This window comes from Lepidochelys kempii, chromosome 10 (genome assembly GCF_965140265.1).
Source record: "Lepidochelys kempii isolate rLepKem1 chromosome 10, rLepKem1.hap2, whole genome shotgun sequence".
Taxonomy (NCBI): Eukaryota; Metazoa; Chordata; order Testudines; family Cheloniidae; genus Lepidochelys; species Lepidochelys kempii.
In genome coordinates, this window is record NC_133265.1 from 20,321,520 (window position 1) to 20,457,976 (window position 136,457).

A 136,457-nucleotide genomic window follows, 5' to 3' on the forward strand; every position below is an offset into this window, starting at 1 on the left:
AGAAATTTAATAGGACAACCAAGGTTTTTTTAAAGGCTAATGATAAAACATTATTTTATAAAATACAGTTTGTTTCCCAAAATCCATAATAATAATAATGCTGCTAGGGTTTGTCTTCTGAAAAGGAGGTTGTCTTGTTTTGGTCTTTTGACAATATATGAGCACCCTCAACAACATTCTCTCTCATGCAGGCAGTTGTGGAAGCACTAGTCAGGTAGGAGAATGGGGGATAAATTGACTGAAAGAAAGCTGCTAATATGTTATTGTTATTATATAATTATTATAATTTATATTTATATTATCATAGTACCTAGTGGCCCATGTTATGGGCCCACCCACACTGGGGTTCAGCAGAGTTAGTTTCTAAACACTGGATAGGCTGCACGGATGGCAACCAACCATATTAGAACCATGTTTTAAAATGTATTCCATTTAGATGGAAATATGTTTATGAAATTACTTTAAACATGGTTCCCAAAGTCTGTTTAAAGATTAGTGTAGGTAGGGCTTAAAACAGCTCCTAGTTCTTGCATAATAAAATACACATGATAGGAAATGAAAATGTTTTGTTGTTCATGATACAGTTACAGCCATGTTAATTTCAGCTTCATTGAAATTACAAAGAGAGAAAATCAATGCTGCCAAATTTTAAGAGCAAATAGAGCTGTGGCACCAATTGTAAAGCTGAGGCACCAATTGTAAAGGAATCCATGTGGGTAGACCCCTAAGGAGGGGAAATATCTTCAGCTTTCAAAAAGCATATTGCAAACCACAGCCCAATTTTGCAAAGATTCACACATGATTTTCCCACTGACTTCAATAAGACTATTCAGAGTGTGTAAAATTAAACATATGCCTAAATATTGCAGGATTAGGCTTGATCCTTATAAGAATTGAGTGCCTGGAATATGAGCTCAGGACCAGGCACTGAGGGATCAATCCTGTATTCCTTGCCATCCAAAACTGCCTTTGAAGTCAGTGGAAGTTTAGCCTACAAATTACAGAATTGGGCATAAACAAATTTTTAAATATAAAACTAAAATCCATTATAAAATTATTCAATGTTGTCCTTTTAAATTACAAGGAATGTTCTCTTTAAAAAAATCAGTAGACCATAGCAACAAAACCTTGACACATTTCTGTACTTAATGACTTTAAAGAAAAGAATTCAAGCTTTTAAATGTTTGATAAAAATCTGCTAGAGATAATTCTTTCAGCCTATGGGATAAATCTCTTTTCTTTCTTTTTTTTATTAAGTTATTATTTTAATTTAAACAATTCTAAATGTTCTAATTTGATCTAGCAATTTACATTGTTCGCACAAGCTTCGAATGTTATGATTACTTTTGTTAAATGCTGGATTAACTGCTCCAGAGGATCTGGCGCATAGACAGCAACAGTGTCACCTTCCCCAGCCAATGTGGGGCAACATACGGATATGAGGCAACCATCTGTAGGTTGAGAGAGGTAGTTCAGTGTCTTGGTTCCCATTTATTCATAGGTACATAAGACTAGAAGGGCTCACCTAGGTCACTGAGCCCCACTTCCTTGTTATTGCAGGCGCCCCCCTATAATCCAGCTAATAAATCTATCAGACTCCATTTTTTAAACTAATTAGGTTAATCCTGGCATACGCCGGGAATAGCAACGATGGTGCAGATCAGTGCCCACTGCGGTGATGACAGCTTGTGCACAGATAAATTCATGGCACACACACACCTCCCAGTAGCAACAGCTTCCGTGCAGGCTCACCGTGGGCTGGGCGCCGTGGCCATACAAGGACCTGTCTCCCGACCAGCAGCCGCCCCTCAGTCTTGGAGGGACTCACGAGAATCCCGGCAGCCCTTCGCCCCGTTAGTCGCACTGCCAGTATCACCCTCCCTGCCGGGGCTAGATTCGAACCGGCAGCGCCACGGGGCGCTATGGAGTTTTTAGTGGGCTTCGCCCGCCCACTTCCCTGATCCCAATAGGATCTCCCCAGCTACCAGCCTGTTCCTGGGCACGGTGCACTGCAGAAGAACTGCGCATGCTCAGACATCCTCTCTTCGGTGCCCCCCGCCTCTGGAATGTTCCATTGTCTAAAAAGAGGGGGGAGACCAGCAGAAGTGAAGGGGTTACTGTTGGTGTTGAAGACGGGGGTCAGTTCTTCCCGCATTCAGCCTGCTGTCATCGCACCTTGTTTCCGGGTCCGTTGAAGCGCAACTGCCTGGCCTGCCTGTTGTCCCACTCCTGTATTCTCCCAGATTGGTACATCCCACTGCTGTCACAGCCGACTACGGCGGCTTGGAAGGTCCTGTCCCCTTAGTCCCCTCGGCGTGCGCGTTCCCCCCCTTTTCCCTCAGCTGGTCTCGTCAGCGCTGCCAGCGTGGAGCTGGCTGGCCAGCCGAGAAGGCGGAAGTGCCCGGAGGGGAGGAGTCGTACCCAAGAACTCGCCTGGCCATGGAGAGCTCCCTGGAGAAGGTCTGTGGGTGCGGGAGGGGGCTTTGGGCATGGCTGGGGGCGCCGACGGACCCGGGGGGAAGCGTTGAGGGTGTGTCGAGTGTAAAGGGGCACAGGGGTGCCTGAGTTGGGGCGGGAGGTTGCGGGGGGGGGGGAGAGAGACTGGGGGGAAACCGAGGCAGGTGGGGGTGGGGACCCGGGCTGACACAAGGGTGGGAAGGGAGACTGGGGGCCAGCTGACATACGGGAGGAGGAGGGACCGGCCTGATACAAAGGGGGCGGGGGTGGGGGCAGTGTTTTGCTAGTGAAAGGCTTGCCCCCGCCCCGGGTGGGGAGATATACAGCCCTGCTAAAAGGCACTCAATGAGTAGTGAAAGTGCCTGTAGGTAAGGGGGGACTCCTACCGTTTTAGAGGATTATCTTGCAAGCCACAGAAAAACATCCCCTCCTTGGCTGAGAAGCTGTGGAGCTTTCAGAGCCAGAGTCTGCAGGATTCTTCTCCCCCCCCCCCTTCCCAGTCACTAAATGTAAATTAAATAATGTATTTACAAGCAAGAAGCCAGGGCTCATCTTTCATTCTCCCCTCAACAATGTACGTTTGAAGAAGAGGGGATTAATTTGGTGACCGTCGTTCAGTGTTTTGTTGTTCTGTTCTGGGTATCAGATGATCTGATGAAACAGGGCCCTTTATTGTGTCCCAGAGCTACCTAGCCCTTCTCAATGGAGAAAGGGTGATTGACATTGGTTCAAGCATACTCTAGCACAGTGGCTCTCAACCTTTCCATACTACTGTACCCCTTTCAGGAATCTGATTTGTCTTGTGTACCCCAAGTTTAACCTCATTTTAAAACTACTTGCTTACAAAATCAGACATAAAAATACAAAAATGTCACAGCCAACTATCACTAAAAAATTGTTTACTCTCTCAGTTTTACCATATAATTATAAAATAAATCAATTCAAATATAAATGTACTTACATTTCAGTGTATAGTACATAGAGCAGTATAAACAAGTCATACTTGTCTGTATGAAGTTTTAGTTTGTATTGGCTTTACTAATGGTTTTTATGTAGCCTGTTGTAAAACTAGGCAAATATCTAGATGAGTTGATGTACCCCCTGGAAGACCTCTGCATACCTCCATAGGTACGCATACTCCTGGTTGAGAGCCACTGCGTTAGAAGGGACCACCAAAAACAAGAAATCATCACATACTCCCACAAACCAATGGAAAATATCAGGAAACCTACCTGGAGATGATGTAAGAAACCCCAAACAGCACTTCTCTCTCTAAGACCCTGAGTCCAGTGCCATTGCAAACAACTTTGGTATGAGCAGTCAGTTCATGTCATGAAGCATTGAGTCACAGACAAAACAAAACAAAAAACAGTTTCCAGCCATGCTTCTTAGCACTCAAAACACTTGTGAATCTGCTTATATTTTGAGATACCTTTCAGTGTTCTTCCCCCTTGGGAATATATTGTGTGTGCACTTAAAAAGAGGTGGAGCTTATTTCCTGAGAATGTTGGTCTTGAAGAACAGGATAGTGGCGGGAATGTTAGTTAATCCCTTTCCCCTTGTGGACTTGATGTGATGTTTTTTTTCCTTTTCATGCTTCCTGTTCTGCTCTCCTACACACTGAACACATAAGTGTGAACCCTGTAAGGCCCACAAGTCACTGTTAGAAAATCCTGTGCCCTCTGTCACAGTCTCTAAGTGAGTCCCTAAAGCAGTGGTTCTCAACCAGGAGTCCGGGGGGGCGGCGGGGAGGTTTCAGGGGGTTCACCAAAATAAACTATAGAGAGTAGAGCCAGCATTCGACTCATTGGGGCTCAGGGCAGAAAGCCAAAGCCCAACCCACATGGGGCTGAAGCCAAACTTAGCTTTACGGAGCCCCTGTGGTGTGGGGCCACTGGCAGTTGCTCTGTTTGCTACCCCCTAATGCCAGCCCTGGCTTTTAATCTACTGGATATGCAGAAAAACAGTTGTGGCACAGGTAGGCCATGGAGGTTTTTATAGCATGTTGGGGAAGGTGGGTTCAGAAAGAAAACGGTTGAGAACCCCTGCTCTCGACCAGTGGTTTTCAAACCGTAGGTCATGACGCAGTTCTGGAATGGAAGGGACTGGGTCAGGTCCGGCTCCTAGGTTGTGGGGCCACGGGGCTCTGCGTGCTGCCCCCGCCCCAAGCTGTGGGGGGTGGTGCCTGCAGGCAAGAGATGCGCGGAGCTGCTTGCGTGCCTCTGCCTAGGAACCGGACCTGCTACTGGCTGCTTCTGGGGTGTAGCGCAGTCTGCGGTGCCAGGACAGGTAGGAAGCCTGCCTCTGCACCGCTGCTGTGCTGCTGACAGGGAGCCACCTGAGGTAACACCGCGCCCCAATCCCCTGTCCCAGCCCTGAGCCCCCCCCCCAAACGTGGAGCCCCTTCCTGCACCCCAAACCCTTCATCCCTGGCCCCACCCCAAACCCCTGCCACAGCCCTGGGCCGCCCCCAACCCGGAGCCCCCTCCTCATGCCAAACCATCCTCCCAGGCTCAGCCCTGCAGCCCCAGCCCAGAGCCCAGAGCCCTGACCCCCTCCCGCACTCCAGCCCCACTACCCTAGCCTAGAGCCTCCTCCCACACCCTGAACCCCTCATTCCTGGCTCCACCTCACAGCCCTTACCCCAACCCTCTGCCCTAGCCCTGAGCCCCACCCCAAACCCTGCATCTCCAGTTCCGTTGGCTCACAGGCATCAACAATTTTCCTCAACTGCGTCACCAGAAAAAGTTTTAAAACCACTGCTGGTACAGAGTAATACCACAGCTAGTACAGAGTAATACTCTTGGCAGCATGAAACACCACTGAAATATAGCAGGTGCTTGAATGGTAGCAAGAGACCTGTTCTGCAAGTCACAAGAGGGTAATTGTATTACATGTTTAACCAGATGTCTTCATATCATTCATTGATTTTTATCACCAGTTTTTGCATATCTTTATTAAGAATATTATATATTTTATATGTGATTAAGAAAAGTGTGGGCAGTTTTTCTACTGCTACATAATGTATACTGTATACACAACACTGTAACTTTGATACTTCAGTTTTATAGCTTGTTTCGGTATCAGCTAGGTGAGTAAGGTAGTGAAAGCCAAAACATATTTTTTTTGCTTGGTGTTTGCTAAGTGTTCATTTCCCACAATTTTTGACTAGATTTTAAAATCTGTTGAGGAGAGTAATATTGTGAAGGGTATGTGGTAGGCCTGGAGAGCTCAATGTATTTATTCCAAAGTGCCAACAAAAATTACGACAGTTGATCCTAAAGGATTCAAACTGCTTAAGTGAGGTTTAATTACAGTTACTAGTTCATAATGCCATGTACTTTCTGCCTAAGGCTAGTTGACTGCATAGTAAACTATGCAGTTATTTAAAGAATGTGACACATTATGAGAGGAGTTTTCTTCACATCTTGTAAAGTCAGTATCCTACACTACTGCCAAACTAATGGAAGACTTCTCTTTACCTTATTTTATTATGCTACCACAGTAGAACCATAAAAAGCATAGTTTTGGGGTTAAATGTTAAAGCTGCTATAAGGAGATGATTAGAGTTTCTTCTGTATTTGTTTTTAACCTTAGGACTTGTCTCTACTGAGAGAAAGCACCAAGTGAGAAAAAGTGTTACATTGTAGTTAACTCCTTATGGAGGACCCTAAGATTAACCAGGACCAGCTAGTTCATTTTTAAACATAACATCTGTATCCACATTATGGTCAAAATCATGTTTAATAATGTGTTAACACAATGTGGTTTTTGGTTTGGTTTTTTTTCAGAATAGATGAGGCTTAGGAGAGTAATGCTCAGATCCTATAAAGAATTAAGCTTTTGCTTAATTATAAGCACAAGACAATTCCCAAACCCTTCTGAAATCTTTCCATTATATATGTAAAAAAATTAGATAGCTACGGAGAGTCATACTCCAGACTCCTCCTTATTTTGCATACCTTGGGTTTTTTGCATGGTGAAAGCCCTGCACTCTTTTATGTGATAAAATCTTGCTTTTCCAGACTTAAAACTTGCTGCCCATCTTGGAAAACTTCCCAATGGCCAGATAGGTAGAGAAGTCAGAAAATGGTGGATGAACAAGTTGTATGTGCTTTCTTTAGATGTAATGGTAAATAGTTGTTAAAAACATATTAGAGCAGATTTAAAAAACTTCAAAATTTTTTGATGAAAAAATCACATTTTACTGTAAATTTTCACCAGAAAGTATTCCATTATTTGACCATCACTCACATATATAATATTGTAGTGCTTATAGGCCCAGGTCTTGTTTGTTCAGGGCACTGTACAAACACAAATGAACCTCAGAGGCCAGATGAACAAACTTTAAGAACTGCAGAAATTGTACCCTGGTGCTGCATGTGAGGTTAATGCAAAGCAGAGCCTCAGGCACAGCATACAGAACCAGACAAATGGACTTTTGGGGTGAGCTTTAATTCCCAAGAAAACTGGGGGATTCTCTTGCTCTATCATATGACACATTTCCTGAAAGATTTGCTGTTAGGAATGTCACAAGAAGTTGAGGTTAAACTTGGAAACCTGCAGTGGGTTTAAAAATAGTCTAACACAAATTTGTAACTTTTTTTTTCCACTTGTACCTTGATTTTTCCAACACTTTCCTCAAAATTCACCTTGCTAAAACTTCAGTTATGACTGGTACACAAGTGGCCAGGTGCCTTTTGTGGGATTTTCGCCTTCCTTTGTAGCTTCAGAGTAGGTGGCTCAGTAGTCTGTAAATATATGGCAATGTCTGTGTTTAGAATTGCTCGTTGTTTCCCTAAACATGGAAAATGTATTTTGGTTCCGTGTCCATCCTGTGACTTTTGACTCATGTGTTGTTGCTGTTATCACTACAATATCCTGGTAACTTTTGCTGAAAACTTGTGATCACAGACCTGTGGGTAGGAAAATGATAGGGACCAAAAAAACCAAAATACACATATAAGTGAAAGCAAAAAATGGTCTGAATGAGCTCTAATTGTGGGGTATATTAGATTGGATGTCTCCCCCCGCCCCCTCCTTCCCTGCAAGCTATTTTTCATGTACCTGCTTTGGTGGCAAACTTGACTTGGTCTAGTGCAGGGGTTCTCAAACTGGGGGTTGGGACCACTCAGGGGGTTGTGAGGTTATTACATGGGATGTCGCGAGCTGTCAGCTTCCATCCTAAACCCCGCTTTGCCTCCAGCATTTATAATGGTGTTAAATATATACAAAATTGTTTTTAATTTATGGGTGGGGGGTCACACTCAGAGGCTTACTATGTGAAAGGGGTCACCAGTACAAAAGTTAGAGAACCACTGGTCTTGTGAATAAACCTTCAGGATAAAATGACTTTAGCTGGGAAACAGATCAATGTTATGAACAAAGCATCATTTATCATTGATGATAAAACGGAGAGCAACAATTCGCCAACAAGGCATTTCTGAAGAGAAAATAACATTATTTAATTAAAATAAATACAAATACACTGCATGTGTCTCTAATTATGATGAATGGGGTTTTTTTGGAAGCATTTACAACACTACAACTTGTTCTTACAAACTATTCCTTTATGAACAGAGATGTTTTTATGAGTTGTTGAAGGTGAACTTCTGATGCCTGTCTAAAACTGTACTAGGAATGTAAAATGAAAAAAGTGAACAAAAATGAGAGAGTGTTTTTCACGAAGCTTCAGTCTCATCCCAATCAGAAAATAAGATCTCTCACACTTCAGCTGTTGCCAAGGGTCTGAGGCACTAGCTACACAGCTGGACACAGTGCAAAGCCTTAAAGGAAGGCCAAAGCAGGATGTCTTTGCTGGAAATGCAGACATAAACAAAAATTGGATTATTGAAGCAGAGAATGGGATGATTATGATTTGAAGGAAACAAATGATAAAAGGCAAAATAGGCTATGAATTTTCTGCATTTTGGTGGACTGGAGGAGGGAGGCTCCAAACTGTTCAAATCCCTGATGAGAGAAATGGTAGTTGATGAGTTGTACGCTTTCAAGCTTCAGTGCTGTTTGTTATAACCCAAACAACTAGAGGGGCAGAGACCTAGTATGATCAGAGTAAAGTGCCTCTGATTCAAGGGTAAGGAATTTGGGCTGAAAATAATAGGATTTTCAGGTAGTGTGATCTGAAAGGGGAATCTCATTCTGAGTTCCCCCTAATAGCCATGATGAGACAGAATGAGATCAGCATCTATGTCTATGTGCACTCCATATTTTTGTGACAGGAACAGCCATACTGGTCCATCTTGCCCAGTATACTGTTTTCCAACAGTGGCCAGTGCCAGGGGCTTCAGAGGGAATGAACAGAACAGGCGATCAAGTGATCCACCCCCTGTTGTCCAGTCCCAGCTTCTGGCAGTCGGAGGGTTAGGGACATCCAGAGCATGGTGTTGTGTTCCTGATCATCTTGGCTAGTAGCTATTGATTGACCTATCTTCCATGAACTTAACTAATTTTTTTTTAACCCTGTTATATTTCTGGCATTCACAACATCTCCTGGCAACGAGTTCCACAGGCTGTTGTTTAGTAGGCAACAGGTTTAAAACCATTTTATTAGGTGACTCCTATTTCTTGGGTTATGTGGAAGAGTAAATAACACTTCCCTGTTCGCTTTGGCCACATCAGTCATGATTTTATAGACATCTATCATAACCCTCCGTAGCTGTCTCTTTTCCAAGCTGAATAGTCCCAGTCTTTTTTTAATCTCTCCTCGTATGGAAGCTGTTCACTACCCCTAACCATTTTTGTTGCCCTTCTCTGCACCTTTTCCAATTCTACTATATCTTTTTTGAGATGGCTCAAACAGAACTGTATGCATATTGAAGATGTGGACTTACCATTGATTTCTATAGTGGCATTACGATATTTACTGTCTTATTGTCTATCCCTTTCCTGTTGGTTCCTAGCATTCTGTTAGCTTCGTTGACTGCCACTGCACATTGAGCAATGGTCTACTCTGTTCATTCCTGTATATTTTGTTCTCTGGTATTACCACATCCCATTTATCCTCATTTCACTAAGCTTCTGGGATGCCTATTATGTAAATATCCTCATTTAATGCCAGGCACTATAGACTTCTAGCATTCGTATATAAGCACTTATACATTTTGTCAATGTGCGTTCATGTTATAGTTATATGGGACTCTTTTACATTTGGCTGTTCATTACTAGCTCCTACCTGTACTTTTTATCAACTTCTTTCCTAACTCCTTCACAAGGATATAGAGTTCCCCCTTTAATAAATTGATCCCTGAGGGATGGCTGCGCTCAAACCGTGTGCTCCTCCGCACCTGTCAACACTTCTGCGAGCCCTTAGTTTAAAAAATTATCTACAACCTTTTTAGTTTTACACGCCAGCAGTCTGGTTCCATTTTGATTCTATAGGATAACTTTCCCTTCCATCAGAGACCCCTGAAGCACTTTACAAACAGTAATTAAGATCCCTGTGAGATAAATATTATTATACCCATTTTCTAGATGGGGAAACTGAGAAATGGAAGTGTCTTGCGCAAGGTCATACATGAAATCAGTGGAAAGAGACTGACTTCAGTGGGCTTTGGATGAAGCCTGTAGGTCAGACTAAAGAAAAGAGCCCATGCTGGGCTTACTTCCGGTCCTATTCTCTGTTAGAGCACACGCTCGCCCATGTTGGAGAATGGGGATAAGGAATGTCGTCACTGGATGTGGTTTTAGTGTCACTGGTATGGAATTCTGCTTGATTTTTCTGAATCATAATTTACTAACTTTCTTTAATTTTTAATCTAAGTTTTGTATTGTTAAAATCATGTACGTTAAATATACTTTGAAAAGTTCAGAAAATAAATATTTCTTATCCAGTTAGCAATCAAAATAAGCAATCAGGGATTTAGTTCACAATGAAGTCCACTTCAAAAATCAAAGGCTTTTTGGATTTTATGACATCTCATGTAACTTAGAATAACTTTTTTATTTCACGATGACAGAAAAATAGCTGGAGCGAACATAAGACTTCACTGGCTAGATAATCTACTAGTTGTACTGGAAAAGGCTTGCACATATGATAGCTATAGGGGGAAAAAAGACAATGTGTTTGTGTGTGGGTGGAAAGGTAAACATTGGTAAGTTTTTACTTAACACATAATTGCAACAGAGAAATTGTGAGCTGTTTTGTTTGTTTATAGCTCAGTATCAGGATGGCTGTTACAGATCATTCCACAAATGTCACCATTCAGGACAGATCTGTTCAAGTATTTTGCATGCAATGCCAGAAAAAGATTTCTAGTGTTGTTTAACACAAATTATTTCCTTCCAGCGAGGTATTTTTAATGTTTTGAGAATGCCACTCAGGCTTTCAAGACTCCAATATATAGGTTACTATAATCAATAATATTCTTCAGTCAATTACTCTGCATAAATATTCACTTATGAATTTGGAGGTTATTTTATTTAAGTGTGCAAGATCACTGCAAAGTTTTTGGATTTGGTGCAAAGAATATTATGAAAACATCAGTGGAGCTGCATGGAGATTTTATTAGTAAATATAAATAGCATAACTGGATTCAATTTTTGTTTCTCTATGGTGACTCTCATATTCCCTTCCATTAATGTTATCTTAAAAACTTGACTACAAATCAACACTCCGAATATCAACCTATAATTGTGTGTCAGTTGCTATTTCCATGATAAAATTTTTGGAACTTTCATTTCATTTTTATAGGTGTGGAGTCTTCTACCCACTCCACCATTATCACTCCTCCCCTCCACTTACATGGGTTAAATACATCTCTAAATGTTATCATAAAAGTAGTCTTTAAAATGAGATAACTGTAAACCAAATTTTTTCTGAGTTAGTCCTTGAGATGGAAATGGCATACAATACGTACAAATTAATATTCCATCCATCTTTTGCAGTAATAAACATGCCTGCATTCTGTTGGCTTTCCCCACCCAAGTGTGCCAATATTAGTGCTGACAGCAGGCATATACAAGCCATTGGGAGGACTGTTTCTCAGTTACTGTAGCAAAACAGTAAGAATCAGTATATCCCTCCAATACAATTAGTACAAGCTGTTTGTTGTTGGTTTTTTTTTTAATATCTCTAGTTAAAAAACAGTGGACAAAAATGTTGAAGGCTAAACTACTGCAGTGGTGGAGGCTTTGGGCTCAGGACCAATTTTGTGAAGGTGGACTATGTCTCAGTTTTTAGATGATGCAGCTTTTACCTGTTTAGGGGAGGTGGGGATGGGGGTTGATAAGTTTGGTCTGCAGAGGAAAGGAGAGAGCCCCTATAACAGGATCTCCCCAAGCTTGGCATCAAAACCTGTCTCTGCCTCAATTTCCCAGCTCAAGTAATTCGGCTGGCTGGCTGCTTCAGTGAAGTTTCCACCAGAATCAGTGTTTCCTTCCCTTTTCCCAGGGATGCATATATGGTTAAAAAAGAAATACAGTTTGGCATCAATCAGAACAGGTCCTGCCACCTGACCAGTCCTTGGGCCTCTGGCTAAGAGGGCTTCTGCTGCTGCTAGCTGGTGTGGGAAGCCCCCTTTCAACACCTTTTTCTGACCCAGGGTCTCCTGCAAGAGCTTCCCCAATCCCATCCTTAGTTGAGCTGCTTGTTGGCCTTTTATCTCATCAGACAGGAGGCAACTGGCTAGTCACAGATAGGGACTATAATCATAAGGAACTTGGGCTATGTTTACATTGCAGCTGGGAGCGAGCCTCGCAGCCCAGATAAACTGATTTATGCTAGTTGGGCTCGTGCTGGTGCACTAAAATATAGCTGTATGGACTTTGCAGCACTGGTGGAGCTTGTTTGGCTAGCCCAAGTCTCTGCTGGTGGTTTAACGTCCACACAGCTATTTTTAGCATGCTAGTGCAAGTCTGTTTGCTTAGGCTGGGAAGTTCACTCACAGTTGCAGGGTACATGTATCCTTAAAGCGTCTTTCCACCCTGTGACAATTCCTTCCACAAACATCCATTGTAGGCTAATTCATGCAACAAGTGCAGGCTTTTTAAAGACTATTTGCCTGTCCTGGTAGGAGGAAGAGTATAATTACAACGGGTGGAGGAGGAGACCACTCTGGCAATACTACTAGTATTGGTTGGACCAGACGAAGGTGTAACAAGTTCTTAGCCTTTGTCAACGAGAGGGAAAATCTCCTACATAAATCAGGTTAAGGGTACATCATGTTAAAAATGCAAGGAAATAGAGTTAAGGTTGCTAGTCTGTTTTAAAAATTAGTGTAGTATAGAGGCACAACAGGCTTTTGAGCCATAGTGTGAACTTAAGGACAGAGTGACAGCCTTAAATTGAAACTTCCTTTCTCTTTACAGTTGTTAAAATTAATATTAAAGTTTAGCCCCTTGTTTTTGACTTCCCCTATAATAGCTTAAGCATGTTTAAGGGCCTCTCAGTAGACTTCTCAGTCTAAATATATGACTAAGATTACATTGCATACTGTGTGTGTGTGTGTGTGTATATATATATATATATATTTTTTTTTTTTAACTGAAATTGAAGTGAAACACTACAGTCAGGTTTTCGGTCACTTACCAAAACTTTTAGTATTTGGGGCCTTCAGAGGAGGAAAGTTTCCTTCTGCTAGGAATGATGTTCATATATCCAGTGTTGTGTCTCTGATTCCTCTATTCCTTCTTCCTGTTGCTCTGAACCGCTCACTGTTGTATCATTAGTTTTTGGTGAGGGTGAGAGCTTGTGTATCTGAAACTAAGCTGAATTTGTCACTCAAGTTTCTATCCCAGATTTTTCAGAAATTTTCTGATGCATATCCCTTATCAGGATTTTTGAACAGGATATTGTATAAATTCTACATATAGACATTTTTGTGTAAATTATATGATCCTGCAAAGGCTTCTATTTTTACTTTACCTACACAGGTTCATAGAAGTTGTGAGAGGTTCCTGGGGCTACAGAATGACTGTGAATAATAGCTAGAGTTGGGACTGAAGGGTACCAACCACAGAGATGAATTTGCAGATCCAAACTATATATAGTGGGCCTAATTTGAACACCATTAACTTTCCTAAGTTTTTCAATCTGGATTTCAAACTAGCCTCCTCCCTCTACTGCCTCCTCTTGCTCCACTCCTTCCTCCCCACCCCAAAAGACACAACCTGCAAATTTAAGAGTGTTTGGAATGAGTTTTGGTTTGCTTGTTGAAGAGAGGTTTGAATCTAGAGGTTTGCTCTGGATCTATCTGTAATAAAATCCATGTTGCTATCCAGTATAATTTTTTACTTTAATGCACAAATATTTATTAATTTAGTATATTTTGAGTTGAAGATGCAATACTTCATATTTGTTACGTAACTTTAAATCTGAGCTTGTTCTGAGTGGTAAAAGCAATAATTATACTGTTGGAGTAGTTAGTAAGAGTGGCATTTGGGATTACCTTTTTTTTTTTTCCTCTCCCCCCCCCAATAATAGATGGTTGACCCTACCTTAGCAGAAATGGGAAAGAATCTTAATGAGGCCATGAAGATACTAGAAGACAATCAAAGGTATCTACAAAGAGTAATGGCTGCAAGAACAGCAGATACATGTTAAGCATGTAGATATTGATGCCAGTGTCTTCAAGCAAGTGAATGGGGGTTTTTTCTACTAATTCTAGGACTTATAATTATCAGATATTTGTACTTACTTTCTGCCATATTCAAATCAAGAATGTTTCTTGACTGAGGGTGTTTGTGATTAATGAATATATGCGGGGCCAATCCAATACATATTTTGTAGCATTCAGTCTAAATCCAACCAGGACACATTTTCTAAAGGTTTTGACTTGCTCTTAGCATGTGAATCATGGCTCCACAAGTAACTTTTACTTTCATCTCACACGACCTGCTGATAAAGGTTTTCACCAACCTAACAAAGCACAGTCTTCAAGTTTTTTCTTCTTAATCAAAGGAAAGTCAGATCAACAACACTGTTTAAGGCCATCCTTAATTACATTTTATGTTAGTCTTGTTGATCTATTCAAACTGTATTCAGTAATTTTTGTCACTTGTGAACATGCCAATGTATTTTTGAGCATCGACCTGCACTGGGAATTTGGTGCTATGCAACAGAAAGTTAAAATGTAAATAACTCTTTTTCTTGTATTTTTAAATTAGAAAAATTGAGGAAGAAGATGAAAAGAAGTATGTAAGGAAGGATATTCCTGGACCACTCCAAGGGAGGTAGGTGACAATGTGTTCTTCATATTCAGTGTACAAACTCTTAAATAAAACATGTTTGCAATAATTTTGCAAGGAACTTATAATATATACTACCGTGAAAATTTACCAGTCCACCCACAAAATCTGGTCTCCTGACTTTGCCCATGATTGATATCTTTCATTTATGGATCAAAAAAATTGCTTGCCCTTTGTGAGAAGTATTTTGTGTCACTGGTAGCTAATGAAGAATTACTTGTTTGCAGTGTTGTAGTTGTGTTGATCCCAGGATATTAGAGATAAGGTGAGGTAATGTCTTACATTGGACTAATTTCTGTTGGTGAAAGAGACAAGCTTTCAAACTACATAGCGCTCTTCTTGAGTTGTAGTAAAGCCTTAGAGAAGATAATTTAATGGAGTTTTATGTCTTTATCATATAGCATAATTCTTATGCAGATTTACTTTTAAATCTGAAATATTGCATTCAATGAGTTTGAGACACATTCAGACAGGAAATTCATACTTTAGAATGGTATTCTCAGAAAAAAGGCACAAAGCACCATGTTTAGGAATATGGTTGGCCTTCACAGAAAACTATGTATCACTCAGCATAACAACCTGAAAGTTTACATGCTATGATTTGTGCATAAAATTGACTATTGCATCTGAAAAATAAGATTTAGGCTTGCATTGTCATAATCTCTCTTCTGCAAGATCATTCATGAACCCAAACTAAGACTGCAGTTCATTTTCCATTCTAGTTTAACATGGGTTTAACAGCAGAAAAATATTGTGAACACACAACTTTTCATTTAAAAAAATACCTTGTCTTTCATGGAAGTTAATGAAACTGGTATGAATCGATGAAGTTGAACAGACTTGTAAAAAGTTGGGAATGCTTTTTATTAGTGTTACTGTTACCTCTTTCATACTTTCATAATTTTTCATTTTATTAATATAGGTTTTAATTTGATACTATTTCAAGTTGGGTTGGTGTGTGGTGGCTTTTATTTTTGCACTTCAATCCAGGAAGTTTTTGAAGAGTGTTGGGGACAACTTCATGATACAAGTGCTGGAGGAACCGACTAGGGACCGTGCTCCTCTTGACCTACTGCTTACAAACAGGGAAGAATTGGTAGGGAAAGTAGATGTGGGTGGCAGCCTAGGCAGCAGTGACCATGAGATGGTTGAGTTCAGGATCCTCACAAACGGAAGAAAGGAGAGTAGTAAAATACGGACTCTGGACTTCAGAAAAGCAGACTTAGACTGCCTCAGGGAACTGATGGGCAGGATCTCCTGGGAGGCTAATATGAGGGGGCAAGGAGTCCAGGAGAGCTGGCTGTATTTTAAAGAAGCCTTATTGAGGGCACAGGAACAAACCATCCCGAAGTGCAGAAAGGATAGCAGCTATGGCAGGCGACCAGCTTGGCTTAACAGTGATATCTTCAGTGAGCTTAAACTCAAAAAGGAAGCTTAAAGAAGTGGAAATTTGGATGGATGGCTAGGGAGGAGTATAAAAATATTGCTAGAGCATGCAGGGGTGTAATCATAGAATATCAGAATTTGAAGGGACCTCATATAGTCTAACCCCTGACTCAAAGCTGGACCAATCCCCAATTTTTGCCCCAGATCCCTAAATGGCCCCCCTCAAGGATTGAACTCATAACCTTAGGTTTAGCAGGCCAATGCTCAAACCAGTGAGCTAGCCCTCCCCATCAGGAATGCCAAAGCACAATTGGAATTGCAGCTAGCAAAGGATGTGAAGGGTAACAAGAAGGGTTTCTACAGGTATGTTAGCAACAAGAAGAAGGTCAGGGAAACTGTGGGACTCTTGCTGAATGGGGAAGGCAACATAGTAGCAGATGATGTGGATAAAGCTGAAATACTCAACACTTTTTTTGCCTCGGTCTTCACAGACAAGGGTGGCTCCCAGACTGCTGATTGGGCAACACAGCAGGGGGGATAGGTGAGCAGCCCTCAGTGGTGAAAGAACAGGTTAAGGACTATTTAGAAAAGCTGGACATCCACAATTCCATGGGTACAGATCTAATGCATCTGAGGGTGCTGAGGGAGTTGGCTGATGTGATTGCAGAGCCATTGGCCATTATCTTTGAAAATTCGTGGTGATTGGGGGAGGTCCAGGATGATTGGAAAAAAGCAAATATAGTGCCCATATTTAAAAAAGAGAAAAAAGAGAACCTGGGGAACTATAGACCAGTCAGCATCACTTCAGTCCCTGGAAAAATCATGGAGCAGGTCCTCAAGGAATTCATTTTGAAGCACTTGGAGGAGAGGAAGGTGATCAGGAACAGCCAACATGGATTCACCAAGGGCAAGTCATGCCTGGCCAACCTGATTGCCTTCTATGATGAGATAACTGGCTTTGTGGATATGGGGAAAGTGGTGAATGTGATACATCTTGACTTTAGCAAAGCTTTTGATACGGTCTCCCACAGTATTCTTGCTGGAAATTTTAAAAAGTATGGATTGGATGAATGGACTATAAGGTAGATAGAAAACTGGCTCGACTGTCGGGCTCAATGGGTAGTGATCAACGGCTCAATGTCTAGTTGGCAGCCGGTATCAAGTGGAGTGCCCCAGGGGTTGGTCCCGGGGCCGGTTTTGTTCAACATCTTCATTAATGATCTGGATGATGGGATGAATTGTACCCTCAGCAAGTTTGCAGGTGACACTAAGCTGGGGGGAGAGGTAGATACGATGGAGGGTAGGGGTAGGGTCCAGAGTGACCTAGACAAATTGAAGGATTGGGCCAAAAGAAATCTGATGAGGTTCAACAAGGACAAGTGCAGAGTTCTGCACTTAGGAAGGAAGAATCCCATGCACCGCTACAGACTGGGGACCGAGTGGCTAAGCAGCAGTTCTGCAGAAAAGGACCTGGGGACTACAGTGGACGAGAAGCTGGATATGAGTCAGCAGTTTGCCCTTGTTGCCAAGAAGGCAACAGCATATTGGGCTGTATTAGTTGGAGCATTGCCAGCAGATTGAGAGAAGTGATTATTTCCCTCTATTCGGCACCGATAAGGCCACACCTAGAGTACTGCGTCCAGTTTTGGTCCCCCCACTATAGAAGGTATGTGGACAAATTGGAGAGAGTCCAGCAGAGGGCAACAAAAATTATTAGGGGGCTGGGGCACATGACTTACGAGGCTGAGGGAAGGCTGAGGGAACTGGGCTTATTTAGTCTGCAGAAGAGAAGAGTGAGTGGGGATTTGATAGCAGCCTTCAATTACCTGAAGGGGGGTTCCAAAGAGGATGGAGCTTGGCTGTTCTCAGTGGTGGCAGATGACAGAACAAGGAATAATGGTCTCAAGTTGCAGTAGGGGAGGTCTAGGTTGAATATTGGGAAACACTATTTCAGTAGGAGGGTGATGAAGCACTGGAATGGGTTACCTGGGGAAGTTGTGGAATCTCCATCCATAGAGGTTTTTAAGGACTGATTTGACAAAGCCTTGGCTGGCATGATTTAGTTGGTGCTGGTCCTGCTTTAAGCAGGGGTTTGGACTAGATGACCTCCTGAGGTCTCTTCCAACCCTAATCTTCTATGATTCTAGCAGTTGTAAGGCAGCATAGTTCCAGAAACGGTTTCAAGAAACACTTTCTGTTCACTAGAACAGATGTTTGTAAGTAATCAGTGTATTTTAGAAATAATCATATTACTGCAAGATGTGCTCAACTTTGTGAGCTCGTGATTGGATCCTCTGAGTTTGGACATCTACTGGCAAGGTCTTCACCTACAATCCTGCACTCCAGGGCTGAACGATTCCTTAGTTAGGCTTGTCAGTCCAAATCCTCAGATTTCAAGGGAGCCTCTGTGTGGGCCAGTTCCTTAGGCCTATTGAAATGCCCCATGCATAAGTCAAGAGGATCTGGACTCCTAGATACAGCAGCCTTCCCGTTATGATCCTGCTCCACTGACACCTTTTCCCCACCATCCCAACATTCTACAGAGCAAAACCCTTGTGTGTTGTTGCAAAACTGTTATAAGTGGCCTTCAAAATCTGTATCCTGAGGCACTAGAGTTGCTCATCTACTTACCATTTTTCCTTCCCTAGTGGGCAAGATATGGTGAGCATTCTCCAATTAGTACAGAACCTCATGCATGGAGAGGAGGAAGATGAGTCATCACAGTCTTACCGGTAATGCTAATTTGCATTGTTCTATTTGGAAGATTATGATAATTATATTTGCTGTGATAATTTTTGAAGACACAAATTGTACACTTAATTTTTTTTATTAATTTTAAATTTGCAACAGTGTAAGCTGTTTTAACTAAACCTTTGTTACATTATACACTGAACTAGGAGAAAAAGTAAAATGTGGAACATACCTAATAAGAATTTTTTTAGTAGTCTGATACATAATTTTAACCTAATATTTGCTAACTATCCATTACTTGGTGTTAATGTTTTCCTCAAAATAGCCATACTCTTTACTGCAGTGAATTATTAAAAGCAGTTGTATATAGCAGGCAATTATTCCTGGCTGCCAACTCAATTTCTTTAAATTATCCTCAACTTTATGAGCATTGCTTATGCTGCCTGCATTCTGAGGAAGCCTAATTTTTTGACGTATCTTCAGGAATTGTAGTTGCATCAGATATAATATATTTGTAAATTACAAGTTGCATAATATCTCTGCATATGGATATTTTTTATTTCAAATGGGGTAGTCTGAGCCTGGGAATGGGAGTTACTGCATTCTAGTCCTTGTTCTGACACTGATTTATTTGTAACCTTGGGCAATACATTTAACCTCTCTCCTTCCATTTCTCCATAAAATAGTGATGCTATTTGCCACCGTACCTGGACAGGAGTGTGGAAGATCAATATTTGCAAAAGAGTTTGAAGATTAAAAATGTTATGTAAATAATAATGATGAGGAAAGATATAGTCTAAACTTTGAAGTTTCATAGTGTCGACTTCCTTTTTGTGTAGACCAGGCCGAGGCATATGTTTAATGCATGCTACCATTTTACAATAAAATGTTAGTTACAGTTTTCGTATGTTAGTGGGTTGAGATAAACCCTATACTCCCTTTCAGGGTTTATCTCAAGCAGCTAAAAGGTGTCTAAACTACAACTGCCATGTCTACTCTGATTTTAACATGTTAATTAATGTGTTAAAATTCACCTTTTCTTCTAGTGTATACGTGGCTCTTTTATACTTCATTCTGATACATATTTGAAGAAAATATTGCATCTCAACCAGTTCTATGACAATCTGGGCATATCCAGTAAAAGGAGAAAACATAAACCCATTATATTATGCATGACATGTATCAAACTGACAGTTATTCTCATACAATGTTTCTGGTTTGCAGACTTCAGAATGTTGGAGAACAGGGGCACATGGCTTTACTGGGACATAGTCTGGCAGCTTATATTTCAGTGCTGAACAGGGAAAGGCTGAGAAATCTTACAACTAGAATCCTTTCAGATACCACTCTGTGGCTTTGCAGACTCTTCAGGTAGGTCATGAATTGCTTATTTATTATGTACAGTTAGGTAGTAAAAATGGTTTTAAAAAAAAGTCTGAAATACGATTTGTTATCTTGATAGACTTATGCCTTAAATTAATGGTACACTGAAAGGTCTTAAATACAGCACACTTGTTTACAGGACACTATTCTTTCAAGCCAAGAACTTGTCAGTAATATACCAGTCATAAAAGTAGTTTTTTATAAGGAATTTACAATGGAGTTAGGGGCCAAAGTACGATAGTGGGTAGACAGATGGTTGAATATCCATTTATATAAGCATATATATGCTGTTGAGCTTTGTAACGCTTTAAAAAGAGGTCTTCCAGTGAACTTCTCATTGGTTCTGCCTTAGATTTCATGTAGTCTTTATATATAGAACAGCTGAGTAATTTTCAGTGTAGCGAGTATATTTCCTGAAGGTCTACCTGAACTTGTAATTTAAATCCATGAGTTGAGGGGAAAGAAAAGTACAAGAAATACTTCATTTGCAAAGAAACTTAATCCAACAGCTAGGTTATTTCCTTGTATGGCTTAATTTCATGTAAGATTCTTCCTCAAAGTGCCTTAGTCTTGAGATATGCTTTAATGTATGTGGTGCCAGAGCTGGCTGATTTATAGATTAAAATGGAAATCTGGCTGCTGCTAATGTGGGAAATATTTCCCATTTGTTAAAGAAATAACTTTTGGGTGGGACAAAGCTTCGCTGATATCTCATTTAATGGTAATCTAGAGGTATGCCCTATCCCTGCAGTTCTTGAAACCTGGGTTGAATGACTAACCCTGGACTAACATGGTTTGGACATGATGTAAAATACAGGATGTTAATTTGCAGACAGCAAGAAGGGTAATCGGGATACCACATGGTGTTCAGTGGAACCCTTGACAGGAAATTATGTTGACTGGCTCGAAAGAGAACGGCGTATGCCAGTCCCCTGTCATGAAAGCATTGGCTATTGTCGTATATGGCTATTGTATGCTGTATGTAGTGGATGGTCAGTGACAAACTGATAACTGGTCTCTTTCCTGATAGGATTATTGTCTAGAGCACTGACAAAGATGAATGGTACAACAAAGCAGATTTACACAGAGGTGTGATTAGCTATGAGTGTCTGCAAACGGAGTTTTAAAATATTCAGTACTATAAAAGCCAAGTTAGCAAGGGGAGGGGAAATTAATGATACTCAGGGCTTTTATATGAGCACACACCAAGAATCTGAAGGGAGCTTTAATTTAAAACAAATTTAGTCGGGAACTGTTTCACTTTAATATCACAACATTTCTTTAGGTTTTGGGGGCTTCTAATGGGAATCTTAGTTTTATGTGAAAAGGATATATTGTCCATTAGATGTCTCAATATCAAATCATTCGAGCCTTCCTGTGGAGGAAGGAATAAGGCACGGGCTTCTCATTAAATTAACTGATGAAGCGATAAAGGAAATAACTAAAACTGATCCAGCCATAGAGCTGTTAAAGTTACAAATTATCCCCATCTATAGATAATAAATGAGGGCTTGATTTAGCTGCACACAGTGACAAATGGATCTTGTGTAGAGCCAATATAATCAGCATTCTCTAGTTGGTAGAACATAAGATGAATGAATATCTGTATTTAGCTATTTAGTAAACTCTTGTGTGTCTTAAAAAGTTTTTGAAACTGTACATGGATATGAGGCTAGATTACATGACTCAAAGATGAGATGCAGATGGGTTAAGCAGAAATCCATCTGTTTGACAATTTATGTATTGATGGTCCTAATACCCAGTCTTAGAGGAGCAGTTGGTCCCATTCTGACACCTAATATGTACTGCAGCAGTGATTTCACATCAAGCGTGAATACCTGCTGGACCTTGGAACAGGTGTGTATGGTAAGATGAGTGGTATATTTTGTTTTACAACTGCATTTATATGGTATATCCAAAAAAGTCTATGAATAATTTTTAAAATGTTTCTAAAAATACATTTAGCTTACCTTATAGTTCAGCTCCAAAAAGGTTTGATGGCTACCATAAAGCATGATGGAATGTCACTCATTAGGAGTCATTTGGGTAATTTATGGTGAGGCTGGATGCTGCAGGATTTAAAAATTTAAGCTGAGGGATGGACTGAGTGACTTTTAGGTTATTCAGGACTATTGACATACATGTTGGACATAAATGATGTAGCAAAAATCCAACTTCCATGTCACTTAATAAATCCAGACCTGTACTACTCTTCCTCCTGTTGTCCCTTCATTTTAGTTAGGTGGCTATATTTCTTTGCACTGGAACTGACATACCTTTATTAGATACCTAATTCCCCCGTTGTCTCTTCTTTGGCTTTTAAACATTAGTGTGCATATCACTGCTGAAGCTGAAATCCTTCGTTCAGAGAGAGAAAAACAAATTAACTGCTAGTACAAATTTGTAGTCCAGTAGTCCAACTTCCTAGGTAGTAGACATAGTAGTGTACTAAATAAACTGCACTAAATGGCAGTCTGTCTGTTTGTATTTCAAGGAGTGTTAAAATAGGACATGAGTAACGTTGGGTATTATGGATTTGTTTGGTAGTGGCTTCATACTAAAGTTTGCAATATCCTGTCCACGTTTAACTCTATTTTAAAAAAAGTCTCTTTCACTCTGATTTTATAGGATTCTGCTTTGAAACTGCATCATGTTGCATCTTCCTCACTGACTCTTATGATTCTTATAGATGTGAGCCATACCCACTTGTTGAGGTTTTTTTATAATGGAATTTTTAAAAAGTGAAAAATCTTTCCTGTTCCGCAAATGTTTCCATCTACATTTTATGATCTGGTGGCTTTACTAAGTGCGTTTAAGTCTGAGAAAATATCTTCGCAAACTTTGAGGATTTTAAAGAGTGGTTTTCTTGCCCAAGTCCCCTCATCTACTTTGTTCTAACTGTAAATAGAAATAGAATGTAAAGTAGGCTTCATAGTTACTTATCTTGGTGTGTGCCAACATAGTTTACTGTGCTCTCCCTTGTCCTTAGTAAATACATTTTTTCTTTTCTTTTTTCCGTTACCCTCTCTTTAGCTCTCCAAAGGTCACTTCCATTATTTGTGTCAGAATCATGATCCACTGAATCTTCTTTTTCATAATCTTACTCTCCTGGAGACACAAACTCCTGTGATATAATGATGTGTCCCTGGACTGGATGGGGGAGATAAAATTAAAACCTTATAAAACTAGACTTAACGATCTGCCCTTCATCTGATTTCTATCTTGGCTTTGTTTTATTTCTAATCTTTTGGGGTTTAATAGAGCTTCTAATTTAATGAGGAGCCAGAACATACTAACATATAACAGCACTTGGATACTTTTGTTTCAGATGCTATTTAAATCAATAAATGTAATATAGCAGGGACAAAGCAGAAGACTGGAAGCAAGGAATTCCTGAGGTCTAATTTTGACTCTGGTCTTGGGCTAATTACTTAGCCTTTCTATGCGTCAGTTTCATATGGTCAATGATTATACTGATGTACCTCTTCTTCATAGAGTATCTGAGAGTAGGTCTACATTATGGCAGGGATCTATGCTCTGAGATCGATCCACCAGCAGTTGATTTAGCAGATCTAGTAAAGACTCGCCAAATCAACTGCAGATCGCTCTCCATTCAACCCCTGTACTCTACCCCCAACGAGAAGAGTAAGGTAAGTCGACAGGAGATTTTCTCCCGTTGACCTCCCACAGTGTAGACCCCGTGGTAACTCAACCTAAGTTACATCGACTCCTAATACGTTACTCACATAGCTGGAGTTGCGTAGTGTAGGTCGACTCACCGCGGTAGTGTAGAATCATAGAATATTAGGGTTGGAAGAGACCTCAAGAGGTCATCTAGTCCAATCCCCTGCTCAAAGCAGGACCAACACCAACTAAATCATCCCAGCCAGGGCTTTGTCAAGCTGGGCCTTAAAAACCTCTAAGGATGGAGATTCCACCACCTCGCTGGGTAACCCATTCCAGTGGTTCACCACCCTCCTAGTGAGATGGTGTTTCCTAATATCCAACCTAGACCTCTCCCTCTGCAACTTGAGACCATTGCTTCTTGTTCTGTCAGCTGCCACCACTGAGAACAGCCTAGCTCCATCCTCTTTGGAACCCCACTTCAGGCTGCTATCAAATCCACCCTCAATCTCCTCTCCTGCAGACTAAATTACTCCAGTTCCCTCAGCCTCTCCTCGTAAGTCGTGTGCCTCAGCCCCCTAAATATTTTCATTGCCCTCTGCTGGACTCTCTCCAATTTGTCCACATCCCTTCTGTAGTTGGGGGACCAAAACTGGATGCAATACTCCAGGTGTGGCCTCACCAGTGCTGAATAGAGGGAAATAATCACTTCCCTCAATCTGCTGGCAGTGCTCCTACTAATACAACCCAATATGCCATTGGCCTTCTTGGCAACAAGGGCACACTGCTGATTCATATCCAGCTTCTCGTCCACTGTAATCCCCAGGTCCTTTTCTGTAGAACTGCTGCTTAGCCAGTTGGTCCCTGCCTGTAGTAGTGCATGGGATTCTTCCTTCCTAAGTTCAGGACTCTGTACTTGTCCTTGTTGAACCTCAACAGATTTCTTTTGGCCCAATCCTCCAATTTGTCTAGGTCACTCTGGCCCCTTTCCCTACTCTCCAGTGTATCTACCTATGTGTACACATAGGTAGACATCTCCCTATGTGTAGACATAGCCTGAGATGGAAAGCACTTTTATAACTGCTTAGTATTTACACACAGTAACTGAACTGGGACTGTTTCTGTTGGTTTGTCTTACAGGTATGAAAATGGGTCAGCTTATTACCATGAAGATGATCGTGAAGGTCTCTTAAAAGTCTGTAGGCTTGTTATTCACTCTTGCTACGAAGACTACACAGTAGAAGGATTCAATGTGTTATATAATAAGCAGCCTGTTATATACATTAGTTCTGCAGCCAGAACAGGCTTGGGCCAAATTCTCTGCAATCAGGTAAGTAGTTTTAGTGTAAAGTTTTGAGTCTTTGCTGCATATAGAAACTTGCAGGCCTCATCATGCCTCGTGGTAGCCTAGCTAGATTTTGAGAGTAGATCTAGAGGTTCACAGGTAGACGCTGGTCTGTTGTAGTAGTAGCATGTTTTTGTGTGGGCCGTTGTGGGTGGCTAATGGGTGGGTGGAGGATTGCCTTTTCATCCCTGTTGTAACTAGAAGGTCCTTCATTTATCGCCATTCTGGAGCATCCACTGCTGAGCTGTCAGTGGGGCTTTACTCAGAGTTTGCCAGTGATACTCTGTCAACCAGAGAGGATCTTTTAGAGCAAAGTGAGGCTTTCTGATTCCCAGGTGGCTGAACATGCTGTGTCTGCAACAGTCTTATTTGTGCATTCACATGGCCTTCATCATCCTGGTACCTGAGCTTCTTCCAAGTTGTTAAATAACAGAAATACCCTTCTCCCTCTCTCTGCCTTCCCGGCTTATGGAAGAAATAGCGTTTATAGAGGTGGGGTTTTTTTTTTGTTTGTTTGGTTTTTTTATGAGTTTGTGCGTGTGTACGTGCACACTGAACTTAAGTTTTCTTGTACTGTCCTAATGGTCTGATTTTTTTTTTTTAAGCACAACTTCCTTGACATGTCTAAATTTTATCTTTTAACCAAAGTTAGTAACAACTGATGTATGAATAAACAAATAAAAATCGCAAATAAGATTGTCCTAAAGCCAGCCAAGGAAGGAGGAGAAACCATGCCCTGAAGCCAACCAAAAAATCTGCCAAAACAATAATACAAAACATAATGTTATCGTTTGTAAGACTGCTTTATTAATTATAAGATTCCAAAGCAATTCCAAAACACAAAAAAGAACATAAATATATTGGGAATAAACTTAAATAGCCCAGAATGGAGCTATAGGGTTCTAGTTTACAATATTCATCTAGACAGCAAGATGATGATCTCTGATTGCACACAGTTTTTATATTCCAGCAGTAGTGATGTGAGAGTTGTAAAGAGGAATTTTCTGAACTTTTCATATGAAACAATTGTATCTGATATCTTCTTTTTTTTTTTTTAAAGCGTGATTGTTCCTGGTTTCATGTAGACATTTCAGTATAATAATCATTTTCTTTTACATGACGAGCTTCTTGTTTGAAATTGTATTATCACTAAAGTGTTAGTGAAAGATGTCTCAATTTACTGTTGAACTTTAATTTTTTCAAAGAACTTGGATGCAGAAAAATATTCCTAGGAAAAAGTAATGTCACTGAATTTTTACTTGGAATAGCAAGCTTGTAGATAGGTCCTGAGTAAGAGAAATTTGTGTTTTTGAAATTTAATCTTTGAAAAAAGGCTGACATTATATACAACAGCATGTTGTAAAAATACATGCAATATATAGCATAAATTGTATGAAAATTTCTTGTCTTAACTCTCTACTATGCAATAATAATTTTGCATAAGTGAATATATATACACACACCACCTATAGGACTACTCATGTGCTTAAACGTTTGCTGGATTAAGGCCAAATTGCTCTGCGCTGGACAGGATTGAGTCCACTGTGAGCAGCCTCATTTCCCTGGTGAAGATTAGTGTTTTATCTGTGCCCTGATACAAGATACAAACTCTGAAAAATGTCCAGGTTTGACTTATTGTCTACTTCCACTTACTCATGTTAAAAACTAACTGTTATTTTACAACTGTTTTGTTACTTTACAGTGGTCTCACTCTCTTCCTTTTCTCCACTCTTAGTCTGATCATAAGTTCTAGCAGAAAACTCATTTTTAAAATGCAAGGAAAATCACTGGTAGCAGAGCCTCTGTCACTATGTGTTTGCTTCTTTCAGTGGCTTTTTTTTATTCCTCCTTGTATTTTTGTGAGCAGTTTAAATAAGTAACATAAATCATGTGTGAGTTGTTCAAATTCCATCTTTCTCATTGCAGCTTGGGTTGCCCCTTTCATGTATGTGCCGCGTGCCTTGTAACACCATGTTTGGATCCCAACATCAGATGGTAAGTTTTGGGCATTGTCTTTTTAAACTGACCTTTTCTTTTTGCTTTGAAGAAGGCTTATTAAGGAGTGATTTGAGAATGTTGTTAGGAAAGAGTGGTGAATGTTTGACTTTTTCATCCTCTGAGCTTTCTCGGTGTAGATGTAACAGAACATTGGCTATTAATTGGCCTTAATCTCTTAAATGTAATGAAATCAGAAATACGTGTAGCACTTGTATCCTGAACTCTGTACTTATTATCTGCAGTATGTATTTTGGTGCAGTCAGTAAGGGCTTTCTAGTTTTGAAACCCTGGATATATGTAGACCCTCTGAGGTAAATTTTTAAAGGAGAAGTTTAGGCTTGAACACTAAACTTCTTTTTGTTGCTGTGTATGCCATTGTGATGAATGATTAAACTTTTCCTTGTGTTTTAATAGATTCACACAGATAAAAGTCCGCGGAAGTTTGTGTTACAAAAAAAAGCCTGATTTTTAGAGTTGAAAGAAGAACCCTAAGTATATGAGGATCCAATATAACTCCCATTGAAGTCAATAGAAAGACATTCTGAACTTGTAGCATTGGAAAGTACTGTTGAGTCTATGCTTCTTAAGAGAAGGAGTATAAATTAAATAGTTTTCTTCAGTAGAATTATGTCCAGTGTAAATTCAAAACTCTGAATTTAAAAGCACCTACTTTATCTGTGTATTTATGGTGTATTTGACTTATTTTGTCTTTGTGGCTATGTGGAAATGGGGAAATCGTAAATTCAGACAACAAGGTATTAAGAATTTAATCAGTGGATCAGCTTTTAAAATGTCAGGATACTATCCTATGCTACTTTTAGAAACCCCAATTTTCCAGTTCAACGGGAACATATTATGTACTGTCTGTCTAATGCAGTGTTTATATTTTTTTCTTATTTGTGACAGGATGTTGCTTTATTGGACAGACTGATTAAAGACGATATTGAATCTGGAAAGCTGCCACTATTACTCGTGGCCAATGCTGGTAAGTATCCTGAGCAGATAGGAATAAAACAGTATCCTAGAAATTTTTTTTTTTTTTTTTTTTTTAGAATTTGGAATTGTAGATAATATTGATGACTTGTGTTAGAGTAGATCATTGGTTTCTTGATACAGAATATCATAGTGACTGCATAATATTTAGCTGTCCAAGAAGTTATTTAAAGGAGTGACTTAGGACCAGATTGTACAATGTTATTACCATTCATGAGAACTTACTCATAAAAGTAGTTCTGTTTATGTCCGCGGGCATGCTTGCATGACTTAGAGCGCCGCAGTTTGCTCCTTAGTGAGCATAGCTTAGCTTTTGAAAAATGGGATTCTGGAGCTGACCAAGAACCTTTCTATCGTGTTGTACATGCCATTACATTCAAAAATTAACTTTCTCTGAATGAATAATTGAGCAAACATCTAAATTCTTCTTTAGTGAGGAAAGAGGGTTGTGGGTGGTTTTTTTTGTTGTTTTTTTGGTAAGTGGAGGTGGGAAGAAAGTGCTGTGTTTGCTTTTTCCCTTTAGAAATAATAGGCGTTTTCTTTATTTTGGCAAGGTTGTTCTTTGATGAATTAGGTGTATTGAACTTTTTTTAATCACAATGGCTGCGTTTTTGAATGCTTATGACATCTAGTCTCCCAAGCAGGGCTTTGGAGCAGAGCCTGCAGAGCAGCTCTGGAGCAGTGGAGCTGCAGGTTTTTTCCTGGAGCTGGAGCGGAGCCGGAGCACAGCTCCAAAGCCCTGCTCCCAAGTACTTTTAATTACATAGATAAGAAGAAAACAGAGCTTTAAATACTATGAATAAAAATCACATTCTCAGTCAATCACGTTGAACTTCCATGGTATCCAATGTCCTAATTGCATGATCTCTCTCTTCACTTCTTCATGAGTCCATCAAGAAGATAAGACTTGAATTTCTAATTTATTAATTTAAAAAAAAAAAGAGGACACCAAACTTCTTCCCTCCCTGCAGGTGACCTTTTAAACACTATTTGGAGTTATTTACTAATGTAGATCTAGAGTTAAATGCACAATCAAAGTTTGTTTGCTGACTTACACATCTGATATTTAAAGTGACTTTTCTTTCCTTTTAATTCAGGTACGCCAGGAGCAGGTCATACAGACAAACTTGGGCGACTGAAAGAACTCTGTGAGCAGTATAACATGTGGCTACATGTAGAAGGGTACAGAACTTGAGACTTCTTTCTTGTGTAATCATATTCACTAATGAAACTTCCGATAATGGAGCAACTTTTAATTCCATAGCTAACATACTCTAATGGCCACAGCTGACTCTGCATGTTTTGCCATTATTAAATGTTTTATATGCCAACATAAATTTGCCACTCTACAAAGTGTAGAGCCCTGCAGATGTCACTTTTTGTTGCAAAAGGTTATTCATGTATATGTAATTACTCGGCATGGAGTCAGTATATAGATGTGAGTAGCCTGCCCTTGCTTTGAAGTGCTTGGACAAGACATAAGGTAACAGTTCATAGGGATTACTGAAGAAGTGAAGGGAGGCTGGAGTGCTTTAAGAGATGAGATTTAGAGGAGTAGAGGACATGTGGTGGCTAAGGAAACTGGTGTAATAGGTAGCATGATTTAGAACAGGAATAACGGCATAAGTAGTGTTATTAGAGGAGCCCCTGCTTTTAGACTACGAGGCCTTCAGAGCAAAGCCTGTTACCTATTTGGCCTGAGCTACCACTATATGCAATTGTGTACCATACATTTATGGCATGCTATAAATCATTGACAGAATGCTACTGATGAAGTATGATTAGCACAGGACGGATTAATATTTCTAAAAAGTTGGACTGATATCTAGACTAAAATGAAATTTTAGTTGTCTGAATTCTGGAATATTAAATTGCAGTCTCTACTGTATGTGCAGTAAAAAATACATGAACAACAATGACCTCCTTTTATACAACTGCATGAAAACGCTACCTTTTAGTTGAAGAAAAGCTGTAAATAATTAATTTAGCTAAGACTGTTTTCCTTTCCAGAGTGAATTTGGCAACTTTGGCATTAGGTTATGTCTCCTCTTCAGTACTGGTATGTACTGGTGTATCATAAGTATAATGCTCTAGACTTTAAAGTTGTTACATAATTAAAATGTAGGTGGCCCATAATAAACTTGAATGTTTTTTCTTTAGGCTGCAACAAAATGTGACAGCATGACTCTTACTCTGGGTTCCTGGTTGGGTCTCCCAGCAGTACCTGCAGTGACACTCTACAGACATGAGGATCCTTCTTTGGTAGCTTTGACTTTTTTTTGAATGAACATTTAAATACTAGAGACTTCAAAACTGCAACCATGACCTGATTCTTTGTTCCTTATAGATGCCTAAAGAAACAATAAGTTGCAAAAGATCCTTCTGTTAATGTTGTGACACGTTTTGTCCTTTCATAGCGTTAGAATGATCAGATTGTGTTGAAATTTTAGTTATTCAGTGACAGTATTCTTTCTTGCCTTTAGTCCTTAGCTGCAGGCCTAACATCAAGTCAGCCAGTAGAGAAACTCCGTGCCCTGCCCCTGTGGCTATCCTTGCAGTACCTGGGACATGATGGGATTGTTGAGAGAATAAAGCATGCATCTCAGCTGGTAAGAAGTAGTTCGTCTTCAAATGATATGCAAACTTTTGCTTTTCTGAGAGTGGGCAGGGGGTTCTTATTAAGGATCTTTCTACCATCTTACTTGAATAAGTTCATTCTCCAGACAAAAATTTAGTTTAAATGGCAGTGTCTGGTTTGGTTACTGTCATCTGGGCATGAATAGCACTGTATAGTTACTCACCTCTTTATTTAAGAGCACTTTGATAACCATTTTAAATGCATCTCTGAATATGATGAAGCATCTCAGAAACAAGTGCAGCGGATCTGAAATAAAGCAAGAATTGTTACCAAATATTCTGAAGGTGTTATATTACTGCATACTATACTAAGACCAGCCATGTTGACAGCTACAGTATTGGCATTCTTTTTCGGGTATGTCGTCTTTGCGGGGAGAGAGGAAAGTTAGGAATTACAATGGGAAATCCTAGTGGATATAGGTTATGGGTAGTTTTTACCCTGACTAGCTACATCAAGGTAAAAACCCAGGTGAGGAGTATGGGGTAGACCTTGACTAGATACGCTGAGATAAAAACTACCCATCTCCTGTCTCCACTAGGATTTTGCATTGAGATCGCTATCTCAAGGTAAAAAACACCACTTTTTGCAGTAAGGCATCGCCTTAATATGCCCACTAGAAAAGGACTCAGGTAGGCGTTTATAGGTTTTACATTTTTTGTTGTTGTTGGACATTGTTTAAGAAGCAGTTTGGTTATCAAAACTATTTAAAGGAATCTAAAGATGTAGTGGGATCCTTTCAGACTGAAAACTTACCCAGAGGATATGGAATCAAATCAGATTTCTAAAATTGGTTGTAAAGTTTACTTTCAAGGCAGCCCTTGAGTATTTTTACTTTTAAAGGAAGGATGGCCTTTTGTTTTATGCACTGGATTGGGACTTAAAAGGTTTGGTGCCTGGCGATGCCACAGACTTCCTATGTGACCTTAGGCAAGTCACTTAATCTCTGTGCCTCAATTCCCCATCAGTAAATCCTGTCCCCCATCCTTTGTGTTTTCTATTTAGAACATATGCTGTTCAGGGTATAGAAAGGTCTCTTACTATGTATTTGTACAGAGCCTCGCACAATGAGGGTCTCTAGGCTTACTGTAATGGAAATAATAAATAGTAATTTATAAATCACTGAGACAAGGGGTTCCAAATGGAAGTACTGAGGGTTTTTTAAATGAAGTGGGAAGAACTGTTTGGAAGTTATAGCTCTTCAATGAGATTCACAGTAATGTGTGCTAGACAGTCTCTCTCATGTATAATATTTGACCATAACCAAGGTTGCAACTTTGTCACGGAGGTCACGGATTCCGTGCCTTTCCATGACCTCCATGACTTTTTGCAGCAGCTGGTGCACCTGGCTCAGGGGCAGCTCAGGCAGCCCCTGCACCAGTCGCACCGGTCACTGCTGCGGCAGTCTCAGGCCACCGTGCCCGCCCCACCCCCAGCAGCAGAGTTTGGGTGTGGGAGGGGGCATGGGGTTGGGGCATAGGACAGGGTGAGGCAGGCTATGAGCAGCGCTTACCTGGGGGGGCTCCGTGGAAGCAGCAACATCCCCCTCGCTCAGGTCCTAGGTGGAGGCGTGGCCATGCAGCTCTGCGTGCTGCCTCCACCTGCAGGCACCACCCCCGCAGCTACTATTGGCCACAGTTCCCAGCCAATGGGAGCTGCAAAACCAGTGCTCTGGATGGAGGTGCCTAGGACCTAAGCAAGGGGGATGTCGCCGCTTCCGGGGAGCCCCCCAGGTAAGCACCACTCAGAGCCTGCCTCATCTTGTCCCGTGCCCCTGCCCCCTCCCACACCCAAACTCTGCTGCTACTGTGCAGGGGAGGTGTGGACCAAGGTTGGGAGCCTGCTACCCCTCACAGCACCAGTGGGGGTCCTGGGCCATGCACTGCTGCCTGCCCCCTTACCCTCCCCCGCCCCCCCCCAGCACCGGCTGGGTTCCCACGCAGCTGGCCGCATGCCCCCACTCCAGCACCAGCAGGGGACCCGCAGCCCGCCAGCCCCTGCCCCCCAACATCCGGGCTACCCTCCCCGAGCACTCGCGGCAGCCCCACCCCCCAGGTTTTAGGGGTATATAGTAAAAGTCATGGACAGGTCATGCATGGGCTGTGAATTTTTGTTTACTGTCTGTGACTTTTACTAAAAATACCCGTGACTAAAACATAGCCTTAACCATAACCGATAGATTATTATACTACTACTTCCTCTATTCTTCACGTAGATGCTAATTCTTCTCAGGTGTTTAATGCCCAGTTGAAGTTAATGGGAGCTGTATACATGCATCCGCAGGCTGACTGTAGTCCATAGGTAGTAATTTCTCCCATTAGTATGTGGGAATTTATACATCCACAGTCTTTTGAACGGACTAAATAAAATGTAAATTTTATCTACAAAGCTTAGGTGTATACATATATGCACATGTTTGAGTCCTACAATAAACCATTTTCCTAAATAATATACTGTTGAAATTCCATGATATTAGTAATATTAATTAGACAAAGATTATTGTTTGTAGCATCCTAACTTTAAACTTTGTAAATGTAAGCTCACACTTACGGAAGTTGAGTTAATGTTGTCTCTGTCCATGAAAAGTAATTTCAAACCAAAAAATCTTTGTTTTTTATTCTTTGTTCTTTAGAGTCAGAGGTTGCTGGAAAACTTGAAGAACATGGATTTCATTAAAACTTCGGTACAACATGCCTTTAATACTTGGAGTAGTTTAGCAACTGGTGGTTATTAAATATCAAAATTTTTGTGAAACAAATTATCTTAAAAAATGTGTGACCCTACCCACAGCCTTGGTCGTGGTGGTATCATTTTGACTACTGAAATTACCCCTTAAAGTGTCAATGGAATTGTATAAATTTAGTTGCATATAGCAGGACTTGGTCCCTAGATTGTATTCCTTGTCCCATTGCTGTTTCTCTCTACGCACACACAAGCTATGGATATAATGCTCAGAGGCTGCCTCTGTGTTGCTGAATAGCGCTTAATGTATTAAAACTTACTCAATATTTTTTATGGTGCACTTTTTTATATTTGAAATTCATTCTTGACTATGAATTTAGCAGCACCCTGGCCAGATGTTGGTATAGTGTGGATGTTCTTACATCTGTAGACAAAGTAGTTGTCTTGCTGTGAGGGTGTTATGATACAAGAGAGTGATGTTTGTTTAAAAAAAAAAAAACCCCGCTGATCTTAATTGAACATTCTAGTTTTTAAATTAGTTATCTCTAATGCAGCTGCTTCTAATCCAGTTTCAGTCGAAAAGATGCCCTATTCAACAGATATTTTTATTGATCCGACCCTCTGTATATTAGAATAAATACTGTATTCACACTCGTTTTCTTGGAAAACAAATGACCACAAATCACTGTGAGTGACAAAGTAATTTCATTTGTGAAAATAATCTTTTAGAACTCATCAGTTACGGAGATCCACTGTAGCCATTCCACCTTCCCCCATTTATGTTCTTGATAGCTTCTACTTATGTCACTGAACAACTCAATTATCTATTCAGAGAGATTTATGCAAGAAACTTTGCTCATAGAGCACCAAGGAAGAGTTAAAGCTATTTAAAAAAAAAATTAAATGCCTGTCAGTGAATGTATTCACATTTTTCACTTTATAGTGCCCGAAATTCAGTTGTGTGTAACTACTGTAACTGAAATAGAATAAAATCCCTTTTTATGTGAGAGGTAGTTTACTTTGCTATGTTTGTGTATATATTGAGACTATAAGAGTGGCTGTACTAGGTTAGACCAAGGGTCCAACTAGCCCAGTAACCTGTCTTCTAACAATGGCCAATGCCAGATGCATTCAGAGGGAATGAACAGAACAAGGCAATTATCAAGTGATCCATCCCCTGTCGTTTAGTCCCAGCATCTGGCAGTCAGAGGCTTAGGGGCACCCAGAGCTTGGGTTTGTATCCCTGACCATCTTGGCTAATAGCCATTGATGGACCTATCCTTCATGAATTTATCTAGTACTTTTTTTGAACCTAGTCATACTTTTGGGCTTCACAAAATCCCCTGGCATTGAGTACCACAGCTTGATCATATTGTGTGTAGTACTTCCTTTTGTTTGTTTTAAACCTGCTGCTTATGAATTTCATTGGTGATCCATGGTTCTTGTGTTACGTGAAGGAGTAAATAACACTTTCACTTTCTCCACACCATTTATGATTTTACAGATCTTGGTCACATCCCCCCTTGGTAGACTCTTTTTCAAGCTGAATAGTCTCTTTTTAATCTCTCCTCATATGGAAGCTGTTCCATATCCCTAATCATTTTTCTTGCCCTTCTCTGTACCTTTTCCATTTCTAATACATACCTTTTTTGAGATGGGGCAACCAGAACCACATGCAGTATTCAAGGTATGGGTGTACCATAGATTTATATAGTGGCATATTTATTATTTTATTATCTATCCCTTTCCTAATGGTTCCTAACATTCTGCTTTTTTGACTGCTGCTCTGCATTCAGCGGAAGTTTTCAGAGAACTATCCACAATGACTCCAAGATCTCTTTCTTGAGTGGTAACAGCTAGTTCAGCCTCCATCATTTTGTATGTATAGTTGGGATTATGTTTTCCAGTGTGCATTACTTTGCACTTATCAACATCTGCCATTTTGTTACTGAGTTTTGTGAGATCCCTTTGTAACTCTTTGCGGTCTGCTTTGGACTTAACTATCTCGAGTAATTTTGTATTGTGTGCAAACTTTGCCACCTCACTGTTTACCTCTTTTTCCAGATCATTTACACACAGTTTTATGATCTAATTTTTTGTTATTACTGAGTCAAAACATTATGGAAACTAGAACATTGTTAATACTGACAAAACCAAATGATGTGGCGGTCTCTACTGTCAGTTTTGTACCTACAACAATAAAGCTGTTTTAAGTGTTTTCATAACACCATGGATTTTTTAATTCCATTTTTAGGTTGAAGATGAACTTAGCTCTCCTGTAGTGGTATTCAAGTTTTCCCTGGAACTTCCAAATATAGGTGTGTAATTTATAGACAAAACGTGATGGTTTCAGATCTATTAATTCAAGAAACTTTTAGTTTTATTAAATACATTACATTGTGCACTTTTTCTTATTAGTCTGAACATAAAACAAGTTTTGTTTATACAGCAGTGGTTTGAACCACCTCATAAATTGTACTCTTGTTGCAAAGTTCCATTGCATTGAAACAATGGAAGGTGATTACAAATTGTTGGAATACATACATTTCAATGCTATAATTGCTTTTGGAATGACATCTTTTAAAATCCCACGTTTACCCTTTTGAGGTCAAATAGAGTTTAATTTTCTTAGATTTCATAAAATTTCATAAAAATGTTGTTTGTCTAAAAATACTGCCTTTTGCTTTAATTAAATAAATGAAACTCTGTCTCTGCGATTTTTGTCTCTTTGGGTTCAGATCAGATGCTACATGCTGGACTGGCATCTTCAATTCAACACCCTATAACCAGCAATGAGAGACATATTTGTGACACCTTCAATCAGTGGGTAAGATTTGAGGTTCATTTCTTTTAAGAACTAAAATGAATGATCTGTAAAACGGAGGATGATTGGGTGGCTCAGGGAATATATAACCTAGAACAGACTAGGTCAGTAGTGACTGATAACACTTGCCACCCAATGGCTATTTGGTATCCTATGTGAAATCAGCCCGGAGAGTTTTTGGGATTAAAAAAGATGGTTTTGGTCTGAAGCACTGGCAACCCGGTGTCTTTCATGTGTTTTTAAGGTACAAAATAATTATTCTGAATTTTAAACTCTGATGAAAACATTGATTCTTTTAACTCTTGCATACCTCAAGAGGTGTGTGGTTTTTTTTGTTTTTTTTTTAGGCCACTAAGATTAAATAAATTTAGTTTTTCCTCAGGCATTTTAAAAAAAAAAAGTGCAGATCTGAGAGTTACATTGCATTTACTTTGCAACAGATATGTCTCCATTTTAAATTGGTACTTTTGGGAGATGAGGGATGTCCTATATTAGGGAGTCCAATATCCTAGGAGAGGAGTGAGTGTCTCCTCCCTCTTGCCACAAAAACTTGTCCAGGTTTCTACTGCTCAGAAGTGGAGTAAGCTAAAATTTAAGGTGTTAAACTGCTTACTAGTAATTTTGACACATCAAGAACTACTGCAAGATCAGCTGATTTACTTTTGACATCCATTTGAAATGTCAGTTTCCACTCAATCTTTGAAACTTTCTATCTGCAGTAACTCCTCACTTAACGTTGTAGTTATGTTCCTGAAAAATGTGACTTTAAGCGAAACGATGTTAAGTGAATCCAATTTCCCAATAAGAATTAATGTAAATAGGGGGGGGTTAGGTTCCAGAGAATTTTTTTTCATCAGACAAAAGACTATATATAGATAGATAGATAGATACCGTACACAGCAATGATGATTGTGAAATTTGGTTGAGGTGGTGAAATAAGAGCGTGGGATATTTCCCAGGGAATGCCTTGCTGCTAAATGATGAACAAGCACTCGGCTGAGCCCTCAAGGGTTAACACATCGTTGTTAATGTAGCTCACACTCTACGAGGAAGCACAAATGGCGGGAGAGGAGACAGTATGGCAGACAGAGACGCACACCCTGCGTGTGAGTGTGTGAGAGATGCGCATTGCCCCTTTAAATATGCTGACTCCACTCTAAGTACATTGCCTTTTTAAGTAGATCAGCAAGTTGAGACAGCAGCTGCTGCTAGCAAGCTCCCTCTATCCTGAGCCCTGTCGTGTTTCCCCCTGCTCTATGGAGATGGGGTAAGTGGGGGGCAGGAGCAGGGGGGAGGGGGACACCCTGATATTAACCCCCCCGCTCTTCTTTCCCGCCCCCACACACACAGCAAGCAGGAGGCTCCAGGAGCAGCTCCAAGGCAGAGGGCAGTGGCAGAAGGGACAGCTAAACTGTTGGCAGTTGATAGCCTGCTGGCCAGCTGCTACACAGGGAACTTAGGGGAGCGGGAAGCTGATGGGAGGCTGCCGGTGCACCCTGGTTACAAGCCCCCACTAGCTAGCTCCAATGGGCTGCTCTTTCTGCAAGCAGTGAACAAAGTAGGCGGCTGCCAAACAACATTATAAGGGAGCATTGCGCAACTTTAAACGAGCATGTTCTCTAATTGATCCGCAATGTAACAATGAAACAGCGTTAATCAGGACAACTTTAAGTAACTGTACTTCCTTACTCCAGTCTAAGGGTATGTCTACACTACTAAATCAGGTCGAATTTATAGAAGTCGGTTTTTTAGAAATCGGTTTTATATATTCGAGTGTGTGTGTCCCCACAGAAAATGCTCTAAGTGCATTAAGTGCAGTAACTCGGCAGAGTGCTTCCACAGTACCGAGGCTAGCGTCGACTTCCGGAGTGTTGCACTGTGGGTGGCTATCCCACAGTTCCCGCAGTCTCCGCTGCCCATTGGAATTCTGGGTTGAGATCCCAATGCCTGATGGGGCTAAAACATTGTCGCGGGTGGTTCTGGGTACATATCGTCAGACCCCCGTTCCCTCCCTCCCTCCGTGAAAGCAAGGGCAGACAATCGTTTCGCGCCTTTTTTCCTGAGTTACCTGTGCAGACGCCATACCACGGCAAGCACGGAGCCCACTCAGGTAACTGACACAGTATGTCTCCTGGGTGCTGGCAGACACAGTACTGCATTGCTACACAGTAGCAGCAACCCATTGCCTTCTGGCAGCAGACGGTGCAATATGACTGGTAGCCATCATCGTCATGTCCGAGGTGCTCCTGGCCACGTCGGCTGGGAGCGCCTGGATAGACATGGGCGCAGGGACTAAGTTTGGAGTGACTTGACCAGGTCATTCTCTTTAGTCCTGCAGTCAGTCCTATTGAACCGTCTTATGGTGAGCAGGCAGGCAATACGGATTGCTAGCAGTCATACTGTACCATCTTCTGCCGGGCAGGCAAGAGATGGGGATGGGCTAGCAGTCATATTGCACCATCTTCTGCCGGGCAGGCAAGAGATGAGGATGGCTAGCAGTCGTATTGCACCGTCTTCTGCTGAGCAGCCATGAGATGTGGATGGCTTGCAGTCCTTCTGCACCGTCTGCTAAACCAAAAATGTAAAAGATAGAGTGGATCAAAACAAGAAATAGACCAGATTTGTTTTGTACTCATTTGCTTCCCCCCCTCCCCTGTCTAGGGGACTCATTCCTCTAGGTCACACTGCAGTCACTCACAGAGAAGGTGCAGCAAGGTAAATCTAGCCATGTATCAATCAGAGGCCAGACTAACCTCATTTTTCCAATAAGAACAATAACTTAGGTGCACCATTTCTTATTGGAACCCTCCGTGAAGTCCTGCCTGAAATACTCCTTGATGTAAAGCCACCCCCTTTGTTAATTTTTAGCTCCCTGAAGCCAACCCTGTAAGCCATGTCGTCAGTCGCCCCTCCCTCCGTCAGAGCAATGGCAGACAATCGTTCCGCACCTTTTTCCTGGCAGACGCCATACCAAGGCAAACATGGAGGCCACTCAGCTCACTTTGGCAATTAGGAGCACATTAAACACCACACGCATTATCCAGCTGTATATGCAGCACCAGAACCTGGCAAAGCGATACCGGGCAAGGAGGTGACGTCAGCACGGTCACGTGAGTGATCAGGACATGGACACAGATTTCTCTGAAAGCATGGGCCGTGCCAATGCATGCATCATGGTGCTAATGCGTCAGGTTCTTGCTGTGGAACGCAGATTCTGGGCTCGGGAAACAAGCACAGACTGGTGGGACCGCATAGTGTTGCAGGTCTGGGACGATTCCCAGTGGCTACGAAATTTTCGCATGCGTAGGGGCACTTTCATGGAACTTTGTGACTTGCTTTCCCCTGCCCTGAAGCGCATGAATACCAAGATGAGAGCAGCCCTCACAGTTGAGAAGCGAGTGGCGATAGCCCTGTGGAAGCTTGCAACACCAGACAGCTACCGGTCAGTTGGGAATCAATTTGGAGTGGGCAAATCTACTGTTGGAGCTGCTGTGATGCAAATAGCCCACGCAATCAAAGATCTGCTGATATCAAGGATAGTGACCCTGGGAAATGTGCAGGTCATATTGGATGGCTTTGCTGCAATGGGATTCCCTAACTGTGGTGGGGTCATAGACGGAACCCATATCCCTATCTTGGCACTGGAGCACCAAGCCGGCGAGTACATAAACCGCAAGGGGTACTTTTCAATAGTGCTGCAAGCTCTGGTGGATCACAAGGGACGTTTCACCAACATCAACGTGGCATGGCCATGGTACATGACGCTCGCATCTTCAGGAACTCTGGTCTGTTTCAAAAGCTGCAGGAAGGGACTTTATTCCCAGACCAGAAAATAACTGTTGGGGACGTTGAAATGCCTATATGTATCCTTGGGGACCCAGCCTACCCCTTAATGCCATGGCTCATGAAGCTGTACACAGGCAGCCTGGATAGTAGTCAGGAGCTGTTCAACTACAGGCTGAGCAAGTGCAGAATGGTGGTAGAATGTGCATTTGGACGTTTAAAGGCGCGCTGGCGCAGTTTACTGACTCGCTTAGACCTCAGTGAAACCAATATTCCCACTGTTATTACTGCTTCTGTGTGCTCCACAATATCTGTGAGTAAGGAGGAGACGTTTATGGCAGGGTGGGAGGTTGAGGCAAATCGCCTGGCTGCTGGTTATGCGCAGCCAGACACCAGGGCAGTTAGAAGAGCACAGGAGGGCGCGGTACACATCAGAGAAGCTTTGAAAACCAGTTTCATGACTGGCCAGGCTACGGTGTGAAAGTTCTCTTTGTTTCTCCTTGATGAAACCCCCCGCCCCTTGGTTCACTCTACTTCCCTGCAAGCTAACCACCCTCCCCTCCTCCCTTTAATCGTTGCTTGCAGAGGCAATAAAGTCATTGTTGCTTCACATTCATGCATTCTTTATTCATTCATCACACAAATAGGGGAATGACTACCAAGGTAGCCCAGGAGGGGTGGTGGAGGAGGGAAGGAAAATGCCACACAGCACTTTAAAAGTTTACAACTTTAAAGTTTATTGAATAACAGCCTTCTTTTTTTTGGGCAATCCTTTGTGGTGGAGTGGTTGGTTGGCCGGAGGCCCCCCCACCGCGTTCTTGGGCGTCTGCGTGTGGAGGCTATGGAACTTGGGGAGGAGGGCGGTTGGTTACACAGGGGCTGTAGTGGCTGTGCTCCAGCTGCCTTTGCTGCAGCTCAACCATACACTGGAGCATACTGGTTTGGTCCTCCAGCAGCCTCAGCATTGAATCCTGCCTCCTCTCATCACGCTGCCGCCACATTTGAGCTTCAGCCCTGTCTTCAGCCCGCCACTTACTCTCTTCAGCCCGCCACCTCTCCTCCCGGTCATTTTGTGCTTTCCTGCACTCTGACATTATTTTCTCCACGCATTCGTCTGTGCTCTGTCAGTGTGGGAGGACAGCATGAGCTCAGAGAACATTTCATCACGAGTGCGTTTTTTTTTTTCTTTCTAATCTTCACTAGCCTCTGGGAAGGAGAAGATCCTGTGATTATTGAAACACATGCAGCTGGTGGAGGAAAAAAAAGGGACAGCGGTATTTAAAAAGACACATTTTATAAAACAGTGGCTACACTCTTTCAGGGTAAACCTTGCTGTTAACATTACATACATAGCACATGTGCTTTCGTTACAAGGTCGCATTTTGCTTCCCCCTACCGCATGGCTACCCCCTCCTCCCTCCCCGTGGCTAACAGCGGGGAACATTTCTGTTCAGCCACAGGTAAGCAGCCCAGCAGGAACGGGCTCCTCTGAGTGTCCCCTGAAGAAAAGCACCCTATTTCAACCAGGTGACCATGAATGATATCTCACTCTCCTGAGGATAACACAGAGAGATAAAGAACGAATGTTGTTTGAACGCCAGCAAACATACGCTGCAATGCTTTGTTGTACAATGATTTCCGAGTACGTGTTACTGGCCTGGAGTGGTAAAGTGTCCTACCATGGAGGACGCAATAAGGCTGCCCTCCCCAGAAACCTTTTGCAAAGGCTTTGGGAGTACATCCAGGAGAGCCGCGAATGCCAGAGCAAAGTAATCCTTTCACATGCTTGCTTTTAAACCATGTATAGTATTTTAAAAGGTACGCTCACCGGAGGTCCCTTCTCCGCCTGCCGGGTCCAGGAAGCAGCCTTGGGTGGGTTCGGGGGGTACTGGCTCCAGGTCCAGGGTGAGAAACAGTTCCTGGCTTTCGGGAAAACCGGTTTCTCCGCTTGCTTGCTGTGAGCTATCTACAACCTCCTCCTCATCATCATCATCGTCCCCAAAACCTGCTTCCGTGTTGCCTCCATCTCCATTGAAGGAGTCAAACAACACGGCTGGGGTAGTGGTGGCTGAGCCCCCTAAAATGACATGCAGCTCATCATAGAAGCGGCATGTGTGGGGCTCTGACCCGGAGCGGCCGTTCGCCTCTCTGGTTTTCTGGTAGGCTTGCCTCAGCTCCTTAAGTTTCATGCGGCACTACTTCGGGTCCCTGTTATGGCCTCTGTCCTTCATGCCCTGGGAGATTTTGACAAAGGTTTTGGCATTTCGAAAACTGGAACGGAGTTCTAATAGCACGGATTCCTCTCCCCATACAGCGATCAGATCCCGTACCTCCCGTTCAGTCCATGCTGGAGCTCTTTTGCGATTCTGGGACTCCATCATGGTCACCTCTGCTGATGAGCTCTGCATGGTCACCTGCAGCTTGCCACGCTGGCCAAACAAGAAATGAGATTCAAAAGTTCGCGGTTCTTTTCCTGTCTACCTGGCCAGTGCATCTGAGTTGAGAGCGCTGTCCAAAGCGGTCACAATGGAGCACTCTGGGATAGCTCCCAGAGGCCAATACCGTCGAATTGTGTCCACAGTACCCCAAATTCGACCCCGCAAGGCCGATTTAAGCGCTAATCCACTTGTCAGGGGTGGAGTAAGGAAATCAATTTTAAGAGCCCTTTAAGTCGAAATAAAGGGCTTCGTCGTGTGGATGGGTGCAGGTTTACATCGATTTAACGCTGCTAAATTCGACATAAAATCCTAGTGTAGACCAGGGCTAAGCTTACGAGTCTTTTTACTATACAAGCACTAGAGGAAGGGGGAAGCAAGACTACCAATGTGTCAGGACCCTCTTTCCCTACCCAAAACAGATTCCTTATTCATGCCTTGCCTTGTGTGAATTCATGTGTGCCTCTTCTTTTTTCCCCTCACATTCAGAGTGGGAGCAAGGGTTGCATTACGTGTTAAGAAAATGCATCTCTCTAATTGCATAAAATATGCATACTCTAATAATTATTTGAGCTGTTTTGAATTCCCAACCTGTTTGTGACCCCAATAACAAGGGCAGCCCTAGGTTCTGTTAGGGATCCTATGCAATGGAACACAGGTAGGGGGATTTGGTTCAGGAACCTTGCCACCTGTTACTTTGTCTTTCCACCTCTATGTACTCCATGACCTTCCTTGACCACTGCCCACCTGCAGTTGTTTCCCTAACCATTTTGAGGCTTTGAGCCACCTGGAAATCTAGCTGGACTAGAAAGTCAAGAGGCAGAGCTAAAAGACAACTTTCCAAGCTGGGAAACATGACAGTTGAGAAACAAGGAAGCAGGAAGGAGAAATTATGCTGCATGTTTCCATCACACTTCCCTGTGACACGTAATCCCACTGATTGATGACAGCATGTAGCATTAGTGTGGGTTGAACAGGAGCTGACTTTCCTTTTGAATTTTTCATAACCCATTTATGCTCAGGGTCAAGAGTGGCATGAAATTCCACTTAGAAACCTTGGCAAATGCAATTTTTTCAAAATAAAAACAATAGAAAGTACCTCTGGCATGAATTGGCAGAAATTTTGTGGCTTTGCAACTGACTTTATGAATGAAGGATTTGTAAAAGAGACCTTGCTATTATAAATAGCAGTGAATCTTAGTTGTATTAACAGAACGCTGCCGACTTAAAAATTACACTGTTTTATCTACTATTATTACAAATAAGACCAAACGATGACGACAGATAGTCCTCTATGTTTTACTTAATGCATTTACTTAAGCAGCCCATGTATAAGCAGCCCTTGTTAGTGTAAAATTTTCACAGAGCAAAAGGGAGGGAGAAACTTTTTTTTTTTTTTTAAGTGATTGTAAAATCACAAAAATTGGCCGGTGGACTGAATGGCAGCTTAAGTATCTGAAACTACTTTTAACTTTTTTTTTTTTTAACTGAGTAGGTTACTGGCTAATAGCCTCCCTTTATATACTACAATTTCAGTATTTGTCTCCAACTGCTACTAGTAGAACTCCTACTAAAATGTGCTTTTAAACAAAGAGGTGTAGGATTTTGTTTTTAAACTCACTATTTTGGAAGTAAACATATTCCTGCTTTATGGGAGAGGAGTAACCACTGATTAAATGACACATTTTGTGGTTTGCTTAGAAATTGTGAAGTAGGTTTTCATTTTGTTAATATAAGCATGCAGCTTTTTTGTGTGTTTTATAGGTGGTGCTGTGAGCTTGCTCACAGCTAAAATTTTACTATGCTTCAGGGAATAATGAATAGGTAACTTTTAAGAAGTAAAGAGAGAGAAACCTTACTAGGGACAATTTAACAGACAAATGGTTCATTGAAACTATGGGAACAGTCTAATGCAAGTTGGCAATAATGAGAAATTAATGCTCAATAAATTCCTCTAATTTTGCCTTGTCCCTTCAGCTAGGTGAACAGTTGGCACAGTTAGCGCCTGCCAGTGGAGTTGATGTGGTAGAAATAGAAGATGAAGGCACATGTGTACGTTTTAGCCCATTAATGACTTCTGCAGGTAAATGAGTCACTTAATTTAGCCACTTATATAGATATTTCATTCTAAGGTGAAAAAAATAGGAATTTAGTATTTAAAATTGTAAATATCCTCATGTGTAAAACATCTGTATGTTTAAATCTGTTCTCCTTGGGTTTACTTTTTTTCTTATTTTGATATTGAGAGGATGTTTTAACACTACAAAAACAATTTCAATATTCTGTTGTGCCTTGGTAGCCATTACGTTAGAAGTAGCTGAATTTCCAGTAGCTTTGTCATCTTGTATAGCATTATGTCGCACCACATCTGTAAAGCCTTTTAATTTATACTGTCTACATTTACTGGTGAGAACAAGGTATGAAGCTGAGTAGTGTTCCTGTCTAAAACTGTCAGAATACAGAAACATTGGAGATGAAATATCCTTGCCTTTCCCTCTCTCATCTACCTACAGAATGAAGAAAGAATTTGGCCTGCTTATTCAGATGATTAGACACAGGAACTGAGCCCATGTTTAGAATATAATAGACTAATTGGAAGAAGAAAATAGTATCCATTAAAGCTTGGTTATTTTCCTTAGTACTGAAAAGAAAACTTTTTCCCTCTCTCTCATAGAAGAGGGTGTAGGCTCTGATGTTACAGAGAGATGGAGGTAGCTACTGGGAAGAACTTTTATAGAAATTAAACGACAGAACAAGGGATTCCAGTTTAATGAGTAACCTTGGTGATACTGAACTTTGTAATTAAAACTGAAGCTAGCTGATCTTTTTTGTAACCTTTTGTCTGTAGAGGGAGGGATTTCCTGTTGCTAACTACCATTTTTACTTTATAATATCAGAAAATCAATTTCTTGGAATTACAATTAGCTTATTTTTTTCTCCTTAATATTTGGCTCCAGCCATCTGATGTGTTGAGTGTTTTCAGTGAATGGCAAGCTGAAGAAAAACAGCCTTCCACACACAGATTAAGATAATTCAGTAATGTTCAAAAATCGTATTTAGGATTGGCTTGTAAAGAGGGTTATCTATAAATATAGGTAACCATGGCACCCGTCTTACCGCATCTAAAATATGAAAACTCTGTCAATTCAGTAATTCACATGCTAATTCATTAGTTCTTCAGTTTTAGGAACTGAAGTGCAAGATGTAGATCAGTTGGTGGATTGCTTAAAAATGAAGATACCAATATTGACATGCACACTGCAGCTAAGAGAGGAATTTGAGCAAGAAGTGAAAAGAACAGTAGGCTTGTCATATATTGAAGACCTCAGCTGGCCAGGACTGGGTGTTGTAAGGTAAGTGCTAGGTAGTTCCAGATATAACATTGTCTGAGCTTTACTTCAAGAGATACTTGGATAGACCGTACCTTCAGCAGAGAGAATAAGTGCCCTCTTCACTAGTGATCCTTTGGACCAGCAAAATCCAGTTTATGGCACAGCTGCAATTTTCTTAATTGACTTGTGAATAAACTACATTTTCTTACGAGGATGTCTGAATTTTGTGAAATTACTTAGGAGTTTGGAACTTCCTGGAAGCTAAAGACCTGGTTTGCAAAAATAATTGAGTTAACAACTAGAATTTAAGCAGCCTTGTGGATTATTTGTAGTAAACGTTAATGTACCTGTGTACCTTATGTATTTAGCCTACTACTGCAATTGGTTTATCTTTAAACAGTAGTAGAACTTGTTTGTCTCTTTTGGCAAATACAGTGCTGCTCATATATTGGATATCATTATCATTAAGGTTCTTATGTGGTCAGAAAGAGCTGAGCCATTATCAATACAGTACTTCCAGAAAGCTATTTAAGAAATTTTGCTGTATCCAAAAAGGCTTTTCCTTCAACTGCAAACATTACAAAACTTTCTCCAGCTTGGTTGGTTGCTATCACTATTCAAACTTCACCCACTACACAAGTTTACAGGTACATGTAGGTAAATTGTTGAAAGATGTTAGAAGTGCAGATTTGTTCTGTTTGTATTGTAAAATAAAATGGCTTGCTGTCCTCTGGCTTGATTTTAAAGGTATGAGTATAACAGTGATGGGAAGAAGGATGGCAAACAAGAGAAAGAAGCAGAGAAAATTAACACTGGACTTTTGAAAAAATTAAATGAACTGGAATCGGATCTCTCTTTTTCTTTGGGTAATTATCATTGTTGGTAATATCAGTTCTGTAAATAATCAGGTTAATGTTCTCAATTCTTTTTTGCCAAAACTGTTGTTATAAATCTCACTACAAGTCATACATTCATGTATTATTCAAAAGTTCTGTCCGCTTCTACATTAAACAGTAGATGCGTTTCTACATATATTGTCTCTCTGATCATGCTTCCTTCCCCACTGCTCGTTTCAGATGAGAGGCTACTAGACAGCAGTAGTGCTGCTTGTCAGCAACAGCTTCAGCAGAGTGAGCTACATCCTTTGTTCCCACCAAACCTCAAGCATGAGAAGTGTTTTCATCCTAGAAAACACAAATATTATGTTGCTTATGTTGACAAAGTTCTGGCTTGTATTTTGTTTTTGAAGGGGCGGAGGAGAAATGTTTTCATTGTGGCTTAATTGGGAAAATTCAAAAATTTGCTGTTAGTTTAGGAACAGCAAAGAACATTTCTTAATGCAGTGCTGACTGGAGGGCCCCCAAACCTAAGTCTAATTCTGATTGTTACAGAGGTGGCATATGCTAGACAAGAAAAGGCATCCAGTCATAAACACGTTGGACTTAATGATCATTAATACCAGTACTGTATTCTCCACTATAAGTTGGTTGTGCAAGTGAATTACCCAGCACCGGGTATGTTATAATATGTGCCAAATCGGAGGGGTATCTGCCTCAGTATTGTACCTAATGAAGCAGGATCTTATTCTCAAACTGGGCAGCTTACTGCATTCTGTGACTAGGTTCAATGTTTTAGGTGCCTCTGGCCAGCGCTGGCTCTAGGTTTTTTGCCACCCCAAGCAAAAAAAATTTTGGCTGCCCCCCACCCCAGCCCTGGGCTCCCCCCCCTGCTGCCCCAGCCCTGGGCTCTTTTCCCCCCCCCAGTCCGCCCGCTCCTCCCTTGCCTCCAGCTGGTCCGGCGCTGGCAGGGTCGGGGTAAGCAGCGGGGCTCCTGGGGTGCGCCTCAGCCCAGGATCCCTCCAGCCGGGGCTCCCACGTCCAGGACCAGCCGGGAATCGGGAGGCCAAAGCCGGGGGGACCGCCCCAGCAGGGGCTGAGGAGCCAGGGCAGGGCAGCCCCAGAGGGAGCTGCTGGCGGGGAGCAAAGCCCCGGAAAGTGGGACGCAGGCCCCACACAGCAGCACCCGGGCACTGGTCCTCTCTATGGACCCGCTGCTGCTGCTGCTCCTGGCCACCCTGCTGCAGCCCCTGGGCGGCTCGGGCCGCTTCGCACAGCCCCAGCTGCGGTGCTGGAGGGCGGCTGCCCTGCGGCACTTGCAGGTGGCTCCGTGCTCCCCACGGGGCGGACCCCAGCCCGAGTGTCCCGCGCTCCATGTGTTGGAGCCTGCTGGATGGTTGGCCGCGGCCGGCAGCGTAAACCACAACGGCCCCAGGGCACCCCCCATGCTGCTGCTGCTGGACCCCAGTCCCGGGGCCAGCCTTGGCCACCCGCTGAGGCTCTTCCACCTGGACTTTGGTGTCAGCTTCAGGGCCGGGACAGTGTCTACCTGGGTGAGCGCCTGCAGGGCCAACCCCCAAGCAAAAAAAATTAAAAATGGCCCCAATGCTGCCCCTGCAAATGTGCCGCTCTAAGCACCTGCTTGCTTTGCTGGTGCCTAGAGCCGGCCCTGCCTCTGGCTATAATATATAACTAAAATACTCAGTTACACATTGCATGAGTAAATGAATGTATTACAATATGTTTTCATTGTCCTGGAACTGGTAGGAATGTGTTGCATTTTGATACATTAGTGGTTTCCAGTCTTATTGTAACTAATTAATAAAGCCAGACTCCTTTTTAATCTTTAAAAAGCAAATGGCCTAGATGTCATGTGTGAATGTGCTTAACGAAACAGTTGTCTAGAACCCCACGAGAGTGATATAAAATCAGTGAACCACGAGATCCTGCATAAACTTATACAATGGCCTCTGTGCACACATGGAATTTCCAGGTGAACCTTGCCTGGTCCTCTCAGTGCTACTTCTGCTTTAAAAAGACTAGCCACAGAGCATACCCACAGCTGCTGTATTTCAGCTTTCTCTCAAAGGTGAAATGGGAACATTAAAAGCATAGCAAGTGAACACTGTTAGGTGGTTTTGCCATGGGTTAGTAATGATAATAATAGCACTAAGGGCCAAATCTCAAGAGGTGCTAATCAACAGGTGTCTACTCCTATTGATTTTAGTGGGAGTTGAAGATGATCCATACCTTGCAGGAGGTGCTCACCACTTCATAGGATCATGCCCTTAGAGCTTTTAATTTCCTAAGAACTATGTAAATGTTATTCAGTAACTATCCCTATGAGGTGGGTATTTTAATTTCCCTCGTGCTGATGAAGAGACTGAGGTTAAGTGACCACTCCAAGACACGAACTCAGGAATTTCTGTCTTTCAGATCTTTGACAGTTTTAAAACCCGCAATCCTGCAGACCTTAGGCAAAACATTTTTTATTTTTTTTTATCATGCTAATGACGCCTTTGGCTTTATGGAAGCCATGTAACCTGCATACATTTGATGTTATTTTCCCATCTGTAAAATGAGAATTATAATGCCTACTACACAAGTGTTGTAAGGATCAATGGTTATAGACTGCTTTGAAGATGAAAATCAGTAAGTGTTGCTGTTACCTCTACTTAAGGCAATGCTAATATAGCATTACTTTTCTATTAGAGAGTACTAATATTCCATATTCATCTTTAAGAATAAGTTTAAGTGTGTCAGAGTTATCGATCCATTCTGTTGAAAGATGTTCCAGAATAATGTGGCTCTTTAGAAGGTACAATAATATGCTATTTAAGTGTGTATATATACAGTATTAGGCAATTGTAAAAATGCCTCATTAACCCATCTATGTTCAACAGTAGGGGGAAGAAAGGGCCTAGTGGCATCCCTCAGAACACCACAGCTTTTGGAATAGAAAACTCAGCTGCTTAAATGCTCTGTTTTTCACAATCGGTGGTTTCATGCAGCTTTTAATGTTGCTTCTTATTATAAGCACACCGTAATATAAAATATCTACTGTATTACTTCCTGTCTAAACTTAGTTATGTTTTTCCTCTTTGAAAAAGTGCAATGCCAAGTACGTAAGTTTGATTTCAGTGAATTGGGCATATGCAAAGATTACAGTTAAGCACTAAAACAAAAATATGGTTGGATTCCCTGGCACATAAGTGTGAATAGGGTGCCTGTTGTAAGGTTATCTTCCTCTATGAAGCTAAATATTTTTTCTCTTTTTACTAACTACACGATCTATTACATTTTGTAATTTTTAAACCTTGTTAAAGAGGCACTTAGATTTTGCTGCAAAAGTGTAAAAATATGGAATCTCCATTCTGTTCACAGGCCCAGAATTTGGAGGGGAGAAGAACTGTGTGTATATCGGCATGGTAACTGAAGATCTGGATGTGTCTGAGCTGGTAGAAACTATTGCAGCAACAGGCAGAGAAATTGAAGAAAATTCTAGAGTATGTATTGAAATCTTACGTATTTTCAAAATTACAGACTGTTTTAGCGTTAGTTTTCTCCAAACTGGTTTCAGGGCAACTTCGTATTCTTTGATGTGAAAGAAAATTGCACGTATTTAGCTATATAGTGATTTGCATCTACATGGTGAGAGAACTTCACAGTATTATGACTTTCTCATGATACCTTGGTTTAGGTTTACATTTTTGTGTTTATAACGCTTTTGCTAGAATTAGATGCCTTTCTGGTATGGAAATAGGCAAACTGAGTGACTGTACAGTTTCTATAATGGTTTAAGCCATCAGACTTTTTTTTCCGTTTTTGACTGATCTGGGGCAGATCATCAACTGGTGTAAATTGTTCCACTGAATTCAGTGGAACTATGCCAACACACTATCTTGAAAATCTGCCACTTAACGTTTTCCATTCATTTTATTTGTTAAGTCAACAGCTTGAAAACTGGATTTACAATGCCTTTATTGCTAGTAAAAACGTTGGTGCTTATACAGGATTACATGAGGAGCTTTGGTTACTATCCCTAATATCTGGCCTGTTGAAGTTGTCATAACAAAACCTTCAGTAAAAAGGAAAGTGGTGGTTATTTGAACAACACTGCACCCACAGAATAAATCCTTGTTCAAGTGTACTCTGCATATTCCCATTCCTGGGGATGCGCTGATTACGTAGCTGTGCCTGTTGAGTGCTATTGCGCCTCTCCTGTTCCTTCCCTCACTGTTTCTGAACATTGCAGGTGAGACTATAAAAGAAGGTATTTGCTCTCTAGCCACCTCAGTTCCTTCCAACTGCTGCAGCGGCTGGATCAGGAACTGCATTTGGACTCTTAGCCTGAATCCCGTGCTTGGATAGTGCTCATTATGCTTTAGCTTAATGATTTAGCTTAGTTTTCTTGTGTTGGCATTTTAAGGGTTAGGCGTTTTTTTTTAAAGGAAACATTAAATTTTCTAAGTAATTATTAGTTCATCTCTGGTTCCACTATTAGAATCCAATGGTGGTTTTGAGGATCTAGAGACTAGCTATTAAGAGGTGCACCTTTTTCCCTGCATTTGATGCTCATACGAGGTGCCCGTCACGTAGGGACATTGTCCCTCAGGGTGTTCAGTCTGAGGTGCTTTCACCCCAAGACTATGGGAAGAACAGCAGAACAGACTGCAAATGGTCCTGCTGGCAGGAGGCTTTGACAGACAAGCCCTCTAGATATTGTACACATCTGTGATCTGTGAGCAAGCAAATAGACCCTGATACTACTAGAGAGAAGAGGCAGCAGAGACCTCTTGTCATAAATATAAAGGGAAAGGTAACAACCTTTATGTATGCAGTAACATAAAATCCCTCCTGGCCAGAGGTACAGAATCACTCTACCTGTAAGGGGTTAAGGAGCTCAAATAACCTAGTTGGCACCTGCCCAGAAGGACCAACGGGGAAAGAAGATACTTTCAAATCTGGGAGGGAGGTTTTGTTTGTGCTCTCTCTGTTTGTTCCCTCTCTGGACAGAGAGAGAGAGACCAAGCAGGTATGAAAACATACCTGAAATAACACACATAAAATTACAAAAATTGTAAGTAAAGGTAAGAAAATGCATTAGATTATCTTTTGTTTTAACTTGTGAATTTCCCCTATGCTAAGAGGGAGTTTTATTCCTGTTTTTTGTAACTTTGAAGCTGAGCCTAGAGGGGAATCCTCTGTGTTTAAATCTTTTTATTACCCTGTAAAGTTACCTTCCATCCTGATTTTGCAGGTGTGATTCTTTTACTTTTTTCTTGAACTGAAGTTCTTCCTTTAAGAACCTGTTTGATTTTCAGTGCCCTATGGACAAAGGGTCTTGTCGGTACTCACATTATTCTCAAGCCTCCCCAGGAAAGGGGGTGAAAGGGCTTGGAGGATATTTTGAGGAACAAGGGACTCCAAGTGACCGTTTTCCTGAATTTTTGTCTAAATCACTTGGTGGTGGCAGCAATACCGTCCAAGGACAAGGAAAGGATTTGTGCCTTGGGGAAGTTTTTAATCTAAGTTGGTAAAAAGAAGCTTAGGGGGTCTTTCATGCAGGTCCCCACATCTGTACCCCAGAGTTCAGAGTGGGGAGGGAACTCTGACACCTCTGCATAAGATGCCATCTTCAGTTCAGATCTCAAGAAACCTATGGTACCTAAAAAGGATCCTGATCCATTGGATCTGAAACTGAAAGGCAGAAATAACTTGTTGGTGATGGCCTCTGTGAGCAGAGACAATCTGCAGGAGTGACACCTCCCTTGGAACCAGGAACTTTGGTGGGGGAAAAACTCAGGGTGCAAAGAAGGCCTCTGTCAGCAGAGCTTCGGGAGTCAGTGGATGTGTCTAGAACGATCTGTCACAGATCTGGTTGAGCTCCCCAGTTGGACACAGCATACTGCTGTAAGGGGATTCAAACGCTGACTCCCATGTGCGCTTAGCTTGCTGGTGCTGAGCAGATGTTAGGTACTGTCCCAGTCTAACAAAGCAAACAGCTGTCATTGCTGATACACTGGGTTCAATTCTCCATCCTGAACTTCCTCAGTAACTGACCATGACAGTGGTAGCTAAAATCTACCATGTGGATCTCAACTTAGGTCAAATCTGGAAGGAAGCAAGGAGGACTCTGAAAAGAAAAGGAAGGCTTCAGATTCCCACGCTGCTGCGTCTTTGACCTATATTAGACCTGAAAAAACTCAACTCCTTTATCAGGAAGTTCTGATTCTATATCTTTAAACTGGCATCCATAATACCTTCCCTCTCTTTGCAAGGTTGGTTTGCTGTTCTCAGTTTTAAGGCTATTTCAGTCAGATCATTGCACCGCCAATATCTTTGCTTCCTAGTAGAGGAGAATTATTTTCAAATCAGAATCCTTCTCTTCAGCTGTTCCGCTGCCCCCAGAGTTTTTACAAGTGCCTCAGGGAGGTGGTAGCACATTTATGGAGACAAGAGATCCACATATACCTGTACTTGGATGACGGGTAAATCAACGTGTTGCCAGAACAAAATCTATCCAAACTCATATCCTTCACTGATGCTCCCTATTTGAGCTGGGGCTCTCAGAAAGTTCAGGAACAGTGAGAGGAGGAGATAGGTGGAGGTGCAATAGCGCTCCAGCAGGCACCGCAATCGAAAGGTTCAGCCAGCACAGCTGCACCACTGGCATATTCATGAGTATGAATATACAGAAGACACTCAAAGAACTCTGGCTAGAGGTGAGTAGCCTACTTCTAAGCAAGAGAAATACATGCCATTGCAATTAAATGTGTGGCATTCTGACTTCAAGATCCATGTAAAAAAACCCTATTCTCAATCTATAGTTGTCTATTTATAGTATTAAATAAATGGCATTAGTCAACTGCTGACCTAATTTAGAAAAATGCACAAATGTCCCCATTTAAATTTAATCTTCATGTTAGGGACCAAGAAGCCAGTTTAAGTGCCGTAATGCATGCTCTTCCGTTTTTAATTAGCTGCTGGAAAACATGACTGAAGTCGTTAGAAGGGGGATACAGGAAGCACAGGTTCAGCTTCAGAAAGCAAATGAAGAAAGACTTCTTGAAGAGGTAAGAATTCCAAAATAATCTGTTATCTGCATCACATAACTTTGTAACACTTAGATGGCTCATTCACTGGAATCATCTTTTAACGGCATGTTTTACAGGGCCTGCTACGACAGATTCCTGTAGTTGGCTCTGTGCTGAACTGGTTTTCTCCATTTCAAGCATCACCAAAGGGAAGAACATTTGACTTAACAGCAGGTAGGAATAAATACATCTGCAGCAATAGTACATTAGCAATAATTCTGTAAAATGTGGAAACCTTTACAATGTTACACAGATTTCTTGTTAACTGATTTATAAGATGTCCAAATTATGTGATTAAAAAGGCACTCTTAAGATCGAAAGGAACATTGTCCACCCACCCCTTCTCCAACACTGAATAAGAAAATATCTAATGCCACCATCTGTCCAGTTCCCTTTAAACCTCAACACTTACAATTCTCAAGTCAAATTAAAGCGATTTGCTGGAGTTGGCTGTTGTTCCCTCCATTATGTTACAAGAAGGGGCTCTTCAAATCATCTGTGTAAGTTGGAAAATTGGATTTCTGCTTGGACTTCTTGTACAAAAAAACAGCAGGATGGGGAGAACTTAGTGTCCTAAGAGCATTCCTCCAAGTGTGTAATATATACAAGCACAATATATCTACATGTGTATCTGTATGTGTGTGTACATATATATTACGGTGGTACCCAATTGACCTGAATGCTCTAACTAAACTAACTTTTATATTTGAGTTCTTGGTGTCCTCTGGCCTGTCATATTCCCAGCCTTCACTAGTCTGCACAGTAAGACATTAGTAGTCTGGGACCGGCAGGTTAGAACCGAATTGGGACTAGCTATTGACTATGATGGGCATGGTGTGAACATGGCTATGTGGAGGGAATCCATGGCAGTGTAAAAGAGTGAATGGGAAAATTATTCTAGTTGGATTCCACTTGTACCTCATGCAAGTCATTCTGGAGTAAGTACTAGCCTAGTTTTCCCTGAGACTGTAAGTTCTCAGACTGGGGGAGGCTGATAAGGTGGTAGCAGAGGCCTGCAGGCAGCCTTATATTTATATATATGTGTCAGGCCAGCCTTATATTTATTTTTAAGCTAGGAGGGTGGGGGAAGCATGTTCAATGTGTTGCTTCACTTCTCCCACAGTGGTTGAAGCACAGAATGGAAGATTCCTTTGGCAGAAAAAGGCAAGATTTGCCTGAGAAGGATTTATCCTATTTCTGATCAAATGTTCCTTTAAAGTGCTGTGCTCACAGGGACTTAAAATGAAGTTTGAAGCTCAGGATGTATCAAGTTTCCAGTGGTGGAGGAGAAGGAGAATGTTCACTATGTTAGAAGTGGGGGTCAGTCATTTGATTATTTTGAGAATCTGTATGTAATAGTTCATGTCCCTTTCTGTACTTGAAGCATAGTATATTCTGTTCGTGATTAGAATGGCACAGATTCATGGGGAGATGGCAAGTACAGCTTCAGAATTGGGGCTTAGAATCTGAAAGGGAGTCAGGCACCTAAATACCTTTGATGATCTGGGCTTTAATACTTGCTTGGGGACATGCAGGAGAGTGAGTTAAATATAGAGCACCAGAAAAGTTTAAAAAATGTGTACTTAGTTAATGTGTTATCTGGTTCTAATATTATTTAGTGGTGTCAATAAAACTTTGTCTCTTTTCAAGACTTTTTTTTCCCCCATTGGCAGGCTCTCTAGAGTCCACAGAACCCACATATGTATCAAAAGCACAGGGGGCTGGGACCACTCCACCCCCCACTCCAACTCCCAATCGCATTAAACAAAGGCTTCCTGGTAAGTTTCCTCCAATTAATTTTAATAAATGTGCAATTTGATGCTAAAGAACACTCTGCTTTGTTGAAAAAGCTAATTAGTACATAATGGAGTTTTATTGCCTAATCAATGTATGAGATTTGCTTTATCGTCTCCACATTCCTGATCATGTCAAACTAGAGCACTAATCTTGTTTGTAATTGTACCTGTCCTCCTGTTGATTTTAAATGACCAGTGCAGCAGTCAAAAAGACCCAGAATGGAGCACCATTTAAATAATCTTTTCCCACCCTCATTGTGCTCTGAAGGAATAATTCCTGGGACTGCAGGAGAGATATCTATTCTTCTAAACACCAATACTGCCTCTGACCACAGGGCTTTTTCCTCTGGAAAATACTGTAGAACCGTAAGTTCTCTAGTTCGCTCTGAGGGTTACTGAAGTTTGAAAATCATCAAGACGACAAACCAACAACCCCAAAAAAACAAGGAGAATGATTTCATTTATTTTGGCCACTGCAGTTTTTTTGCTGTATTACACAAATGTGGTATTTAGTGGAAGTAATGATATCTTAGCATGAAATTACACAACAACATAAATCTGCTCAGGAGAGGCAAGATGAGCTTTTTTTCCTTTCACTGTGTAAATGAGCTGATTACCCAAGTGTAGGCTGGCAAAGCTATACTGATGGTCTTGTCCTCTTTCCTCGGGTTAGATTTAGGTTTGAATTTAGTTTGGTCTGTCAGCTTCTCTAGTTGGTCATTAATCCTCTGGAAATCCCTTTGGGGCACAGTGATCTGTTTTAGTAACTTACCCATCCAAAACAGTCTTAGCAAGTAATGTGTCCCTTGACTTGCTCTTTTTACTGACTGTCAGTTTTTTCCAGCCAAGCCTTAACTGGGTTACTGTTTACACAAGGGAAAACTACTACTGGTGCAGATTACATCAGTTACATATCTGTGCTTTATGTCTAAATGAACTTAAATGCAGCTATGGCTTTAAAAATAGAGACCAGCTTTTAAAACTGTGGCTTATAGTTTCTATAGATTTATCTGTGCATTTACTGCCTTCTAATGTTATATTCATTTTTCCACAGGTCAAAAGCTTTTTAAAAGATCTTTAAGAAGCTCTGATGGATTTAGTGAGACCAGTTCAGTTAGTCACACTGATGACTTGGAAAAGATTGAGCAACGGTCCCATTCTGTGTCTGCTATACAAGAGCAAGGGCCCGTGGAGACAGAGAAAGCAGAGCAGCAGAATGAGATAGCACAGGTAACAAATGACAAAACTGAAGACCTGCAAAGTGACACATCACAAAATGACTCCACTAAAGTAGAAGAACAAGAAAGTCTAAGATAAAATCCAGATTTTGTGAATTAAGACTTTGTATAATAACCACATTCCCTGTAGGGCAGGGAAGTTTATGATGTATTCAATATGTGAACAGTGCCACACGTTAGTACAGTAACTACTACTGTAATTCACAATTAACAGGGATTTTGCACAAAAGCAAGTTAAAAACAAAGCTTTTTCCCCTACGGGCCAGTTAACTTGTTTTATTGTACACTTATTACAATTGTTTTAATCCTATATACCTTATCTCCAAAGGATACCTGATTTATTTTAATGGCTTATACACATTTGCCCGAAGGAATATTTTTTGGCAAAAGTGACAGTTATTGTATGAATCCAGGTGGCATTATAGTGCTTAAAGAGTTGATCATACATTTGAGTTAAGGTTAAACATGCACCTGGGGATGATATTTGTAAAGTGGTCCTAACTTAAAAATATTCAATAAACCTACCAGTTGCTCACTTTTATATTTTAAATCAATCAGTTTAAATCTTAAAAAAAAAAACCAACCCCACAATTACTCTGTCTGTAGTGCACTTCATCTCATTGCTTTTTTAATCCCTAATGTTCATTAGAAATTCATTGCCCCTTACGAAAAGGTTGTCAAGCAGTTGCGGTGCAATGAGTGACAGGGATGTATATTATGAATATGTAAATACTACTTTGCCATCAACTTTTTTTTTTCCCTGTTGTAGGAATTGGTCCACTCAGTTAAGCTCCTTAACCTTACCGGGCTTGTGTTAACCCTTATAGAAAGTAATAGTGCCTCTGCATGACAGTTGCTTCTTGCCTCTATCACTGGCAAGAAGCACTAATACAGATCTAGCCTCATTTACTGCTGTACACCCTCTATAACCCATCCTATGAACACAGTTACTGGAATCTTTGGTTAGATATTTTTAAAGTTAGTAAAGCTTGAAAAAGTCATGTTGGTGATGGTTTCTACACTATTCTGATTTGAGTAACATAACTTACTTTTAGTAGATATTGTATATACTTGAAATTATAGGTTACATACACTACAGCACATAGCTCCTTTATAATCTGTTAACTTGTGATATTAGACAGAAGTTTAATGTTCAGAAGTATTTTCTCCACTATATTACCTGCAGAAGGAAAACAGACACCCTAGAAAAAAAATAGATCCAGCCCTACAAAATTGACTTGTTAACACTATCACCAGTATTCCCTTAACATAAATAGGATGTGCGTAAATTACTACCTTGTGTAGGTCATCATGATGGTTCCAGTGGTAACAGGATTGGATAGCATTGTGATATTTTGTTAAGGATTTTTTGTTGATTTATATGTACTATCAACTTTTCAGTTTTTGATTAGCTGGGGAGTTGTAGTTAAAGTATATTAAGTCAAACTTTTTGTTTATAATTTCAGATACTTCTCAGATAAAACAGAGTGCAATTTTCTTAAATACAAAAACAATTAAGTCAACTAGTCTTCCTTATTAGTTTATTTGGAAATGAAAGTATATTAACATGGGTATATTTGTGGGGGGGCAAAATTAATTTAATATTTTTATATTTGGAATTGCTGAACTAGTGGTTTTGTTGGACTAGAGCTACATACTTTAGATATTACCCAAATGTTTCAATAAAGATTCTTCAAATTACAACATCTGAGAATTCAATTACCACTGAAGAAAGCTGCACTAACATCGGTGTGGTAGTTTATGAAAACAAGTGTTTTAACAATGGGGATGGCTGTTCTAGGTACCATTTGATGACATAAGAAAAACTAGGGTATCAAATACCTCTACTACAATCTCTAGCCAGCTATTGCACAGCCACTGTGTTCCAACTGTTGTTGCTACTTCCAGTTCACTCAAGGCTCAGACAAGTACAAGACTCCAGCAAGGTAGCCTGAGCCTCAGCATTACTGTAGGGAGGACCCAGGATGTTTAAGTTTCAAGTCCAGGGAGGGACAGAAGTTGCTTTTGAGTTCGGTTAAAAGATTCCAGAGAGAAGCCCTAGGGCTACTACTCTCATACAGTGAAACAAAAGAGGAGCCTGGAGGGGAGAAAATGGTAGGCTCATGACTAGTGTTGTGTGGGATACTGATTAAGGGAAGAGACTTTAAAAACAGACCTGGGCAGAGGAGAGATCACACCAGGGCCTGACCAGATGACAAGTGCTGCAAGCTGAATCCACTCTTCTTACTGGACATGGAATTACAGGCCTCATTCATTCTACTGGAATGCTTTAGTGAAGTTGTAATTAGCAAATTCAGCATTGCCCTGACTTACCAGGTGGATATACAAAAAGCAAATGAAACAATATTTGAGAGATGAAAGTAACTACACAATTAACCTGAAATCCATAACTTACTGTATTGTGTGATCCTTTACCTATCATTTTAGTCATGTGAAACAAGATTATCTACAACACTGAGAATTTATATTAGGGCTTTTAAAGCACAGTACACTTTATATAGACAGACTTATCAAAAAATGGTGCAGTTTCAGAATAACTAAACTGTCAAGTTTTCAGAGTTCAGGGATGTACACATGTAACCACAAAACAGAGATGACAAACCTCAAGCAAGTATTTCATGACATCTTCCATGTAGTTTCTTAACTTAAAAAAGTATCAGGGTCAGGCAGGTTTTAAAGAGGGGTTTTTTTTTAAAAAAAGAGCAATATGAGTTGTAGAAATATTTCCATGAATGTTCTTAAACTCTAGCCACAGCATGTGAAGTTACATCTTTTCCTGTGTTTGCTGCAACCCAAACAATGTAGCAGTGAGTGAGCATCTTTGGCCATTTTATTTTCATTGTCCAAGCTTCAAAGAAATGCAGAAAGTAAGCAAACAACTGAAATGGTGAAAAGTTGAGTTTAATGTTTGTTTTAATAGAAGATGCCTAGTGACATCTCCAGTTTCTTTATTAGTAAATATAAAGATTTATTATTCTAGACATTTTTAGAATTGGAAAGCTGTACTGAATCATACAATATTACTCTAACAGCAGTGGTAAAATGGCACTGTTTAACAAATATGCTTTCAAGGCTTATGCTCAGCAATCATTCCTACAGGGTTAATGATTGCATCTTTCAGTGTAGAAAAGCCCCCATCCAACTAGTGAAAAATCTCACCTATGTCACCAAAAAAAAAATTTTTTTTAATCTATTCATTCAAGGACTTAATGGTTGGGTGTCTAGAAGAACTCTCTCTCAAAGAAACCCAATTACCAATGAATATGTTTGTATACATGTTGTACTTTAAAGCGTATTTCAGGGGATACTTAGTCCCAACTCAGAAAAGCACTCTTGAAAGGGCAAGTGCATATTAAATCTCTCTCTAGGCAGATTTTGCACAAGGTATTAATATGCAACCGATTAGCACCAAAAGTAAAAAAGGGGGGCACAATTTTAAGGCCCATCTGAAAACAAGAAAATACTGACTTTAGTAGTAAACATTCACTCCCTTAGGTGAGTAACAGTGCAAACAAATGCACCTCTGCCAAAGTATTATTTTGAAAAAGCATTAAACAATGCTAGTCTGATCTCCAGGACAGCAGGGGATGTGACCAACATGGATTCAGAAAAATGCTCTTTGCAACACAGTGGCCACGCTTGTGGCAAGGCTGTGCTTTTCTAAAGCACATCCTTCAGTGTTTACCTCAATGTTAAATAGTTTCAAAATGGACTCTCTCCCATAAGCCTTCTTCAGTCTTTTTATAAAGTCGAGGTTTCCTGTTAGGAAACAGGGAGTCAGCAGGAAATGGATGCTCTTTTAAAAACATCAATGTGGATCTAAGGTGGGAAACAAAGTGGGGTGGTTCAGCGAGAGGTGATGTGGAAAGATTCTGAAAAACAAGATGGTGTCATGAGCTATTTCGAACCAGATGAATAAGAACATCGCATGGCTACTGGTGCCTCTAGCTTTAATTTCTGGCCTAGACAATGCACCCCCCACCCCCCTTCAGCACAGCACAGAAAAGCCATCAGGGTTGATGGAATGCTAGCACAAAACATATTTTTGTAACTTCAGTTACCTGTAATATCTGTTTATCATCCTGGTTCAACCAGAAGTCCACATGTGGGAAAGGCATCCAGAAGTAAGGTCCAATGTGGAGTTGCTCTGTCTTTGCATCATAAATATTAGTCATCTGTAACAGGGAACAGACTTTGAGGGTTTCCCTATTGAAATTGAGCAGCAGTAAGTGAACTGAACCCTCTATCACACTGAGCCAAAGATGCCATGAAGGGGAATGAGCTTAGAACTGGCTTCACAGCTTCTTCCCCCACCCTCTGATATGCAACAAACTGCAGCTCCTGTCCTAGGCCAACAGGCTATTCTTCAGTGTGCCCCTGCTCCTGTCCTGTTCAGCCATCTAACTCTCCTTCACTGCTTGCCTTGTTTCAGCTCCCTTGTCCACCCTGCAAGGCAGGATCCCCACCACTGCTGCCACTCTCAATTCTCCCTCCCAACTCCGTCCTGAATTAACCAAATGATTGGACAAAATAGCTGCTCTACACTTATACAAGAGGCTAAATAGCCTTTTTGTGCCAGAATTTTGGGCTCAATTCCTTAAGTGGCAAACCTTAAACTCACAGATATTCCAGTTGCTTCTATGCCATAATCCTGGGGATAGTAGAGGGTGTTCCCCTGTTATGGTTTAGTAGGCATGGGTCAAGATCCTGCAAATACTGCCTTGTGTGAGTGTCTTCTTACTGAAGTTGTAAGCTTTAGATGAAAGCAGTGTCTTTATGTAGCACACCTGCTTCTGAGAGATCATGTGGACTGAAGAGAGCTGGGTTCAATCCCCAGCTCTGCCACAGACTTCCTGCATGACTCAGGCAAGTCATTTGTCTCTGTATCTCAATTCCAGGTCTGTAAAATTGGAGTAACACCACTACCCCTCTCTCACTCTTCATCTGCCAGAGCCTGACTGTTCAGCATCTCACACAGTGGTGCTCTGATCTCAGCTGAGGCCTCCAGGAGCTACTGTAATACAAATACTGAACTCTGTCCTTGTTTCCAAATCGAACACTTGTGTCAGGTTTCCCATCAGGTAGCAGCAGATGTTGTAGTACAGATATTGGCTGGTATGTCCAGTGTTAGTCTCTGGTTACACAACCACAAACTGGCAGTATTTTATCTCAGAGTAATTTCTCCTTAAGGAGTAACTATTAGTTTCTGACACAGACAAACACATATCAGGAGTATTTTTCTCTTAAGATTTGTTCCCCGCCCCACCAAAATATATATTTGTTTTCACTCACTGGTCCTCCTGTTAACATACGGGCTGAACGCAAATCTTCATCTGGTCCCTTATCTGGAAAAGTTGCATGGAAAATCTCTGCTGTTTTAATATTCACAGCTGGGGAGAAAATGGTTTGAATAAAACACAGTTAACCAGCTAATGATGACATTTAAAATGTCCATCCCCCAACAAGCACTACATTCTAGACCAACAGCGCTCTTTGGCACAACAAAGGTGAATGTCAGAACCTATCAGACACAAATATCAAAGACTATGATAGAGAAACATGTCTGGTAAGTTTCACTTTCTGGTTCGCTTTTATCTTCACAGTGCTCTTTGGTTGGGTTTCTGGCAGCCCAGAGGAAAGTTTAAAGGAATATGGTCAATTTGAAGATACAATTTTTGGATAAAAATTGTATTCCTATAGTGGTATAAAGATTACTGAAACTGAAAGTAGTTAAGAAGAACAAAATCAACTAAACCCATCAGAAAGAAGTTGGACTCCAAACAGAAAAGGCAAAGGAATGAGCAGTCTAGTTCACTGCAGGCCAATAGTTCAGCTAAATGCCATGAAATAAACCTTCAAGCTCTCTCTATTGATCTCAATAAAAAGAAAAAGAAAAAATATATACATACTCCTGACCAAGAGGACCCTTTCCAAATGCATTTCCCAAGCAGCAGTACATCTTCAGTGTCTAGCAAAGCCAGTCTCTGGCTACCAATGTTAGCATCAGAGCTACACTGATCTGTGCACCATGGTATTTTGTATCTCCTATATTAGCCTTGGCTGGCAAAGGTGTTACCTTTGCAAGTCTCAACAGCAACCACTTTAAAACAGTATACAAGATGCATTATACTCACCTATTCCATAAATGACTGGAAAATGATTGTCCTTTTCCTCCCTATCATTTAATTCTGTTTGAAAAAGAACAAATACGTCAAAGCATGTTTATTTCCAAGCAGCATTAGTTTAGCTTTAGTCAGGGAGGTGCCCAGACCTTACCACAAAAAAAAAAAAAAAAAAAAAAAAGAATTGTGGGACATGTATAAAGCAGCCACAAGGGAACTGAAGACTTGAGTTCATATCCTTGTTTAACTCAAGTGAAATGAATCTATTTATGTTTTTATACCGTGTCTATTATCATGGTATACAGGACAAATTCAGACACAGTCAGGGTAGTTCCATCTCAGAAGAATGGCAACTGCTTATGCCAGTTCTGAATTAATCCTTATCTTTGGTGGACATTTATCCACACCATGACTGGTTCTAGCCAAAGCTATTAGCCCCTCAATTTCACATGCAATAGTTTTACAAAAACACACAGCTGTAATGATGCCATGTTTCAAAGGTTTAAGCTACAGCCAGTGTTCTCACTGAAAATGAGGAGATATCAAAAATAATCAGACTTGAATTGGCTACGATGGAGGAAAAAGGAAACCGAAGAAAAGGATGATAAAAACATTTATTTGGGGCAAGTGTTTTCTAGCCGTCCAGGCTCCTACACACTTCATTCATCTGTCTGCTGCAATACTGACTAAACAAACACATTAAATGCAGGCGGAAAGTCTAGTGCTGTTAACTGATCCTAGATGGGTTTAGATTTCCTTCCCAGCAGAAACACAAAAGTCTTCAATTTGGAGTGCTCACAGGACCACATGTGTGAAATACTTCAGCTATTTCCACAGCTCCTATTAGCAACTGCAAGTTACCATAGCACTTCTGATAAGAGAAGCCCTAACCTAGCCATTGCCCTACCTGCGGTGTGCTGTGGTAAATCACTACTTCCAGGATACCAACTCTGGAGTAAACACTGTAGGCTATAAGCCCTCCTGTGCCTAGAGCTCTCAGACTCACAAAGCTCACAGGCCAGATCAAGGATTGTGTCTACTCAAATGAAGAGCCTCACATTTATTTCAGGTTTCAGAGTAACAGCTGTGTTAGTCTGTATTCGCAAAAAGAAAAGGAGTACTTGTGGCACCTTGGAGACTAACCAATTTATCCGAGCATAAGCTTTCGTGAGCTCTAGCTCACTTCATTGGATGCATATTGTGGAAAGTACAGAAGATCTTTTTATACACACAAACCATGAAAAAAACGGGTGTTTACCACTACAAAAGGTTTTCTCCCCCCCCTCCCCACTCTCCTGCTGGTAATAGCTTATCTAAAGTGATCACTCTCCTTACAATGTGTATGATAATCAAGTTGGGCCATTTCCAGCACAAATCCAGGTTTTCTCCCCATCCCCACCCCCACCCCCCTCAAGGAGAGTGGATTTGTGCTGGAAATGGCCCAACTTGATTATCATACACATTGTAAGGAGAGTGATCACTTTAGATAAGCTATTACCAGCAGGAGAGTGGGGTGGGGGGAGAGAAAACCTTTTGTAGTGGTAAACACCCATTTTTTCATGGTTTGTGTGTATAAAAAGATCTTCTGTACTTTCCACAGTATGCATCCGATGAAGTGAGCTGTAGCTCATGAAAGCTTATGCTCAAATAAATTGGTTAGTCTCTAAGGTGCCACAAGTACTTCTTTACATTTATTTCAAACACTAAACATACTTTTTACAAAAGGGAAAACTTTAAAACTCTTACCTGTCACACAGAAAGTCACTATATGGACATCATCTTGCTGGAGATCAAATGCTCCTACAGCAACAACAGTAGCAGCAAGGTATAAAACTGACTCATGTCAAGGCATGTGCTGCATATAAACGATGGGGTATATTAATACTATGCACTGCAGATTAGATGCGAGGCCCTCATTACTAGCAGGAAATCTCCCACTCCATTGTTCTTGACACAGATCATGGACCAGTGTTTGTTTTCCAGATATGTCTCAATATCTTGCTCTTATAAAATAAAGAGAAAGCTACTCTATATAACAGTAATTCACACAACTGGCCACAGGCAAGGGCAGAAAGTTGTTAAAGAGAAAGCCTTGTTCTATCAACATTTTATTCCTTTTACAAGCATTCGGTTAAGGTAGCTCTGGCATTGTGATCTCAGGTTTAGTTTGTTACACATTTATCAGGGTACATTCATTAGTAATACCCATTTTATATATGGGGAAATATAGGTAGAGAGAGAAGAGACTTGCCCAAGATCATACAGCATGTCATATATATCTAGATATATATAGATATATATTTTACACACACACACACACACAGTACATGTGTAAATCATCTCACTGCACCACCCCCATGTATAAACACATGACGCACTTCAAATTCTCAAGTGCAGGAAAACTCAAATCCAAGATTTTTTCTACTGTATAATTGAGGATTAAGATTTTACACACACACACACTTGGCCCAAATCCAGCCAGAATTCTAATTTTTGGACATGAGAATGCAAAAAACGTGAACTTACTAAGAAGCTGATTAGTAAGTTTTTGTGATAACTGCCTATCATCATTGAAACCTCCAACTAGGTGAACTTCCAGCCTAACAAATAGAGATGGAATAACAAGAAACAGTAATTAAAAAGGCATCTCAAAGTGAATAGCTATTCAATACCATCCCCAGCCCACACCGTACAGTGATCATTAGAGACGGCTCATTTATTACAGTCATATGCGCCAGTTGATTGTGTATTATCTCATGACCTAATGTGAGTAACCTCTTTGTTCTGGACATTATAGGGAATATCAGCTGAGCAGCACAAACTAAGGACTTGAATCTGAGAGGCACTGAACATGGGCAGTTGCCACTGAGCTTGATGGGATTTAATAGGTGCTCAGCTCCTCACTGGACTGGACCTTAAATTACAAAGCTATGTTTTAAGCTTCTCAACAAAGATCAATTAAATGTACTCCAATGACTTCCTTACAACCCACTCAAACCTTAAGATGGGGTCTTTGTGAGACGTCTGTGTAAATAGGACTCCTCTTTCATTCTATAGGTCTGTTTTCTGTGGCCAAGCTTTTCTAAAGTGACTAGTGATTTTCAGGTATCCAACTTCAGACACCGTAAAGGGACCCAATTCTTAGAAAGTGCTGAGTAGTCACCAGCTGAAAATCAGGCCCCTTTAAGGTGTTTCAAGCAAGATACTCAAAAGCAACAGGCTTTTGAAAGTCTTAGACCAGGTATATTCAGCGTTGTATCTGCCAGCTTTACCAAGTTTTGCTTCTACAGGTCTAACAGGAGTAAACACGATCAAAAGGAATTGAGCTGGATTCTTTTCTGGCTCCCACAACAGCAACAGAATTTATAACTAAATTCTGACTCAGAATCTTTATTGTTTTATGTGCAAGCCAGAAACTTCCAGATTAACTCAGATCCCAGGATGAGTTTACAGGACCAACAGTTTTAAAAAAAGCAAAAATTCATTTGTGAAACTAATCACATTTGAGATGGAAATCGCTGAGACCCAATAAACATGGACCCTCACAATGGCAGTTTTACAGAGACACTATTCAAAGCAGCATCACGCTTTAAATTAAAACCCTGCTAAGAGAACTACAAAAATAATATATACATACAAACGTCGATGTCAGTAAATCAAGAACAAGAAAAGCAACTAAATCTGTAAATGCCAGTAGGCAAAAAAATATTACTGCGGAAACAGTACCTTGTTGAGATGTATTTTCCTGCCCTGGCTCAGCACACCGCTAATTCTTTATCTGAGCCCCAAACGATCACATTTAGAATTTCTCACCTTACACACAACAGTGACCCTTGTGAAATACCATACACAAGACATAATATAGCAGTGCCAACCTTCCACATTCTGTGTCATTAGAGAACGATTTTACTGCACTCATAATCAGCGACACCTCGGCATGCGTGTTTGATCCATCACAGTGTGTCAAGCAGGTAGCCCCACTCCCTGGAAGGCAGGCAATAAGAAAACATTTCATAGAATCATAGAATATCAGGGTTGGGAGGGACCTCAGGAGGTCATCTAGTCCAACCCCCTGCTCAAAAGCAGGACCAATCCCCAATTAAATCATCCCAGCCAGGGCTTTGTGAAGCCTGACCTTAAAAACTTCTAAGGAAGGAGATTCCATCACCTCCCTAGGTAACGCATTCCAGTGTTTCACCACCCTCCTAGTGAAAAAGTTTTTCCTAATATCCAACCTAAACCCCCTACACTGCAACTTGAGACCATTACTCCTTGTCCTGTCCTCTTCTACCACTGAGAATAGTCTAGAACCATCCTCTCTGGAACCACCTCTGAGGTAGTTGAAAGCAGCTATCAAATCCCCTCTCATTCTTCTCTTCTGCAAACTAAACAATCCCAGTTCCCTCAGCCTCTCCTCATAAGTCATGTGTTCCAGACCCCTAATCATTTTTGTTGCCCTTCGCTGGACTCTTTCCAATTTATCCACATCCTTCTTGTAGTGTGGGGCCCAAAACTGGACACAGTACTCCAGATGAGGCCAGATGAGGCCTCATCAATGTACAATTTACCTGACCACAGCTCCGTACAACAGCAACAAAAACTCTGTCATTCTGTAGAGCAGCTAATAAAAATGGATAAACCGCATCCAGATTTTAGAGGAGGAGGAACTGACACTAAAAGAGATTAAGTGACTTGTCTGATATCACACAAATTCAGTGTAGTCAGGAACAGAACCTCAGTCTCCTGATTCCCAGTACCCTGCTGAAACCACTAGGTCCCGTGCTGCCTTCATAAGAGCCAGGGACTGAGTTCCAGTCCCATCTCAGTCACTAAGGACTTGTCCACATTTGAAACACTACTCAGCTGTGCTGCTGCAGCACTTCAGTGTGGACACTACCTATACCAGCAGTTCTCAGACTGTGGGGCGGGACCCCAAAGTGGGTCGCCAGGGCTGGCTTAGACTCACTGGGGCCCAGGGCTGAAGCTGAAACCTGAGGGTTTCAGCGCTGCATGTTGGGCTTCAGCTTTGCGCCCTCCTCCTTCCCCCCCCCCCCCCCACCACGGTCAGTGGGGCTCAGGCAGGCTCAAGCTTCGGTCCCCCGGCCTGCGGCCGTGTAGTAATTTTTATTGTCAAAAAGGGGGGTCGGGGTGCAATGCAGTTTGAGAACCCCTGACCTATACCAACAGGAGTGGTTCTTTCGTCAGCATATGTAATCCACCTCCCCAAGAGGCAGTAGCTAGGTCAATGGAAGAATTCTTCTGCGGACGTAGTGCTATCTACACAGGGACTTCGGTCGGCTTAACTTCGTTGCACAAGGGGGTGGATTTTTCAATCTAAATCTGGATCGATTTAAATTCTTTAGTGTAGACAGGCCCTGAGTCACTAGACAAGTCAATTACTTAACCAAAAAAACCAGATTCCTGCGGTCCAAGGGTTAGGTGAACTCGCAGCTCTAGTGTATTGCCGAAGGTAATGAAGGCTGGTAATAGCAAGATCTGTTTCTTAAAACATGACCCATGCAAACTAGACTCAATGAATTAGAACACTCAGTGCAAACTCAATACACCAAATGTGGAAATTCCATATGAAATAACAGTTATTACACAGCCATTACTTGAGAAACATGCATCTCATGGTCCAGGTTTCCTTTATGATACCTGTGTGTCTGAGCACCACCAAGTGGCAGGTAGTTGCATCATCAGACCCAAGAATGGACACGGATCCTGTTTTAAAGGAGAGAAATACAGTAAGATGTATGTATGTATGTAAGTAATACATGCCTGTTGCTTCAATAGCTAACATTATTGCATCCCCACGTACCATCTTTAGGGGTAGTCACTGCAAACTCTCTTTGTTGGATATATAGAAGTCCTTTGGGTCCCACTGTTTGAGCTGGTTGGCCTCTTAGAACTCTTGTTTTCTCCTGTAAATAAATTGCACTCAAACTAAAATGGCTGAAAGAACAGGTACAGCAAGTACTAGAATGGACACTGACCGACCCAGGCCTATGGAAAACAAACGGAATTAGGTGGCAGTTCAGGGAAGACCATGAGTTCTAAGGTTGACCATAAATACTTATATTTCATGGCGTTTTACATCTTCAATAACGAAGGCGGAGGCCAAAGACTAGGAACATGGATTGGATATCAGCGGACCTGAGAGTGACTGATTTCCACAACAGCCAAGTGTACAATCATGAGTTTTGGAAGAAGGCTATAAAAGTCACTTCCCAAAGAGGGAAGTGGCAAGAAAGAAGAAGAGTGTTTACATCCTCAAGGCTCTTTCCAAACATTAACCAGTTAATCTTCACATCACCCCAGAGACAGTCATCCCCACTTCAAAAATGGACAGACAGAAGAAGAAAGAGACTTGACCAAGGCCACACAATCATCAATCAGCACAAGAGCTGAACTCAGCAGTTTCTGGCTCCTAGCTTTGTGCTCAGTCTACTGCTATGACTAGAACAGTTAAATATTTAAGTCAGACCTATTAGTTTCCCTATAGTTGTTGTCTTGGATGCTTTTAAGAGAAATTCACAAAGGATATTTTTTGAAGGCTTGACTGTGATAATCTTACACACAGACACCAAATAGCATGATGCAACATGAGTAGTCCAGCTAAAGTCAAAAAGGCTCCTTATGGAGGAAGGTACTGTTCAGGGTGAGTAAGGTAATCACAATCTAGAGCTAAAATACCAGAAGATATGAACAAAATAATCAACTTGATTTCTTGTAAGTTGTTTTTATTTGATGATTTCATTCATTATAAATCTTTATTATTATTATATATTAGTACTAGATAATTAACATACATAAGCCTCCTATTTGAAGAATGAACCAAAGTCTACTGTACCAGCAAACCCTGGATTGCTCAAATGACTCTGGGTCTCCCCATTAGTAGCTGTCTTGGAAGTAGGAGTACAAACACTATGTTCACTTCTTTAGCTAGTAAGAAACTGCTCCCACTGGCTTGAATGCAGTAGAGGGATAAATTCTAAGTGATATTTGCTCATCTACGCTCCACAAAACATTACATAACCCTCCTTCCCATAAACCAAACTATTACTGAGTACTCTATTTCCTGACCACACACATCATTCAACACTGATTTACTTTAATACCCAATTACAAACTTGAATCTGTTTTGTTCTAGCAATGTCTAAGACTAGCTATGCATAGCCTGATTTGGGAGCTGCAAGGGCTTAGTACCTGTGAGAATCTAGCCAGAAACTTTATTATAGGGTATGGACTTGAGGATTCAATGGGGGTTTTCCATTTCTAGTGGCTATAACACGATAGCATTCTCTAGTATGAGAAGGGGGGAAAAAATGCACTTGGGCTTTTTGCTTCTTGATGGTGCATAAAGACCCCCCTCCAATACCCATAGCCGGACACCTGTGCCCCTGCACTGCCCATGCCAGAGCTTCTGGGCCCCCAAGAACACCATATGCCAGGATGTCCATGCCTCCAACATGCAGCCACCGCATTAGGGCTTCTGCCCTCCGAGCCAGCACCCCACACTGGGGTGGGCAGGTCTCTAACACTGGAGAGCACCCTATGCCAGAGAGACAAGGTCTGGCCTGAGAGCTGGTTTCTCTCACCAACAGAAGTTGATCCAGTAAAAGATGTTTCCTCTCCCATGCTTTCTCTCTAATATCCTGGGACCCACATGGCTACAACACTGCATGTACCCTGTGCCAGGGCATTTAGCCCACTGAAAGCGCCAAACAGAGGTGTACAGACCCCCATACTACTTGATAACTTCCCTGTGACACTGGTAAACTCCCCTTCTCCACCAGTTAGAGCCAACAGGCTCTGGACTTCTCATTGGAGGAGAGGGGGCCTCCCCGTCCAAAGACTGCTCCGCCCCGCCCAGCTCGGGAGCTGCCACAAACCTACTCCCTCCAGCTGGGCACTGCAGCCTCCCTGGCTGGAATCCGACAAACCTCCTGCCTCCCCGCTGGGGTTGCCCTTCCTTCCCTGCAACCCTGCCAGAGCAGCCCCCGCCCCCTTACCTCCAGGTGCGGGTAGGTGCGGACCACCTCCCCCGGGGTCTGGGCCAGGTCGATCCGCTCCCCGTTAATCAGCAGAGGCATCTCTGGAAAGCGCCTGTTCCTGAGGCTGCTGAGCGGACTACTTCCGATAGCATCCAGCTGGGAGGGGAGGCTACATGGGTTGACATCGCAAGGGGTTCTGGGAGATGTAGTCCGGATGGGGAAGCCTGGTTTGGAGTTGAATAGTTCCGTGCAAACAGCCTGGAGTGTCTGCTGCAGGAGCCTGCAAACCTGATTTCAACTAAGGGCGAGGAAAGAAAAAGATACTGATGCACGTTAGACCACCTCACCCCAACTCCCAAGAGAGCAGCATAAGTGCTCTCCCCTCTTAAAATGAAACTTGCAACCCCAGAAAGGATTGAAGAAATGTGTGATTCACAGCCAGGACAAGTGCAATAGATCTGTCTGAATTTCCACCTCCAGGACAGGGACTACTGAACTCCAGAAGGGCTGTATTTAAAATAAACTAAACTATCTCTAATGGAAACTACAGGGGAGATTTTAGGCAGGCAGCATATAATGACCCATCATGGAATCTGCCATGACAATAGGCTTTAAGTTCTCATGAAGAGTACCATCAATTACACAAACAGGGCACAAATACTCATCAGACCAAATTTTCAGCAGGCCAGCAAAAAGAGGCCCACTGAACGTGTTGTCCCAGCCATTGGTACATGTAAAAATCCTGTCTTTAGATAAGAGGCAGCAGTAAGAGGTACTCGAACATACAGATTTTCTCTCCTCACATCCACACATTTTGTGGGTAGTTAGATCCATGCTGAAAATTTAGCACATCATGTCAAATTAAGAGTATCATACCTTAAACGCAGTAAATAATTAATTGCGTGGGGCACATTCTGAAATATTTATTTAAAACTTGGTACTTTCAATCAGCCCCTACTTCCTATGCACTGGCTTGGTATCTGCAGCACTCACATCACAACCCTCACTTCCTATGGCCCAAGTCAGACCTTATACCTGCTGGGAAGTGATACTGGGGTTTGACATATATCGCATTAATTCATTTAACTCTTAAACAAATCTGCTTTTTCTCTCCTCACAAAAGCCAGCAGAATCAGACTTAATTACTAAAATATGAGTTGCACTGGAAGGGTCCCTCAAACGGTCATCAGCAAATTGAAGTGAAGGAAATGTTGGGATGAAATCAGCCCTCTCTGGATACTACTACAAATCTCTGGCAGATATTACTTATAACTAGCTCTCATAAAAATATTTTTCTTAGAGGCATTTTTGCTTTTGACTCCACTAAATACAACGTATTTTTAAATTAATCTCCCAGTAATCTCCCAGAGGTACATATCCCCAAAACTGACCTCCTTCTCAAAAGACACACACAGAAACGTCATATGGCACATGATAAGCACTGGACTATATATATTGCTAGTTAGACCTGAATGGAAAATTTAAAGATGCTGGGAGAAAAACTAGACTCCCCCTTTCATTTTCCAACCAGCTGTATTCTCACTATAATTTTGCCCAGCAAAGTATAAACACTTCTAGCAAAAACGAGGAGTCCAGTAGCACCCTAAAGACTAACAGATTTATTTGGGCATAAGCTTTCGTGAGTAAAAAAAACATTTCTTCAGGTGCAACTGAAGAATTGGTTTTTTACCCATGAAAGCTTATGCCCAAATAAATCTGTTCGTCTTTAAGGTGCTACCGGATTCCTTGTTATTTTTGTGGATACAGACTAACACGGCTACCTCCTGATACGTGACTTCTAGCAAAGTGCAGCTTAATAAGCTTGTTAGCTAAGTGTTGTTGCCTTCTTTTGTTATAGGTTATAAAAGCACTTTTGTTTAAAATGGGAAAAAGAAGCAAAGAGAATGCAGTGTCCATTTTCTTTGTGATCATACATAGCTCAAATCAGGGGATTTGTCACAGACTAAGACACAAACATTGTGGGAGCCCCTTGTTAAAATATTGCTTACACTGAAGATCCCTAACAACCTGAAAGGTCTGGTCTTGATTGTTTTACTAGCTAGGATGGGGTGGCCAACCTGAGCCTGAGAAAGAACCAGAATTTACCAATATACATGGTCAAAGAGCCACAGTAATATGTCAGCAGTCCCCCATCAGCTCCCCACTCCCCGCCCACCAGCAGTTCCACAGATCAGCGCCTACCCCTCCCTCCCCACACCTCCTGATCAGCTGTTTCATGGTGTGCAGGAAGCTCGGAGGGGAAGAGGGAGGAGCGAGGGCATGGCAGGCTCAGGGGAGGGGGTGGGGTGGAGTGGAGTGGGGGCAGGGCCTGTGACAGAGTCAGGGGTTGAGCAGTGAGCACCCCCCAGCACATTGGAAAGTTGGCATCTGTAGCTCCAGCCCTGGAGTCGGTGCCTATACAAGGAGCTGCATGTGGCTCCAGAGCCGCAGGTTGGCCACCCCGAGCTAGGACAACTGAATACGTACTCATTTTTTAACATTACAATTTTCAAGATGTCCCAAAATATGGATCTAGATACAAAGCAAATCTTTTTCAAGAGCAAATTAAAATTTTTTTTAAAAATCGTGCACGCAAATCCCCAGATCACATACAAGATATACCAACGTTAGCCAGAAGGAAAAACTGGCACTATGTTTTGGAAAAAAAGTCTTGTATCTGAGTTCACCTAACATGATGACAAAGCCATTGGTGTCATGGGGAAGAATGCAAAGTTTTGATCACTTTGGAACCATTCTTCTCTTACTGTTGCTTAAGATGAGTCCTTTTATGTTGGGAGATAAGGCAAATAATTTCAAATGCAATTCTCTTTTTATTGTTCTGGAATGACAGCAGAAGGGGTGAGATTTAAAACAAAACCAAAAAAAAAAAAAAACAGTTTATTTATAGATATAGGAAGATTAATTTTGTCATGTCATCCCCAAACCTCTCTCTCATCCAAAGTCTCCACCTCATCAGTATCATCACACAGTCCTTCAGAAGGAACATGCTAAATTAGGTGCTTCTGAAACCCATACTACCACATCCTGTGTCATCCTCCAGTGGCTAGATCACATATAGAATTCCATTTATTTTTGTACAAGTCTATGTTTTGCAAGTATCTGCAGGTGTCAAGTTTATTCTGATTCCCACCCAATGCTCAAGTCTTGAAAGTCTAACAAATAAGAGTCTAAACAAAAGGTCAGACTAGTGGAGTTGCACTGATGTAAGAAGAGAATCTGGCCCAAAATACTTAAAATTTTACTATTTTCAAACAGAATAAACTCATACTTTTTTTTTAAAAAAGTGTTTGTAATCAAACTGAACTATTGTGCATATATTTCCCATTCATTTTGCAGTAATTATTTACATATGTATTCAAACCTCTCCTACCTAAAAATCCAATTATGTAAAGTAAAGTTAGCATAAAAAAATTCCCTGCAGTGACATGAGGAGAATTGCATCTTTTCCTTTCTATAAACAAAGGTGTTTTTTTTTTGTAGTTTCACAATTCACATTTAAATATAGAGTTCCAAAAATAATAAATACCTATCCTTATAGAGTCCTTTTCATCCCCAGAACTTAAAGCACTGCACAACATTTCTTGAACAACTGACTACGTATCATATGATCACACATTAAGATGCTTTCATGTCACTTTCAAAACTGACAACTGTCTGAGGTGTTGAAAGACTGAACTTTCACACTTAAAAAGTCTTTTTTCCAACAAAATCTTATGCACTGATAATAGCACCTTCCATCTTCAAAGTGCTTTACCACGTATCTCCATTCTACTGATAGGGGAAGCTGAGGAAAAGAAGCTAAGTGATTTGTCAAAGGCCAGAGAGAGGCAATGTCAGGCTGAAATTAGAACTCAGGCCCTGGTACCTCATCCTACCCTCAGTTTACTTGTTAGAAAGATAACTTAAAAACATACCCAATCAAAACACAATTAAACATTTAGAATGAAATCCTAGTCCCACTGTAGTCAATGAGAAGGGGGGCCAGGATTTCAGCCTTGCTATGTAAATCCTTATAGAGCAACCATTATTAAACAAATGCTAGTCAAGAAAAATAACTATAAATTATGTATAAACTATTTCAATATGAAAATTGTAAAATACTGCAGTTTATTCTCTAGTCTTTTCTAGCAATGTCTGAAATTAATAAGAACACATCTCTGTAGAAATCTGACCAAGTTTAAGAAAAACTTAGAGTCTTTCTTCTTTAATATGATTACCAAAACAAGTAAAATCTTCAGAGTTTAGAAAGTTGCTCAGAAAGTCTCTTTAAAGAGTGAAAATTGCACATAGCTTTTGATCCACTTCATTTCTGATTTTCAAAGTCAGAGGTGCCGCTGTACATATGTTACTGGAGGGGATCCTACACTGCTTGCTGGGCTCAGAATATTTGAGTCATAAGAATTTGGAGGAATTCCAACCATGCCATCATTTTGAGGTGTTTCTCCTGTCAGAAAGTCATCATCTTCATCTTCAGTTGTACACTACACAAAGAGAAAATGTTAGTGAAAACAGAAAGACATTATAGTACCTTAAATAGAATTTCAAGCCTTAGGTTTAAATTTCTTCACTAGGAAAAGTTATCTGAACACCACATGAGATTTACTGGAGTGTATTAGTTGGCCCAGTAAAATAAAACCGTTCTCATGAGGCTCCTAGTCTCTGCTTCATAACACAGCTAGTAGATTTCACACCACAGAGAAGTATATATCTGACCAACAGGTACATATGTCTAGACAAGTGGAGAAAAGTCCTGGAAATTTGGGCATTTCTCGTATTCATTTGCTGAAAGTGTTTATCTAATTTTCTTGCGCGGGGGGGGAGGAGGAGGGGACCTGCTGAAAACCAGAAATGTGTTTTTAAATAAACTCTGAAATAATTCAAAATGTTGCAATAATACAGTCTAGCAATTAAACAGAAAGAAAGACTGAGTCGGCCAATTGCCACAATACATATATACACACAAACAATGCTATTTTATTATTCAAATAGCTCTAACAATGTGCTACATACTGTACTGTATAGAAAGATACACCCCATGCCGCAAAGAGTTTTCAAGTTCAGTCATAAGACTCTGGCTGATCTGGAAAGTGCAGAGAATTTTCTTTTTAATAAGTTCATGGCCTGTGGGCCTCCCAGAGGTCATACAATTTTAAGGAGTTGAATGAAGAGAGGTGGCTGTTTGGCAGACAGATGGGAAGAGAATTCCACACATAGACTGCAAAGCGTACATAGACAGGAGTGGCAGAAACAATTAGATAATGTGGAGATAGCTGTTCTAGGAATACTTTACATAGGCAGAAGCTGGCATCATTGCCAGGACAGAGGGGAGCTTTAATAACTGTAGTTTATTGAGAGAATAGATCCAAAACAGATCTAAAAGTAGCATCCACAGGAATCATCATAGGGACTTAATGAGAAAAAACAAAAACTAAATATTTTATACTACACTGATCTTGAACTGTGCCAGCATCCTAACCCACCAGCCTATATGTCAGCTCCTCCTTCAATCAGGACAGAGATATCATTGTACCTGTTTGATGATTCACAGCAGTTGGCCCATAGTGCTAGCATCAGAGCACAACTATGAATACATCCACAAAAGGAGAGATCAAACAGTTATCTGAGGGCCATGATCATACTCCCTCCCCCCGCCTAAGTAGATAAAGAATGCATTTGCTATGTACACAGAGCTTCCAGAATTCTGCATAGCTAATCATTCAGTGCTGGTTTCCCATTTACCTTAAGCATTTTGTTACCTTAAAAAAAAAAAAAAATTACTCCCAATTGGGAGTACACTTCCCTAAGTGTCAGTTGATGCAGGATTTAAGATTTTCTTTAATCAAAAATAAAATAAAATAAACCCCCAGAAACCACACACACACACAAATGATTTCTCACAGGAAGGAGTTACCTTTTTAAAGGGTTTCTTAAGTTCTTGAAGATCTTCAGTACTCAGTTCTTCCCAAATCTGATAAATAGGATCAATGGTCTTCTTTGATCTGATAACATAAATTGCAACATAGTACAAATAATCTGAATAAAGTTGCACACAAGAAGTTATGAACCAGGCATTTCATTTTAATATTGTACTATGTAATTCTTTACATTTCTCTAGTGCCTTGCAGAGGATCTTATACACTTTACAGACTAATCCTGACAACACTTCCTGTGGTAGGTAAATTATCTCCATTTCACTGCTGGGTAAGATGATGCAGAGAGAAGTTATATAGGTTTTCCTGAAGAGACTGCTAGTGGTAGGATCAGGAACAGAACTCGGCTCTTCCAATTATGTATTTTAATGCATAGGCAGTGCTCCCTCAGCAAACTATAATTTTCTTCCAGCCTGAAATCCTACCCACAGGATTTACTGGACTTCTGTCCAGCACTTTTATTCCTTTAGAGCAAGGACTCAATGCAATCTTTTTTAGGCTAGAAGAGGTCTTGTGCGGAAAAAAATCTATTTAAGATGGTCATCTTTTGTATGTTAAAGAACCCATCTGCACAAATATTCAAGGATCAAAGAATATAAGCATTCCAGGCTAGAGAGCTTCAAGAACAGCCCATTTAACTAATAACGAAAGCCTCTGAAAACAAACCAGATGCCCTCTCACACATGGCACAAATCCCAGAGATGCAAGAAACTACCACTTGGAGGGACCTCAGTACATTTTGTTATGCTAATATTATGAATTGGACTCATTAAAGAGGAGAAGATAAAACAAAATTTGCCTAACATAACGTTTTAACAAATGCAGTATGAGAGGATGGGCCCTTTTCCCTTCCCCATACCCAAAACCTACAGTGTGCACAAACTCCAATTCTCGAGCTTCTGAGTCTCAGTCCTATAAAAACAACTTATGTACAACTAGAGTGTTTTGACTTATAATACAACAATGCATTTTAGAAGAGTAGAACAGTCACCTTAAGTATGTTCTTTCAATTTATTTTATGCAAGGCAGAAATTAGTTTATTGCATTTGAAATCTATACCTTTTGAGAATGTAAGGATCAAATGGGAAAAAACTGTCAAGCGGGTTAGTGCAAGTCGGTACAGAATCACCCCCACTGCTGCTTCTGATGACTGGCAAAAATTGCCTGTTGTTCCTTTCAATAATGGTGTAGCAGAACACCAACTGGTATTTCCTACAACCAAAAAACACCGATAAGTGTAAGCATCTCTAACTACAGGGAAAACAAATACATTCAGAAGATACTAAAGTGGGTTGAGATATATTACATAAATATCCAAATTCTAGCACAAACTTCCATTTTATGACTAGCAGCAGGAGTTAACAATACAATCAGAATAAAGGGAGCTTATAAATGAAGTCTATCTAACCAATTCTACTCTCAACCGAACTTTATTGTAAGTAGTATAACAATCTGCACTATCACAAAGCAATGAAACAGCTCTACTTAACTACAGGGTTTCGTTGTATCTGTATTAGCTATAAACTGGTCCCACTCAGTGTATAGGTAATATTCCAACACTGAAGGGGCTATCATATATTATGCTATAATCTACAGTCATTATACAAACATACAAGTTTACAAAAAAATGTTAGTCTTCAAAATACTACACTATGGTTATATATCCAGATTGATATGGTTCATATAAAATTTAAACTGAAAAAATAAATAATAGTTACCTGGTAATGGCAGCAAACAAGTTAACAATGGAGGGTAAGCAAATCTTCAGAGGGTTTAGCTGACACATGACTATGCGTTCAAAATTTAAATTCTGCAGGTATGCCAAACCTTCAAAATAAGGATGGTGTACAATAAATACTATGGATTTATACAGTGTTATTCCATGTTCAAAGCACTGTACAGATTAAACTTAGTCTCACAACCCCCATGAAGGTAGATAACAATCATCCCTACTTTAGATAGGGAAACAGAAAGAAGTGACTTTTCCCTAAGGCCACACAGCAAGTCAGTAGCAGCGTTCATATTAGAACTCTCCCAACCTTGTGCCAATTTCTCACTATTACTTTAGAGTAATAAAGGGCAAGATCATGTTTCTCCTGGTTTAGAGAATACTTTGAAATAATGTGCAAGAATTCACTATAAAAAATTGTACATTAGATTATAAGAATAAGATGATCAAACTGCAAATTACATGGCTCTTACTCTCAGGGCCTGCACAAACAAAGCAACAACACCTTTTCAGTCAATTGCCAGATGATATATGATGATGCCATATATACAGTATGTGGAAATTCTAGTGTGACTGTTAAAAATTATTCAGCATTAAGATTTTTCAGACAATTTTAAAAGATCACAGTTTTGGCTGCATCAAGCAACATATAATGTTGGGGGACAGTTGGGGATATTATTAACTTGTCAAGCAGCTGCATGTAAAGCAATAGAAGGAAGCTTTTGCAGAACATCTAAAGAAGATGGAGAGAAAAAAGAAAAACAACAAGGATGTCCCCAGGCCAAGCTATTCTGTCATATAATGAGACTCTACTAATAATTATAAAATAAATGTAAGAAAATTGTGGTGAATGCAAAAGTCTGTAAAGAACAAGTCACAGAGTTCTGCAAGTAGAGAACACAAATAGCTTGTGTGATATAACAGCATTCCATATTTAATATGCTATTACAGACACAGTAGACGCTTAATTCATCATTAAGATTCTCCAGTCTGGCAGAGTTATGCTCAGTAATGGCCATGGGGCTTTATGGTCATTTTATGTTCCAATTAATCAAAAAAATCAATTAAAAAATGCCCCCTAGCTCTTACATAGTACTATTCATTAGTAGACCTCCAAGTTTTGGACCAGCCCCCAGTTTAAGTTAGAACAGCAGCAGGTTGCTCTAATTTATGCTCAGCTGCTCACAGTCTTACATCGCCCTTCCATCAGCCAGGATCATCAGGGCATAGGGACACTCCAGTCAGACTTCATGTATCAGTAACTGAAGGGGTGGCATAGACCCACTACACCAGCTCTGTGCCACAAGGGGAACCCTCCATCAATTTATATTAATTTGTGCTGGTAAAATAACTCAAAGCACCCACTAGTGGGCCCAATGACTTTATCTACATTGGTTTTTACTAGCTAAAAAGCAAGTTATCCAACTTTGTATTCCGATATAAATACAAAGTCTTATGCACTTTGTTTAAAATATAGTAACTTAACCTTCCCATAATTCACTTCACCAAACTGACCATTAGGAAATTAATATTTTTAGAGCTTGCACATAAATTTTGTTTTAATTTTATATTACTGACACTTTGAATGTACTCACCTTTCCTTAAGTTTCCATCCAAAAGTTGCTTGTGGCGAAAAATTAAAGCATAAAAAACAGCCTGGCACGTGGAATAAAAAGGTCCATGAAGAGTAACATCACAGTAAGCTTTTGTCCCCACATCCTGATTGTCAATGTATACGTGCAGCCAGTTAACCAACAAATCCATGCATGCTTTCACTGTACTATAATGGAGAAACATGGTCTGTAAGAACACCATTTGAACTCACGTATGAAAGATATTTTAAAAATATATAAAGGAGCTTAAAGTGTACTGTACATGCAAATAAGCACAGAAATCATTTTATAAAGTAGATTACACTTGTCCTCTGTGCCAGCAGTTATTGAACTGTCTGCAACAATATTGAGAACCCCAAGCATCAGGAAGATCTAAGTATTGGTAGGAGTGATGAGTTCACGAGAGGATCATTTGCAAAACGTCCCACCAAATAAAAAGTTTGGAAATCTTCTTGTCTGAGCTGTGAGGCACAAACAAGAGAAACCTTCTGGTTTCAAAATTAGGTTCAACATTAAGTCATTAAGCCCATGGCTTTTAACAATAGCTTCAGAAATCCTGAAGACAATATCCCATACTATATAACATTTACAAAGAAAAAAGTCTACTCATCCACCTATTGAGCACGCAAACTAGAAACTAATCTACGCAATGAATAGGAATAATTGCACTAAATGTCTCAGAGGCTTAGTACAATGCCTATCACTCTTGAAGATGTATGTTCAAAAATAAGTTTAGGGGCTGACTGTTAGGTTGAGCACCCACAATTCCAACAAAGTCAAAGACAATATAGGTTCTCAGTACCTCTGATAAATCTGGTGTTTGATTACCTCATCCTCACCCAGCAGGCATTAGCCCACATCCCATAAACACAAAACTTTTTGGAAAACTCAGAGCCCCAAAAGGGGAACAATAAGGACATTTTAGCTCAGAGTTATGGCTCATTGTCAGAGTTGTGAATGGGGAACTGGCACATTACCTTTCCATACTTAAATCTAGTATATGCCATAAATCCTTTATTTTTGACCATATACAAGCATAAGATATTTAAAATGATCTAGCAACATTACTTACACAATTGGAATAAAGTTAGCTCTTGCCAAGAAGCTGCCAATATAACTTCCAGCAGTCTGTCTGATCACCGCAGGATTATTTGGATTCTGCAATTTTTTCCAAAGATGGTCTAAGAATGCTTCTGCAAACCCCTGCAAAACAAGACAAAAAAAACCACATTCCAACTATTAACCCTAGTGCTGATGCCATCTGTAAACAGAGACTCCAGACACCAGTGCACTCATTACTGGTGTTTAAAAAAAACAAACAAACCCCACTTTCTGTACCAAAAGTTTACTACAAAAAAAGAATATGCAAATATTCCTACAAATGCTGAAAGAAATGTCCTTTGAGAATTTGCAGATTTTTGTTTTTTAACACTGTGCTGGCAAAGTCTGAACTTTGTTATGTGCAGGAAATCTACCAGCAGATTCAGCAGCGTATTGCATACGAAACATATGGGAGATAGAGTTGAACAGGGTAAGTGTAACTCAAATCCTGCTCAAAATGGGAGGCTAAATATATTCACTATCTTGATGACATTTTTTGAGAAACATAAATGAAGCTGTATTGCATTGTACCTCGGGTTCAAGCTGGTTCTTGTAATCAGTGAATGCATTTCCTGTGTCACTTTAAATGGGTCTGGATTCCAGTCATTTGTGATTTAAGACACAGTATTGAATATGCAACTTACAGTGGAGAATTTGTAGGGAGGGGTGGGAGGGAGAAAAAGTAAAGAGAATGGGGATAAAAATGTGCCTTTTCAGTCAGATATGGATTGGCACTGGGTTATCAGTTAAATCAATCAGCTTAACACAACTTTTTTGGCTAGGAGAACAAAATAAAAACATGCAACAGATATAACAGGAGAGGTGCACTTTACAAAGTGTATGCTTGTACTCACCAATTTAAAGCTACAGATGTGAAACATGAAATACTGTACATGACATGAAGCATGGGTTGGCAATATGAGCTTGTCAAAGACAGTAACCAGATCCCGATACAAGTCCTTTGTTTTGTTAACATCAAGCTTCCCTATAAAACAAAAAGGAGGGGGAAGGGGAGTTTGTCCAGTAACAGAGACATTTAGATTTTTCTCAAATTACAGTGAATATTTTAAAGGAACACTGCCAGACAGATTAGACTCCAAACGTTAGGGTCTATAAACCCAGAATTAACATAAATGCTTCCTGATATTAATTTAAATTAAGGTTTTTTAGGTTTGGATTTAAACATTCCCCAGAGCTGTTAGATATGCAAATATTGCAATACTGTACTAGTGCAGAACAGCCAGAAAGTGAAACTAAGCCACGCAGTCTCTGTGTTCCAGATGAGCGAAACACAAAAAATAAATCTGATTTTTAAATATTCTTGTTTAATAATTGAGGTTTAGCGCCAGATGTATGATTAAATATAACTTTCCTCCTACCAATGTCCCTTTCAGATATTTGTTCTTATAAATCTCAAAAGAGAAAAAACACAACTACTTTTCTTTTGCATTTCAATATATGATTTAAATTCCAATTTGAACTGAATGGTTGGTTGCGAGATAGATACTTCTGATATACAAATTACACAAAATTAGTGCTGTCTAGTGATTAAAAAAATTAACCGTGATTAATCGTGCAATTAAAAAGATTAACTGTGATTAATCATGCAATTAAGCTCACTATTAAACAATAATAGAATACCATTTATTTACATTTTGGGGATTTTTTACATTTTTAAAAATACTGATTTCAATTACAACACAGAATACAAAGTGTACAGTGCTCACTTTATATTTATTTTTGATTACAAGTATTTGCACTGTAAAAACAAAAACAGTATTTTTCAATTCACCTAATACAAGTACTATAGTGCAATCTCTTTATCATGAAAGTTGAACTTACAAATGTAGAACTATAATATAAAAAAACTACATTCAAAAATAAAACAATGTAAAATTTTAGAGCCTGCAAGTCCACTCAGTCCCACTTCTTGTTAAGACAATCGCTCAGATAAAGACGTTTGTTTACATTTGCAGGAGCTAAAGCTGCTGCTTCTTGTTCACAATGTCACTTGAAAGTGAGAAGAGGCATTCGCATGGCACTGTTGTAGCCGGCACTGCAGACATTTACATGCCGGATGCGCTAAAGATTCGCATTATTTTTTTAACCATCATCATCAGCATGGAAGCATGTCCTCTGGAATGGCGGCCAAAGCATGAAGGGGCATACAAATGTTTAGCATATCTGGCACGTAAATACCTTGCTATGCCAGCTACAAAAGTGCCATGCAAATGCCTGTTCTCGCTTTCAGGTGACAATAAGAAGAGTGCAGCATTATCTCCTGTAAATGTAAACAAGCTTGTTTGCCTTAGTGATTGGCTGAACAAGATGTAGGACTAAGTGGACTTGTAGGCTGTGAAGTTTTACATTGTTACATAATTGCACTCAAAAACAAAACATAAAATCTACATTTGTAACTTGCACTTTCGCGACAAAGAGATTGCACTGTGGTACTTGTAGGAGGTGAATTGAAAAATACTATTTCTTTTGTTTATCATTTTTACAGTGCAAATATTTGTAATAAAAAATAATATACACTTTGATTTCAATTACAATACAGAATACAATATATATGAAAATGTAGAAAAACATCCAAAATATTTAACACATTTTAATTGGTATTCTATTGTTTAACAGTTCGATTAACACTGTGATTTATTTTTTTTATCGTGATTAATATTTTTGAGTTAATCGTGTGAGTTAACTGCGATTAATAGACAGCCCTAAAAATAATCTCTAATTCTAATTATCAAAGTAATCATCAAGTAGAAGCAAGGGGGCACTGAGGGTATTACAAAAAATTTTACAGTACCAAGACACTACAGAAGCGAAGTCTAAGGTAAGGGAGGAAAAATAAATACATAGAGCCAATTGAGTATAAACAAAAAAGATCAGAAGGAAAAAGAGAAAGAAGGGCCAGATTCTCTTCACTGTTCTGGCCCTTTGTGCCAGTCTGGCAGCACAAAGTGGCTGAAAAGCCAATGGCTCTTCCCATCTGAGGAATCCCCCAGATTCCTCAGACAACACAACTGGCTCCTATACCACATCTCGTGTGGCTCCTGACATAGGGGACATGTCAGATTGGGAACAGGGTGGTGAGTTACTCAGAACACTATTGCTACTGCACTCCAGCTATTCTCAGCAAGGGTATAGAGAGTTGCCATACTTTAGAGTACAACTAACGAGACTGCTCAAAAGTACAGTAGGGCTGGTATAAAACAGGTCCCAGCATCAGGAAGCCAAAACTGGCTTCTTTGCCTCATCGTCCAACTGCGGCTATGCCCAGCAGATATTTGTTACAGCTTGGAAAAAATCAAGCCTATATCATGTTGCTGGGAGAAGAATTTTACAGCTGAAAAACCAGATTCTAGAGGACCAATCCTGCACTAGCAGAACTCTTATTGTTATATTTAATTACTAACAAAACAACAGGCTCACGTAAATTATTACCATCTACTTGGCAGATATCTTTAACATAAGAAAACAGAATGTTCATCAAAATATCCAAGCGTTCTGCTAGTGGATGGGCCATCATATCACTCGTACTGAAGGTATCTTTGTTTTCTTTTGCTTCTTCATCTTCCTCCTATCAGATAGATAAAGTAGCAGTTAAAAAGCTCTCATATGTACTATACAACAAAGACAGTCACCATAAATAAACCAAAACATACTTTCTCTGTTCAAAGTCATACGTTCAGCACTACCAACATAATTTAAAATAATCACCATCAACTATGTAATTAATTCTTGTTCAGCTTAGTTATAAGAGCTACAAGCAAATACATACAAATATTGCTTTGTTGTACTGATGATGGACTTAAGTCAATTACTTAATACTCTGTAATAGGCTTTAGATGTAGTTGCACATATTTTTTGCGTAAGCCCCATTCCCCTTTAAACACGAATCAATCTCTGACACAGAGAGAACAGGTTAATAACTGTCAACTCTTTGGGAATACTTACTCTTTATGGTAAATTGCCAATGGTGCAACCAGGTAGACTGGACATAGGTTTTTAATGGTAGTTACACCCACATGAATTATTAATGGTATGTCAGCCCACAGTTCTAACTTTAACTGTAAAATTTCTTAGGCTTTGCTTTCAAATGTTCAGTGTTGTTTTAACACAAATCAACAATGGCAATTCAGTAGTTAAAACTTTTCCTTCCAATGCCACAGTATATCGTTAGGGGACTGTACTGCTGGAGGTACCAACTTTCAGTAAGTCTAAGACAAAGTTGAGGCCTTGAGTTTCTTAATGTTCTCATGCAGGGGTCCTAACTAGAGCTGGGTGGAAATTGGTAATTCCATTTTGCAGAGGATTTTGAAATTTGTTTTTGTTCCAATTCAGAATGAAAAGCAACATTTTCAAAATTTTCCATCAAAGAGCCACAGGAAGCCCTGGCAGGCAACCAGGTGGGGAGCCTGGAATCGCCGACTCTGGGACAGTCTGCTCCATAGTCAGGGACCCTGGAAACCCCAGTACCAGGACAGTTGGTCTGGGAGGCTGTCATGGAGCTAGGGCCCTGGATGCCTTGGGGCTTCCAGGCTCACAGCTCTGTCAGTCACCGGGGGGCTGCCAATGAGTCAGGAGCCTGGGCTGCTGAAGAGTGAGGCAAGCAAGCTGGCTGGTTTTCAGTGGAATTGTGTCAAAAATCAACATGGTCCTGTAGGTTTCAATTTCGATGAAACTGAAAATTCTGACAAAAAATTTTGTATAATTGTTTCCAATCACCTTTTGAGTAATGACTCAAATTCCACTTTAGTCATTACTTTCTACTTACTAAAATATTACAAAGGCTAAAATCCCCAACTTGACCGAAGATTTGGATGTTTCTTGGCAGTTCACTTACAACCTAGTTATAACAAAGCAAGTTTGTACCTCATTGCCACTTTACAAGAAAAAATTAATATGATTCTTAACTGTTATTTAATTTTTTAAATATAAACATTCATTTTTAGAGTGCTTAGACAGCCAACCATGTCAAAGAGTCCTTCCTCTGTGGTTTTTTCCTTGATATCAGAATTATTAGCAGTTTCTTCAGCATCCTCAATATCTTGTCGTGGGGCACTTACCTGTAGTTAGAGATAAGGAAAAACAAAAATCAGATTTTTTTAAAGAAATCTTGGGTGCAGGAAAAAGTAACCACACTATATTCTTTAAGTCAGATACAGAGGACACTATTAACAGAGTTTCGGGGCTAAATATATGTTTAAAAATATATATATAAACAAGCACACACAATATAAACTGCTTAAAACTTCACTCAGATGCTTCCAGGAACTACATTTTCCTAATTTTTTTTTAAGGGTTGGGGCAGCAAAACGACATAGGGCATGATTTGGTAGCTATGTGCATGAAACTGACTTTCACTAACTTAAATTCCGTGGTTGCAAGAGGGGCCATAACAGGTCAAGTATCAGGTCATGTGGCCTACAATTATTACTGACACTGCACTGATGTGAAAGTTCTAGAGTCTGTTTCTTAATGGTCTCCAAATCCCTGACCAAACAGGAGTTGGGAATGCTAAGGAGGGAGCAGACACACCCTTCACAGGGTGTGCTCACAACCTGGCAGATTGATTTACGTTGATGTGCTCCAAAATGGAGACCCATGAAGTCCTAATCACTCAAAATGTTTTGATGAGTGAAAACCTATAGTAAAGCAACATGGACAGATGTTCAACACACGAAGAGCAGAATATTATAAAGATGTATCCTTGGGCCCAGATTCGAATCTCCAGTACGTGGATGCAACATACCACATAATTCAAAAAGCCTATGATGATATGTGCCACTCACTCAATCCTGTAATCCAAATCTTGTATATTATATATGCTGCCACATCTAAGAACAATTGTACAGTTTTAGGGTGGAGCTTCAGCTCTTCAATTTTAATTTACTCCCTTTGGTATCTTAAGGCCATGAACCCTATCTGAGTGTAATTTCTGTTGAGGTTTAATATTAAAAACTATCATGTCATTGCCGGGACTTAAGAGACATCAAGTTTCTTAAAAGATAGTTTGTTCCATACTTACATCTATCTTTAATAGCTTTTCAACAATAAGTTCCAGAATTTCAAGCCTCAGTGTCGGAAGATACACAGTAATTCGCAACAAATTATGAACATAACATTCCTGCAATACAATATAAAAATGAATATAGATTTTTCCCTTGAATTCTAAGTGACAGAATCATTTCTTTCAAGGATTTTAGAAACTAGAAGAAGCAGACGTATAGCTACAAAAGTGCTGAACCACAAATTCTCTTATCTAAAGATTTGAAACTGATGTGAATGTTGAACAGCTTACAGTTCTGTCCTAACTTCTAAAGAGTTGCTAAAAACAAGTTAACATATAATCCAAACAATGTGCTTAAACAAGAGGACGAGCGCATCAGTAACTTTTGTCAATCTTTGTCATAACTATTTTTTCAAGTGCATCTAGACAGTACATGTGCAAAAGTGAAATCTGCTTAAAGTGAACTGATATAGTGAAATTGTAAGTCCCGCATTATTTAGTCCATTATAACAAACAATTGACAATTCAGAAACAGCAAACCTAGGAGAGTGAAATGTTGTGAAACAGGTGACTTCACCAGTGTCCTACTGTTTTTAACTCCCATTTGGTTAAGAGTCAAACTGTGTGTACGTATACAAAAATATTTTTCACACACAAAACTATATTAAAAGAACGTTTTTAAGGTTGCAAAGTCAAGCACTCAAAAGTTAGGAAACACCAGTACCCTAATTTGGCCCCCTTGTAAATATGCATTGTGATTCAGCCTTTAATTACATTACCACATACATTTTTTCCTTAGGACCCCAGCCTCATTCAGTGAGCACAATGCTCATTTAATTAGCAGCTACTGAATATTTAGTTCTCTCCTCACTGTTTGTTGTATAAACCCCATGTGTCGTTTATTGGCCAATATTCAAACCCTGCTCTGAAGACAGAATTATTAATTTCCTCATGGGTTGTTCTATGGTGCTAGTCACTATAGTATCTGTGGCTTCACACATATTAATAGAATATCAGGGTTAGAAGGGACCTCAGGAGATCATCTAGTCCAACCCCCTTAAAAATCTCTAAGGAAGAAGGTTCCACCAACTCCCTAGGTAATAGCGTAATAGAATTTACTTGCACAACACCTCTGTAAGATAAGGGCTATTATCAACATTTTACAAATGGGGAACTGATGTACAGAGAGATTAAGATCAAAAGTTTCCATTTATTTTGGGTACCTAACATGAGAGGCTTAGGAGCTGACACTTCAGAGTTTATATAGCACTTTATATGATCAAAGCATAGCTCCTAATGACTTCAGCTGCTTCTACAACTCAAACCCAAGGGAATCATGTTGGGCACCCAGAAAATGAGGAATGCACAATTAGTGACCATCTGCGAAAAGTTTGGTTTAACTGACTTGCCTAGCATCATATAGGAACTCTGTGACAGAGGGACAGAATCCAATTATCCAGGGTAGCACTGAACTGCCTTAATCATGAGACTGTTCTCTTTCTTCTTGGAATCCCCTGCCTCATTCACTACAAACCTTCCAACTTCTGCAAAAAAAAAAAAAAAAAATGAAGCAGGAGTTCTACAGACAACAGTCTCCTTCACTACACAACCCTGATTCATCCGCAGAAATGCCCATCCTGTGCAATGACTGAGGCAAGGGTCCCGTGGAAAAAATAGCATGTGATCATGTATTAAAGACTGTATCATAAAGCATACACACGTAGAACTGAAATTAAGTTTGCACAAGCAACCTTAATGGCATTTCCTAACTTTTGAGTGCTTGACTTTGCAATCTTGATTATGTTCTTTTAACATAGTTCTTATGTGTAACTTCTCAGGTTTTTAAAAAAAGTGAACTGAAAAAAAAAAACAAATTCCATCATGTGGCATCATACTGATACCACACGGGTCAGCAGCAGCATTGGGACCTTTAGGTCCACCACACCTCTGCCACTTGACCTAACAGTAACGAGAACAGTTGGTAGATTGTCATCATCTACGTGGACCAACAGCAGGCAGGGCTGGGACACTTTGCCAGTGGGTTTCACAGGTATTTGCTGACACCAGAGGAACGGTGAGACTCAGTAAACTTGGGTTCCATTCCAGGCTCTGGGGGGAGGTGGAACATTCTCTAGGAGGCAGACTTTTCTGCCCATTTCCCTCCCTCCACAAAGCACACCACCTTCTGCCCCATTTTCTGCTTCCTGTCCTTGTCCCTATCCTGTCTTTTCTCCATCCCTGACTCCTCATCCCAGTCCTACTCTCTTTGCCTACCCAGTCCTAGTCACACCCTGCCAAACTCTCCGTCCCAGTCTCCCCTCCCCCATCCCAGGTCCCCTGCTCCCAGCTGCTCATCTGATCTGTCTCTCCCGTAAGCCTTGGCCTCCAGTCACAACAACTTTTTCTCCCCACCCACATTCCCCATCCCCACAGATTCCCAGTCTCACTCTCTCCCCATGGGCTCCTTGTCCAATCGCAGTGTCCTCCCTGTCCCCCACCTCAGTTCCCTCCACACCAGCTCCTCATCTGACCTCAGACCCCATCTCCCCCACCAACATATTGGCTCTCAGTCCTCATCTCTCCTTGTTTCCCTCACCAAGTCCCAGTCTCCTTGCCCAGCCAAACCCAACCTCCCAATCCCAGTTTCCCTCTCCCAACCTGCCAGCCCCAGTTCCCTCTTCCCACCTTTTCCACCAGACTCCTTGTCCTAATGTATTCCACCCACAACCCCTAAGGTTCTGCTCATGTCCACTCTGCATTTGAATCCTCTTCCACACTGCCTGGACCTATCAGGGGTCACTGAAAGCACAGGAGAGACAGGCTCCCTGCTCTCAGTTCAGGGGCCTGGACCCAGTATGGACCACAGCAGCCCAGACCTGGAATTGTGGGAAAAGTACTGCTCAGCCCCAGTCTGGCTCACAGAATCTTTGGGGGGTTTAGCTGCTAAAATCTAAGAAGTCCCTTCTGAACATGTACAAACCACTCATTTTTCAAAGGTTTATAACTTGGATAAATTTGGGGAAATTTTTACAGGGATGGCAAAAGGCAGAACCCTGACAAAAAAGCTCTTCCCCCCACTTCCGCCTCTCCCCGCCAACTCATAGTCAAGACCTTGCTCCAAAGAATGGGGGTGACAGAGGTTTTCAAAGAACCAGGAGTTTTTAACATGGGCAAAACAACTTATTTTTCCCTTAGCCTCATTCTCAGAAACAGCTTAATTGTTTTGGCTGAAATTTCCTGCCCCCCCCCCCCGCCCAAAAAAAAAAAAAATTGCCTGAGGCAGACCCCCAGAAAGAAAATTTCAGTTCAAATGATTCAAGTTCCCCAAAGTTAAAAGCAACTGAAAACAAGGTCTTATAATGGGAAGTATTGGGAAACCTTAATAACTGACCGTACTACTGGATACTCCTCTGAGTGGGTGTGTATCAAAGAAGCAACTACAGAAAAAGGATAGTTTTTGTTGAAATTACTCAACAATATTAAACTTACATTATTCAATATGGTGAGCACTAAAGCACCTGTATTAGACTATGCAATGTATCAAATGCCAAACTACGGTATTTTCTACTATTTATATATTTTAAAAAGATAAATAGTCTGCCTGCTCTTACCAGAGTTCTTTCTGATTTATTAATGAAAGGAAAGTTTTCCACAAGTATCGGCATGAGAAATTGTGGTGTTCTGTAAAAAAAGAAAATACAGGACACTTTAGCCAAAACAGAAGAAACAGACAGTGCATGTACTGAATCTTTCTACAAGTGAAGTTTGGAACAAGCATTTTTCAAGAGAGTTCAATTTTCACAGATGTAGGATAACAAATTGTACAAGATGTTTCTATAGGGCACTAATGTATTATATAACTTTCCACAAAAAAGTGTTAATTTTTTATAGAATCAAAAGTACCCCCACCGTTATCTTGGGAGGGGCAAGAATGGAGAAAAAAAAAAAAGTTAGAAAACACACTTCCATTACTTGATTCCACAGAAGCTCCTCCAATATTAACATTAAGCTGTCAGAATCCATTATTTCTGGGGGGGAGAGGATGGAGAGCAATTGCTCTGCGCAGCAGTGTCTCCTATCTACCCAGTAGATTTCCATATGGAAATCCACACTGACGTTACTGCAACCAAGGTATGCATTAACATTCCTCCCACAACAAAGGGTTTTCAGTGCACAGCTAGAGGAATCAACAGCAGCATGGCTTTTGCTATGCTAGTAAGCTATGCTTCCAAGTGGTGGTTGGTCAAGGACCAGAGTTTCACATAAACTACCATTACACACAACTGCAATCATCTCCCTACTAAGCGAAGTAAAATCAGTTCTTTGCAGTCAGTTGCAATGATATTTTTGAGCACTTTTCCCATATTAGGGGAACATTTGGCCTTTTATATTTATCTGACATATCATTCTTTCAAGCTACGTTATGTTGGCTTTACTGTGCTGACTTGGATTCTAGTTAGTTTTGAGGACACAGAAGCCTATGCGCTGAACCTGGATTGTGGTGCACACAGATGCAGAGCTACTGAAGCTAACAGGACTGCATGAAGATGAAGAGGTCACATGCAACGCACTGCAGAATTGGAACCCTGATTTGTACCTGAAGTACGTACAGATAAACCAGGATTCTAATAATAAGGATCTTACCAGATCACAAGAAAGAACTGCTACAGCAAAAAGAAAAGTTGAAGGTTGACTGCACAGTAAGCCTTCAGTGTGTTCGAAACAATTCAAATCACTAACAACCTTTGAATTGCTCATTGGAACACATTTTTCTTTGTACTGCAATTTTTACTCTCCAGTTTTGATACTGAATACTTTTGCTAAACATACAAAAAGCATTACTATGTTTTATACAGTTTCTTGGTAAAGTTCTGCAGTAAGCTTGTTTGACCTAACTGTATCTGCAGGTATGTCTACACTACATCGCATCGGTGGGCAGCAATTGATTCAGCGGGGATCGATTTATCGCATCTCGTCTAGATGCGATAAATTGATCCCCGAGCGCTTTCCCGTTGACTCCTGTACTCCACCACGGTGGTAGGCGGAGGAGCGTCAGCAGTCGACTCACCACGGTGAAGACACCCGGGTAAGTCGATCTAAGTACGTCGACTTCAGCTACGTTATTCACGTAGCTGAAGTTGTGTAACTTAGATCGATACCCGCGCCGCCCCCTCCCACCCCCAGTGTAAACCAGCGCCAAGTTATTATAACTAGGGATGTCACACACTTCACAATTTCTGTAGGCTGAGAGCATAGCATACCCAGGGGCTCCTTGCATTCTTCTGTTCTCCCCCACAAGCTCCCAGTGTGCCACCCTCTCATGTCCCTCTATTTAAGGGGTTTCCTGCAACTCCCACTACCCTGTCCCTAATGCCAGGCTCTCTGTGTCCCCCATTCCTCTCTCCACTACATTCCAGGGGCTCAGTGTGCCCCCCCATATCATTGTCCTGCATTCTTCCTCCCTCAGCAGGCACGATGCGTCCTCCTCAATCCCTTTCTTCCCCCCCATACCATGGACTCTGTGTGCATCCCCATTCTCCCCACTCCCCTATGTCAGGGGCTCTGTGTGCCCCTATTCGCCTTTGCCCCTTCATGGCAGGGTCTTTGTTCTCCCCATTCCCTCCTCCCTCCAGGAGCCTGCTTTCCCCTCCCCCATTTCCATTCCCCCCACTACCAGTTCCTGCTTCCACACCTGCCCACACATACAGTTCCCACTGCAGGCCCTTGCTTCCCTCATTACCACCACTTCCCACCCCCCAATTTCCTGCTGTCCTCTTCACCCACCTCCCCGTGCCTGCTTTCCCCTACATCAATTCCCCACCACCACTCTCCTTGGGGTCTCTGCTTCCCCTCCCACCATCAATCCTCTCCGAGTTCGATTCCTCACACTTCCTGCTTCCGCCAGCACTTCTACACCATCCCTCCAGTCTCTGCTGCTTCCCCCCACCCCCACTCTTGCTCTTTCCCTCTCTGAATCCCCATTTCTTCCATCATTCCCCCACTCTCCCACTACAAACCCTCCCTGTAAGGCTCTTATATTTCTGTTAAGAATCCAGACTATAGACAATCACCCTATGCAGAAAGTTAAGCTGCTGCCTCTGATCACAGGCACCAATTTTCCTTGGCACCGGTGGGTGCTTGCGCAGTCCTGGCCCCACCCCAACTCTGCCTCCTCCCTGTTCCTATTGGACCCCTCCCTAAATCCCTGCCCCAGTCCCACCTCTTCCCCAAGCGTGCCACATTCCTTCTCCAACCCCTCCCTCCCAGTGCTGCCGTGTGAAACAGCTATTTCACGGCGTAAGCGCTGGGAGGGAGCGGGGAGAAGCAGGACGCAGTGCGCTCGGGGGGGGGGGGGAGGCTGAGATGGGCGGGGTGAGGAGCTGCTGGTGGGTGCAGAGCACCCAACAATTTTTCCCCTTGGGTGCTCCAGCCCTGGAGCACCCACAGAGTCGCGCCTATGCCTCTGATATGTTTAGGCAGCAGAGAGATTCCTCTGCCTGCAGCACCAAGCAGTCTGGGGGCCATGATATTTCACTGATTCAGGCTTTTCTATTGTTCTGATTTGCATCAAAATCAATTAGGTTGTGGTCATCAATGCCTAGAATAGTTCCTGAAACTCTGGAATTGATCAGATGCAGCATTCTAATATTACTATGTTACAGACAAGCAAATACCATAAAGTTGCGAGTTAAACCTCGCTTTGCTCAATTAGTTTACATTCGCCGATTGGTGAAACAAAGCTATGTATTAGCAAAAAGGACATACAAAACTGTGGAATGATATACTTACGAAGGAACATATTTTGCTATAGTTTGCAGTGCTCTATGACATGTGTTAAAATTTCCAGAAAGATCTATCAAAAACAAAAAATGAGTTGTTATAATGAATCATTTCCCTTATCAAGTTACATGCAAGGAGCTACTCTAGCAGCGAGCATAAATACATTCTGCTAGCCACTCATGCTTTATAGTTCACCAGGGAAACTACATTTACCAAAGTTGGCTTTTGGAGTCTCCTTACTTCCAAAGTTACTGTCTACATGTACAATACAGTGAATATTGAACCATGATCAACCCTAAATCACCACCACCACCACAAGATACTATTACAACACCATACATCACTGATCTCCCTAGAGATCAGAGTCTGACCACATGCTAAGAAAGGCACACATTTCACCCACAATGTTGCACATTTCCACTTTTTTTTTTTAAACTCACTATGGGTTAAAACTAATTAAAGTATATAGAAAGATAATCACTGACTGCTAAAGGAATTATACAGACCTTAAAGGATCAGATTACACTTTTTATTTATTTATTTTTTTAAGATGTGCAATATTGGGAGGAAAAAAAAAGCACACAGAAGGCTCACCTCACTCCTATAAGGAAACTAGAGCTGTAGTTACACAGCCACCAGCAGAATTTATGCAGGAGAGTCATTCTAGACAGAGTCAACTATTGTTCATAAGTGAGTGTGAGAAGGAAAGGAAATCCATATCTTACAAACATTATGTTTGCTGCAGAAATTCAAACAGATAAAAGCAAGAACCTAGCAAAGGTTTTTAAGTGCCCCTCAACCCTGACTTGGTTATATTTTGTTTACCTAAACCAAAGGAAAACAAAAAAATACCCAAGTTAACTTGTTTTTATAACAATCATGGCTCTAAGCCTTTGAAATAGAAATGTATTTCCTATGCACTCATCTCAATACCACAACTACTGTATTAGTGGCAATGGATCAGAAGGGCGAGATTATCATGCAGTTGATTTCACTGGAAGTTGTGTGCAGTCAAGTGCAGGAGGTGGTATACGTTGTACTTTTTCTAAGGGATGTCTCATTTTCCTACATAGGTTTTCAATAGTACACATCACCATTAAAGTTGCAGTGAAAGAAGTCTGCAAAAAGACACAATATACAAACATTTTTGCTAAAAGAATTAATAGAGCATACTTAAACCATGCTGCATTAGTACTCACTTTCCTCGTCATCATCAGAATCTGAAATATCCACATCATCCTCCCTTATGGTTACTCGAGCTGATAGGAAAGAGGATAATTATTACATAACCATATAAAACTTAAAGATGACAGTCTTAATGGCACAGATCAAAGTATCATTAGAAGAAATCTCATCTGAACTACAGCCCCAAAATATTATCTACATGACACCAAAAACATAAGATGATCACAGGGTTTTTTCCATTCTGGGAGCTGGGAAGATTTTATAGTACTAGCTTCATTTCAGTTGTGTCATTTCATGAAAATTAGTATAATTTGTACTCAAGTTATTTTAGGAAGAAGAGTTTCTATTATCGATTTAAAACAAGTTTTCTAAAAATCCAGGTAAATTAAAGACTTTACGGTTAAAATAATTCTCTACAGTATTTCAGTTGTCCAAATAAATTCACAATATATGACACACATAAATGATAATTACAGTAAAGCATTCTAATTTTGCATACATGCTAACCTAATATTTGGATAATGAATAAAAGATGACAAAAGAAACTTACGTGGTATAAAATGTGAAGCAATCATACGGAGACATGATCTAAGGTACACAGTCTGTGCTGACACTAGATTACCAAGAAATCCCAAATATTCTTCCACCACATCTTGACTTCTGCTCAACCATGGCAGCTTCTGTATTATTGCAAATCGCATGCTCTTAGAAACAATAATGTGAAATACAAAGACATTTTGAGAATTCAACTCCTGATCTCCAGATGTAATATCTGGATACTATACTTACCAACAAAATGCTGACTAGCTGCTCAAAGTCTTTGGTCAAGTAGGCAACAGAAGCCCGAAATTCCTGCAGCCAATTAATGATTTGGGCATCCTTAAAATAAATCAGACAAGACAGATAAAACAAATTAAATAATATGACCTTACAAGCCAATTTCAAAATCTTTAAAACCCATATCAAACATGACAATTATAAACAGAGTGGCTATTTCCTCGTCTACATGTCATGAATTTCTAGAACTCCCATTAGTGTGAGTTAGACAAGATCACTGGGAGAACAGACATTTTAGCTTGAATCTACTTCTGTTTCAAGAATGAATATAGTGGCACAGTAAATGAACACACTACTCTCACATCTAAAGATGCAGGTTTAAATTTGAACCTCAGTAAGCAAGTTTAATTGTTTTACCCGAACTTGCATTTGTCCATATCGTTAAACCACCATACAATGTAAAAATAGAACTCAAAAGACTGGGTGCCTGCTTTTACCCCTCAGAATCCATTTGAGGGGATGATACTGTGCATGCAAATCTGACCACTCCTGCAGGCAAGGAACCATCTGCTTCCCTATATGCACTCTTCTCTTGTACCTGTACAATGCTTTCTGCAGTGCTGAAGAGGGCAAGCATGTGAGGGGAGATTACGGGCATCCCAAGTGAAGCATACTGTCTCCCGAACAACCCTGAGGGAGTCTGCCCAGGAGTCAATATAACCTCATGCTATGTTAACTCCTAAACAGAGCTCCCTCTGTGCTGAGGGATCAACCCTTTAAGCAGTGGACAGGAACTCCCTGGCATCATAGCTCCAATGGACCTGGAGAGACCAGCTTTGGACTCTGGAGATAGTACAGAAGCATAAGGTTTTTGCATGGACAGCCCTGAACCTCTGACAGATCTCAGAGGACCCACAGATTCTCAGAGGGAAAAAACCACTTATTTCCTCCACAGATAGTTAATGCAGACAACACCCTCTCCTATCACCTCTCCTCCCTCCCAACTACAGGATCAATTTAGAGGAAATTCCACACCAAGATCCTTAGTCTTCATTCCCCAGTCTCAGTTAGGTGTTTTGGGGTTTTTTGTTTGTTGTTTTTTTTTTGGGGGGGGGGGGGGGGAGGTTTGCAAGAAGGAGCAATTTGGCCTTGGATGCTGTAAATTAGGATTTGAAAGCAGTAGCAGAACAGAGGAAATTTTCATGTCAGTGCCCCCTCATCATCAAGTTTACTCCACAGAAATGGATTACACACATAAAATTATTGTTATTTTTGAGAGGGGAAAACACAGCAACCCAATAATACAGCATTGGGCACACTGTAACATTCATATCGCTTTGCAATATATTTTTAAAAATACTTTTGTCATCAAAAGATAAGTATAAAGCAAATACAGTCGGGGTAGATAAAAAAGCACTGCCCTAAACTGACCCAAGTTTAATCTTATTAAGTTTATTAATTGTTATTAAGCAAATACAATTTGCCCCTCAATTACATTCAGTCTCAGAGGAAAAGCCAAATCGAAATGATCTCAGTCAATTTTTTACCTTTATTTCTGTATCTAACAGCTGGTGCTTTAACAACTCAAAGTCTGTAGTTTCACCCTGGGAAAACAAACACAAACTGTTTTCTGCCATATAGTACACCTAAACAATTTGAAATACAAGCTTATTCTTTACACTTAATAATGATAGCTATGAAGACAATTGATAAACACTAGAAATCCAGTGAAATGCAGCAGTAGTATTCATAGACTGGTTCTCAATTTTAGCTGATGCTGTTTTGTAAGAAATAACCTGTTTCTGGAAAAAGATGCTTGTAAAGTTACTATTTTATAAAATGTGATCCCTCTGCACCCTCAGATTAGGTTGTCTCAGGGGGGTCAAATTCTCTTCTTATATTAGGGAATCACAGACTTTGTAGCTTGCATAGGCCAAGCTTACGGCACACACCAGGGGCTCCTCGTATTCATCCTTTACATCTCACAATGTCCCTATGTCACAACCTCTCATTCCCCTTTCTATTAGGGACTCCCTGCAACTTCCTATACCCTGTTCCTCATGCCTGGGAGTCTGCGCCCCTCCCCATACTCCTTTCCATCATATGCCTCAATCTTCTCTGCCAAGGGTTCTGTGCCCCCCCCATTCTAAGTTCCCTCTAAGATGCGTGGCCACGCAGCAGGCTAAAAAGGGCTGCGCAGGCAGGGAGAGGCACCCCTCCCCTGGCCCAGCCCAGCCAGAGCCTCACCCCCCACCCCTCTGCCCTAATCCTGAGCCCCCTTCTGCACCCCAATCCCCTCATCCCCAGACCCACCCCAGAGCCAGCAACCCCAGCCAGAGCCCACACACCCCAACCCTCTGCCCCAGCCCTGAACCCCTTCCCACACACCGAACCCCTCTGCCCCACCTCCACCACACATCACCTTCATATTAGTGCACATAACAAAATTCATTCCACACATGGACATAAAAAATTAGAGGGAACACTGTCCCCATTCTTCCCCATGCCAACAGCTCTGTGTACCTCCATCCGCACTTTACTCTTTCTGCCAGGGGACCTTCTGTGTAGCCCCTTCCCCCATTTTCCCCCACCCCAGGGTTTCTGTGCCCAATTCCCAATCTCCCCTGATACTAGGGTCCCCAGTTTCCCCCCATGCCAGGGGCTCTGTCTTCCATTCCCACCTTTCCCCCCACCCCATGCTAGGGGCTCTGTGTACTTCCAGGATCCCCCCAATCCTCTCCCACAAAGAATTCTGTGTGCTGCATTCCCCCCACACCAGGAACCCCCATTCTCCCCCCATTGCCAGGGGCTGTGTACAAGTCCACATTCCACACTCTACCACCATTATTCTTTTGTTTGGAAGATAAATCATGCTATGCTGGAAAGCATTAATGGGTACCTCAACGAGCTGTTTGAAAATGCAGCGGTGCTTGAAGCTGTAGCTGTGTTAATCAGATGACAGGAGCTCCATATAGCCCCTATTTCCCTCCCTTCAGTTTTTTGATTTTCCCCAAAATCAACAGGGTTCTAGCCACTGAACCTTAGAACAGTCCCTGAAATTTTGGAATTTACTGGATATGACATTCATAAGTTATCACATTACAGCCAGATGATATTGAGTTGAAAGTCAGCCTTCACAGCCCCTTCACAAGTTTGCCCAAATACCAGGAAAAGAGAGGAGAGTTGGAAGGACCCTCCTGAAGTCAAGAGGCATGTATTTGTGCAACAGAGAACTTGACTCTGCATGCTTAAAACTGATACATCAGCATGAACACCCGAATACACTGAAAATACTGCTTCTCTGCAGAGAGTTTCTGAAGGAAAACAAGGGTATAGTCACCTTTTGGTATTTCAGCAAGACATCTGTCAACGTCCCACCAAACCTGACAGTCTTCCTTGGCGGGGAACTGATGAATTCATCTCCTCCCAACATGTTAGCGTCTACACAGTAACACAAAGATTAAAACAGCATGAACATTAGCCAGCTGGGGTTCGACATTTCATTTACCTCCCACCAGTCAGAAAGTTACGCTTTAAAGTCAGATCATCTTCACACCAGCCTGGCCAGGAAAAAACAGCCAAACGCGTCAGGAAGATCAGAACACCTCGCAGACGTTCCTCAGGCGTTAGGCCGTTAAAATGCCCCGCTGTTCTTCAGCCAGATCCCAACTTGGGGGGCAAGGAAGGGAACAGGGGAAGAAACGCCTCCTTCCAGCCCCCTCCCCAGCGCCTCACCCTCCGCCAGCCGGCCCGCCCCCGAGCCTGGGCAGGGGCCCGTGAGACTCCGCAGCGCTCCCCGCCAGCGGGGGGAGGTCTCAATTAGCCGTTGAGCTGGTACCGCGCGCCTCCCTCTCCTCGCACCGCCAGCCCCGCCACCTCCATGATACTGCCTTGGGACAGGAAAGGACTGGGCGACCTCCCCGGAAGTGAAAACGACACCTCCCCACCCAGAGAGAGGCTCGCACGGCGGCAAGAACAGAGCGCGGAGTGACAGCTGCTCTAGCTCTGCTCTCGCTACTCCTGGAGGACTGGCGTGAGGAGAGCGTGGAGAGTAGCCGCCCACCCCGAAGGCGCAGAGGCAGTTTATAGGGACACAGGTTCAAGTCCCGGCTCGGGCCGAGCTTAGCCTGAAGGGGCTTGAGCCTCTGAATTGTGAAAGTGCTTCAAACAGAGGTGGTTGTATGTGGATGAGTGGCGCTGTTGATAAAGTGGTCTTACTAACTGTACTTGGTGCAAGACTCATAGATACTTTTAATAACGTCCATCTCTCACCCATGGAGCGCACTGATTTTAATGGGATCCTAGCAGAATACCTAAAAAGAATGAAATCTATGAAAGATTCCTCTTCCACATGAGTATAAAAGGCACAAGAAAGTATTGAGGAATGTTACAGAATGGAAGCTAAAGAGACAGCCTTGAAATTGTGACACCCCCCCCCCTTAAAACATTTCCTGAGTAGAGACAGGGTGGTGGTGGGCTACAGAAGAGAAGATATGTATTTGCTCAGAGGCTATAAAGTTAACTTAAAAAAAAAACCATACAAATATGCAAAGCATCAAAACAGGCAAAAGGGCAAGTGCAGGCTTTGAGTATGGAGAAGAATCAAGAAACCACTTATGAAGTTATGATGCAATATAATGTGAAGTATGGGCATGAGAGGAAAATAGGCAGTGCAAGATACCCTGTCCTGTCCAGCTAACGGTGCTTCACCACAGAGGATACTGTTTTCTTATGCCTTCAGGAGCTGAGGAGCAAAGCAAAATGAGATGGATTGCACTGAGTTAGCATTACAAGGGTAATATCAGAAACCTCTCCCAACCTTTCAAGCCCAATGAACATAGAATATCAGAGTTGGAAGGGACCTCAGGAGGTCACCTAGTCCAACCCCCCCTGCTCAAAGCAGGACCCATCCCCAATTTTTGCTCCATGCTCAAACCATTGAGCTATCCCTCCCCCCAAAGCTTGTTCCCCAGACCTGCCAAGGTTTGCAGAGCTTCATGTATGTTTGGTTTTGCTTATAATGTAATAAGTTAATCTGAATATTTGAAAAACACCATACACTACTCTAAAAAATTGTGTGGATCTATTAGTGCTGCTGAAGGCATCAGATTATTATTGCTATTTTACAGATAGGAAACTGAGATACAGAGAATAAGTGATTTGCTCAAGATCACATAGTGAGATACCCCTGATGGATGAAGTCTGCTCTCTATCTGCAGGGAAAGCTTCCCTGCAGGCATATATCAGCTCTGATTAGGGTGGAGGAAGGGACTTTCCATAAGGGTAAAAGAGTAGTTGTAACCCTATTTTGGTTTTTGAGAATACTGGGGCATCTTACCTCATTCTTCCTATCATCTTTTCCCATTATGTCCTTTTTAAGCAAGAAGACAAGGAATTAAGGGTTTTCATTCTATCTTGGCTACACCTCTAGTTTGTTAGTTCCGGTGTGTGGTTTAAGTGGGTGATGGGTGTGTATAAATAAAGTACAAATTGTTGGGGACACTGGGGCATGGCCACTAGGTAACTCGAGGGGATGGAAGACCACGAATGTCGATGAAGCCCCCTCACACTAGGCCCAAGTGTCCTTGGCCCCCCCTCCCGCCTGGAGGCACTAGCAGCAGCTCTGCGTACTAGGTCCAAGTGTCCTTGCCCCTGCCCCCCCCGCCCCCCCCCCCCGGCCTGGAGGCACTCACAGTAGTTATGCTGAGGATCTGCAACAATATGTTGCAGAGTCAGACTGCCTGAAACTAAGCAAGACCAAACAGAGCAGATATGGAAGAATAATGCTGAATAAAGCAGCTTTATGTATGGTTTAAGAAATGATACAGAGAACAAGGGCACTAGCTGGGAACTGGATTGTCTGGCTATATGGATACTTAGGGCAGCTTGCTATTGGATAAGTATGCTGGGAAAAAGGATGTATAAAAGCCTGTGTAACTTCCTGCTCTGTGTGCACGATTTGAGATTCTATTCTCCCTGTACCTTTTTGCAGCTGCAAATAAACTTTTCTGCTTCTCCACTCCGTTGTGATTATTGGGTGTAGCACGCCGGGTAGCGAACCAACTTCAGCTGTTGTTTAGGCTCTCAGCACTGGGTGCCGGCAACAGCTTTTGGAATCCCTGGGTGAGCCCGAGGCTGCAATTTAGCCTTGCCCGGACCCCTCCTGGAAGTCGAGGATTGCAGTGAGAACCGACGCCCAGTGCACACCGGTGAGTTCACCAGGGCCTCGGAGGAGACGCGATTTGATCGACCCCGGAGGGCACAACGGTGCAACGCACTCATATAGTGGAGAAGTAGTTGTGGATGACGGTGAAGAACCGGTCCCTTGGACATAGGGGAGGAGCATGTGGACGACGGTGAAGAACCGGTCCCTTGGATAAGGTAGGAACCTTTTGAAATCCGGATTGTATGCTCTGTTGGAACCTGGGGACGCCCAGAGTTACCCTGTAGGTATGGGACAGGGACAGAGCTCAGGGGTTAGGGCACGGTGTACTCCCCTAGAATGCATTCTAGCAAACTGGAAGGTATTTGGTGCGGATCCGATGACTAAGAGCCAATTAAAACGATTCTGTACAGTTGACTGGCCTCAATATCAACTAGAGGACCAGGAGTGGTGGCCACCAGGAGGGTCAATTAATTACAACACGATCCTTCAGTTACTCCTGTTCTGTCAGAGAACAAGGAAATGGAATGAACATATGTATGCGCATTTGTTTCTGACTTTATGTACTCGACCAGATATATTACAGCACTGTAATCTGACTCCGACTGGTTCGGTAGCAGCTAATGTTAGTCCCCAGACCTCCACCCCCACTGTAATGGCAGAGCCGGTGTCCCCTTCGGCCCGTACACCCACACCTTGTAAGTCCCCAATGGTTGGCCTATACCCCTTAATCACCGAAACTAAAGTCGCCCGGTCTGGATCGGACAGGCGTCCGGCCACGACTATGCAGGTTTATACTCATGTGCCCTTTAATCCTGTGGATTTGGCTGCTTTCAAAGCACAGGCAGGAGAGTTTTCCACCAACCTAAGCAAGTTTATATCAGTCTTTGAGGGGTGCCTCAGCAGTCACAAGCTGGACTGGGATGATTGTAACATCCTCCTGCGAACCCTATTGTCTGAGGTTGAAAGACAACAGGTTGTGTCCAAGGCAAGGGAGGAGGTGCAGAAACGGTACAACCGGGATCGTATTAATGTCCCTGACCCGAATGCACAAGTCCCCCGAGCAGACCCCAAGTGGGATCCAAACGATCATGGGGATATGACCCACCTTACCTCCTATAAGGAGTTGCTTTTGCATGGACTTCGTCACTCGGCTGTCCGACATAATAATTGGGCAAAGCCATATGAAGTAATGCAGGATTTAAAAGAAAGCCCAGGGGTCTTTCTACAGCGTATTCGGGACACAATTTGACAGAACACTAATGCAGACCCCGATGATCAGGCAACTGAGTCACTTATTAAGGGAAGTTTTAAAAGCAGAGCAGCCCCTGATATTAAGAGAAAGTTACAAAAAAATGAGGATTTAATGGGCATGACCATGGCACAAATCTTAGACTGCAAACCAAGCTTATAGTCTGAGAGAGACAGAGAAGGAGAGAAAGCAAGTGAGACTGATGGTAACAGCGGTACAGGCTGGCACTAAGAGAAGTGGCCGGGAAGGAAGGGGCCGTGGACACGAACGTCCGGGCCCACAGGAGAGACGACTGGGTCGCAACCAGTGTGCCTTGTGTCGACAAGAGGGACACTGGAAAAATGAGTGCCCAAAGAGGAAAGAAAAGGGGGGTGCCTCTGTGATGGCGATGGCGGAGCAGGAATAGGGGTGTCAGGGGAGACGGACCACCCTACCCCCGGAACCCTGAGTAAAGATGCGGGTGGGAAGCTCAGAAACAGATTTTTTAGTGGACACAAACTGCTGTAAATCGACCCCTTCAGTTGCCAGTAGCAGATTCCCTTACTGTGGTGGGAGCCACAGGCAGGGACACCAAGTGCCCACTGTATGCCCCAGCGAAATGCTCTTTGGGAAACAGGACTATATCCCACAAGCTGGTATACCTCCCTGAGTGTCCAACACCTCTGCTGGGACAGGATCTGCTTTGATGCCTCGGTGCCACCCTTCATTTTACTGAGGATGAAATAACCCTTACCTTACCCCCTGAGAATGCATGGATCATGACCCTTGCAGTTGAGCCCTCAGCCAAGCAAGCCCCAGAAGGGAGCCCGTGGGAAGACCAGGTGTACCCCCTCATGTGGGCATCAGGGATTCCAGGAAAGGCCACCCACCAGACCCCCATTACTATTCAGCTCATACCAGGGAAAGGCCCAGTGCAAGTAAAACAGTATCCAATCAAGAGGGAAGCCAGAGAAGGTTTACAGGAAACTATAGTTCGATTCCTAATGTATGGTATTCTCCGGGAATGTCAGTCAGCCTGGAACACTCCCTTTCTACCCATACAGAAGCCTAATGGCATGTATCGGCTGGTACAGGACCTAAGGGCAGTCAATTAACGGGTTAAGACTCTGCACCCTCTTGTCCCTAACCCATATACCTTATTGGCTTCTATAGGGGGACAGTATACCCATTTTTCAACCCTCGATCTGAAAGATGCTTTCTTTACCATCCCAGTTGCCACCCCGTCACAGAAGATCTTCTCCTTCGAGTGGGAGAACTGAAAAAGGGTTAAAAAGCAACTTTGCTGGACAGTGTTGGCCCAGAGATTTAAAAACTCCCCCACCCTCTTTGGCCAGGCTCTGACCAGGGACCTAGAGGAGTGGAATAATGAGGAGGCCCTCCTTCTGCAGTATGTAGATGATTTGTTAATTGCCACTGTGGGCCAAACCCCCTGCCTTAAAGCCACCGCGAGCCTCCTGAATTTTATTGGACTCCGGGGATACCGGGTAGCACGGAGTAAAGCTCAAATCATCCTCCCAGAGGTACGGTACCTCGGGTTTCACATACGGCAAGGGGAGCATCGGCTTTCAAGCGAAAGAAAGGAAACTATCTGTCAAGTTCCTACCCCAAGTAACCGTAAGCGGCTCAGGGCATTTCTGGGTATGGCAGGCTTTTGCAGGATATGAATCCCAGAGTTTGGACTGTGGGCTAAACCCCTGTACGACTGTGTAAAAGGAGCGGATCATGACCCCTTCTTTTGGACCCCAGAGGCTGACAGGGCATTTAAAATCCTGAAAAGAAAATTGATGGAAGCCCCGGCTCCCGGCCTGCTGGATCTCTCCAAGCCGTTTCAGTTGTATGTACATGAACGAAGGGGGGTGGCCCTAGGGGTGCTTACACAGCTGTTAGGAGCATAGAGACATCCTGTGGTTTATTTTTCTAAGCAACTGGATCAGGCTGCAAAGGGTTGGCCGGCATGTTTACAGGGCGGTCACAGCTACTGCCCTAGTGCTTGAGGAAGCCGAGAAGCTAACATTGGGAGGGGTTATGCAAATCTATACTCCCCATATGGTCCGAGCCTTATTGGATGCTAAGGGAGGGCATTGGCTCACCCAGGCTCGGATTGCTCGGTACCAGGCTAAGCTGTTAGAGAACTCTGAAGTCACCTTACAGCCTTGCCCCTCCCTTAACCCAGCCACTCTCTTGCCAGAAACAGAGGAACAGAAACATGACTGTTTAGAGATCATAGATGCCCAGTACTCCAGCAGTCCAGATTTAAAGGATGTACCCTCCCAAATGCAGATTATGAGTGGTACACTGATGGTAGCAGTACTGTAATAGATGGGCAAAGGAGGGCGGGTTATGCTGTTGTGACCCTCCATGACACTGTGGAAGCTGAAGGTTTGCCTGCCGGGACCTCTGCCCAGCTTGCTGAACTAATAGCCCTGACCCGTGCACTTGAACTGTCAAAAGGAAAGCGGGTCAACATTTTTACTGATTCAAAGTATGCTTTTGGTGTGCTGCATGCTCATGCTGGCCCATGGAAGCAAAGGGGAATGCTGACAGCCCAAGGCTCCCCAGTCAAGTACGGGCCCCAAATCCTCCGGCTCCTAGAAGCCGTACAACTCCCCGCGGAAGTGGCGGTGGTACACTGTAAAGCCCATCAAAGAGAGGATCAAGATGTGGCCAGAGGTAACACCCGGGCAGATAGAGAGGCTAAGCATGCTGCCACCCTGCCATCCCCTCAGACTGAGAACGCCCATATGCATGCCCTTATCCCATCAGTAGGGGAGCTTCCAACCCCTCAGTACTCTGGGGAGGAGAGACAGCTAACTGACAAACTCAGTCTCCGGGAAAAGGAGGGATGGCTCCATTCCCCGGAAGGAAAGGTCCTCCTACCAAAGGGCCTGATCTTGCCAGTGCTGCAGAAACTACATCAAACCACTCATGCTGGCAGGGAAGCATTTATCCAGCTAATGGGAAAATACTTTATCGCTTCCGGACTCCGACCCCTGGCTGCCCAGGTACAAATGGACTGCTTAGTCTGCCAAAAAAATAACCCCCAACCAGGACATCCTGTGCCACCAGCTGCCCTAGAACCCACTCCGGGCCCCGGAGAAGTGTGGCAAATAGACTTTACTGAGTTTCCCCAGACCCAAGGGTTCAAATATCTCCTTGTCATAGTGGATCGGTTCAGCAGATGGCCAGAAGCCTTCCCATGCTGTAATTGCACTGCCAAAACAGTGGCCCTCAAGTTTGTTAAGGAGATTATTCCTTGCTTTGGACTCCCCCTGTGGATGGAATCTGACAACGGGACACATTTCACGTCAAAAATCATTCAAAGCATCTCACATGCCTTACAGATCCCCTGGAAACTCCATACTCCCTGGAGACCGCAAGCCAGTGGGGTAGTGGAGCGTACCAATCAGACCCTTAAACGGCATCTCTCAAAAGTGTGCCAAGAAGCCTCACTGCGATGGCCTGATGCTTTGCCCCTAGTCCTACTCCGTATCCGCATTCTCCCTAAGGGTAGATTAGGGCTTAGTCCCTTTGAAATTATGTTTGGAAGGGCATGGCCTATGAATGGCACCCCGGTTCTGTCAGGGGAATGGGAGTTGGGTAATGTTTTTTTGTCACAGTATATGTGTTGCCTGTCTGCTGTTCTTTTGTCTCTTCACAGGTATACCAAGGATTCCCAGCCTCTCCCCTCGGACTCTCCCGTCCACTCCTTACAGCCCGGTGACTCCGTGCTTGTTCGTACCTGGAAAGATGAGCCTCTCCAGGAAAAGTGGAAAGGACCTTATACCGTCCTGCTGATCTCCCATACAGTGGCGAAGATCGAGGGACAAAAGAACTGGATCCATCACTCTTGTCTGAAGGCAGTACCCGCCCCCTCGTCAGCAGAACAGTGGACCATCCAACCTGCTGACTTCTCATCTAGTGACGATCTTGGGCTAAAGCTACTGTTTAAAAAACACAAATAGTGGGCACCTTAACGCTAAAATGGGCCCACCCAGGTACTGGAGACCCTGGGTTAAAAAGACTCTGGTGATAATTAATTGGGTAACATTGTTATTCTCTGTATTGGTATTTCCAAACTGTGCATATCGGGAGCATAACTCCTTTGTTTCGCTTGCGCACCATGTTGCTACTTTAACAAACCAGACTGATTGCTGGGTATGTGCTCCAACTCCACTGTCCCCCAAAACGGGAATGCCCCTTGACATGCTGCCCTTGACCCTAGCAGAATTAGCCGCTACCAAAGAGCAGGAAAGAACGGACTCGCCGTTCTGAAATAAGACCTCTTTACAGCAAGCCACCTATCAGGACCAGGAGTATTCAGTTGCAGTACTCACTGAGGGAGTATTATGTTTTACCCGAAACCAATCTGATCACTATGCGCTTCCTGTGGGAAAGAGCTCCTGTGTTATTACACAGTGGGCTGATGGGTACTGGATAAAGACCAAAAGGGGAGGCCAACAGTGTGGGTGTAATGATTCCTCCCCTTTTAGGGAAACTCTTACAAATAATCTTACCACAAAAGAAGGGTTTGGAAATATAACTTGCCATTCAGTTAATATCTCCAATGTAGCAAGCCAATGGTGGGTTTGTAGTGGTCCCTATGGCGAGTGTAATTTGAACGGCACAATTAGAAATGCCCCCACTTGTACCCAATCAGGAGAATGGGATGCCCCCTTAGGGGCATATGAACTGTTTGGAAAAACAGCCTTAAATATCCCAGGAATCCCCTTAAGAAACAGTCCTTACTGGGCCCTACAGGGTCACTATTTTGTATGTGGCTGAAAGGCTTACAAGGTGCTGCCAGCCAACTGGACAGGTATCTGTTATATAGCTCATGGAGTTCCTCATCTGTCAATAACTGCCACACTGCCCAAAGGAAAGATTAGAAATGCCCGAGACACCTCTGTTGAGTCACAAGAAAAGACCCTGTGGCGACTGACTACAGCATTGGAGGGCAATATGAAGAATTCCCTCACAACCGAGAAGCTTGTAGGGTGCTCTGCACTGGGAATAGCGCCACTGTTTACAGGGCCAGCCATGGCATGCATAGGCCGCTATACTGTAAGGCTGTAAATGGTACTTGAGAAAGTTGCCTTAGAGTTAGAGGACTCGGTTAGTGATTTAGGATTAGCAGTAAAAACATTAAATAAAGAGATACAGCAGCTCAGGACGTTTTCCCTCCAAAACAGGCTAGCTTTGGACTATCTCTTGGCATCCCAAGGAGGGGTTTGTGCCCTCGTCGGGCCCCGATGTTGTGTATATGTAAATGATAGCAGTTATGAAATCTATGAAATGGTGGTACAGGCTGAGCCCATGCCCGAGCCGGAGCACAGGTTGCCTATACTGCCCCAGAGAGCGATTGGTTGCAGACCTTGTTTTCAGGCTGGGGTTTGTCATTTTGGCTTGGTGGTTTATTTAGCCTGCTATTGAAACTTCTCTTTCCTGTATTGCTTGTATTACTGGTATTATGCTGTGCAGTATCATGTGTTAGAGCCCTTTTGCAAAAGTTAATAAGTCATTCTCTTCAGGGCTATCACAAAGAGCTTATGCAAACTCCTATTGTAAAGAAATAAGTAGCCCAAGTGAGAAAACTCAGAGCCAAGGCTGTTGAGTGTTCTCAAAGGAAGAAGTTGTTGGGGACACTGGGGCATGGCCACTAGGTAACTCGAGGGGATGGAAGACCATGAGTGTCGATGAAGCCCCCTCGCACTAGGCCCAAGTGTCCTTGGCCCTCCCTCCCGCCTGGAGGCACTCACAGCAGTTATGCTGAGGATCTGCAACAATATGTTGCAGAGTCAGACTGCCTGAAACTAAGCAAGGCCAAACAGGGCAGATATGGAAGAACAATGCCGAATAAAGCAGCTTTATGTATGGTTTAAGAAATGATACAGAGCACAAGGGCACTAGCTGGGAATTGGATTGTCTGGCTATATGGATACTTAGGGCAGCTTGCTATTGGATAAGTATGCTGGGAAAAAGGATGTGTAAAAGCCTGTGTAACTTCCTGCTCTGTGTGCAGGATTTGAGATTCTATTCTCCCTGTACCTTTTTGCAGCTGCAAATAAACTTTTCTGCTTCTCCACCCCATTGTGATTATTGGGTGTAGCACACCGGCTAGCAAACCAACTCCAGCTGTTGTTTAGGCTCTCAGCACTGGGTGCCGGCAACAAAATAGTATGGAAGGTTGTTAGGATGGAGCAGAGTGCATAGGGAGCACAGAATCCTAACTAAACACTCTGGCTGGTATTTGTGGGTGTGGCAGGGTATTGTCACAGTAGTGTCTGGTTATCTCTGGATATTTTCTGGTTTTGGCATAGGAATGATGGGGTTTTTGTCATTGTCTTCAAATTATGTTAAAGAAGCCTAGAAATGATTTTTCCCTCTTGTTATAAATATACATTTTTAAAAATTAAATGTTACTCACCAGTACAGTTGTGTGTTACACTATTAATCCACAGTCTGTTACAAAGTTTTACTTTTCATGCCTAGTTCAATCCTGTTCATTACTTCTGTGGCTAAATTCTAATGTATTTTGCCAACACTACACTGTATCTGTTCAATGCAGCCTCATTACACCACAGATCTAAACTTTTCAGATTATTCCTGAACTTTGCTTTAAAAAAACTGTGTCCACACTGTTGTCTGTAGGGAATTTACAATGCCACAGCTTTGTTTTAGTAATAGGAATCATATAGACATACCAAAAGCTTTCTGAATAACCAGGCCAAACTATGCTTTAAAAATTGTGAGAGTTTTTTCCACCGTTAATTCTTAAATAATGTACCACTGTTTACAGTGAAATGTACATTGAAATATTATCCTTGGGTACATTTGCTGTGAGTGGCAAGCTGCCTGCAACTTCAAAGGATTTCAGAATAGCCTAGTTGAATAAATAACTTACTATTCTCCAAGTAATTCACCTGAAATAGCTCTAGCAATATGTGAGATTATTCTCGGACTTTGTCCTTTCAATCGTTTGTCTGTTTGGTTATTGCACTTAATATCAGGTGCATGACAGACTGTTTTAGAAGAAAGAGAGAGTACAAAACACACAGTATTTAGAACTGGTATGACAAATGCCCTCAGTTCTGTTCCAAATGGATAGATATCCAAGTAACAAAAACCACTGCCTTACCTTGCACTTTTCAGTCTCAGGGCTAAAGACTGAAGAAACAACAGGTGCATCTCAGATTACATAGTTATATTGCAAGGTGTTGTAACAGATGTATTGTAACCCAACTGTTTTACTACATAGCTCCATTTTATAGACAGGACCAAGCTGTTCCTTAAATGTACTAAAACCACAGGAATCACAGTTAAGGTTTCCTCTTAACTATGTAATGCAATGTTATAAGCAAGTTAGGGAAAAATGTTTTTAAAATCAGTTCTAGTAGACATGGTTCTTTTTCTAAGGTGAGCCTTGTACTGAATGAACTAACATCTTGCCCCTGGTGGTCCCTCAGTAGCACATTTGGGACACTGATGGCAGTGTGGGAAAAGCTTGCATTTCCACTATCTACGTTTGAAAAAAGTCTGTCCCATTGGAACTGTTCACCAGCAGTATTCATTGCTGAAAGTGGGTTGGGGTTGGGACTTGCTTTTGGGTTTGTCATTTTTTTTGGTTTGTTTTTTAACTGCTATGAGAGTTGCCATACAGCTCTCCAAGAGTCCCACTAAACCTGTTTTCAGTGCAGGTAGGAATTACTCTTAACTATTGTTAGCTTGTGAAGGGCAGGCTGGCAGTTTGCAGGAAATGAAAAATATGGTTGTAATTACAGCATCAGTCATTCCAAATCAATTTATTATTCCCACTGCAGAGTGCATAAAATACTTATATATTCATTCTCAACTTTTGCCTTAAATTTAAGAGTTCTTGCCAATTCAGTTATACCAAGATAGAGAATGCAAGAACTTAATTAAATCAACATTTCAGAATAATGTAATAAGCTTTTAAGTTCTGTTGTTGAACACAGTGCATCAAGATTATTTGTATGGATACTGATAGTCTGTAGATTAATTGATTTATCTTTCGTTCCTCTGCTCTTTAAATAACCTTTTTAGTATTAAAAATAGTTCTGACAAGATTTAGTTTTCTAAATCAAATTTCCTAAATACCAACAACAGTTCATTTTGCTTTTAGCCTGCTCTTAGACTATCCAACAGAAACACAGTTTTAAACATAGGTATTACCCTTCTCCCTTTCTTTTTTAACTGGTTAGCTTTCTAAATTGAGATTCTCAGGTTGGCCTTCATGTATATTTGCTTTTTCTTAATACACTGACACATGTTACAAACCTGTAACAAGAGGAAAAGTGAAAAAGTAGCTATAGAGTACAGATATTTAAGAACGAACTGCCCTGTTTTCAGTAACCAAGCTTCCAAAACAAAAATCTAAAGTTTTAAAACTGTACCAAGTCAGAGATTAATAGAATATTATTTCTAAACTATTTTTAATTCAGTAAATAGAAATAATAGTCATGAGATGTCAGTAAAATAGGTTCAAAGAGAAAAATACTTTTTTGCTAGTCACAACTTCACATAAAAAGATGGTTACATGGAATATTATAAGAGAGAACTAAGTACTCCTGGGAGAATTCTGCTCCACTGCGCATGCAGTATTTGCAAAAATTAATTTTTTTTGCGCAGAATTTCCTTTCATCCCCATAGAAATAGGCTGCAAAGCTGCTGGCTGCCACTAGAGGCCACTGGACCCAGCAGAGCCTAGCTCGCAAGTAGAAGACACAGGCAGGGGGAAGAGGAGGGAGCTGGGGTGTTCCTGGCAGCAGCAGGACCCGCTCTAGGCATCAACAAAGCAAGCATGTGCTTGGGGTGGCACAATTCCAGGGGCGGCATTCTGGCCATCCTTTTTTTTTTTTTTGCTTGGACAGTTGCGCTCTCAGAGCTTGGGGTGGCAAAAAACCTAGAGCCGGCCCTGGTTCTCAGCACACCCTGAAGGAAGGAGGCAGCATGCAGTAAACTCCCAGGACCCAGCATCAGGCTGTTTCTCCCTCTGGATCCCTGGGCTGTGTGTGCAAGTGTCTGGGTTGGAGTTGTTGGGGACACTGGGGCATGGCCACTAGGTAACTCGAGGGGATGGAAGACCATGAGTGTCGATGAAGCCCCCTCGCACTAGGCCCAAGTGTCCTTGGCCCCACCGCCTGGAGGCATTCACAGCAGTTATGCTGAGGATCTGCAACAATATGTTGCAGAGTCAGACTGCCTGAAACTAAGCAAGGCCAAACAGGGCAGATATGGAAGAATAATGCTGAATAAAGCAGCTTCATGTATAGTTTAACAAACGATAAAGAGAACAAGGGCACTAGCTGGGAATTGGATTGTCTGGCTATATGGATACTTAGGGCAGCTTGCTATTGGATAAGTATGCTGGGAAAAAGGATGTATAAAAGCTTGTGTAACTTCCTGCTCTTGCGTACAGGATTTGAGATTCTAATCTCCCTGTACCTATTTGAAGCTTCAAATAAACTTTTCTGCTTCTCTACCCCGTTGTGATTATTGGGTGTAGCACACCGGGTAGCGAACCAACTTCAGCTGTTGTTTAGCCTCTTGGCACTGGGTGCCAGCAACAGAGGGGATGCGCAACTATGGTATGACTGGGGAGTGCATGCGAGTGTCTGGACTGGGGGGGCCCACAGCTCTGCTCTGGCAGGGAGGGTGTGTGAATGTCTGGGCTGGGTGGGGGGGATATGGCTGGGCTCTGGGGAATAGGATGTGTGTGTGCGCGAGTGTCAGGCCTTGGGATCACTCTGTGGTGTGGGTGTCTGGGCTTGGGGTGACCTGCAACTAGGCTCTGGGGAGTAGGAGGTGCATGCAAGTGTCTGGGCTCGGGGGGCACCACACAGCTTGGCTCTAGGAGGAGGGGGCAGAGAAATAGGAACGGGGTTGTCATAAAGGTTTCCTTATCTCTCTACTCCTGGAGGAATTTTTGGGGGTCTGTATTGTTACATAGTTGCTGATAGGTATGTTGAAATAAATTACCAAAATAATTGAAACTGACATGATTATATAGCGTTATTTTGACAAGTAAAATATGCAGTATTGTAATATATTGAGTGCAGAATTTTTAACATTGTGGCACAGAATTCCCCAAGGAGTAATTAAGGTATGAAATGATCTGTGACAGAAGGCACTATGGCACATAATGGGAAGTGACAAAATTAAAACTCCCAGCAGCTGGTTGTGAAAGATCATATCTAGATCTACAAGCGAGACCCGGCCGCACAAGTCATGTGACTTACTGTTTTTTCTAGGGCTGTTGATTAATCGCAGTTAACTCACACAATTAACTCAAAATTAATTGTGATTAATCACAGTGTTAAACAACGGAATACCAACTGAAATTAAATATTTTAGATGTTTTTCTACATTTTCAAATATCTATTTCAATTACAACACAGAATACAAAGTGTACAGTGCTCACTTTATATTTTTATTACAAATATGTGCACTGTAAAAATAAATTTTAGTCTCTGAGGTGCCACAAATACTCCTTAGTTCTTTTTGCTGATATAGACTAAGACGGCTACCACTCTGAAATCTTACAAATGTAGATTTTTTTTTGTTATATAACTGCACTCAAAAACAAAACAATGTAAAACTTTAGAGTCTACAAGTCCACTCATTCCTATTTCTTGTTCGGCCAATCGCTAAGAAAAATAAATTTACATTTACAAAAGATAAAGCTGCCCACTTCTTAATTACAATGTTATCTGAAAGTGAGAACAGGCATTCACATGGCACTGTTGTAGCTGGTGTCACAAGGTATTTATGTGCCAGATGCAGTAAAGATTGATATGCCTCTTCATGCTTCGGCCATCGTTCCAGAGGACATGCTTCCATGCTGATGACACTTGTTAAAAAAAATAATGCGTTAATTAAATTTGTGACTGAACTCCTTGGGGGAGAACTGTATGTCTCCTGCTCTGTTTTACCCACATTCTGTCACATATTTCATGTTATAGCAGTCTTGGATGATGACCCAGCACAACACATGTTGTTCGTTTTAAGAACATGTTCACTGAAAATTTGACAAAATGCAAATTAGAAATTTCACATTGGTATCTTAAGATAGCTACAGCACTCAACCCAAAATCTAAGAGGGACAAGGTGTGGCGCATGCTATCAGAACTCTTAAAAGAGCAACACACTGATGCAGAAACTACAGAACACAAACCACCAAAAAAGAAAATCAACCTTCTGCTGGTGGCATCTGACTCATGATGATGACAATGAACATACGTCGGTCTACACTACTTTGGATGGTTATCAAGCAGAACCCGTCATCAGCATGGACACATGTCCCCTGGAATGGTAGTTGAAGCATGAAGGGGAAGGGGGGGAGGAAGACATATGATTCTTTAGTGCATCTGGCATGTAAATATCTTATGACCCTAGCTACCACAGTGCAGTGCAAATGCCTGTTCTCACTTTCAGGTGACATTGTAAACAAGAAGCAGGCAGCATTATCTTCTGCAAATGTAAACAAACTTGTGTCTGAGCGATTAGCTGAACAAGAAGTAGGACTGATTGGACTTGTAGGCTCTAAAGTTTTATATTGTTTTATTTTTGAATGCAAGGGTTTTTTGTACATAATTCTACATTTGCAAGTTCAACTTTCATGATAAAGAGATTGCACTACAGTACTTATATTAGGTGAATTGAAATATACTATCTTTTGGTTTTTTACAGTGCAAATAGTTGTAATCCCAAATAAAGTGAGCACTGTACTTTGTATTCTGTGTTGTAATTGAAATTGATATTTGAAAATTTTGAAAACATCCACAACTATTTAAGTAAACTGTATTCTATTATTTTTTGAATCATGTGAGCAAAAAAATTAATCATGCAAGCCCTAGTTTTTTCCTCAATGTTTACACTGACTTCAGACAAATACAGTTGGATAAATTCATCCCTAGTATAGCTCCACTTATTTCAATTTTAGTTATATCGTGGATAAATTTAGCCAAGTATTTTTTGTGTTGAGAAAATTTAGAGAGACAAGCATTAAACTGGTTGCATCAATGAAATCTCATACAGGTTTGTAAGAGTTTATAATTTCTCACATAACGAACAGTAGCTTGATATTTACTTCTGTGAAAATGTTTAAGATAATCATATTGATAGTAAGCCATTAGAAACCCTGTTTAGGTAAATACCATTTTTAATTCAATTGGAAATACAGCTTCTACTGAAACAATAATTTGAAAGCCTAACAAAGGACAGGTTTGCACTAACATGCATATTGTGAAAATTCACTGCTGAGTCATATGAGACAAAGTTTGCTGTGGAGAGAGATTTATCTGCCTAACTTGTGTTAATGCTAACAGTTAAATGTATAAATCCATACATGCTGATACCTGAAGATATCTTAAGCACACTGTGATTAAAATCAGTGATTTAAGTCAATCCCCCCTGCTGCCTATCCATTTGTTTAATTTTGAAATTAAAGAAGAGGATTTCATATCTATATGGTGGTCGTATCTTAAAATGGAAAAGTGTTAGAAATAGCTAAAGACATTACTAACTGGAGTTTAACAGTGGGCCTATTGGTGCTATTGTGGGTTTTCTATAAGAAAAAACAATATTTGAAATGTAGAGAACTAATATTCCACTTATTTACAGCTAGATGTTCTGTTGCAAATTCATAGGAAGAAAACACATAATTCAAAGACGCCATCTTGACAACATTTGGGAAATATGGTTGATGGAAATATTTTTAAAAGTCAACATTTGGAAGACTGACTTCATCAAATTGTCCTTAATTAAAGCAGGCTGCCTTTTCTATTTGTAAAATAACAAACTTGAAATAGCTAACACCTCTCAATACACTATTTATAAAATCCCTGCCATGCTATCATCAGGAAGTGTGTCTAAAATAAGGAAGGGTTAAAAGTACTTTTTAAACATATTGCAGATCGCTACTGTTCTCTAAAATACAGTTTTCTTTAAGTGAGAAAAGTGCTGATTAAATTTAGCTTTAAAAGCTTGCATAGTAAACTGTTCACAAATGCAGTCACTAATTATTGCAGCTCATGTGCTGTATACTTATACCTGCCTACTGTATTTTTCACTCCACGCATCTGATGAAGTGGGTTATAGCCCACAAAAGCTTATGCCCAAATACTACATTTGTTAGTCTCTAAGGTGCCACAAGGACTCCTCATTTTTCTTGCAAGTCAGTGAGGAACTTCAAAATCAAGCTCTGTTTTGTCTCCCTCACAAATAACCACTCCTGTAAAGGTATGAAACGAGGATTTATAAATCAGTTAGAATTTAGTTAATTCTGTTGATAATGCAGGACACCTCTCACTCTTCCCATAAATTGGTTAGTAACTAACATAAATAGATGTGACTATCTAGAGGGAAGCTGAAATGCAGGTATGGAAAATCCCTAAAATAGTTTTACATTACTATACATCTCTGCCTTGTATGTCTAATACAAAGCAGTCCAGTTTACAGACAGAACTTATGGTACTTCCTAGCCAAATCCCAAAGTAGTTAACTTGGCTCAGAGCACACTAGTGAACCAAAAAGCAATTTTCAACATTCCTAGCAACTGCATTATTAAAATTTAAGTCTGTAAATAGAGGAACTTTAAAAAAAAAACCCTGCTTCTGAACCTACCCTAGCTGTAATTTTTTTTAAAAACAAACCCTCTATGAATGTTACAGCTGCAGTACTGCAAGCAGAAGTAACTATATATTTTGTTTCAGAGTAACAGCCGTGTTAGCCTGTATTCGCAAAAAGAAAAGGGGTACTTGTGGCACCTTAGAGACTAACCAATTTATTTGAGCATGAGCTTTCGTGAGCTACAGCTCACTTCATCGGATGCATACCGTGGACACTGCAGCAGACTTTATGTACACACAGAGAATATGAAACAATACCTCCTCCCACCCCACTGTCCTGCTGGTAATAGCTTATCTAAAGTGATCATCAAGTTGGGCCATTTCCAGCACAAATCCAGGTTTTCTCACCCTCCACCCCCCACACACACAAATTCACTCTCCTGCTGGTAATAGCCCATCCAAAGTGACAACTCTCTACACATTTGAGTGTGGGGGGGTGGAGGGTGAGAAAACCTGGATTTGTGCTGGAAATGGCCCAACTAGATGATCACTTTAGATAAGCTATTACCAGCAGGACAGTGGGGTGGGAGGAGGTATTGTTTCATATTCTCTGTGTATATATAAAGTCTGCTGCAGTTTCCACGGTATGCATCCTATGAAGTGAGCTGTAGCTCACGAAAGCTCATGCTCAAATAAATTGGTTAGTCTCTAAGGTGCCACAAGTACTCCTTTTCTTTTTGCGATATATTTTGTGCCTTAAACAAGGCAGATGATTTCAGGCAGTCATTAGCGGAGAAGGAAAGATCAAGGTGGCCACTGGGAAGTTTTAGGAAGGAAAAGGAGATTATTCTATTTGCCTGGACAGAATCTGAGATAAAATCCCTATAAAGTGAAGAGGAAGTACCCAGCAGAAAAGGAGACCTTAACACTGTTTACCGGAGAGGATTTTTTGTGTGACTGCCAGAGTTGTGACAGACCCAGATTATTTTGCATTAATTCACTCATGATTATTGACAACTTGCAAGTAGCACACAAGAATGATTCACACAGAAATCCAATGCAGGTGCAAGACCCACCTTTATTTGCCCGTGGAAGGACTGAATCCTATGCTCACTTTATTCAGCAAGAGAGATAAGAGAAGTAACTTATGCAGGAACCTGTCCAACACAGGTCTTCAGCTACCCTTAGCTCTAATATAATCCCTCTTCCTCCTTATTCTTACATCTGCTACTTTTAAACAGTATTTCTGGGGTAGGGAATTAAATCAAAACTAGTAATACTGACTATGTGTAGGTTAATCACTACCAAACAATTGTCTTCTACCCAAGTTTTAAAAAAACAAACTGTAGTTTCTAGAATGTTGCAATGTTAGGACAGTATTTCAGGATAAGGCTTCCTCTTATAGTTCGATCCTGCTTCTTCACATTACAGCAGTTCTTCCTGTTCTCCCAGAAGAGAGATGGTTGCCATGTCAAAACACTCACTAAATTTTATCAGTCCAGCTAAGATATTTAAAACAGTTTAAAAAATATGCAAAAGGAGCACATTTGGACATTAATGATTAAACATTGGGTCACCGTAAGTTGTGTATTTACAGTAAAAAACAGATCAACTTTATTACATTTATAATCTTACATCAGTGGTTTCCAAAACTGTTTCACAAAGGGATACCAAAAGCACCCTTACAAATAAGGCATTGCACTGCCACAGTAAAAACAAGTTCACAGTAATTTAACTTCTATACGTTGGTTAAAATGAGAGCTTTTCATCCTACTTTTTCAGGCATTTAAACAAGTATTTATACATGAGATGACAAAATTACTTATGAAACACTATTTAAGATTTTGTTAAAAGTATAAACCAATTAGTTTTCACATGAGAAATTTAATATAACTTAAATTTTAAAACAGAGGAATCTTTCGTATGGCTTGAAATGCTGTCAATAAATACAATTAAAATTCTCTAGTCCAACACTGAAATATGTACATCTGGCAGAGAGATGGCTCTATAAGTCTGTTTGGTACAGATTCCAGTAAGGTAGTAGAGATTATTCCATAAATAAAGAGTCCTCTTCAACAGGGAAATCTTCTTTCCAGTTTTCCAACATGCCACAACAGTTTTTTCCTAAGTGGCAGTAATATCAGTAGCCATATCTTCAGTGGATGCTGAAGAGGGGGGAAAAAATAAAAATTGATGCTTTTACCTATATTTCTGGCAAATAAGTTATCCAAAGTGTTCTTTACCTTTAATATTTTTATTAAATAAATTTGAGTCTATTTTAGAACAGATTTACTTTGCTTACAAATATAGACAGGTTTCAGAGTAGACAGTTTCTTAAAGCTTGGACCTTTTTAGACTTCTAGTAATACAAAGTTAATGAATAATTAAATGTCTTCAACTTCAGTGCAAAACATTCTCTGCTGACAGACTAATCTTTCCAGCATCTCTACCCCAAACATTCAGTCCAGTAAGTCAAGTTCAGGAATTTCTTCCAGGTTTGTCCCAGCAGCAAGCATTCTTCATTTATGGGACAAAATACCAATTACTTCTTGAAAACAATTTTTATAAGCCTTATGAAATGGAGACTCAGTTTAATTCAGATGCAAACATCACTACTCCTACCCAAGGGGGGGAAAAAAAACCAAAAACACAAAAAAAGATACTATGTATAAGGTGAAGCTTACTACCCTGAATCTTATGTAATTCAGTTTGTGTTCTGTGGTGTACTCACCGATGCAATTAGACAAAAAGCTATTTGAAGCAGATACCTGCTATTTACTTGGCAGAGCTCATTTATTACACAGTGCCACGTATACCGGACTCTATAAATGTTACTAATAAACTTGGCTCCGTATAGGTAACTAAAAAAATAGAAGCCACAAATGAATCCCATTTCAAAGAATAGGACTTGGTGAATATGAAATCTAGTTAAAATTCAGGGAACTTTTCTATCTTATCATTTGAAGTAACATTTGATTGAACTCATGTTCATTAAAGTAGGCTAAATTTGCAAAGATACCACCTACCTGTTTTACCTATATGGATAGTTCTAATCCATTTTATACAAAACTTCCTTTAACCCCTTTGAAAATCCTAACCTAAATCCTTTGAGTCAGGAACTGTGCTGTTTGAGACCTCTGAGTGCTGTAACAACAACAATCTTAAGATAAAACAACATTAGCCATATTTTATAAATTTTCTTTCAAAGCATTTCATTTCTGTAGTGCAAGTATAAATCTAATAATTTGTGAATCTTAGTTATTTCTCCTTCAACTCAAAATCCGTCCATTGCCATAAGTCAAGATACTGAACTTCAGAAGTTCAGTGACAGCCACCTCCTGAAGCAAACAAAAGCAAGTCATTTGGTAATGAAAGCCTTTCCTAATTGCAGTTATAGTTAATGATAAACTAAATGCCACCAAGTAACCTGTGGGAGCAATACTGTGCTGTCCCCTTATCTCCTCCTCTAGGTTTCACATAAAGCAGCAGGCTAGCTCCACTTTCCTTTAAGTTGTGTCCCCACCCATAAGGTTTCCTCTCAGAATTCAGAAGAGCCAGTAGAGAGAAAGGAAATAAAGACTAATTTTTCATCTATGCAGCATTTTTAGCAAACAAGAAATTGTTGGGGGGAGTGGGGTCATATTCAAGACCCTCTTCCCGCTCAGAAATCGAGGCATAAGAACCCCACAGCTACAGCACCTCCTGAAGCCAGCGGGCACGGCCTGGGGCAGGAAGAGGGGCGTCCCTCGGGCGGGGGCACTGGCATCCACTCCCACCCTCCTCCGGCCCCGGCCCCCTTCTCCCCATGTCATTGCCATCGCTGCGTCTCCCTGTTTCTTTGACTTTGAAGCCGTATTTGGTCCCACCTGGCGGCGCGGAGCTCAGGCGGGCTGGGTGCGGGCAGCGGGCTGGAGCTCTATGGTGGCGGCGGCAGCGGCCGGGGGACCGGAGCGAGGAGCGGAGGAGAAGACGCTGGAGATGCGGGTGCTCAGCCCCCTCACCAACCCCCGCAGCAGGCTGTCCCCGCGGCCCTTGGGCGGGCCCAGGCCCACGTCGTCGCGCAGCTCGGCGGGCGGCACTTCCAGGTTGCCCGCGTACCAGAACACCCACCAGATGAGGCTGAGGAAGATGCCGATGCCGCCCGCGTAAATGAGCAGGTCCGAGAAGAAAAGGTTGGCGAAAACCCCCGTCAGCAGCACGACCAGGCCCAGCGCGTCGAAAGCCAGCGCCAGCCAGAAGGCGGCCACGCAGCGGCCCAGCCCGCCAGGAGCTGCCATGGCGAGGGGACTGGGAATGGCCCGGGCCTGCTGCGCCTCAGGGCGGGCGCGGCCACGCACACACCTGAGTGAGGCCACGCCCCTCTACACCTGAGGAGGACAGACATCTCCCCGCCCCGAGGTGAAGGGACACGGCCCCTTCCTACGTCTCCCCGCGCCTGAGAAGAGGCCACGCCGCTTTCACTGCGCTAGGCAGTCACGACCGCTCCCACACACAGCCCGCTCCTCGAGGGAGGAAACTACGCGCCCCTTCGCGCTGCAGCTGCTCCCGGTGCGAGGGGCCTCTGCAGAGCGGGTGCCCCGCCTGTCTTCCCTCTCCCCACTCACTTCTTGCAGGGCTTTGCCCGGCAGTGGGGACTTGCTCACTGCCCCCACCTTGTCAGGCAGCCCCCGCACCCACCCTCAGTCTTTCCAGCCAACTCCAGCAGGGGACGGGTGCCAGACGAGCCTATTCATCCTATTGCCCTATCCCCACTGAAGTCACTACAGCACCTCCTGCCCTAGGGGCACGGAGGCAGGGTACAGACCCAGATTAGCACTTTGAAGCAGACACACCCCATCCAGTCCTGTCTCTCACCTTCAGGATTTTGGCTCAGATGGAGCTGAGCTATTTTAAATCTATACACAGATACCTAGGCCAGGCCCAGGGAAAGCCAGCTCTGACTAAGCACAGCTCTTAGCCTTTGAACAAGAGCTTGCACAGATAGTGGGGATGGTGCACCTCGGGTTGCCAGGCATCCACTAAAAGTACGGTTGGCCACCGCGGCCGGCTCCTGGAAGCGGCCAGCATATATCTCTGGCTACTAAGCGTAGGGGCAGCCAGGTGGCCTCCATGGGCCGCCCTGAGTGCCAGGAACTGCAGCAATGGGAGCTGCAGGGGTGGCGCTTGCAGGTGGGGACAGTGCATGGAGCTTCCTTGCCACCTCTGCTTGTAGCAGAGGTAAGCATACTTTAATCTAGCTAGTACACAGAGTAGTAACAGCATAAATATGGTAGCATGGGCTTCAACGTGGACTAGCAAGATGCCAACGTACCTACAGTCCCTGGCTGGCTTGTACTTAAACACACTTGACTTTGCTGTGAAGAACATATTAAAATTCTTGAGTCTTTTCTCTAATGCCTTTACCTTAAGAAAAAGTGCACTTGCTTAAAAAGAGCAGTGTGGTAGCTTAACTAAAGGCAATTACACTGTGTATGGTTTCTGAGGAGAAAAGTAAAGGAGGCTAGCATAGACATCCTGACTTTGCTGAGGAGGTCACAGTATAGGCAGGGAGCTGTGTGTGTGCTACAGAGACCCCAGGGAGGAGGAAGAGAGATGGGGGGCTCCAGCCCAGAGCAGTGACAGCTGGGAGCCCAGAGGGGGGATACAGCTGCAGTTGCCCTGAACTGTTACGGTGCCTACACCATGCAGTGGTGCAATGTGAAGACACTTCCCCCTCTGTGGGGAATGTTTAAGTCTTCCAACTGTTAGTTTCTATTAATCCTTCTTGGAAAGGTCAAAATAGAGCTTGCTTTAAGTTAATAGTTGTTTGTAACTTCAGTACTGTATTTACATATTTATCACATTAGCTGGCTCAAAACAGAAGCTTTATTTTTTAATACAAAGGCAAAAGATTAAAACATTAGAAGCAAGTAACATTGAGGTGATCTTTACATCTTTTTCAGTTCACCTTTGGCATTGTAGTTGTTGGCAGCACAAAAGATAAAAAGTTACATTAATTTGACACCATTATAAAAAAGAGTTTCATTCATACACTGGAAGTGCATACAGCTCTGGATTTTCTTGGATGTTTTCTTCTCAGAAGCCCATTATATTGGATTGGCATCCACACAATTCCTGTGATGAGAAACATCAGTCCAATGGAAAGAAACAGGTCCCAGGGCATATGGGACACTTACATATTTAAAGTACAATGCAGTGAGGATGATACTACCAAAAAAGACCAGTCCTCCAATGGCAATGAGTGTAATGGGCTTGTTATAATAAGTCCATGGACTTTTATCTCTGACCAAAAAAAACTGGGTTCACTTGTCATTATTCTCACAGAAGCTGGAGAATCAGCAGCAGATAAAACCACTTCTTCATTGGGGAGTGGGTTTATTACAGATATCATACCACAGGATGTTTTTCTGAAAAAAAAAAAAGTGTTGAATCACCTAAAAAAAAAAAGTTGTAAATGTGATGGCTCTGTTTCAAAAGCAACAGCAAAAATTCCAATTAAGAATCTACAGTAAAATATCTGTGGTTAAGTCACAAGACTGAAAGCCAGAGTATGTGGGTCCACCCATCCCACAGATTTCCTTGCATTTCTGAACTTTAAAGTAGCTCCAGGTGCAACAACTACTGAGTTGATTGTAGTCACATTTTCCTCTTTAAAAAAAAATAATTTGTCTCTTATGGTGTGTGACATACCTTTTATGAAGGGGGTTGGAGGAGATGAGTAACTGAATATACAGAGGAAACAGTCAAATTGTGGCAAATATTAACCAAATTCTTGAATGTAGTATATGCCTTTAATAATAATCATCACTACATGAGTGACACAAGATTAAATAAATTCCATGTTCTCCATTCCATTTGGATAAAAAAAAAATAGCTGTTGAGAACAACCAAAGTTTAGGACCATACACTGACATCAGTAGGAGTTCTTAGGACAGTATACAGCCCTTCAAGAAAAACTGCACCCATTTTGCTCAGGTCAGGAATATGAACATTTACTGGCTGAAAAAGCCAAATTGCGTGAGGCCAGATGGGCCACAACAGGTGCTACAAGAACTGATGTGAAAGTCATCAGTTCAGCCTTACTGGAAAAATTGACTAAAATGACAGATTTCTCTCCATGACATTTCTGATTATAGGCATCAAAACACACCCTCAGAGTTATAAGATCTAATAATTTGCTGTGAAAACAGTTTAAATGTTGACTAGTTGTATTTACTTTCAGAGATTTTTTTTATTTGATAGGACTCAATTAAATCTTTGATTTATCTTCCCTAGGTAATACAAAAGCCCTCTAGGAGCTAATCAGTATGTTTGTGTTCTGGTCCTTTCAGGTGCACACAGGTATACAATGGTCTCTGTAGGTTACTGTGAAAGAAAATGAAGTGTACAGAACCATAGACAGATGGGTAAATACACAGTTGGAATCAATTAAAAAAAGGCTATGGTCTCATAAGTGTTGCATCATTAACAGTTCATTAACCATTATGAAAAACTATAGGAAAGCAAGAAGCCCTTTTACAGCAAGAGATGAGTATTCTTCATAATGCTGCACTACTGAAGTTGTACTAATGTTTTTATGATTCAGAAAATGTTTATTGAACTAAAATGCATTGTAATAGATGCAAATTGATTTGAGATCTTAAACACAAAGTATCTGCAGAGCATTAAAAAGACACTTTATCCTCAACATTTAAGCCCTTAGTCCAGTGGATACTAATACTGTTAGATTCTCTAAGTGCTACTATAATCCAAAAAACAAAAGTTTTTATTATATCTGTTAGGATCCAGTTTCATGATTCTTTTCTCTTGCCGAAGTTGATCACTTCACAAGCACTTGAAGTTCTTCAAAAAAATGCATCCCTTACCCTCCGCTAGATCTTTGTGAAGTCACCCCTTGTAATAGGAGAAAGAACCATGAACTCAGATTCTGCTTCTGTCAAGTATCTTTTATGACCTCACTACAGATCAGAGGTGAAATTTTAATTCCATTGAATTCCATGTCAAAGTTCCCATTGACTTGCATGGGGCCAGGATTTCACCCCATATCTTACTTGTGCAAGCTATATTCAGAATGTTGATCTGCTGCATTTTCAATTCTTTCAGCATTGCTTGTAGAACCACAAATCCAAATAAGTGATAAATCTCACTCCAGTGGGTTGATTTGGAACCAGTTTAAGTGTTAAGAAAATTAACAGTCTTAAAGCATCTGCTATTTACTTAACAGCAAACAAGTTGCATGTTTTATTTTATTAATTGGCAATATAGGAACATTGGGGGAAGGCACTTCAAAAATATCTATGCTTTCTCACACTAGAAGTATTGTGAATTCATATATAGAATATTCATATTTAGAAATGTTCACACTGTCAAGTCTCTTTGAAGTATTTTACTCAAATAAATAGATACATTTCCAAAAGAGACCCTGCAATATTTAATCTAAGAGTATTACTTCTAAGGCTTTAGGACATTAAGTTTAAGAGGTACTTCCAGTCTACAAACAATTATTTAAGTAATAGATGTAAAACTACACCTTTTATTGCCAAAGAGAAAAACAAGCACTTATAAGGAAAAAAACCCATCTTCCTAAAGTAAGTGTTGCTTTGTGCCAAAAATGTAACTTCAAAACCAGTGGCATAAGTAATTTGAAATCTAGTCCAATCTTGATTAATTCAGTGGTAATATAGTCTTCTAATATTAATACCAGTTTACTTGTATCTGAAAACTAGGACAAAGAGAGACTTTTTTTTTAAAGGAAGATATAAAAGAGTAAAAGAGACTCCAAATACTCAGTTAGCAAACAGAATATAAAAAATACAGTTCAACAGGCTTTTTTCAAAAACACCCCTTAAAATAAAACAAGCATTGAAGAAAAGAAAATTTTTGTTTTCTAACCAGGTATACTACTTTCAAACTGAACATACCTGATTTATTTTACAGTCTCTCTAGAGATATTCATTCACAGACATTTCCTTAGATCAGCTCTAACATGGTCATTGCACAGTAGCTGTTGATTTAAGACAGATATTAATGCCCACTGGTGTGCCTTTCAGAGTGACGAGTCTACCTTTGGGGAGGTGTTTTCTATCTAACTGACCATTAATAGGTTTCAGAGGAACAGCCGTGTTAGTCTGTATTCGCAAAAAGAAAAGGAGTACTTGTGGCACCTTAGAGACTAACCATTAATAGAGAGCATACAGAAAACCCTCTTCTCTGTTTCGTCAGCAGTTACATACCATAGACATGGCTTGATCATTAGGTTTGCTCTCCTAGAATTGGTAACCTGATCCCAACTGAGTTTTTCACACTTGAGAGAATATACAGGTCTTTCTTTTAATTGCTTGATGTGTCACCAATAGGCACAGCCACGCCTTTAAGTTATTTTTAAGGAATGTTTGTTTTTTCCTATTCCTCTTTGGTGATTAGCAGAGTGACAGGTTTGCCAAGACCTCCTGAGGAGGCAAGAAAACAGTAAGAATTGTCTTTCTTGAGAAACCTCTGAATAAACAAAAAGGAATTAAGCTCCCTTAATCATCCAACGGTGTCCTTGGGGGCATATACACTTTGCTTAGAAGCTGTGACTTATATTCCATATAAATCACTTGCTCCCTATAACTTTTACTGTTCAGTTGCTGCTACTAAACAAGGGTGATTATTAATTGTGAATGGCTTCTAAATGAAGATTTATGGTAATTAACTCCCCACCGGTTTTTTATTCTAAACAATCCTGAGTTACAAGACTAATTAAAGGAGCTCCCCTACCTACAGTAACAGTGGAAAATTCAAATCAGCATGGTTTATCTAATAGCCAGGACCTCATGTGCTTTGCAGCATAAAGAGACCAAATTCTGCTGCAGCAGTCCCTAAATTCCATGGCAGCATTAGCTTATTCTTTCACCATGAAATGTTCTTTGTTCTAATCTCTCCCCCCTCCCGCCTCCCAACATCCCCACAGATAGTCAAGAGTCAGTACACATTCACACAGAACTATGGCTCAAAATTAAAAATATTAACTGACATGAAATTTGTTGATGATTATTTTTGGGGATGGCTTTTCACTATGCTCTCCATGAAACCTGGCTCTATTTCCCAGGCATTGGCTCCCATCATGTTGTTTGAAATTTTAGGTGGCTTCAACAGTTTATCTCCCTGGCTCCCTAGGCCTCCATTGGATTGTTCTCCAGGCTGCCTACACTCCTGTCTCCCCTGCTCCGTGTCTACAGGCTGGAGTCCAGTTCTTGCTCCTCAACTTCCTGTTGCTTAGCTCCATAGAACAGGGCAGGGATCACACACTGCAATTTAGTTAATTCTTCCCTGTGTGGAAAGCTGCAGAATAAAACACAGCTTCATGCAATCTCTGCAGGGCACGGGGAGAATAAATTTCATGTGCCTGGCTGCAGCAAAATGGTTAATTTCATGACAGGAATTCTAAAATCCATCATATCATCTTATTTATATTGGGAAAATATCAAATTATGTCAACGGGGGAGTACACAGACCCTTGAATGAGATGAATGGGGCAAGTTGCATGGCTCAGAGCTATTGATTAAGGTTCTCTGCAGAGGTAGACCAGGGTTACTTCGAAATGAAAAAAACCCAGCAAACCCGCCCCATCTCCCACAAGGCAAGCCCACGGCAACCCGCCTCTTCAACAGTCACTTATCGTATCTAGAGAGATAACACATAGAGATGAGATTGATAACATTTTTTTACTTAGGGCATGGCTACACTTGCAGATGTAGAGCGCTGGGAGTTAAACCAACCCTCGGAGACTGCAGCAGGGAAAGCGCTGCAGTGTGTTCACACTGTCAGCTGCAAGTGCACTGGTGTGGCCACATTTGCGGCACTTGCAGCGGCATTGGGAGCGGTGCATTTTGGGCAGCCAACCCATAGATCACCTCTTTCCATTTGGTGCTGTGGGTTGTGGGAAGGGGAGGGGAGGTGCGGGGCATTCTGGGTCCTGTCCCAATGCCCTGTGATGCATCACTTCGTATCCCAGCAATCCCTGTGCTTCTGTCCACATTTGGCGCCAAATTTCAATGGTTTTTGTACTGCGTGCTCTATCTTCCCTTTCAGTCAAACTGACAGTGAGGAGTCCAAGGGTGATGTAGACTCGCATAATGCTTACAACATGAGATTGCTTGTGTCATTCACGGACATGCTTATCACCGTGGAATGCTGCTTTTGGGCTTGGGAAACAAGCACTGAGTGGTGGGATCACATCAACATGCAAGTCTGGGATGATGAGCAGTGGCTGCAGGACTTTCGGATGAGAAAAGCCACTTTCATGGGACTGTATGATGAGCTTGCCCCCACCCTGCGGTACAAGGACACGAGATTGAGAGCTGCCCTGCCAGTGGAAAAGTGGGTGGCTATTGCAATCTGGAAGCTGGCAACTCCAGACAGCTACCAATCGGTCGCTAACCAGTTTGGAGTGGGAAAGTCGACCGTTGGAATCATGTTGATGCAAGTTTGCAGGGCCGTTAATCGCATCCTGCTCAGAAGAACCATGACTCTGGGTAACGTGCATGCCATTGTGGCTGGCTTTTCACAAATGGGTTTCCCTAACTGCAGAGGAGCAATAGATGGGACGCATATTCCAATTCTGGCATCAGCCCACCTAGCCTCTGAGTACGTTAATTGGAAGGGGTATTTCTCTATGGTTCTTCAGGCGCTTGTGGATCACCATGGGCATTTGATTGATATTAATGCAGGCTGGTCTGGAAAGGTGCATGACGCACACATCTTTCAGAACACAGGCCTGTTCAGGAAGCTGCAAGCCGGGACTTTCTTCCCAGACCCGAAGATCACTATAGGGGAAGTCGAAATGCCCACTGTGATCCTTGGAGACCCCGCTTACCCTTTAATGCCATTGCTCATGCAATCCTACACAGGGAGCCTTGACAGCAGCAAAGAGTGGTTCAACAACAGGCTGAGTCATGCAGAATGACTGTGGAGTGTGCTTTTGGCCATTTAAAGGGCCGCTGGTGCTGTCTGTATGGGAAGCTGGACCTGGCCAATGACAACATCCCCACGGTTATATCCGTGTGCTGTACCCTCCATAACATTTGTGAAGGGAACGGTGAAAGATTCACTCAGGCATGGACCTTGGAGGTTCAATACCTGGAGGCTGAATTTGAACAGCCAGAGAGCAGGGTTATTAGAGGGGCCCAGCGCAGGGCTGCAAGAATTAGGGATGCCTTGAAGGAGCAATTTGAGGCTGAAAGTCACCAGTAATGTTTGGTGCCCTGCATGGGAGTGAAGTGCAGTGGTTCCAATGTTAGAAGGAATCTGTGTTTGCTACGTATGATGCACGTATGATGCACTGATGATGTGTGTTTGCTACGTATGATGCACTGACTGTTGCTTTCACGAGCTACAGTATCTTTTACTTAATGCAATAATAAAGAATGTTTTCAAAGCCAAAAAATTCATTTATTGAAAAGAAACACAAGTGCTTGGGAAACAGAAAGGGCATGATAGTTCTGTGCTGTGTGGCACGAGGGAAGGGGGTGGTGTGGGGAACGGGACAATCACAGATTTGCATATGTCCTGTTATCATACTCAGCCTTCCTGTCTGGAGGGCCGTGCAATGAGTGCTGCACTTCAGGCTGGCTAAAATGCATGGTGATGGGAGTTGAGTGCAGTGGGTAAGGGTCGTAGGTTGCAGGGCTGGGTGGTGAAGCTGCAGGTGTTGGAGGCAGCTGGTGGCGATAAGAACCCGGATGTTGGGGAAAGTGGGTTGGAGGTGACATCGGGGCACAAGGGAAAGAGTTTTGGGACAAGGGCTGCAGGCCAGGGTGGGCGCGGAAGTGCTCCGCCTGCATTGCTACGAGCACCTGTATTGAGTCCGCTTGGTGCTCCATGATGCTTAGCAGCCACTCTGTGCTTTGGTGCCGGCAATCTGCATTCTGCAGGCGGACCCTCCTTTCACTCTCCCGCCACTCCTGCGCTTTTGATTTTCATTAAGGGACTGCTGCATTACTTCATGCAGCATGTCCTCTTTGCTTCTATGTGGCTGCTTCCTGATTCTTTGGAGTCTTTTGGCCATTGATAACAAGGACGGCTGGGATCTCAAGGCTGCATCTGTAAAGCCAAAATGCAACACTTAACAGAGGCAGCATTGTTCACACCAGATAGAGCAATGATTCGGCCATACTTAAAGACAAGCACAGTGTACACAATAGCAGAAATTGCCCATCCCAAAGCGAGCGCACACAACCCACTGGAGCCCCAAAATGGTGAGTATGCACAGGGGGAAGGGGGACTGATTGTTTCACAGCTGTACTGCCCTCTGGGGTTCTGTGCCTTGGGGAGAGCAAACATCTGCACATCAATGCCCTATTCCACATCTAGGCATGCATGCAGCCCTAACCCTCCTCACCCCAAGAGCCCACACCGAACAACTTCCTTCCCAAAATAAAAGCTGCTTACCAGGCACCTCCTCTGGTGTTTGTCCTTCCCCAAGCACCGTCCACTGCAACTGGCTACCTTCCTCCTGGCTTGAAAACAGCTCCTGGCTGCATGCATCTAGGGATGCTGGGCTGTCTCCCTCCTCCTCAGCACCCTCGCTCCTGCTTTCCTCCTCCTCCTGCCTTGTTGAACTGGGCTCTGAAGTGTCCATGGTGGTCTTTGGGGTGGAGGTGGGATCGCCCCCAAGTATTGCGTCCAGCTCTTTGTGAAAATGGCAGGTCGCGGGGGCAGCACCGGAGTGGCGGTTTGCCTCACGGGCTTGTGGTAGGCATTCTGCAGCTCCTTCACTTTAATCCTGCACTGCATTGCGTCCCAGTCGTGGCCCCTTTCCATCATGTCCCTTGATATCTGCCCGAAGATATCGTAATTCCTACGGCTGGAGCACAGGTCCAGCACCTCACTATTGCTCCATACTGGGGATCGCCTGGCGCATGGAGGCATGGTCACCTGGAAAGATTTGCTAAGAGCACTCCACACCTGGCTGAGCAAACAGGAAGGGGATTTTCAACATTCCCAGAGAATTTAAAGGGCTGGTCTGATGGTTGGTCACCTGAGGGCAGGGCAGTAGAGTTCAAAGTGATGACCAGAGTGGCTAGAACAGGCATTGTGGGACACTTCTGGAGGCCGATCAGAGCACAATAACACAAGGGCGTCCACACTGGCGCTGCGAGGCTCCAGCTGTGGTGCAGCAAACGTTATGCTTCTCGTGGAGGTGGATTACCAGGAGCGCTCCAGCTGCAGAGTCCGGACACTCTACGTGCCTTGCCAGTGTGAACGCATCATGAGTTAGGGCACCCGAGGCTGCTTTAATGCACTCTAACTCGCAAATGTAGCCAAGCCCTTAGACTGCAGAAGTGGGAACTCTGCAGCACCTTTAGCTGGACACAGAAACATTTAACATTAGGTATCCAAGTGTATTGTGATAATAATGCAAAATGTTAGGCCCATGTAAAAAAAATCTGGCAGATTACTTTTTTTCTGGCAACTGGCCAATCCATAAAAAGAATGGCCAGGCTGGTCAAATGCCAGCCAGATGATACCCTAATATAGACCAATGACACTCAGCTAATGTTTGAGGTTTTCTCTGTAACATCAGAGCTACAAATTTTTATTGTAAATTAAAATTTTTATTATAAAAATTTTTATTTTAAATTAAAGATCAGATTCTGGAGCATAATTGTGCAGCAAAAATTTCATGGCCTCAAAATCACACAATACACAGAGCCCTGCTAAAAGCCTTATCAATTCTGGGCTAGAATGTGATAGGAGTCCCGATCTTTTCAAGGCAGAGGACAATATTCTGTCAGAGGCAGGGTCTGAGGTGGATTAGCCATAATTAGTTAACATGGGATTAAGGGGAGTTATTGAGAGAGGACTAAGGTGCAGTTATCATATTTGGAATTAATAGAGCAGTTGGTGCCCTCTGATGATGGGCTGGAATGGAAGCTGCCAGTGGCTGTGCAGTTCATGGGTCACAGGAAATTGGTAACAAGGAAGAAACAGGCTTAATTTTCTAATATAGTAGTTGGAAAAGGCTTTGAGAGCCTCAGAAAGCATTGAAGGATTGCAAAGTATTAAACAGTTCAGGGTATCTACGCAAAGAGACAAAAAACTGGATTAGATGGTTATTTCCTTCCACTTACAGCAAGTATAGAATGTGATCAGCTTTCAAAAAAGAATGGTCTGTTTTTTCAAATTATCTGTGTACTTTGGAAAATATTACATTAAAACTGACACAAATATTCTGAGGCTGCTGCTATCAACATACTGATAAGTTTCTGTCCACATACCTGAATATCAGACCACACCTCTCAGGGGAAAAGATACTGACAATTCAGGGAAGCTAGGATAAAAGCTGAATCCAGAACAGACAATAATGCTACCTTTCTCAGCTACAGGTCATTCACTCACAGCTCCTTCATTGCACGTCATCAATGTGTTATGAATACAAACTGTAGTGTCCTTATTTTAGGCATGAGTGAGTTTTCTTTAAATGGGGTTTGGTACTATGTGAAACGTGAAGGCTCCTCATATACCTACTAAATAGATGAGAGGGTAACGTATGCAGCATTAGGGCTTACTAGGTCTCCACTGCTGCAAACAATAGGTATCTGTCTTCCAGCCCATGCCTCCTTAGCAAGCTGCAGTGGTGAACTCATCTTCCAGTCTTTGGAATGCAGCATTGTTAATCCATTCACTCTTTGCCTGAGCATCTTGTACATAGGTTTGGTTGCTGGGACTATTTTATTAATTATTTGTATTTCAGTAGTGCCTGGAGGCTTTTCATCAGGGCCACATTGTTCTAGGAATAGTACAAACAAAAACAGTCCCTGCCCCTAAGAGCTTACTGTCTAAATAAGTAACTTATTAACCAATGATCCTGCAACATCTGACCTTCCTTCCAGTGTGATCTGAGAGAAAATAGTAGGGTCCTATTGCTATGCCAGTAAAACTCATTTTCTGAAAACTAGGAAGTGGCCTAAAATACCTAGTTCTAAACTTAATTTATATTTGTATATTCTTCTCATATGACAGATTGGTACTAAGAATCTAGGAGCACAATGCATATTGGTCCTTGCCCCTCTCTCTTAAAAAAAATCTATACCAAAGTTAAAAGCACAGACCAAAGAGAGTAAATGGAAGACAAAGAAAAACAGTGTTGTAAAAGTAGCTCCCCAAATGCTTGAATAAAAGGCATGTATCTATCCAGAAGTAGAAATGATTTGTTATTTATTAACATATCAAATCTTTTACAACAGAAATCTTATAAAACTTGTTTTATAATGTAAATAGTGATAAACATGGTATACACACAAATACACAATCATAAATTGGCCTGCCAAAGTCCCTAAAGCCCTATTGATGAGATCTATCTGCTGCTTTCCTCAGCTTTGTAACATTGATCACATATGGTGGTTGATGATTTTCTGTTCTTTTTCTATCTTGTCAGTTGGTAGCATCGGTTAAAGTCTTTAATTATCTCATGTTTAGATCCAAACTTCTGTTTTTCTTACATTTAGATGTGTAACCTTGTTTATTAATTGTCCTATCAAAACTATATGACATAAGCATATAGGTGATGGGCTTAACTTTCTGAATAAATTATCCCACATTTCTATTGTTGCTTTCATAAAAGGGTGGTTACATATTAATTTTAGCCAATAGGTTGTCTTTATCCAGGGGATCACAGAATTTCGTTTTCATTTTCAGGGAGGCAGGATGACTTAGCAGATTGAAGATAGGCCCAGGACGCAGGACATCTGGATTCTATTCCTGGTCTAGATACTGGCCTGCTGGGTGACCTTGCGCAAGTCACTTAAAACCCCCTGTGCTTCAGATTTTCCATCTGTAAAATGGGGATAATGAGGCTTACCTTCTTTGTAAAGTACTATGTAATAGCTAAGTATTATTATTCAGGCTGAGAATTGTAATTGCTGAACATCTCGCTAGTAGGTGAAAGTACACTTGCTAACAAACCTAGAAGATTCTGTACTACTAGCACTCTTTTTACCTTAAACTTGATATCACTTTAGCAAATGAAAATAGTAGACAGAGATATTAGAATAAGTAGAGGGTTACATCTATTCTGTAGCTCATAGGATGGGGTTCTGTTTTTTTAACTTAATAGTTGATAAACATCCTTTATTTCCTGCGGACATTTCACATTTTACTTGTCACTCTCCTTGAAAAATGTGTTAAGAGTAGTTGAATAAGAGGAGGAAGAAGCCAAAAGATATATAGTACAGAATGGTTTCTGTTGCTTCTAGAGCTGTCAAGCGATTAATCATGCTGTTATTAATAAAATACCATTTATTTAAATTTTTTGAGGTTTTCTACATTTTCAAATATATTGATTTCAATTACAACACAATACAAAGTGTACAGTGCTCACTTTATATTTATTTTTATTACAAATATTTTCACTGTAAAAAACAAAAGAAACAGTATTTTTCAATTCACCTCCTACAAGTACTGTGGGGCAACCTCTTTATCATGAAAGTTGAACTTACAAATGTAGAATTATGTACAAAAAATAACTGCATTCAGAAATAAAACAATGTAAAACTTTTGAGCGTACAAGTCCACTCAGTCCTACTTCTTGTTCAGCCAAACAAGTTTGGTTACAATTTGCAGGAGATAATGCTGTCTTCTTATTATTTACAATGTCACCTGAAAATGAGAACAGGCGTTTGCATGGCACTTTTGTAGCTGGTGTCATAAGATATTTACATGCCAGATGCGCTAAAGATTCATTGTCCCTTCATGCTTCAACCACCATTCCAGAGGACATGCGTCTATGCTGATGATGGGTTCTGCTTGATAAAGGAGAGCAGACTGATGCATGTTCATTTTCATCTTTTGAGTTAGATGCCACCAGGAGAAAGTTGATTTTCTTTTTTTGGTGGTTCGGGTTCTGTAGTTCCACATCTGAATGTTGCTCTTTTAAGACTTCAGAAAGCAGGCTCCACACCTTGTCCCTCTCAGATTTTGGATGGCACTTCAGATTCTTCAACCTTGGATCGAATGCTATAGCTATTTTTAGAAGTCTCACATTGGTACCTTCTTTGCGTTTTGTCAAATCTGCTGTGAAATTGTTCTTAAAATTAACATGTGCTGGGTCGTCAGCCGAGACTACTATAAAATAAAATATATGGCAGAATGCGGGTAAAACATAACAAGAGACATACAATTCTCCTCCAAGGAGTTCAGTCACCAATTAACACTTAATTTTTTTAACGAGCATCATCATCATGTCCTCTGGAACAATGGCCGAAGCATGAAGAGGCATATGAAAGTTCAGCGTATCTGGCACATAAATACCTTACAAAGCCAGCTACAAAAGTGCCATGCTAATGCCTGTTCTCACTTTCAGGTGACATTGTAAATAAGAAGCAGGCAGCAGTATCTCCTGTAAAGATAAACAAACTTGTTTATCTTCGTGATTGGTTGAACAAGAAGTAAGACTGAGTGGGCTTGTAGGCTCAAAAGTTTTACAATTGGTTTGTTTTTGAGGAAAAAAACCCTACATTTGTAAGTTACACTTTCAGGACAGATTGCACTACAGTACTTGTATGAAGTGAATTGAAAAATACTATTTCTTTTGTTTATAATTTTTACAGTGCTAATATTTGTAATAAAAAATACTATATAGCAAGCACTGTATACTTTGTATTTTGTGTTGTAATAGAAATGAATATATTTGAAAATGTAGAAAAGCATCCAAAATATTTAATACATTTCAATTGGTATTATATTAACAGTGCAATTAATCACAATTAATTTTTTAAAATCGTAATTAATTTGAGTTAATCAGTGTTAGGATATAAATATTCAGGCCTGTCGGTAAAGGCCTGTACTCTAAGAATTTAGGTGTATTCTTATCACTTGGCTAGATATAGAGGTATAAAAGAAAGAATCAAAATCACTGTCTGCTGGTGTAAGGTCCTTCTCTTACTGTGACAGTCTGAGGCCCTGTGCTTAGGCTAAGACCTTTGGCTAAGCAGCAGAGGCAGCCATAAACTGGGAAGCGAACGGTCACATCCTCACATTCCAAACTAGTCACATTGAAATAAGGTGCTATTGGGCTGTTAGGAATGCAATCCTGTCCAGAGAAAGGGAAATGCCTAGAAAATGTAAAAGGAAACTTAGTCTGACAGCATCCTGTCTGGCAAGAACTCACTTATCAATACCTGGGATGTGAAATCCTCACTTTTGTATTGTTCTGTCATTATAGTTCCCACTTTGCTATTGTTTGTCTGTATAATCTCTGTCTGGTTCTGTGATTGTTTCTGTCGGCTGTATAATTAATTTTGCTGGGTGTAAACTAATTAAGGTGGTGGGATATAATTGGTTACGTAATCATGTTAGGATTGGTTAGTTAAATTTCAGTAAAACGATTGGTTAAGGTATAGCTAAGCAGAACTCAAGTTTTACTATATAGTCTGCAGTCAA

The 136,457-nt window shown here is 41.5% G+C and overlaps 3 protein-coding genes and 1 long non-coding RNA gene across 7 annotated transcripts; 1 reads left to right on the forward strand and 3 right to left on the reverse strand.

Moving 5' to 3' along the window:
- Positions 1-2,296: 2,296 nt before the first annotated feature.
- PDXDC1 (pyridoxal dependent decarboxylase domain containing 1) lies at positions 2,297-57,275 on the forward strand. Its single transcript, XM_073362359.1, has 23 exons — positions 2,297-2,460; positions 13,898-13,971; positions 14,581-14,646; positions 18,696-18,779; positions 19,963-20,109; positions 24,886-25,075; positions 27,017-27,085; positions 27,995-28,073; positions 29,179-29,263; positions 30,092-30,140; positions 30,242-30,343; positions 30,565-30,690; positions 33,349-33,399; positions 35,653-35,716; positions 36,137-36,225; positions 44,418-44,523; positions 45,622-45,793; positions 46,520-46,638; positions 49,993-50,114; positions 53,592-53,684; positions 53,783-53,879; positions 55,379-55,483; positions 56,556-57,275. Exons 1-23 carry the CDS (start codon positions 2,440-2,442, stop codon positions 56,816-56,818), a joined length of 2,373 nt encoding a protein of 790 aa, XP_073218460.1. The 5' UTR covers positions 2,297-2,439; the 3' UTR covers positions 56,819-57,275.
- LOC140918308 (uncharacterized) lies at positions 40,718-42,498 on the reverse strand. The gene is made up of 2 exons (XR_012161140.1): positions 41,834-42,498; positions 40,718-41,252 (listed from the first exon to the last, which is right to left on the reverse strand). It is a non-coding gene; the product is annotated as an uncharacterized lncRNA (long non-coding RNA).
- Positions 57,276-59,438: 2,163 nt separating the features above from the next.
- On the reverse strand, positions 59,439-73,653 carry NTAN1 (N-terminal asparagine amidase). 3 transcript variants are annotated; one of them, XM_073362361.1, is made up of 11 exons: positions 73,567-73,653; positions 70,898-71,177; positions 68,704-68,806; positions 68,541-68,606; positions 66,758-66,866; positions 65,409-65,482; positions 64,629-64,682; positions 62,895-62,948; positions 62,053-62,150; positions 60,822-60,935; positions 59,439-60,632 (listed from the first exon to the last, which is right to left on the reverse strand). In XM_073362361.1, the coding sequence occupies exons 2-11, from the start codon at positions 70,976-70,978 to the stop codon at positions 60,453-60,455; spliced, it is 933 nt and encodes a 310-aa protein (XP_073218462.1). In that variant the 5' UTR covers positions 70,979-71,177; positions 73,567-73,653; the 3' UTR covers positions 59,439-60,452. The 3 variants fall into 3 exon arrangements, with proteins under 3 accessions (XP_073218462.1, XP_073218463.1, XP_073218464.1); XM_073362362.1 differs by lacking the exons at positions 68,541-68,606; positions 70,898-71,177; positions 73,567-73,653 and having other exon boundaries at positions 68,664-68,729; XM_073362363.1 differs by lacking the exons at positions 68,541-68,606; positions 68,704-68,806; positions 70,898-71,177; positions 73,567-73,653 and adding an exon at positions 68,498-68,520.
- Positions 73,654-73,690: 37 nt separating this feature from the next.
- Positions 73,691-99,948, reverse strand: RRN3 (RRN3 homolog, RNA polymerase I transcription factor). Of its 2 annotated transcripts, XR_012161139.1 has the most exons (19): positions 99,770-99,948; positions 99,375-99,475; positions 97,582-97,638; positions 96,047-96,136; positions 95,808-95,937; positions 95,272-95,331; positions 94,082-94,145; positions 90,904-90,973; positions 87,311-87,409; positions 86,253-86,348; positions 84,724-84,859; positions 82,128-82,258; positions 81,245-81,375; positions 80,155-80,339; positions 78,549-78,657; positions 77,890-78,042; positions 76,812-76,899; positions 75,118-75,381; positions 73,691-73,718 (listed from the first exon to the last, which is right to left on the reverse strand). XR_012161139.1 is itself a non-coding variant. In XM_073362360.1 (18 exons), the coding sequence occupies exons 2-18, from the start codon at positions 99,465-99,467 to the stop codon at positions 75,223-75,225; spliced, it is 1,851 nt and encodes a 616-aa protein (XP_073218461.1). In that variant the 5' UTR covers positions 99,468-99,475; positions 99,770-99,948; the 3' UTR covers positions 73,691-75,222. The 2 variants fall into 2 exon arrangements, 1 of the variants encoding a protein (XP_073218461.1); XM_073362360.1 differs by having other exon boundaries at positions 73,691-75,381.
- Positions 99,949-136,457: the final 36,509 nt, after the last annotated feature.

Coding starts and splice junctions, on each gene's coding strand:
- PDXDC1 (XM_073362359.1), top strand. CDS start 2,440: ATGGAGAGCTCCCTGGAGAAG. Junction 25,076..27,016: donor GCCAAATTCTCTGCAATCAG/GTAAGTAGTTTT, acceptor TTCTCATTGCAG/CTTGGGTTGCCCCTTTCATG. Junction 28,074..29,178: donor ATTACTCGTGGCCAATGCTG/GTAAGTATCCTG, acceptor CTTTTAATTCAG/GTACGCCAGGAGCAGGTCAT.
- RRN3 (XM_073362360.1), bottom strand. CDS start 99,467: ATGTTGGGAGGAGATGAATTCATCAGTTCCCCGCCAAGGAAGACTGTC. Junction 95,332..95,807: donor TGCTTCACATTTTATACCAC/GTAAGTTTCTTT, acceptor CTTTCCTATCAG/CTCGAGTAACCATAAGGGAG. Junction 90,974..94,081: donor ATAGCAAAATATGTTCCTTC/GTAAGTATATCA, acceptor CTTTTTTTACAG/AACACCACAATTTCTCATGC.
- NTAN1 (XM_073362361.1), bottom strand. CDS start 70,978: ATGCCTCTGCTGATTAACGGGGAGCGGATCGACCTGGCCCAGACCCCG. Junction 66,867..68,540: donor GGTGGTGCTCAGACACACAG/GTATCATAAAGG, acceptor CCTGCCTTCCAG/GGAGTGGGGCTACCTGCTTG. Junction 60,633..60,821: donor ATGATAAACAGATATTACAG/GTAACTGAAGTT, acceptor CTTGTTTTTCAG/AATCTTTCCACATCACCTCT.